General features: G+C 39.9%; 1 protein-coding gene and 1 long non-coding RNA gene across 3 annotated transcripts; one reads left to right on the top strand and one right to left on the bottom strand.

Annotated features, from left to right (window-relative positions):
• Positions 1 to 28,023: 28,023 nt before the first annotated feature.
• On the bottom strand, positions 28,024 to 107,330 carry htr1d (5-hydroxytryptamine (serotonin) receptor 1D, G protein-coupled). 2 transcript variants are annotated; one of them, XM_028565862.1, is made up of 2 exons: positions 107,032 to 107,330; positions 28,024 to 30,422 (listed from the first exon to the last, which is right to left on the bottom strand). In XM_028565862.1, exon 2 carries the CDS (start codon positions 29,541 to 29,543, stop codon positions 28,386 to 28,388), a length of 1,158 nt encoding a protein of 385 aa, XP_028421663.1. In that variant the 5' UTR covers positions 29,544 to 30,422; positions 107,032 to 107,330; the 3' UTR covers positions 28,024 to 28,385. The 2 variants fall into 2 exon arrangements, with proteins under 2 accessions (XP_028421663.1, XP_028421664.1); XM_028565863.1 differs by lacking the exon at positions 107,032 to 107,330 and adding an exon at positions 53,202 to 53,487.
• A 5,996-nt stretch (positions 107,331 to 113,326) lies between these two features.
• On the top strand, positions 113,327 to 119,415 carry LOC114547369 (uncharacterized). Its single transcript, XR_003691146.1, has 3 exons — positions 113,327 to 113,366; positions 115,593 to 115,652; positions 118,786 to 119,415. It is a non-coding gene; the product is annotated as an uncharacterized LOC114547369 (long non-coding RNA).
• Positions 119,416 to 121,516: the final 2,101 nt, after the last annotated feature.

The raw sequence follows: 121,516 nt of genomic DNA, 5'->3' as shown, positions 1-121,516 counted from the left end.
CTGACTTGGGATAAGAAGCTGGGAATAATTTACTCTGAGTGTGTTTAGAGAGAAGCCCTGGCTGCATCTTCAAAGTCTCTCATTGTTTCCTTCTGTCATCTCTACTTGGTTCTTTATCAAAAGGAGGTGAAGGAGAGGGTCAGTGGAGGCCTCACATCTTTGGATTCAATGAAGAACAGAAGGAGACAAGAAGAAACCACATAAGGGCTGAGGACAGTACGATTGGAGACTCAAACTCCAGTGCTCTCCAGCAAAAAAATCCAAATAAATTCAGTAGATAGCTGTGTGATTATTCACTTCACAAGACGAAAGAACTTGTAAATGTGTCATAGTGTTTTCCTGAATATAAAAAAAGAATATGAAATCAAATAAATGATTAGACCCAGTTTAAAAAAAAGACATAAAATAGATGTTGTACTAGAACAAATTGAAGCTTGAATCAACCATTTTCATTTTTATGCTTCACATATAATTTTTTGTGAGAGGGTTGTATGACTCACACAATATTTAAGGCAATGGCAGTATTTGCTGTATTATGTTATTCTGAGTGATGTAGAAGTGCTTAACAAAATTAGCTGTAAACAGGAAATGAAAGCGAGAGGACAGAAAAATAAATGCATGGGAACACAATGCAGGAAACTGCTGCAGCTCTGAGCAGTATTTTGCAGCCTGTATCTAGTGGCTTAAACATCTGATTAAAAAAAACAAATCATATAGCCTATCACACTTTAACAATATAGGTCATTTAAATTTAGACTAACCCTTATTTGAAAAAATCTGCACACCAAAATAAGTCCAACAACAGCGACAAATACATATAATCTGCATTTCATCTTTACATAATGAAGTACTATAGCTGTCCCTCATTTCATGTGATACATCAGAGGACACGTGAAGTGAAACCACATTTGCATCACAAGCCCGAACAGAGTTTACATAACAGTGGGGTTCGACACCAGTTTCACAGTCATTTCACAGCCATTTCAATCAATCAATCAATTTTATTTGTCACATGAAATAGTACGAGGTACCATTCCAGTGAAATGTAATCCCATCAGCTCTTTGTGCTTGTGTGGGACAGTATTAGGCAGTGCCCTCATTTACTGTAAGATCCTAGTGGCCTCAGGGTAGAAGCCAGTAAGTGATGTTTCCTGCCAGGATGCTCTTAGTGATACAGGAGTAGAAATTCCTCAGTATTTGAGCAGGGGCGTTTCTAGGACTTGAGGGGATTCGGGGCTTAGCCCGGACCCATTTAAATAAACTGAATGCTATGCAAAACAGCGATTGGCTTGCCCAGCTTGTTAATAGCCAGTGTGTGTTCATTTTAGCTTCCAGTTTGTAGATGTAAGTTAGATGGCACCAACATTTGGCCTAATCATAACTGGCCTGGCCACTCAAAGGCCAAGGTTTTGTTTCCAGATTTGTGTGGCGACTTATGATGCTGGGGGGTCTGGGGGTCCACCCCCTGAAAATTTTGAGCATTAAACACTTCATTTCCTGCATTCTGGTGATTTTTTATGCAACTATTTCTACCTTTTTCTGAATCAATATGCTGGAAATATCTTTATGTAAAGGGAAACAGATTACAATCCAAATACAAAAAACATAATGGAATATATTGCAGTAAGGCTCTCAGGCATTCTGTATTGCTTTCAACTATTTAGTCTCCTTTGGATCGACTTTTCTAATTATATCTGAGTCAGCACACATAGGCATAATTTACTCTTCCCTTCTCTTTTGCATCTTTTGTTGGGGAAGTAACCTCCGTGAATGTGCATATGACAATTATTCACCTCAATGATAAATTATTCATTTTAATTTATTATAAATAAACCCCTGGACTGTAATATTTCAGATGTTTGAGCAAGATTTCTGCTCATGTCCAAAACTTTAAAATATACTGTAACTCATCCCATCTGTGTTCTCTGAGGTTTGGAGGAGTTGTGATATTTTGTGAAAAATAAAGCTATAATAGGCTATTTATTACAAGAATAAAGTCACTATATTTCAGAAAATAATCTACCTGCACCATAGTCTGCTGTGCAATACGTGATTGCTCTGCTGATACGGTAGATCTCAGACCTTCAAAGACACAGAGCCCCGTTTGAGACTCAGGTCTCTGAATGAGACAAAGTTTAGGGAAGAGGCTGTACGCTGCTCTACATGGGAGGTGGAAAACCGAAACTAGGGCAGAAATACATGGAGCACAAACGCAACACATCTGCCGCAGCATGTCAACAGCAGAGCGCACCCATTATAAACCTGAAGCTGCACAGCTTTTTACAGCGAGAGAGGACACTAAGCGACGTCCAGTTTCATATTTGTCAGTCAAGTTTTCAAAATACATTCAAAAACATTCGGGGCTGAATTTCCCCAGGTGTCTAAGGTGAAACAGTCTCTGCCTTGTCTTTCAATGAGTCAGAATGCAGTGCCCAGGTCAGACCCTCTGTGATGTGGACACCAAGGTACTTGAGGCTGTCCACCCTCTCAACTGAGGACCCACTGGTATTAAGGGGGGGCGTAATTCCTTCCCTGCTTCTTCCCAAAGTCCATCATCATGAGTAGGTTGTTGTCCTTTTCATTGTTGTCTGTGATCAGGCCCACCACAGCTGTGTCGTCAGCAAACTTGATAATGGTGTTGGAGTAGAAAGTGGCTACACAGTCGTGTGAGTATGGGAGTACAGCAGGGGTCTCGAAACACAGCCCTGGGGTGCTCTGGTGTTAAGGATGAGGGTGGAAGATGTGTGTCTGCCCACCCTCACCACCTGGGGTCTGCCTGTCAGGAAGTCAAGGATCCAAATGCACAGTGGGGGTGTTTTATCCCAGGTCCTTGATCTTTGTGACGAGCCTGGAGGGAACTATAGCGTTAAATGCTGAACTTTAGTCAATGAGCAGCAATCTCACATAGCTTCCTTTCTTTTCCAGGTGACATAGGGTGGTGTGAAGGATGCGTGCTATGGTGTTTTCCATTGATCTATTCCATTGGGATGGTACAACTGTAATGGGTCCATTTTGCTGGGAAGTGAGGAGCAGATGTAATCCTTGAATCGTTCAAAGCATTTCATCACTACAGAGGTGAGTGCCACTGGCTGGTAGTCATTCAGGCAGGCTGGTCTTGTTTTCTTGGGCACGGTAATGAGGGTGGACTTCTTGATGCACGTGGGTATAGACTAAGCCAGTGACAGGTTGAATATCATTGTGAACATCAGCACTAGTTGGTCAGCACAGTTTGATGACCCCCGACCACTGATACCGTCAGGTCCTGCTGTTTTCCAAACAACTAGTGATATCAGACAATTAACAACTAATTGATTAAGAGTTTACCAATGAGCACGGCGTGATTCACACAATGTCATGTTACAGTTGTCCTACCACTTACTAAGCACAAATCCTAGTGAAGATTTGAGGTCTGAATGCCTTTGAATGCCTATCAATCGTGTGCACAAAATAGCATATGTTTTAAAGATATATGACGGAAATATATGTGTGAGGATTGTTGGACCATAGTTCCCTCCAGGCTCGTCACAAAGCTCAAGCACCTGGGACTAAACACCTCACTGTGCATGTGGATCCTTGACTTCCTGACAGGCAGAACCCAGGTGGTGAGAGGAGAGGAGAGGAGAGGAGAGGAAAGGAGAGGAGAGAAGAGGAGAGGAGAGGAGAGGAGAGGAGAGGAGAGGAGAGGGAGAGGACGCCAAGTGTATTACTTGGCATTCTCTTACTGAGGGGCCAAAGCCTCTCCAAGAGGTGCCATTACATTCCACAACCATGACAACGGGCGCTGGTATTTTCTGAAAGCTGCCACTTACTTCCTACTGGTAGGACAGTTGTTTTAGGAAATTAATTAACCCTTTAAAAAAATGAAACAATATGTTTTTAGAGATCCATGTCTTCACTAGGAACAGCTGAGTGCCACACAGAGTAGAGAACTCATTGAGAGTTGGGAGACTAACACATTTTTGGTTTTGGTCTTTTCAATAGATTTGTTGAAAGTAAAACCAATACAGAATAACAAAGACAGCCTTATTCTTTTATATGGCAAAAGCTTAACGCAAATAAAAAGGCTAGACATTATATTAAAATACTGTGAAAATGCTCAACATACTTCTCAACATACTATAAAAGTTCAGCCAAGGAAACAACAGAATTCCCATTTTCAGCCAGAAGATGGCAGCACGGGATGGGCCATTTGTCTGTAACACAAGCCCATCACTAAATGTTTTACTAACACGTGCATCAAACATGCATTGTTGCCCCACTGACAACATTTTGCCTACACCAGCAAGACAGGCTCCGTTGACAGTCGCAATCTAAGACAAAAAAGTGAGATAAAATGTATATATATATCAACTGATAAAACCTACATTTGCAGGTCAAGAATATTGGACTGGGACCTGTTTGGAAAAACTTTGAATCAATTAACAATACACAATAAAAATGTTGTACAGGGAGGCCCATGCAAAATGTCTGAACTAAATATATTTCTGGTGAGCTGTTATTCAAATTAGAGCTAAAACTAAAGATGGTTGTTTTACTACTGATTTATCTGCTGATTTATCAATTAATCATTTGGTCTATAAAATGTCAGAAAACTGAAAACTAACCAACAGTCCAAAACCCAAAGATATTCAATTTGTAATGATATCAAACAGAGAAAAGCAGAACATCCTCACTTGGAGAAGCTTTAACTGCGTAATATTTGGCATTTTTCGCTTCAAAAGATGACTTTAACCAATTAATCGATTGTCAGAATAGTTCAAATGTATAGTGTACTTGTCTCATTAAAAAGATACATTATAAAGATACTGAGACATACTACATACATACTACAACAACAGTACAACAGTCACTCACCCAAGTAAGCGGAACTTGGCAAGCAATTATCTTGACTCCATCCAGGCCTGTAACAAATATTACATAATTGTCTGATTGTCAATTCCTTTACATAACCGCAGTTTCTTTGTAAAACCGCAATTACTTGCTAACATTACCTAAGGTCTTAAGGGGTATGACTGTTGAGGGTAAATGTTGATTTTGTTTAGATATGCCAAATTGTAATTATATAAGTAGGTTAATTATTGGTCGGACTGTGAGCTAAAGCTATGCTAGTTGTTGACACCTGTCCCTATACATGTTTATAGCACCAAAAATGACAAGGGGGATACAGTTAGAATAAATGTTTTATGATAATAAAGAGGTGTTGTTTACTTTATAGGCTGTGTACCTGTGTTACTACATTATCTGGGTCACTTAACAGTGATATAACCAAAAGATGTATCTAGACGTCATTCAAAACTGTAATTTGTTTAAAAAAGTAATAAATAAATAAATATTTTTAAATTTGACTAAAAGACAATTACATTGTTAATCACATATTTTCTGAGACAATTAATTGTACAACAAAATTTGTAATTGTTACAGCTCTAATTGCATCTGACCTCTACTGTAGAGCCCTGCATGTGCGTGCATGTTTCTTCAGGTCACTGCGGTCGACTGAAGGGTCAGGCAGGTTATTTTCTTATTCTCTTATTTTTACTCTTTCCCCCTCAACTTCTTCTCAAAACTCACAGTAATAGTGTTTCTTTAACTAAAACACCAAGCTAATTTTGTAATTTTTGTATCATTTTCCCACATTGTCAACGGTGGCCATAAATCCCTCGACTTGCAAATCCTGTGGCCTGTCCATCTCTATTGTTTATCCAAAGTGTCACCTAGCTCATTCAGGTTTGAGAACAAAGAATAGCTGGGTATAGTTTACAGGAAACCACTTAGGCCAGATCCTGCCTGTAGTGCTGTGTGTAAACAAAGAAGCAATGAAAGATTTATGTAAATGTTCAAACCTCAACCTCACTGTCTCATCTCAGAACTGGCATCAGTGGCGATTACTAATAAAGTCAATCAACACAGTAAATTTTCAGTAAACACAGTGCGACAAGTTGGCTTGTTAGAGTTACTATGGTTAGTTTGGCGAACTAAACTGACCCATCACAGTTATTCTTACTGCTGTTTTATCAGGCTGTATTACAAAATAAGCTTGTGCTAAAGTGCAGCATTGAAGTATACGCAGGACTCCTGATGCTCCACGACATGTCAGAGTTTACAGTTCAATCGATCAATTACTTTTATTTGTCACATGAAATCGTACAAGCTACAATTCCAGTGAAATGTTATCGCATCAGCTCCTTCAACGTGTGCGATTCATCATAACACAAAGTGTTCATGTTTGATTTGGGCTTACATTTAGAGTTATTATTGGATGGCCCAGATTCCACAACTGTCAATTCAGTCTGAGTCAGAGTTATCTTACATAAGCGAGCCCTCCAGGGGTAATATCTGTTTCCTCCAGGTACGCCTGGAGATGCAGCTGATTGCGCATCATTTGCATTCCAGATGAAGCTGATGGGCAGTCTGCTTAGCTATAAATTATGTAGTGAGTAAAGACCTCAAGGTTAAAAAGGCGGTTATGAGGATCCACCAAGGCTATGAATTGTTAATATGATTCCCTTCATCCATATGGGCCAAACATACAATCATAGATAAAGGTATTCTAGCATTTTCCATGAGAAGAGTAACAGCTTATGTATATTAGTTATCACAGAAGAGAAACATTTAGTGAAGTTGCATTTGAAGATAAGAGTGATAGCTTCTTATAGAGATACTGTACAGTGAAGGAGAAATACCTGCCAGTGTAAGTAGTTTCTGTAGCTCTCTGTTAGCACTGAGAGGGAAAAAGGAAGTGCTGAACCTCTTCTCCCTCTTAGCGGCAGAGTGTGACCCCGGCTGCTTCACCCTCATCACCTGAGTTGCAGGAGGCACTTTCTTATTGGAACCCTGCAGAAACAAGAGTCGCAGGGAAGAGCTCCCGTTACTGGAACAAGGTAGGGCGAGGTAGTTCCTGCACTCAAAGGAAATGGCACAGGAATCACTGTACTCAAGTGTCACTGTGGAGTTCAAAGGAGGACAGGACAGGACAGGACAGGACAGGACAGGACAGGACAGGACAGGACAGGACAGGAGAGGAGAGGAGAGGAGAGGAGAGGAGAGAGAGGAGGAGTGAGGATGTTGTGCTTAAGGGTCAAGTTCCTTTCCGAATCAGATCCAGCAAAGCAACCTGATCCCAGTCGCTGGTGTAATGTATTGCATCTGTTGACAGAGTTTGTGATGGACCTCAGTGGACAGAATAATTGAGCACAGATGGAGCTGATAAAGCTGTCAATGGGAACAAACAGCAGGTCCAGCAGTCAATCAATCAGGTCTCTTCCAATCTCAAAGCACTGTACTCAACATCACTGACGCACGCCAGAAACGATAAGGACAAAAATAGCTGCTACAATGGCTCGTATTATACTCAGAGCCTATAACAAGTCATGATGGGGAGAACTAGGGATTGAATGCAAGTGTTTTCAGGGAAAATAAAATCATAAGATCATGCTGAGATATCACATGAGCAACTTTGCCTTCATTTCATGAGGACAAAAAGTCAGAAAACTTCTATAATAAATAAAAAGAAATATTGAGTTTCTGGGTATCTTGACAACAATTGGTCAGAGAAAGCCTTTGTAAAATCAACTGCTAAACTTAGGGCTAAGTAAAAGATCTGTGTAATATCATTGCACACAATCTATTAAATGTGTGTATTTGATTTTTAGAAGCAAACATTGGCTATGTGAAGCCAAAAGAAGTTTCCACCTCAGGCTATCGCTCATTATGACACCAATTAACACTAAAAACAGCAACAACAAAAAAGACTAAATAAACATAAGAACAGTTTTCTTATGTTTATTTATTTTGTGTCCTAAAATAAATCAGTATTTAGTTTACACTGACCTTGCTTTATGATATGTATTAGGCTATAGTATCCGGTGGTATCTTTAAAATAACTGGCTTAGTTTTTTTTTCTACATGCTAGTTATTCATTTCTTTAAGGTATTGCCCATTTTTATAAATTAGCCAATGTAAGTCCTCTTTGGACAGTGAAAAGTTCCAAAATACTTACATCTTGGTTGTCTGCAGGCCCATTTTTACTTTCCGATTTTTTAGATCTTCCAGATTTAGTTTCCTAAAGAGTAAAGGATCACAACTTAATTAAACACAACATTATGCTATGCTTACATGTAATAAAGTACATTTGCATCAAACATCCACGTTACCTTTTCTTTTTTGCTCTTGTGAGGCATGCTGAGATGGGAATCCCCGGTGTCAGCAGGTCGCGGTGAAACAGTGGTCACACACACTGACAGACAGCAGCAGATGCCCTGTTAAAGCGTCTGTCTACTAATCACTACTGATGTGGCTTTCACGACTGACCATCCAAACACCATGTGACTGAGTCCGAGCCACAACTAGATGTCATCCTGTTTCCGCGCTGGCTGCATTCCACAACTCATGCGTTGTTAAAAAGATATAGTTCATAATTGAAGAAAATACCGATTATGTTCTCATGTCAGCGTCCAATTTCCTGCTGCCGGTGGCTGCACTATGGTACCTGCTGTGTCCTCCAGCCTTACCGAGAGACGTGTGTCCTCTGCCGGTTGTAATATTTGGTAACTGCCACAGGAGCGCAGTGGTGTATCTCGAAAAGAGGAAGTAGACTTTTAGACCTACAACTGTAGAGATGATGGGTTGACCGGGGTCTCTACTCTGACTCAGGGTTGTCATGCTATGTCATCGGCGTCATCCATGGAGTGCTATGTTAGTGACCCACCCATTTCAAGCATTCACTACAAAACACGTAACAACACATATTGGAATTCAACAGAGTAAATTAACTTTTCAGCGACCTGCACCAGGAGAAAGCAAAAGAACTGCTTATTCCCATGGGGTGTGACTCTTTTATAAGCCTGTAAGCTACTACATGGTAAGTAACACTGGTCAAGTCCATGGATGTAGGCTATAATAAAAAGGCAAAGTCCAAGGATGTATAAGACGTGACAGGACTATTTGGGCTAATATGATGTTACATGGACTTAAAGTTTATAGGCTTAACTTGTTTGGGCCATGGTGGTGTCAAGTGAATTTAACAGTGTTACAGATAGCTGAAAAAATCGTAACCCCCGTATTATGTTGAAAAAAAATTACATTGATGATGTTACTGGTCAAAATGACCCGTACAGTGTAAATACACTCAAAACAAACTTTTTTTCCTCATCACAAACATTTTTTCCCCCAAAACTGTTTTTACCAATTATTTAGTGAAAATATTTCCGGTATACACTTGCATATTCCATGCATAGCTAGATTTGGCATCCTAGGATGCCCATATTTTGATGCCATACTTGGCAGGCTTGTTGGGAATGTACTGTCAGAACGGACACACCCCTGAATGGAACAAGGTGTTCATCTACAGTGACATGGGAACCAGGATTGTACAAGACAGGTAAAATGTTGACCCATTTATCCCCTACATCTCTGATCTCAGCTAGTTTGTCTCTTTCACGTTGACCAGCTCTAGTGTTGTGGAACACCCAAGCTTTCGTATTAATTGACTCCAAAGACATTGTTGTTAGAAATATTGGCCTTCCACTTTCATTCAATTTCATTTATAGTATCAAATCATAACAAGAGTTATCTCGAGACACTTTACAGATAGAGTAGGTCTAGACCACACTCTATAAATTCCAAAACCCTAACAATTACAGTAATTCCCCCAAGAGCAAGCATTATCAGTGGCTGTTGCGACAGTGGCGAGGAAAAAATCCCTTTTAGGAAGAAACCTTGGCAGACCCAGACTCTTGGTGTCTGACGGGGCCGGTTGGGGGTGTGATGAACAGTGGCGATAATAGTCACATTAGAGATAATGGAACAGTGACCTCGAGGTAGTCACGGAAGTTTATGTCATAGCAGGGCACATTGTGTCGTACAGTCGTGCAGTCTCCAATACCGGATTCTGACTACTCTGTGCGTATGAACATCACAGCAGGGTGTTGCGGGATGTAACGTGGCGCTGTAGAGCATGGGTGGATGCTGCGGATGTAGCAGGACTAGGATTTCAATGTATGCATGCAAGTCAATCTGATCCAGTGGCTTCCATTTCTCTTGAAATACACACCTCCCCTACAAGTTGGTCATGTCCACTATGATCCTATCTGTTGGTTGGGATATGAAGAGATGAAATGGTGATTGAATATCATCGACTCGTGTGGCAGAAAATCTTGTGGGGCTTGGAGTCATTTTGATGACAGTCTGTGTGGTGATGTTGACCATTTTATGTTACCATCTTTAGCTGTCCATGTTGAGGATGATTGCTGCCCATTGTTTTCAGCTAATGTATACTACACCAGACTGGTCCCCTGAATCCTCTTCATCATAGGAAAATTCACAATCCGGATCGTCAATAACATTGTTCTCGGTCTCAGAAAGATCCTCTGACTCTGAAATCTCTTCCTCTACATCACTATTACCATCAAAAATCTGTGCTGAAACTTCTTCAGTTGCAAACCTGTTGGAGCTCATTTTGTAGTGTGCGTGTCAAAGAGATGACATTACAACAGAGAAGAGGACAAGCGCAAGAAAGCTCCTCCTCCTTTACACAAACACACACACACACACACACACACACACACACACACACACACACACACACACACACACACACACACACACACACACACACACACACACACACACACACACATACATACACACACACACACACACACACACACCTGGTTCTAAATGGGTGTTGAAAGTCTCTGGGTCAAAATGACCCGCAACATCATCTTTGTATACAAACTCTGAACAGACATTCCACTACACATCAGTGTGTCCAGATTTTATGAACAAGTTCATGACCCTAAATGAGGAAATGTCATACAATTTCATGAAGAAAAAGATAGGTTAACCAGTATTTTGGTCAACACAAAAACGCAAATGGGTCAAATTGACCCTTAACATATTACAAGGGTTAAATAGAATACAAATGCTGAAACTTATCTACCCTGATGGATTATTCAAGATCCTCACATCTGCAACATGACTACACTGAATATAAACACCACCGTCCCAACAAATGGCAATGCAAAGCAAATCCACATTAGATTTATTCAAGTCTTGATTCAAGTTCAACTCAGCTATTCCATGGAGAACACAGCAATGAGAAATGGTTGTTTTATACCTGGCTGCTGTCTTCCCCATGTATCTTTGCTTTGTGGACTCTGTCCACGTGGTGGCAGTGTTGCATGCTTTTATACTTTGTATAAGATTGATTACTAGTGGTTTTCATTTACCTAAAGGCAGTTGTATGTGAGGAAAAACGATAAACTTGGGGCCAAAGAGTTTTTAGGAAATCCTGTCATATGAGATTTATATTGCAATGATAATGTAACTTTAACAACCCCAAATCTGATTTCCTTTTCTGGAAAATTGGGTGAAAACCATAGATGAAAACTTAAACTACCCACATGATCCTGTAATTCTCATTTGCACTAAAGCAACCCCAATGAGATTACCCTACCTAATTGAATCTAATCACCTCTGCCTGAAGGTTGAAAGGTTAATGAACTCCCACTTTTGACACGTGTTCACCTGTACAGCGAGCACATGTTTTATTATGACTGATTGGAGAAAAAAGTACAGATTGACATGAGCAATGAACAAATGTGTGGGCTACAAACAGAGTAGGATTGTTTTCTATTCTGGTTGTCGATGCAGCACACTGGTGTGTATTGATCAGGTTGCGAGAGTGTTCTGTTCTCTGAATCATTGTTTCCATCTCTCCCTCTATCCATGGTCATAGCTTTATCATCAACATGGCGTTATTACTTGGTGACATGGCTCTCTTCATTTCCTGTCAGCAACAGCAGTGAATGCAACAACATAGGTTTTTTTTGTGTGCGTGCATGTGGTTGGGTGGATGGATGACTGTGTGTGAGACATCACAATATGTTCTTTCTTCACAAAGATATGCAATGAATAAACTAATATTTCACAGGCAGCTTGTAATAAAGAATATCAGCAATGTAGGGGAATATTTGTATTTCTACTATCATTCAATAAATACTTTTCCCCCTACATAAATCTGCCCAGAGCCATTTATCGATTTCAGGATGAGAACAATTTTTTCTTTCAAATATTTATTTTCTCTTTTCCTGACTCTTTATTATTATTTTTTTTTAGCTTTCTTTGAGAATTACCTAGTTTAAATTCTCTAACCTTTGCTACAACAATTTAACTTATTTTACACCAGTGCTGTGCAGCACAGTCAGTGAAGTGTGAGTTGCCATAACATCAGCTTGTTTTATGAGAAAACTGTCAAGCCAATGGGCCTAATGAGTGGGGCTGCACAACAAGAGCTTGTTTATTTTTCCAGGAGGGAGACAGAGATAGGGGGTTGAGGGGAGAGAGAAATGGACAGCTTGTTGTAATGGAAGAAGATTGTTGGAGAGAACAAAAGAGAGCCAGAGAGTAACAAGGGAAAGGTGGCTTGGCTCGACTGTAATCACTGTGCTGTATCGCAGGTGCACAGTCCCCAATGATAACACATACATGTATATTGAGGTCACACTTGCATGTCTGTCTGTTTACCTGCTTTCATTGTGAAAGGGAACTGTCATGGCTTGGCAGATTGATTTAGATGGTAATTTATGTTTTTCAATAGGAGAAATTCGAACAACTTTGGTCGAAATTTCCATTTGTCACAGTTCAGTTCATGACAGAATACCTCTAAAACTAAAGCACATATTCACATATTCAGGGTGTAAAAACAAGTGAATGTTAGCACTGAAATCAAATGTGTCCATTTGGATAGTATTACGTTTCTTGACTCATTCTGAAGCCATGAAAAAGCCAAATAAATCAACATTATACAATGAGTTGTAAATTAAACTAAGTCTTGATATTCTTAGATGCTCACTTAGCCTGGTTCCAAACATCGGAATTGCCGCACCACATGTCAGATCTTTTCAGTAAGATAGGTCAAATGGGTTTGCTGTTGTGCCCAATGACAGATGTTTCGGAGAAATTGTTGACCAATCAGAGTTTAAGCTGGATTAAGAATGCTTGCAGCCCTGTGAGGCTTACATTATACAAACAATGGATAGACTATTAACAACTTCTTTTGACAAAACAATCTCACATGAAGGTCCATTAAGTAACTGTTCTGGAGCTTTCAATCATTCAATTAATCAGCAGATTAACTTTCAATTATAATTTAAATTTTTTTATAATTACTAAATGTTGAATGTTAAGAAGGCATTCTTGTTATTATCAGTATAGCTACTGCTAGCATCTTAACATGTACATTAGCAGCTACTGGATGTTGACATGCTTATGTGTAACATGATGGAGTGTTCTTACTCTGTGTACAGAGATAGCATCCAGGTGCCCTCACCTTGCCCCAGCTGACGGAATGTTTGATGGACTTGGAAGAACATCATGTACTCCTGCCTCAGGACCATCATCCTCTGGGATTTAACTTTCCAGTTACTTCAAGTTAACATTTTTACCTGCAGCTACTTTCTGCAGTCACCTTGCTGTTGGACCACAACTCATGCTCTGCAACTTACAGCTTATGCTGCACCAGCTTAAACCTCTTTTTCTTTCCCTAGGGTGTCGGAGTGCTCCCAGGATAGCTCTTCCCTGGCTCTACCCTTTGCATTTGTATTGCAGCCTGATTTCTGCCTTTGATAGAGATGTTATGCAATCAGACACTTTTTAATCATTCGACCTGAAAAAATTTAGGTTGATTGCACATCTAAGCATATTAAAGCTAACCTGACTCCACCAGATGGATTGCTTTGCATTTGCTCGGCATATCCATCTGGGAACTTTCCGTTGGAGAACTTTTGGGACGGGGCGGAATACTGGTTATTTGATTGGATGAACCATCTGTCTATCACCTATGTTGGTGATAGACGGGCCAAATCAACCAATCAGATCCACGAAGCGTATGAAAATACAACCACAAGCCCGCCCCTTTAAAGACTCACTGATCACAGGGCACACTGAGGGCTATTAGGTCTTCAATCTATTTTGAAGGTCTGGTTATGCTTGTAAAGTATGTGAAATGGGCCTTTGTATTGATTTATTTGGCAATCTGAAAATTAAAACGAAAACATCTCAACAGAATGTCTCACCTTTTAGAATTGGAACTACAAAGTATGTGAAATAAGTTAATGTCAATTCAGATATTAGACATTTGCCCAAAACTTTGTTGATTTTAATGATTGTATAAAAGTCTAGATGTCGGTGGAGAATAAAAACAATTACAGTTTGTTTCTCATTTCTGTGATAGCCAAGATTCAGTTTTCAACTTAAATTGTCTCATCACTCTGAGAGCACAAACGGCATCTTTCAGAGTCTATTCTGGATTGTGGTAGGCCAGAAGGGCCTGGTATGGCTTTTAGAAAAGCCCTCAGGTTTTTCCTCTCAAAATACACACACATGCATACAAATGTAAATACAGCTTGAACATTTAACGCTCACTCTGCATGAAGTTACAGTATGGTTGTGGTTTGGGAGCTGCATATTTGAAGTAATGCAGATTTGTTTCAAATCAAGTTGTGAATCTGGTCCATGTTGAATCTGTTGAATGGTATTATCTGGCTGAATCATTGATGCCGTCTTTACTAGGAAACCTGAGAGTTCAGCTTTTCCACTGAGCCCTGAGCTGGGAGTGATGTAATAATAAGATTTTACCACACTTGCATGTCTGTCTGTTTACCTGCTTTCATTGTGAAAGGGAACTGTCATGGCTTGGCAGATTGATTTAGATGGTAATTTATGTTTTTCAATAGGAGAAATTTGAACAACTTTGGTCGAAATTTCCATTTGTCACAGTTCAGTTCATGACAGAATACCTCTAAAACTAAAGCACATATTCACACACACACACACACACACACACACACACACACACACACACACACATGCATGCGCAAAACATACACAGGCTTTAAATATTATATGTGAGGGGGCCAGTTGAGGTGGTTTGGGCATCTGGTAAGGATGCCCCCTGGGCGCCTCCCTAGGGAGGTGTTCCAGGCACGTCCAGCTGGGAGGAGGCCTCGGGGAAGACCCAGGACTAGGTGGAGGGATTATATCTCCAACCTGGCCTGGGAACGCTCGGATCCCCAGTCGGAGCTGGTTAATGTTGCTCGGGAAAGGGAAGTTTGGGGTCCCCTGCTGGAGCTGCTCCCCCCGCGACCCGACACCGGATAAGCGGACGAAGATGGATGGATGGATGGATGTGAGGGGGAATATGCCCACACCCACATTTGAAACATGATAGTGTAGTTGTTATCATGTTATCATAATAGTTGTGTGACAACTACAAAGGCTTTGGGTTGCAGTTATATTGTTTGGCAATCAATTTAAAAGACTAGGGCTACTTGTGCTCTGCACCACGTTTTAAATGAATTGTTTGACATTTTTGGGAAATATTCTTATTTGCTCTCTTATTGAGAGTTAGATGAGAAAATCATGTGTTAAATGGGGAGCTTTAGAGGTGCTGGTTGGCAGATTTTGTTGCCTTCGTACCATAGACTGTTGATATTAATGGATATCGCATCCAGTTCAGGAAAGTGCTGCAAATGCGGAAGTGCAGGGGCGACACGTTTGGTTGCAAAAGGAGGTCGGTTTCTGTAGAAGTCTATGAGAAAGTGACCCACTTCTTACTTGATTTATTACCTCAGTAAACATTTTCATAATGAGTTTATGGTCTCAATTGTTAGTTTTAAAGGTCCAATGTGTAGGAATTTCTCCCATCTAGCGTTGAGATCATTTATCGCAATCAACTCTCTCGCACCACGCCGTTCAAAGTACGCATTACAGCTACGGTAGCCTTCACGCTTCAAAAAGCCGGTCTCTTGCTCTTTTCAATATCATTTTTCTTTTACTGGGTGAAGACTCCTGTTCCTGAAATTTGGATTTTGAATACGTGTGGTCCTCCATGTTTCCTTCTTCAAACTTGCCAGGGACGGGAAGCTACGATACCCATGAGCAGCATTAGCAGTACCTGTGAGTTTATCATGTGACAGCGAAAACGCAAAAGGCGGAGCAGTATGTCCTGTATGTCCCTTACCGGCTAACGTATTTCAAGATGGCGCATGAATATGGAGCGTCTACCCCAGTTCATGTGAATGCAAATGTAAATTTCCAGCCAAAAGGAATACTTGGAATTGATGGTGGAGGTAAATATTCATGAACAAGGACAAGTTTGTGAATGGGTAACACAGATTTTGATAATGAACAACTAAACACCATACACACTGGACCTTTAAGTCTTCTGCAACACAGAATAATGTTAATTTTTTTAATTATGGTCTCTTTGATTTTAAAATCGGTGATAAAGCAGGGGATGTTTTAGGCCGCGGCTATGATGTGATTGCCAGTGAAAGTGTGTAACGTAAAGTGTAAGCAGCTCCTCCTTCTCGTCTAAAATCGTCACATCCGCAACCAGGATGGAAATCACGGCAAACACGACGACGGATAGCAGATCTCCACAAACCAATGGGTGACGTCACACATGCGCTGTCCATTAATATACATTCTATGCTTCGTACAGAGCCAGGCTAGATGTTTTCCCATGCTTCCAGTTTTTATGCTAATCTCACTAGTTTCCTGCTCCAGCTTCATATTGAACGGACAAATGTCAATGTTCTCATAGTCTCGCTTTGCCAGACCATCCACAGGCTACGGAGCGGAGGAGGGTCTGGCTAGTCCACACAGCATTATGGGATGGGAGAAAAACGTGCTCTGGTTTTTTGGCATTTCTTTAAACCAATCACAATCGTCATGGGTGGCACTAAGCTCCGCACGGAGCCGCTGTAAAATAGTCGTGCGAGAGAAAACTCAGATTGGACAATTAGTCTAGCTAGCTGTCTCAATTTACCCTGCAGAGATCTGAGGAGCAATTAACCATAGTTCTCAAAAATCCACCGCAGTTTAAAATTCCAACACAAAGGAAGCGGAAAATACATGCATCCGGCGGAATTTCCTGCGTCACCAGAGTAATCCTGGAAGTGGAACGTCAAGGATATAGACTAATGTTCTCATAACTCTCAGCAAAAAAAAGCGAATAATCCCAACTGTTGAACAATCTGTTTAAAACTTGAACTCAACAGCTTAAAGTCAGACACTTCATCCTTATAGTGGATCTCACCTCAAGCCCATGTTGACAAATATGGTCAAAGTTGTAAAAAATTTAAAATATAAAACAACTTACTTTTGGTAAGGTAAGGTAGCTTGAGCCACGCTCTTGGCATTTCGAAAGCTTTAAAAAAATTAGCAATATTTAAATGTTAATCTCTGAAAATAAATCTAGCCTTGAAGAGTATACACCACAAAATAAAGTAGTTTTGTTTTTATAATAGCATATGTGCCCACGCATGCCTGCACGAACAGACACAGACCAGCACATGCACCCACAAACATCCTCTCAAACACAACATAATACCTTTGAGCCCCAATTACTGTACAGTGTAGTATGTACAGGGTCAGGGTAAACTCTATGTTCTGTAAGTTACCTCACAGAGTAGGCCTACCTTCTGGCATGTGTTCTTAACTGGCTCTTTCTGCTGGAAGGGATTGACAGTCTGCAGCTACAGCTGTCATCTCACTGAGACGTTTGTTCTAACACTAGTTTTCTCTTGGGTTGTAATGAAGGAGACAAGCTGAGGTAGCCATTGTTTACCCCTTAATTTAGGTTCCTGCTGCAGCGTGAGAACGGATCACTCTTTTACAGTAGAAATCTGGAGGCTCTTCTAACACTGTGGGGGACATGTCAATAATGTAACCGAGTCCCCGGGGTCAGACCACAGACTCTTATTTTTTTGTCTTTACCTCCCTTTATCTATCACAAAACAAAGAAAAAGGGATTGAAAAGGATTGTCAAAGCTGCATCTGTCAGTACATTAAACGAAGGAAAGGCTGAAAGAGAGAATGGCTCAGACTCAAGAGTGGAACTACATTAATCATCAAATTTAAACATTGCAAAGATGCATTTCTGTGTTGATTAATTTTGAGTTAGTTTACATACAATAATGCATGAACTCAGATTGCAAAGGAATATTGGTGTAGTATAAAAACCTCTTTGCTTTGTACAAATATATTCCTTTCTGTTGCTGTGATTGATTGGTTGACACCCCACAGGCAGTTTAGTGTTTAATTCCCACGCATATTTGTTGTTGCTAGTTTACTGACTGAAATTTGGTCTTACGTACATGAATGGGAGGAAACGCTGGCTCATTTTATGCATGCTCTGAGAATGCAACAGTCAATTTATGTTTTTTACTGCTTTATCTGGGAGACATTTCATCAAATCTCATGACAGGACTTTTTTTGTCTCGTCAGATGTGAACCAAGTTCTTTAAAAAGAACCCCACGATTTAGCGTTGCACTCATTGACTGTAAATATTAAATGGTTGCACTCCATTAACATTGCCAGACTCACAATAAACAGTTAAAAAAAGGATGCAGCAGAAACATAAATATTGTCTTTCTTATTCCACTCATTCTTTTTTCTTGTCAAAACCTGGCGTCTACATAAACCGCAATGCATTTCTCTACATTAAACACAATGCAACTCAAATGCCAGCAGTTCAGCTGGAGATTCAGGTGTGTTATGTTAGTAGCGGATAATGTAGCCCCACAGATTGTATAAAGTATGACATCACCCATTGGTTTGTGGACTAGCATTTTTAAGCCTTGAGTTTGGCATTTTGTCCGTCACCGTATTGATTTTTTTGGAGCCAGAAGTGATCCAAATATTAATTTTCCATTTTCAAACTTGTTGTCTGCAGAACAGATGTTGATCTGATCCAGATGGCCACTCTTGAAGGTGGACTAAAAAAAAGGCTGCTGTCCTCGAGAGGGTGGAGATCCGACAAGCACTACAGTTAAAAATAAAAACCAGGGGTTCTTTAACTTGTTCCATGGTTCAACTCTTGAAGCATTCAAATATAATCTGTTTAATGGCAACACATCTAAATGAAGAGTGACTGCTAGTTTTACCCAATTTCCATGTAAATCACACACATAAAGACATTTGATACAGCACCAAACTAAACAGTCCTCTTCCCTATCACTACACTAGAGACAGCTTGTGATGATATAGCTGTGTCTGTTGGTTATGGTTATGTTGCCAAAGACGGAAAGCAGAAATATAAGACTTGCTTCTGGCTGTAAGTGGATGTTTCTTTTTGTACTTTTTCTTTTTCTAAAACTAAAAGTCCACAGCAGCATTAATTATTCATCTTGTTAAAAAGTGTCTCCTATGAGTGGTTAAACGATCATGACGATCATGGTAGCTTTTAAAAATGCCTGCTTTCAGCTTTTTCAACTTGCTTTCATACACCACATTTCATGAGAGATAAAGTCCTACTAAAAAGCTTCTGAAATGAAATAATGCTCTGTCTCTCTGTCAGTCAGTGGTTGCTCTGACCCCTCTGTTCTCTATCTCAGGTTGTCTTTTCTCTCTCTGTCCTATTCACATTTCTTCATCATATCTCTTCCTCACTCTATCCTTTGCATTCTCTCTCAGCTCAGTTCTTTTCTTCTGGTGAGTTACTCAGGTCAGAAAATGAGCCAGCTGCCCGGGCTAATCTGGGGAATACATGCGGCTTGAGACCGAGACAGAGGTTTACAGAAAGGCCAGCTTTTCCACATCGATAAAAGGCTGCTCAAATCGGATACCATCAAACTTGACCTATAAATGTACTTGAACGCCACAGAAAAAGAAATGCAGCTTCATGTCTGGAGAGGCTCTCCAGACATGAAGTTCAAAAAAAGAAATTTGAATTTGACAGATATATAGCCAAGATGATGCTGTGTATTGGCAGTTTTGAAGATAAAAAAGTGAGACCATTAAGGGATTAATACTTTGAAGCATTTTCTCAACAATCATCTATCTGTAAGCTTTTTGAATGGGTAATTACATAATAGTAGCTTACTGAGCGTGTGGGCATTGTAGATTGATAAGATAAGATAATTTTGTTAAAGGTCCCATGGCATGAAAATGTCACTTTATGAGTTTTTTTAACATTAATATGCGTTCCCCCAGCCTGCCTATGATCCCCCAGTGGCTAGAAATGACGATAGGTGTAAACCGAGCCCTGGGTATCCTGCTCTGCCTTTGAGAAAATAAAAGCTCAGATGGGCCAATCTGGAATCTTCCCTTTATGACATCATAAGGGGAAAGGTAACCTCCCCTTTCTCTGCTTTGCCCAACCATGAGAAAGAGAGAGACATCATGGCTTGCAAACGAGCGAAGCACGGCAGTTGGTCAAGGCCACACCCCCACACTCCACCTTGCTTCATGCTTAAAACCTTTTATATGTGCAACTACATTTTTGGGGGGCATTGCTTCTCAACTCATGGCACATATTCAGAAATGTAAAATGTGTTTCCTGCCAGGTATGGATCACATAATTGGCCAATATTGGGATATTTCAAAACGTGCCTAAAATCAGACTTTTTATTTATTATTATATAATATTATTACACACTAATTAGTCCCAATGCTTGCAGGCATTACAGCAACTATGGAAATTACTTAACCATTTTATCTTGCCCTATGGTTGTATTGTAGCACTATGTAATCATGAAATTATATTTCTGGCAAAGTTAGGCAGAGAGTAAATTCTTGGAGGATTTCTGGTAGGCAATGTATTAATGCTCCGGCTGCCCATGTGTTTTTTTTTTGAGTGTGTGTGTGTGTGTGTGTGTGTGTGTGCGCGCGCAACTTGGCAGAAAAGGAACCCTCTGATTTCCAGGATTGTATAGAATAATTCTGTCCTAAGAGTTGACTGTGGAGGGTGCATAGGCAGAAAACAAACTTGTTTAACAATTAACATATATATTCTTATATTTACCATAATAGTGTACTGTAACGTGTGTGTGTGTGTGTGTGTGTGTGTGTGTGTGTGTATATATGCCAGTGTAGGAAGCCCACAGAGGCTCTTTTGATGTATGCGCCAAGAGAGCAACTTTTATAGGAATGTATGGGGTGCCATCTTTGAATGTAGTTCTTCTGAATACTTCCAAGCTAAGTACAAGCTACAGAGCTCCTAGCATGGATGTAGACTCGTAGTCTTCTTTTAAACATACAAAGCTAAAAGGTGTTATTAATGTAGTAGATTTCCCCCCCAGCTTTTAACAATCCTTAGCACATACAGTACATCGCTATGTTCAAACTTGTTCACCTGATAGCCAACGTGCTTACTTTGAAAATAGAAAAATTGACAAAACCCCTCATTGTTGTGAGATTCAAATGACATGAATTGCTGCCGTGTAGGTCTGAAAATCAAGACATTTTGTATTCCTGGATGAGCAGCAACTATTTAATATTTACTGGAACCTTCACTGGACAGCGTAGGAGGATCACTATGGTCGGGTTGTCTGCTCAGCTGGGCAGTTGCAGCCCACCACTGATGGCGTAAGTCCTATTCTAACTGAATGTGAGCTGCAACTGAGGCAGCTATTGCAAGTGTCCATAAAAAAAATAGACATAAAAGGACATTCATTCATAAGAATGCCATAAAACATGTATTCCACAAACTCCAAATAAGGTTTCTTCAATTATGTTGGTAGAACATATTACCCATAGTAGGAGACCAAGGTTAAAGCCAAAGCTAACCAAATGAATATAGCTATAATATATTATTGTCAATGATATATTCCTATTAAATTCTAAAGGAATATAATACAATAATCGTAAAAAGTTTTGCCAGGTTTTAGTATGAGATTTATATTTTTTATATTAAGATCATGTTGTTGTTGTACGGAGATCTTTCGATGCAAGAATCTGTCTACAATTGAAATTATCTCTGAATATTTAATGATTTCTTTTCTCCTTATAACAGGATCTTTTGTTTTTTATGAGGTAGGGATTACTTGGCTGATGTCTCCTCCTCACAATTCCTAGTAATTTATGACAGAACAGCAAACAATTCAGCAGCCATGTATGTGTTGTGTTGCAGTCCCAGGTGTTCAGGGTGTGTGAAGTGTGTGGGTGTTTAAGTGTGACTATTTATAGGCACCTACCTGGAGGTCATCATTATCCAGTGGATTCATTGCACATCCTCTCCAGAAAAATTAAATAGTTCTAAAATAATATTTAAAAAAAGAATCAGAAGATTATTTAATTTGTCGCATTGCCCAACTCTGGATGCACATACTTTGCAAACATCTGCTTTAATTTTAACAAAAAATTCTTTATTAGATGATTGCCATGCCTCGTTCCATTTGGGTTCAACTGTGGTTCATCTGCTTAGAGATAGATCACTGACTGGAACAGACAACCTTTGGGCTGTGTGTGTGTGTGTGTGTGTGTGTGTGTGTGTGTGTCTCTTTCCTTCCACCGCCCTCCCCCTTTCTCTCTTTTCTCCCCTCACTTTAAAACCTTGCATTTTCTCTGCCAAGAGCTCCTCAGCATGATTAACATTGTTGTGAGCAGCAAGAGTTGTTATGGCAGCCCTTTGCTCATGTTTGTGCATCAGTCTGTCTTTGTGTCTGTGACCTGTGCATACAGCTCATCTTTTCCGTCAGTGCATGAAACGTGTGCATGTATGTGCAAAGGTATATTCAGTTTTAAGATTTTTCTCTGTTGTTATGGTAGCTGACATTACTCCTTTTCCAAACCAATCCCCCACCTGCCCTTCCAGAGTATACAGGCGGGTATATTTACAAAGGGGTTTAAGGTTAATCCGTTCCTATAGTAACTGCCTATTTTCTTTTATGAACGGCTTTACCTGTCATGGGTTTGCTAATTGCTGAAGCCTCAGTGACCAAAATGTTGTCTTAAGTCACCTTTAATATCCTGACCTTTTCCGGTCCAGCACCTCACAGTAGCCCAAAGAAGAGACTGTCAACGGCTAATTATGTCACAGCAATGTAAAACTGCAAGACTGACATTACACAGTACAACTTGAATGCAGCTTTAGTTTTGGGGCAGCTCAGTTGTGTTGGAGCTCTGTATATTGTGTAAATCATTTGCAACAAATTGCACAAACATAATGAGACTAAATTGAATAAAATTGAATTGAATTAATCCCAAAAAAGATACATTTATGTAAGATGACAAAACCCTAAGATATTATCTGTTACTACTTTCATGAGTCATTTATTTTTCAAAATTAGATTTTAACTGAAGGATTTTGGATTGATTGGCTGTGGATTTCTTAAATTCTTCACAACTTTCTAACAGGAATGCTTTTTTTTCGATTTATTTGAACGTTATCTGCTTTCACTCTGGTGTTCTTTCTCCTCTCCTCTTGCTTTAAAGATTTATGAACATCATTATGAGACTTCTCCCCATGGAAAGTACACGAGACAAGGCTTAAATGCTGTATCGCAGATCTATTTGAAGGAGGAGAAATAAAGAACTCTCTGAGGGCTTAGGGAGTGCTTGCTAAATATTTACTCGAAGATTTGGAGCTTTTAGGGAACCCATTTCAAAGGATAACGGGTCCAAATTGATTGTAAATAGGCCTGGAAAGTTTTGCTTTGAAAGTATGTTGAAATCGTCAGAGATAAAAATCGGATTGAAGAGACAAGAAGCCTTATTAGCAAGATGTAGGCCTATATTGCTTCTGTGTAACAATGCCATGCAAATAATGATTTTTTTTTCTAAAACTTTTCGATTGATGATTGACAGCAAAGCCTTTGCTCAGGTTTTGGAGCATCGTTAAGTGTCGACCCAAATTATTTGCAGCCGTTTGAATCAACCTCAAACTATTCCGAGCCTCAAACCCAAAACAGCGCTCAATTTAAATCAAAATGTTTGGCTGTTGGGTGTCACAATTATCTAAACTACACGCCATACTTCCAGCTTCTGGATTTATTTCATTCTTGGTGGATGTTTTTTAGACATCCAAACAACCAATGATATCTTAAAGTGAAAACTGATGAAGGTGAGTTTGGCATTGCTCGAAGATAATTGGAGAGAGGTTTACTCACTTTTGAATTCTGCCCCTACAAGGTTTTAGTCCTTCAGCCTGCCAACTAAGCTCTTCTTGCTTGGTTAACCTTCAGTCCAATCTGTCTGTTCTTGTGGAATTGGAAAATACTCAGTGCTTCCCACCATACTCCCTGATCTTAGCTCTTTCTTATCCAGCCTCACCATCCTGCTTAGCCTCAGTCGGGGTTGTAAGTTGCATGGCTGGTTTAAAGGTTGCTGGTAAACCTACCAGCAACTCATCACTACTGATGAGCTTGCAGTGTACTTTACATCACACATTCATGTTGTAGATGTTGAGATGACAACCTCCTCCTAACCTGGTGCCATATGACAGAGGTCGAATCTAATGTGTCTGAAGCTCATACATGTTTTAAACAAATGTTTTTATGGACCCATGCTGCTCTTGCTTCATACATAAAATATGAATTCTCAACTTGTGTTAGAAAAGCTGCTGGCTGTGTATTTATCAAGAAAAGAACAAAGTCATCTTTGAAACAATCTATTAGCATTACTTTGTCATTTGTATTTTAAACATTGCACACAAAAAAAGGTACGAGTACACACAGATGACCACGGTTGATCTTGGTATTGACGTAGTTGATCGGTTTTGTATCTTGGCTATGATTAGCATATCACAGTTTCCCTGTGACTTTTGGGATACTGAATTGAACTAACTCGATTGATTACTTCAGTTTATGTTGCGAGGGCGGTTTTATTTATCCTTCAGTGAGTATTGTTCTTTTCTCCCTGGTGTAAAACATTTCACTGTTTCTGGATGAAAGAAGATATTTTCTTTTGCACTAGTATCACAGTTGTTTAATTAATTTCATTCCCATTTCAATGGAGCCAGCACGTGTTTTTCATTTAATTGCCACTCTATGATGTTTGCTTTCTGCCTTAACAGTACATTTGAAAGGATTTGAATAAACTGTCTTGTACATGACATGAAATATAAAGTATTCATGAGGCCTCTTAAATTATTTATCTCCGGTGTTTGATCATGTATGTTGAGTTAGCAAAGGTGTTTTTATGAGTGTGTGTGGATGTGTATACATGGGAAGCTGAATATGCATGTGTTATAGATACATGGATATAGTGCAGTCTATAGTGGGTAGGTGGAGAGAAGCTTGTCAAATTGCATGTGCTTGTCAATCAAATTGTGAACTCGTTGTGGACAGCACTCCGTCTAATGTTGAGAACGATTGCATAATTAATATACTGTTTCTTCTCTTACCAGCCTACTGCAACTTTTTGTTCTCAGACTACAGAAAGGAGTATTTGATAGTGTGTCTCTCACACGATGTTGATATATTGACACTGGTAAAGACATAGTCAGGTTATAGACAGCCAAATCTTTCAAAATAAATACAAGAACTTAACTTAAGAATATTAAACATTAGATCTCTATTATGTGTGAGACATTCATCATTAAAAAACAAAAAAGGTGCCAGTCCTACTGTCATTTTGACATACTTCCACATTAGTGATCTGCATGTTTTCAACTCACAGAGCTGAGGTGTGACTGAGGTGCACAATTCATTGTTAAATAGCAGCACAGAAACAAATCCCATAGGATTTTTTTAAGCAGCTGATATGAAGTTGATATATCTGTTGAGCCTTTAACTGGCTAATTAATGTGATGTACTGTATATATTGGAATGGCACCTTATTACCCTTCGGCCTGACTCAGGGGACTCACTTTGTTTAGCAGATAATGAGTTGAGAAGTGACCGTCCCCATCCCATGAGGTTAAGCGCACCCTGACCTTTTGGTTTCACTGCTCAAGACAGCCTAACATTATCTAAAGCCATCTCCTATCCACGCTGATCCGCAGAGACAGAACTACTTTTGGCTCCCTTTCGTACATTTTTTTTTTTTTTTTTTTTGGCATTTTAGCCTTTATTTGATAATTCACAGTAGAGAGAGACCCATGCAGCATGATTTAAACCCAAGATGTAGCAATTGCTTGGCATTTGCTGAAGACTAAGCTGGTCTTCAGTTGTATTTCTTGTGGACTAAATTTAGTCTGATCCTGCACTGATTATCTCAAAGACTGTCCAGTCCACTGGTTCATAATTCGCCATTCGTCATTTTCAGACCAGTGGAGAGAGAGTAGGAGTACTGCAAGTTCTGGTATCACAGAGATGTATGTATGTATGTATGTATGTATGTATATTTAGCACATATACAGCAGGCACACTGAGAGACGGACATTAAGAATTCACTTTGTGTTCTCGCTGCAGAGGGGGTGATAGGGTGACTCTGGTTTGATGTGGACTGAGTCACTTGCAAATATAACAATACTATATTACATCTCTTATCCAAACTAAAATATAATATAAGTATCATTATCTCTGTATCTGTTGGACTGGACAAAGAATTATCAAGTTATTGACTCATGAGGGGCCTGCCACCAGCCTCTTGAACTGATGCCTGCAGGATAGCTGGCACACACTGAACTGTGACTACTCCAGTGGTCCTTTCTGAAAACAATCCACTGGACAAACGTGACGGTTATCCAAATTCCACTGTTTTTGTGTCCTGTTTTTACATTTCAAAATCTTGACATTAAGATATTAGATTGTGTGTACATTATTGATGAAAATCCGAGATGTTAAAAAGATATCTTTCGACTACTGTATAAATGAATTTCTAAATTGACTTGCAGCAAATCGTAGCAATTCAGGTTACATACTGTATTTCCCATTAAATCAGCTTCCCTGCAAGTGTATATAATCTGCCAATGACACTATTTTACATAACTGAAAAACAATCATTTACTTAAGAATACAAACACATTTAACTACTCATAAATGGAACTGCAAGCTCTTTGAACATTTTTAAACAATTAAAAACATAAATTCAGCAATGCTTATAACTCATTGCCACTCTTTATTATCATAGTTTAAATGTTTTATTGTTCCTATGTCTTAATATTAACTTTTACATATTCTGTTGTTCTTGGCAGACCGGTTCTTGATATTTGCTGCTTCTGTTGTGTGTTTGATTGCTTGGTTTCATCACACAAGTGTCTGCACTTGTCTTAATTTGCGTTTTGTTTGTTTTGTGGTTTCTCACTTTGTTGTAAAGAACTTAGTGCTACACTCTGGAAGAAAGGTGCTATATATATGAAGTTTATTATTATTATTATTATTATTAAAAATGAGTCTCAATTTGCCCTCAGTAGGCGGGAGTCTGATCATTTGCTCTTACCTCGTCTTTTTTGCTTGAGCACATCATTTTATAACATCAAGGGTTTATTTGTTGCTGTGGCATTGACTGTTACTTAAAATTCTGAGTCAGAGTTAAAACGCTTTCAAATTCTGCCTCTGTAACAACGGGACGAGGCTCGCTGAAGAATAGCACGTACAGTATAAACATCAAGCACTTGACAATCCTCCCCTCCTCAAACTCTCATATATGAAAGTAAAGTAACCTTTACACACACTCATGCAGAAACACACACATACACAGACAATGACACACCACTGTCAATGCATATATGGCAACAGTTTTACTGGAGTTCTGCAGTTTTTCTAAGTACTTTATGTACCACAGAAACATTATATGGGGAGCAGCAGCATACAGAATGACACAGATTAAAAGACAACATATATTTCATGGCTTTTCATTTCAACTGGATTAAATCCAGTCTCTCTGAGTTGATATTTCCATACAGTTAGACCAATCCTTGTTTTTTTAAAGGTCCCATGGCATGAAAATGTCACTCTATGAAGTTTTTTAACATTAATATGCATTCCCCCAGCCTGCCTATGGTCCCCCAGTGGCTAGAAATGGCGATAGGTGTAAACCGAACCCTGAGTATGCTGCTCTGCCTTTGAGAAAATGAAAGCTCAGATGGGCCAATCTGGAATCAAGGTTACCCCCCCTTTCTCTGCTTTGCCTGCCTAGACAATTTGGCCCACCCATGAGAGAGAGACATCATGGCTTTCAAACGAACAAAGTGGCAATTGGTCAAGGCCACACCCCCACCCTCCACCTTGCCCCAACCCCTCTCTCCTCCTCAATAGCTACAGACACAGAAATGGCACATACTAAGGAAATCTCATTGTGGGACTGGCTCTAGTGGCTGTAATTCTGCACCAAGGCTGAATTTTGGGAAAGAGACTTCAGTATTAGGGTACCACAAAGGTCTATATAAAAGCATCCAAAGAGCATGTCATGGGACCTTTAAATAACAGCAGTGCCCCTGTGACATGAAATAGACTTATAATCCTCTTTCTTAATCTTTTTATGGATGAGTTCCACAATTCTTCGTCTTTTTTTTTAGCATGCATGCATAAGTCTATATGAATTCTGTAGGTATCTAAAGAGCATGGCACGGCACTGTTGAATATAAAAATCAAAAACATATCACAATTAGCATGTGTTTACAAGATGGAATATTTAAGTGTACAGTACTTCCATTATCATTATTATCTTGTTTTCTCACTCCCCGTTTTCCAAGAGATTTTAATTAATCCATTTTTTTTCAGCAGCATCGTCTGAATTTAGTGAGTTTTTGGAAAGCCTGTTTGAACTCATCGTTGAATACGGTGTAGATAACAGGATTGATCAGGGAGTTCAGGTATCCCAGCCAGGTAAATATATCAAAAAGCACTGGATCAAACCAGCACTCTTTACATATGGCCATGACGAGCGTGCCCACAAAGAAGGGGAGCCAACAGACAATGAAAGCGCCCAGGATGATGCCCAGTGTCTTGGTTGCTTTCCTCTCCCGAGCTGCACACAGCCGTTTCCTCTCCAGCACGCTGTCTGCCAGCTTCACTTTAACGCTATTCATGAATAGAGGCGATCCTCCCCCTCCTCCTTCCCCACCCCCCGCATTGCCAGAGCGTAGGTGTGCTTCCTGGTAGGAGGCAGAATTAAGAGAACAGAGAGAGGAGCCTGCAGAGGTCTGGATGAGCTGTGCTGTGGTGAAACGTTTCCCTGAGGAAGATGGCATCTTAAAGATGCGGGAGCGGGCCGCAACATAGATCCGTCCATAGAGGATGATGAGCAGCACTGTGGGGACGTAGAATGCGCCGAAGGTGGAGTATAGGGTGTAAGAGATCTGATCTGTATTGACCATGCACTCCGTCAGCTCCTCGTGGGCTTTGGCTTGCCGCCAGAAAAGTGGAGGCATGGAAATCGATATGGAGATCACCCACACCACCCCAACCATGATTGCTGCCCGACGCATGGTGCGGCGTTTCGAGTACTCCAGGGCGTCTGTGATGGCCCAGTAGCGGTCCAATGCGATCACACACAGGTGCAAGATGGAGGCCGTGCAGAAGGTGATATCAGACGACAGCCAGATGTCACAGACAATCTGTCCCAGCGACCAGGTCTTGCTGACAGTGTAGACGATGCTGATTGGCATGACTAAAATAGACACCAGCAGGTCTGTGACGGCGAGTGAGCCGATCAGGAAGTTGGCGGGTGTGTGGAGCTTCCTGGTTAAAAAGATGGTGGCGATGACAAAGGCGTTTGAGAGCACCGTAGCCAGAGTGACGATAGCTAACAGTGCAGACAGGGAGACCTGGAAGCCGAGTAGCGTGGCCTTGTTCCAGGGTGGAGTTGTTGTGGTGTCAGGAATCTCTGTGAAGTTGCTGGTAAAGTAGTCCAGTGAACTATTATCCAGCTCCATCTTGCCTCTGCAACTTTTAAACCTCCTTGTCTCCAAGGTTTAAACCAGCCTCATCACATCAGTTCAGGCATGGCACTAGAGAAGGTTGTACACAGGGTACGCCACTGTTGGTTGTTGCTGTAGAAAATCCAGAAGCTAAGTATTTTATCCTCATTTCACATTGCAATATCCCTTGTATTGCAATGTGATTTTATATTAACCGTTGGCAAACATCTAATTCCATCCACAACTAATGCTCCTGTAATTGAAGCCAGTTAATTTGTCCATTTCTTCTCTCCAGTATTAATTTGTCTCACTGGTGTAGCTGCAGGAGAGAAGAATCCTAATTTGTATTCAGCTCCTGTCAGACAGGCACTCCTTTTCCCTCTTCCCAACACTCTTATCTCATCTCCAACCAGCAGCCAGCTGGCACCAACACCTTCAGACCAAACCTTCCTATCTATTAACTGCTTTAATAGGCTCCTCCTTTTCAATAAAGCTAAGCATGGAGCTGCATGTAATATGATGATGACAGATACAAAAGGTTTGCTTGTTATCTCTCTCTTATCTGTTGTCAAGTCCACATGAAGCCTTCTAAATTGCGGTTTGTACTGAAACTTGGCTGCGCCTCGTGTCTTTGATGATATTGGAAAGCCAGAATGTTACAGTTACATAATGCAGATGAGGACAAACATCTATTTTTCCTGTGTATAATTGTTCAATATCCATATAGCTTTTGGCAGCTGTACAGAAGTTTGCTGAAATCAGGTGTGGTGATCAGCAACGTTTTATTTTTCAGGTTCCCAGGGTTAAATGCTTTGTGTAAGCTTCTCCTCTTTCAGGTGTGGCATCCATAGAGCTAAGGTTTTGTCATGAAGCTTCCTCTGCAGCATGTTCATCCTAGGTGGAACAAATGAGAGGGACAGATAGGAAAGAAGATTAGTTACATTACACTTTACCATCATCCCGTCCCCCATAGTAAACATGTGCATACACAAACAAACCACCTACATGACAAATCCTACACATAAGGGGCAAAAAATGCATGTGAACAATCTGTAAACTCAAACTCGACCTGCACATATAATGGAGCACTATGACTTGCCACACAGTCTTAACACCCACACACCTCCAGCCGCTGTGTTGATTTATTATATTTGTGACTGACATTAAAATCTCCATGCAAGGTAAATAGAGCGCTGCTCTTTCACTTTCCCCACCCAGATTGTATCCTGTCGGTCTGGGGCAACCGACGACCTCCCGGTCACAAGCTCGCTTCTTCAACCTCTAGGCCACTCACTGCCCCAATTGATTGACTGTAAATATATTTAATACTATAAGTATTATAATATTTTTTTTTTAAATAGAAACAAAAGAAAAAAATACCAATTTATTATTTTATCTAAAGCATGCAAAGCTCATTCAATGTTTTTCTTTTACTTAGAAGACCCCAAATAGACTTTTGGACTTGTGACATATAAACTTGACATATTTATTGTTAATGGTGTTCAGAATTACAAAGAGACCATGTTGCCTCCAGGTAACAGAAAATGATCATGGGATGGCGAGCTGACTTACTTTTAAGTACCGTGAAATGATAAGAACTGAGATGTGGAAATGTGGTATTGTGTCCCAGTGGGAATCACTGCTGAAGGCATTCCCTCCCACCATCTTTCCATCTATATGTTAAGTTGGCTTTAATTTATTATTTAAGAGTGGAAGCATGTATGCTGACCACTTATAATTCACTTGTCTGTAACACAACCCACAGAGAAAATACTGCTGAGTCTTGACAGAAATATTAATCAACTTTGTGACAAATGGTAAATGCTAGGCTAACTAAAATGTATTTTGTTTTCTAAAAGTTATGCACTGTGCACTGTAAAAGCCAAAGTGACTGAGGTGTGTTACATGGATTTTGTACGATTAAAATAGCAATGGATTACGGAGAGAAAAATACAAGTTTGATTATAAGGAATAAGTATTTTTAATAAGTTTTAAAAATAAGTTTGTATAGTTGTTAATTATTTTCTCATGACTAGTTTGTATTTCACACTTCAGAAAGCTATGAAGCGATGTTGGCAGCTGGGCTCTTGAGGGGGATTATTGTGCTTGGTCTTTGACAATAAATAGGTATATTAAATAGTAGATGAGAGCAGCCTTGTCTGTTTAGGGCATTCATTTACAGACTCTCGGGTGAGCGTAAACATTTTTACAAACCAAACTCAGCATTATGTTTTTCTTCTGCTTTGTCCAGCACCATGACATTCAGATGGCTGTCAGGGTGGTTGACTACTGGCTGCCCTCCATCACCGACACAAATGTACTGTTTAGCAGCAAAGAAAAGGGCACAGAGAAGTGATGGTACCCAACCAGGCAAACACATGCTCAACATCCACACAAACGATGGTCTAACTGCTGATCTGCAGTGCAGCATTTATGAAATGTTATAATGCTGCAAAACAGGAGTATCTCTTTATTGTTATAGTGTACTGGTTAGTATACCTAAACCATGCACTTTAGTCCTGCAGTGCTCTATATGTGTCCAATAACAAGGTACAATGCCTTTAAAACAGTTGTGTTTACAGTTTGTTATTTGCATTGAATTATTACTGAGCACCATTTATGATTAGGCTGAGGATCCTAGTTTATGATTTATGATTGTGGTTGACTTTGGGAAATATATGCTGCTTTAGTTATTGTTTCATGTTTTTGTGTACTCTTGGCCAGGGGATTTTTAATTTCAAAGAGGTTTTTTCCTGGTTAAATAAAGGTTAAATAAAAAATCTTAAATACCATTAAGTGCCTAAACAATATCACTTATTCATTTGAATGTGTTGTATCCCTGAGCCATTTCTTTTGTAGTTCATTGTAGTGCATTTGTGTTTAACAGCCAAAACCTGAAGTATATTCTGTATATCTCAGTCCAACATCAATATACAAACCATATGCAATCCAATCCATTGTGAGAGTGAAGGGTACACACAAGACAACACTAATGGCATGAAGGCAATATTTTATGATAAATTGAGAGCACAAATTAGTTTCTTCTTCTTCATGATACCTACCAAGCTCTGTATATTACTTTTTGTAATCAAAGACATTAAGGACTGTAAAATAATCCAATTATAATAAATAACATAGTAAATATGAAATTAAGGTAGTACTTCAGCAATTTAGAGCTGCACTTGAATAAAGATGGGGTAGATGGCAAGAAACACATTTAAAAAAAAAAAAAGAGTAGTCAACAGCCTGTCCTTACGTCCTTAGTATTTACAAATGTCAAGCCAAAAGGGAGACAACCCTGATGACATCACAACGACAGCATCAGGGTTTCTTTCCTCAGACTTAAGAAAGCTCTCTCCAGGGGCCCGTTTCAGAAAGCAGGTTTAGTAAATACTCTGAGTTTGTTAACCGTGAGATGAGGGAAACTCTGGGTTTTCTGTTTCAGAAAGGGAGGTTGATCAAACCTGAGAGAGAGAGAGGGGTAACTCCAGCCTGTTTCAGAAAGAGAGGTAACTTAACCTCAGAGTCAGTTACTATGGTAACTGAGCCTGTAAACCTAACCTGGTAGGGAGCAGGTTGTCTTCAAGAAACCTTGAGTTTCTCTCAGTCTCCTCCCTCTGACACAGCTCTCTTTCATTTCCTCATTCATTCATTCTGTATCAGGCACATTTTAGCGCAGTTTGTTATCTGCATGAATAAAAAAACATATTGGTTTATGTTAGGCAGATTATAAAACGTTTTTTTCTCAAACATGGCACGTCCTTTTGTCGACGATCCCGTAAAGCTTTATTACTTCACAGAGAGTTTACGTTGGGAGATGATATTGAGTACCGACTTGATGTATTTTCATTTCCAGATAACCGATTTGAGAGGTATTTTCTTCACAGTCAATCATAGATGTAGATACCTTATACGTCCTCAAATAACTAACATCCACCATCGTGGACATGCTTTTACATCCCAACACACTCTTTGTGTTGCATTAGGTTTTTTGCAAACGGCAGTTATCTTTACAACATTGGTGATGCGGATCATATCAGTAAAGCCACTGTATGCAGAGCCGTCAGAAAAGTGTGCCTCGCTCTGAAACGTTTTTTAAACGTTTTTGTAGAGTTCTCTGGACACAAACCAATGAGGCCATTAAAAAGAATTAAATGATTATAAAGTATACAGTATTTCTGTTAATGATCATGGTGCTGCAGGCTCAGAATGGGATTAGTAGTAGCTTACTTTTTCGCCTGCAGGATTGCACCTAAATGAAATTATAGGTGTAATACCATTCCAGTTTTCACCAGTAATGTTATAGGTTACCTGTGATTAAATATTAAATTAATACACTGTCAATGCTTACGCATTGACTCGAGCAGCAATTTTCTCCCACACCAATTCTCTCTCTTTTGCAGCAGCCGCTATGTTGCTTTTTTAACGAAATACATGTTCAAACCCGCTGTTTGTGCACGAGTATTTCTGCCGACCAGTTTGTTTGTGGTTGTTACCATGGTGAATCGTAGTATCATGGCTCTATTCATGCTGCCTTTTTATTGTGGTGGTACATGCGCTTAACTCTGAGTCAACCTACTCCGAGTTGATTGAACCAACTCAAATCAGCTGTTCTGGAACCGTAAATTCAGAGTTTCCCATCTCAGGGTAAATCCACTCAGAGTTCAGGGTTTGACTCAGAGTTTGTTTATCCTTCTTCCTGAAACAGGCCCCAGAACCACAGAAGACATAATACAACTGTTTTCTCAGGCTGTATAGTGCTCCCCGTTACGAGTAAACAAAACTTCATGTGTAAAGAACATGACGTGCAGATGTATTTAAGATGCGTTACACAGCATGACAAACTGCTAGTCATGCTTCATTGCATCAGTGGAAAAGACATTGTTAACACTCAGTTATAATGTTGTCATATTGACAGCATTGACTTATTCATTCACTTGTCGCTCTGTAACATATTTCTGGTGCGCGCGCACACACACCCACACACACACACAAGCAGGTTTGATAAATGGCTGAATAGCTTATCTGTTTACACATCAAACAAGTCAGGGACAAGGCTTATCTCCTAAGGGTCTGGTTTACAGCACAATGAGGTAATGAGGTTCATAATGAATGGATGAGAGGAAAATGATTCTCAATCAAGAACAGGCCTTGCCTAAATTGGGCTGTATTGTTTGTGTGAAATATATTAGCTTCTACATCTGGCTTTGAAATTGAAGATCTAACAAAGGGAGGCATCTCTCAGCTCAATGAGGTGAGGTGTGCATTTATCTTGTTTAAAGGAAGGAAAAAATGGGTACAACAAAGTAAAATCACACTAAAAACAAGCACAACATTTTTTTGTTCATGTGGATCTGACGAAGCCGTATACAATAACGCAGCCTTGCCCAGTTGGCCTCATTGCACACACCCATTTAACTACAAATCCAATTCATTCCCTTTAGGCTTGGGCCAAATCCAAGCAGATGCTGCAGCCTGTGTGTCAGCCTGTTTGTTGGTCTGGGTTAAACAGGCATACACTCTGAACCCAGCAGGCCTGCAAACACCGCATGGCCCCACTGGAGATAATTGATTTAGCTTAGAGGAGGTAGAGCCAACGCTACCTCCGCTGTCAGCTAATGTTTACTCAAGCGTGCACTAAACAGTAAGTGAGCAACAATGTACTCTGTGTGTGTGTGTGTGTGTGTGTGTGTGTGTGTGTGTGTGTGTGAGTGGGGAGGGAGGGAGGGGTGATGATGGGATAAATGGAATAATTCTTAGATGGACATGGGAGCAGACTATTGGAGCTTTACAAGGAATTCTTTTGTAATCAGATCAGCTTCAAACCAGGACGTCATTTCCGTCATTGTTTCGAGTGCTTTGCAGACTTTTATTTCCCTGGGTTTTAGCTCTCAGGCTACATACAGGCTGCCTATAACAGTTATAACGATATAATAGTAACTGACTCTGAGGTTATAAAGAAATACCTGCCAACACTACTCAGGACTAAAAAGGTACTTTCAACGTCGCCATAAGTACATATCAAATTATAAGTTATATTGTTGTATACAGAGATTTACATAGCACCACATTTGTATTATACTACCATTATTATCGAAAGCTCAATAACTAATATTATTTTCTAGATTGATTCAAATGCAGTTATAACAGCATACAAATGTAATTGTGAACACACACAAACTTTATGGCATTAAACAATAATCATTGTTCAATTGAGTAGGTGAACTGCCTTTTAACTGTCCCATAGCCAAGCATACACTGCCAACGACTTTGGTTCATTTTGCTTAACATTACAATCAGTTTGCAGTCCAGGATGCTGTTGTTTGAAATAGCAACAGAAATACATTTTTACAATGCATTTTGCTTAGCACCATGCAGATACTGAATTAAACACAGCTGTACTGCATCATGAGTGGGAAAATGGAACTATAAAAATATAAATAAGAAGGAATGTTTGAACAGTCAACATGACTTCAGAAGTGATATCCATTAAAAGGGCAGCCTAAGGTTAAAGTGCTAAACAATCAAAACAGACAGTGGAGAGATGGAGTCCATGCCAATACAATCAAATTTAACAATACTAGTATGCTATGCATAATAATAGAAACATGTTTAGTGAATGGCTGGCATGTATGAATTGCAACATGCTGGCATGTCGCGCTGCAATTCAGGAAATAGCTAATTAAATGGCATTATTTCTTGAGGGCTCCAGGGTTTATCTTATCTCTGTTGTTTGCAGATGCCTATGATCGTGGAGTAGGTGTTTCTCAAGCTTTGTGGGCTGCACGTGTGCACAAGCATGCACATGTACAATCACACATACGTGCACCATCTGCACCACCCTCCAACAATCCACCCACAGTACACACACAAATATAACCATAGAAAAAATACCACACTGCATTTTCACGGGAGCTGGAGGGGTTTCACAGGTTCATGTTGATTTTTGGTGACGGATTCCTGTGCTGGCAAAATAAATTGCAGAGAGGGTGTGCGGTATCTCAAGTTACTTCAGTGATACAGTGATGGCAGCCTTCTCAAACCTCTAGGTACAAACCTCAGAATTCACTATGACGGGTGGGAAGGATAATCTCAGCTCCTCTATAAGCCAATAGAATGGGAACAGATTGTTGAAAATGTAACAATTAAGCCTCCTCTTAGCATGGCAATTATGATTTTCTGTTACTGTAATAAAAGCTGGCCATTTTATTAACAGGTTACACAGCAGCATGTTAAAACTGTTTTGAGTAAAACTTTATCGACACATCAAAGCCTCCTACTGCAGAGACGACCTTCCATAGCAGTGTTTTTTACACAACTCCACAGTAATACACTCCTCACTGTGTGTTCATGACCCTTAGAAAGTGGAACAGATCCAGTGCAAATCTAGGACACCTGAGAGGCCCTTCATTGAGAGTGGGCCTAGGATGAGCTGATGCGGAAATTATCTGTTACAGCCAACTGTGTGTGTGTGCGTGTGTGTGTGTGTGCGCGCGCTAGGAGGAGAGGGAGAAACAGACAGGACAAATGAGTATCTGGTTTAAATATGGGATGTTGATAAAAGAGCTTGCGATCAGAACACTGTTAGTGCTAACTATGTATTAAAAAAACAAAGGTTGTCCCTCCTGAAACGTGTAATCTTTTGCAGAATCACAGGAGTGATTAAAGCAGTCCACCCATTATTTGTGTGCAATTTTTCCAATCCTCGCACTATTTTTTGCAAAATTGCTCCAGTACAATAAAATTCCTGTCATTTCCCACCTACAATAATCCAATTTCCACCCATTGTGAGCACAAATACAATAAAAACTCTAACAAACCAAATTGTGCCTGGAAACTTTCTATTCCCTAGTGTCATCTTCACAGACAATGCTTACTAACAGAGGCTGAATTGCCTCCAACAAGCTCCACAAAGTCCCGTCTCAGCAAACCAGTTTTCATCTTGTACCGATTTTAAACAATTTAACCTTATACCCAAGCTTATACCTATAACTAACCTTATATTTAACCTTAAATTAACTGTTTTATTGGAGTGGAACACAGGCTGTAAGTAATAACTTCAGCTATAGTAGCTGTACAGTTTGCCTCACATTTACAAAGTAAAACAATGCACAAGAACGTTTTAAAATCATCTGTACTCTTCCAGGAATTCATTTCTGCAAACGTGTTAATGATTTCACAATTTTTTCCACTGACTCGCATTTTCAAACAGTGCTACTGCAAAAGAACACAAAATGGATGTGAATTGCATTACAAATGATTGTTAATTTATATTAAAATAAAATGTGTTGCAGACGCAGTTGTTTTAGGCTTTCAAGTGCCAGAGCTCCCTATATTAATCCTGTTTACATGATTACCCATTAAAACTTAAATGTTTCTCCGTGAACCATCACCTTATCGTGGTGGAGAGGTTTGTGTGTCTCTGTGAACCTGAGGGCTGTGTTGTCTGGAGCTTTGTGCTCCTGGTAGGGTCTCCCAAGGCAAAGTGGTCTCAGGTGAGGGGCCAGACAAAGAATGGTTCAAAAACCCCAATGAAGAAGCAAGGTAGAGATGGAGTGACCCTGCCCGGAGGAAGCCCGGGGCCCCCGTCTGGAGCCAGGCCCAGACGGGCGGGCTCGTCGGGCGAGCGCCTGGTGGCCGGGTTTGCCACGGAGCCCCCCGGGCACAGCCCGAACAAGCTACGTGGCTCCCATCTCTCCAGCCCATGGGCCCACCACCTGTGGGAGGAACCGTTGGGGTCGGGTGCGATGCCACATGGGTGGCAGTGAAGGTCAGGGGCCTCGGGGACCAGACCCGGGCGGCAGACGCTGGCTCTGGGGACGTGGAACGTCACCTCTCTGTGGGGGAAGGAGCCGGAACTGGTGCGGGAGGTGGAGCGCTACCGGTTAGATCTGGTGGGGCTTACCTCTACGCACAGTCTCGGTTCTGGAACCATACTCCTGGATAGGGGTTGGACTCTTTTCTTCTCCGGAGTTGCCCAGGGTGTGAGGCGCCGGGCGGGTGTGGGGATACTCACAAGCCCCCGGCTGAGCGCCGCTGTGTTGGAGTTTACCCGGTGGACCCGGAGGGTCGCCTCCCCACGCCTGCGGGTTGTGGGGGAAAACTCTGACTGTTGTTTGTGCATATGCACCAAACAGGAGTTCGGAGTATTCGGCCTTCTTGGAGACCTTGACTGGAGTCCTGCATGGGGCTCCAGTGGGGACTCCATTGTTCTGCTGGGGACTTCAACGCACACGTGGGCAATGATGGAGACACCTGGAGGCGTGATTGGGAGGAACGGCCTCCCTGATCTAAACCAGAGTGGTTGTTTGTTGTTGGACTTCTGTGCTAGTCATGGATTGTCTATAACGAACACCATGTTCGAACATAGGGATGCTCATAAGTGTACCTGGTACCAGAGCACCCTAGGCCGAAGGTCAATGATCGATTTCATAATCGTTTCATCTGATCTGAGGCCGTATGTTTTGGACACTCGGGTGAAGAGAGGGGCAGAGCTGTCAACCGATCACCATCTGGTGGTGAGTTGGGTCAGGGGTGGGGGAAGACTCTGGACAGACCTGGTAAGCCCAAACGTGTAGTGCGGGTAAATTGGGAACGTCTGGAGGAGGCCCCTGTCCGACAGACTTTCAACTCACACCTCCGGGCGGAGCTTTTCGTGCATCCCTGTGGAGGCTGGGGGCATTGAACCCGAGTGGACAATGTTCAAAGTTTCCATTGCTGAAGCTGCGGCGAGGAGCTGTGGTCTTAGGATCTTAGGTGCCTCAAGGGGCGGTAACCCACGAACACCGTGGTGGACACCAGTGGTCAGGGAAGCCGTCCGACTGAAGAAGGAGTCCTTCCGGGATATGTTATCTCGGAGGACTCCGGAGGCAGTTGCAGGGTACCGAAGGGCCCGAAGGGCTGCAGCCTCTGCCGTGAAAGAGGCAAAGCAGCGGGTGTGGGAGAAGTTTGGAGAAGACATGGAGAAGGACTTTCGGTCGGCACCAAAGTGTTTCTGGAAAACTGTTCGCCACCTCAGGAGGGGGGGGGAACCATCCAAGCTGTGTACAGTAAGGATGGGACACTGTTGACCTCCACTGAGGAGGTAATAGGGGCGGTGGAGGGAGCACTTTGAGGAACTCCTGAATCCGACTAATACGCCCTCTATGTTAGAGGCAGAGCTGGAGGATAACGGGGATTGTCGCCGATTTCCCAGGCGGAAGTCACTGATGTAGTCAAACAACTACACAGTGGCAAAGCCCCGGGATTGATGAGATCCGTCCAGAAATGCTCAAGGCTCTGGGTGTGGAGGGGTTGTCCTGGTTGACACGCCTCTTCAACATTGCGTGGAAGTCTGGGACGGTGCCAAAGGAGTGGCAGACTGGGGTGGTGGTTCCTCTTTTTAAAAGGGGGACCAGAGGGTGTGTGCCAATTATAGGGTATCACACTTCTCAGCCTCCCTGGTAAAGTCTACCCAAGGTGCTGGAAAGGAGGGTTCGGCCGATAGTCGAACCTCGGGTTGAGGAGGAACAATGCGGATTCCGTCCTGGTCGTGGAACAACGGACCAGCTCTTCACTCTCGCAAGGATCCTGGAGGGAGCCTGGGAGTATGCCCAACCGGTCTACATGTGTTTTGTGGATTTGGAGAAGGCGTATGACCGGGTCCCCGGGAGATACTGTGGGAGGTGCTGCGGGAGTATGGGGTGAGGGGGTCTCTACTCAGGGCCATCCAATCTCTGTATGACCAAAGTGAGAGCTGTGTCCGGGTTCTCGGTAGTAAGTCGGACTCGTTTCAGGTGAGGGTTGGCCTCCGCCAGGGCTGCGCTTTGTCACCAATCCTGTTTGTAATATTTATGGACAGGATATCGAGGCGTAGTCGGGGTGGGAGGGGTTGCAGTTTGGTGGGCTGGGGATCTCATCGCTGCTCTTTGCAGATGATGTGGTCCTGATGGCATCATCGGCCTGCGACCTTCAGCACTCACTGGATCGGTTCGCAACCGAGTGTCAAGCGGTTGGGATGAGGATCAGCACCTCTAAATCGGAGGCCATGGTTCTCAGCAGGAAACCGATGGAATGCCTTCTCCAGGTAGGGAATGAGTCCTTACCCCAAGTGAAGGAGTTCAAGTACCTTGGGGTTTTGTTCGCGAGTGAGGGGACAATGGAGCGGGAGATTGGTCGGAGAATCGGGCGCAGCGGGTGCGGTATTGCATTCAATCTATCGCACCGTTGTGACGAAAAAGAGAGCTGAGCCAGAAGGCAAAGCTCTCGATCTACCGGTCAGTTTTCGTTCCTACCCTCACCTATGGTCATGAAGGCTGGGTCATGACCGAAAGAACGAGATCCAGGGTACAAGCGGCGAAATGGGTTTCCTCAGGAGGGTGGCTGGCGTCTCCCTTAGAGATAGGGTGAGAAGCTCAGTCATCCGTGAGGAGCTCGGAGTAGAGCCGCTGCTCCCTTTGCGTCGAAAGGAGCCAGTTGAGGTGGTTCGGGCATCTGGTAAGGATGCCCCTGGGCGCCTCCCTAGGGAGGTGTTCCAGGCACGTCCAGCTGGGAGGAGGCCTCGGGAAGACCCAGGACTAGGTGGAGGGATTATATCTCCAACCTGGCCTGGGAACGCCGATCCCCAGTCGGAGCTGGTTAATGTTGCTCGGGAAAGGGAAGTTTGGGGTCCCCTGCTGGAGCTGCTCCCCCCGCGACCCGACACCGGATAAGCGGACGAAGATGGATGGATGGATGGATGGATGTTGAAATCAGAGGCCTAAAAATTTACCATTTCAAAGGAATGACTTCATAAGTCCCAACAGTAGACATGTTTGCTGTAGGGATGTAGATGCAGTTTTCAGGAGGCTGAGTAAATGCATGGCTATTAAATGAACTTGAACTTCAGCCTATTTTGTCACATATCATATGAAGTAACTGTGAATTAACATTCCTTGAAAGATTATCTATTATGTGTGAACTAATCACTTACAGTGTTTGTATGGAATGCATATTTTAGTTGGCATATGGTGATTGTTGAGCTTATGACCTTTTTCTGTGTACGTCTTGACAATGTGTATATCACACTCAGTCTTAGGAGTGTCAAAAAGCAAAATTTGAATCTTCACATGCTGGTATTACAACTTTATTGATTGGAATTGGCAACTATACTTTTACATTTCCTTCATTATTACTTGAAAAAAAAATGCAATGTTGCACAACAAACTACAAACTTTAAAATGTCCATCTGGACAATTGTGCTTTATTTGTGGTACCAAGAAAATCACCTCATTAACCTTTTATACTTTATGTATGTATTCTGTACCACATACGTGTTTTGATTCAGCTGATGGCATTCAAGCAAAAAAACTGACATGTCCATTCTGAAGTCTTGCTACAATTTTTCTTTCCTGCAATATACCATAACTTGATACTACTGCGTTCGTCGTTCAACTGGTTATGACTGTTTTCCCAAGATGGTGCCTGCTTGTATACATGAACGCTATACTGTCTTTATAATCTCTTTTTAATAAACTGTCGGTACACTTACAAAGTTCTCAATGCTTTGGTTTACATGTAGGGACCCTCATTATGCTACTGTGAAAGTGTGGTGCTATTTTGAGCCTTGTTAGTGGTATAGAAATAGCAATTTCTTTTCACTTTACCCTCTGCCCCATAGACTAGCGTTATAAGCTAATCAGCGGTTTGCGCTAGCTTGTTTCAAGCTAGAGACACATTTGATTAGCATGAAAACATATCCCAGAGAACGGTCAACTCGGTACACATATGTTATTAACCCATAGGTTTTTTTTTTTTTTTTTTTTTATTTTTTTTGGGGCTTTTTCCCTTCATTTTGAAAGTGGACAGACATGAAAAGGGGAGAGAGATGGGGGACGACATGCAGCGAAGGGCATCAGGCCGGACTCAAAACCCGCACCGCTGCAGGACCCAGCCAACATGGGGCGAACGCCCCCACTGGGTGAGTTAGAGGTCGCCCCCCCCAAGGTTCATTTTGCTCCGCAATTGCCATTTAATGGTGAACAACAGGACGTCATGATACATCCTGCATTAAATCATCATGAGAAATACATTACTTAATTATATGATTTGTATCCTTTTTAAAAAAGTGTTACCGACTCAAGTGTAAAATTGACGTTTTGTGAGCATCACTGTTGAGCCAGAGAATGACACACATAATTACATTAGATAAAATATGATTGACCACTCATGCAGTCTCTGTCTGTCCCTCTCTCTCTCTCTGATTCTTTCTTTCTTTGTCCTACTGTTTTCTTCTTCTTCAAAAGTATTCAGGTAATCTGTCCCAAAGCCTAAATATAGTTTAAATGATATTACACAGAGTTACCATCACTGTTCACCAAAGCCATTGTCTCAGTGGATGACATGGGAACAATGTAAGGGAACGTCAATATATTTATAGGGAGTAAAGTGAATATATCACGGAAGAAATGAAAACACCCGGAGTTTAATACTAAAGCCAGCTCAGATCTGCGGTATACTCGTCTCGACTGATGACCGATGGATCAATTGCTAATCTACTGTTTCATTAAAAAGAAAATTAGATGTAAAGAGTTTTTCTGGGAGCTCAGCACATTATGGCAGCTCAATTATATTGAGAGAACCAGAAACCAACCAGTACCATACTGGAAAAAGCACCTTGTGAGCACAATATAAAGTGAAATATAAAAGGTTTTACTATAGTTTTGACACAGCGCATCTTTACAAGACAGGGCCACAAGACTATGTAATAGGAGGAGTTGATATTGAACTTTAGTGGTAAAAATTTCAGCGCCTGGGTAGCTCACCTGGGAGAGCAAGCGCACATACAGTATATAGAAGTTTACTCCTCGACGCAGCAGCTGCGGGTGTGACTCTGTCCATTGACCCATTGCTGCATGTCATTCCCCCTCTCTCTCCCCTTTCATGTCTTCAGCTGTCCTATACAAATAAAGGCCTAAAATGCCCAAGAAATAGTCTTTAAAAACAAAACACATGCACAAGAAAGTCTTTCCTTTCTCCATTTTACCAGTTTTGAATATTTTTGCAAGTTGGTGAGTGCTGCACAGACAGCCAGCTGTTTTTCTTTCATGGAGATGGTAAATTGATTTTATTTTCAATTAAGCAAGATGGATCCATATAGGATTGCGGATCCTCAGAGAAATTGTGTGGAGGCCAATTTGTAAGGAAAGAGAACAGAAATTCTGAGCTCTTGACTCTGAATTTAGAAGTATTGAACAAAATTAGAGTAGAGTTTCTGACAAAAATAAGGGCTTGTCAATTAACACAACGAACTACTTACAAAAATGTCAGAGGGGCGCTTTCAACTTTGTGTTGAGAAGATTGTCTGAAATATAACTCTAGACTTTGAAAACCGTTGTGCTATGCTAATGTGTTAAACAAAAGAAAAAATGACCAGAGTTCTAAGAAATTAAAAACATTCTCTGGTGATAACAAACTTCTCTCATATTGGCTCAGCTCAATACTGTATAAGTCGAATGCAACATTTCAACGTTACCCAAGTCTTAAAACACAGCTACATACATTTAAACCCCATAAATCATTGCAACCTTATTGCAGCTTCATTTTACATGATGTACCTATTTTGTTCCAAAGCTCAAACTGGTTTATAATTTGCGCGTTCATGAGACTTCATCATTGGCGTCCCTGGAATTGCCTCATAAGGACCGGTCTGCTTTGTGTGTGGGAAAGCTCCATTCATAAAAATGTTACCAAAGAGTAAAAGAATAAATTTCACATCGCAAAGGTTCAATTCCTGATTTTAGAAATTAACAAACTGAAACAGAACAGTGGTCATCACAGTCACAGAGAGATATTAGACTGATATTATAGCCTTAAGCAGGTGATGTTACACCAATGGTGCATCAAAGGATGATACTGGATACTTCTCAGTATGAGAAAATTGGTAAATGCCTAATTCTCTTAAATCGCTTGAATGGACCACTTAAGACCAAATCTTTTCGTATGAGTGATTCCTGCATGAGGCCCTTAGTTTTAGGTCCTGATCCATCTTTGTTGAACCTAATTCTGCTTATATTATACTATTATAGTTTTACAGCAAAATAAAAATATGCATTATCCCACACAAAAGCAATGTTCTCCATTATCTGTGGCAGCCAAAACATATACATTTGTAGGATAGCATAATAACTATTAGTGCTATTAGTACTAAATAATAAAGCTTAGGTATTTTCTTAACCTAACAATAATTACAAAGTTGCTCTACATACTGTAGTGTAGCAGATGCTTTATCATGGCTCAAGGAGAAACAGTGAAATTGTGCAAATCCAGGTGAGTGCTACAGAACAAATACTATATCTTTCTGTATTTTCCTGCCTTGTGGTATTTTCCACTTCTCAGACATTCAACTTCCCTCATCTGGCTTCAAGTAATGGAAACAGGCATCTTTCAACAAGTAGTCAATCTTGAAACATTGACCGCTAATGGCCTGAGTGCTGTGAGGAGTACAGGCTTGTACGGATTCTGATATCACCCCAGCTGTCATTTTCATGGTAAATGAAAACTTTTCATAATCTATAATTACAACTTTAGTCTAGAGGGCCCAGTCTTAGGATTCAGAGCTAATTATATGGGTAGAATGACTGTAAATCAGTCAGAGGTGGAGGGATACGGCCATGAAAAAAAAACAAACACGAGACTGGAAATTAAGATAAGGAAAAGGAATAACAAGAAAAAGAAAAAAAGAAATCGAGGAATGCAACAAAAAATTTTATCAAATACGAGGAATACTCAAAGGTCCCTGAGGTTAAAATCATGCAGAATAAAAACAAATCATGAATAAGATTTCCCTGAGACAATACAATGTAGTGGATTGTCCCCTCTGCTGAAACAATGGTGCAGGAAATGATGATGAAGGATGTTATTTAGAGAGTGAAAGACTGCTTTCTCACGCGGAGTCCAATCCCATGTGAATAATCCTGCTGCCTGTAAATCCGATGGGATTACTACTGATACTGCTTTAATTCCAGTGTAAAAAGAAAACCCAGCAGCATAAAGCGTGAAAAGAGGATTAGATGAAAGAAGTGAAGCAATGCGAAGTGAAGCATATCATGATGTAGAGACTGGGTTTGCAAATGTGTAAAGATCCAGCAGTGGCATTGTCACTTTAAAACATTGCAGCTTCTATTTTGAGTATTTTCATATGTTGAAACCTTTGCTTGTGAAACTCAAATGGATTACTTTACAGGGCATGTGAAAGTCAACATGAAAAAAATGGATTGCTGGGGCTGATAAATATAAATATTAGTACACGAGTACGTTTTGAGACCTGGGAGTTTGACGATTCTGCAGGTGTTCTTACACCTGCACTTTGTTTTGCCAAAATTCTCCGATTATAGGGTTTCCAAAAGGAATATTCTAATCTAATCACCTCCATTGATGAAACAAGTCCAAACTTCAACTTTCTACAGGGTAAAACATGTAATTCTGAAGCTAACTTCAGCCTGGTGTTTATCACAGAGGTGAGTTTTGATGTGTTGGTCGGACAAAACATATATTTTAAAGAGGTCAGTTTCAGCTTGGTAAATTGTGAATTTTTTGAATTTCATAGAAATAAACTATTGATAATGTAAATAATCATTAGCTGCTATAAAACGCTGCAGAAAGTTGACATTTCTGGGATTTAGGGTTAGAGCTGGACTTCAGTGTAGTAATTTCCCATTTATTGTGAGGGGAATCTCAATCTTGACATCAGCAGCTTCCATGACTTCACTTGGCTAACTCTCTGTACCAACCGATATAGCGTAGCAACCACGTTATTACAGTACCTGTCTTACTCTGTGGTGGTATTTAGTTGTTGCTGCCTTCTTTCCTTCTGCAATACCTTGCGTCCTCATCATGGTTATTTTATGTAACTCTGGATCCTGTAGTTTTTTCCCCCCTATATGTCTGTCATGTTGTTTAAACCCTTTGGCTTGGGTACCATCTGTCCATGTATTTCCAGTCTAAACGACATCTTAATATTATATTATACAGTACATGCCAAAAGTTTGGATACACCTTCTCATTCAATGTGTTTCTTTATTTTCATGACTATTTACATTGTAGATTCTCACTGAAGGCATCAAAACTATGAATGAACACATATGGAATTATGTACTTAACAAAAAAGTGTGAAATAACTGAAAACATGTCTTATATTTTAGATTCTTCAAGGTAGCCACCCTTTGCTTTTTTTGATAACTCTGCAAACCCTTGGTGTTCTCTCAATGAGCTTCATGAGATAGTCACCTGAAATGGTTTTCACTTCACAGGTGTGCTTTGTCAGGGTTAACTAGTGGAATTTTTTCCCTTATTAATAAAAAAACAAAGGGTGGCTACTTTGAAGAATCTAAAATATAACGCATGTTTTCAGTTATTTCACACTTTTTTGTTAAGTACATAATTCCATGTGTGTTCATTCATAGTTTTGATGCCTTCAGTGAGAATCTACAATGTAAATAGTCATGAAAATAAAAAGGAAACGCATTGAATGAGAAGGTGTGTCCAAACTTTTGGCCTGTACTGTAGATCCCGGTAAGGTGGATCATTGAGATCATTTCTTGTCATTCTTGGCTCACAGTTTAAAGTTGTCCACACAGAGGTGGAGGCTGGGGGTAAATTCACTAAAACGTGTATCAGTTCTGCATAACAATTTGTTACAACCCTTTGCAGAACACCAGTGGGGTTGTCACGTCCTTTGTGAGCCAATCGTCTATTTGCTATCAAACCTGCTATCAAAAGCCCTTCAGATCATATCCATTCAGATCTTGAGCAACAGCTCTTCCCTCCTTCACCACCTCCACCAGTGTCTTCATCATGGGGATATTCCTGTATGGCTTATGGCATGACTTCCCCCTAAAAGTGGTAAGGTCACGATGGAGTCTAATCACCAAAGACTCCATATTTACAGTATGTCTCTGACTTTTCCTAATGTTATACTATATCACACAAATGCATATCAACTCTTCAAGCCTTTTTTCCAATTAGTCTCTCCTGATTGAACTGCCGGCAGGAAGTTCAATGTCAAGTCAAGTTTAATGAGTATTTAGCCCGACTTTAGTAAGCTCTTCATACTGCTTGATAAGTGTCTCGGTTTCTTTGAAGATCATGTTCGGCCTTGGCGCTGCTGTTTATATGACTCGTAGTTGGATATCTGATGATGGTGACTGGTTCCTGTTCTGGATAGCACAGATGGGTGTTATGTGATGATTATTTCCTCCACTTGTTCTTCCCGTACTGTTTCAGCTTTAGATGCCACAGCTTCCCAACCCTTTTGCATGTTTACTTTATTTACTTTCATTGAAAAATGACCACATTTGCCACATACAGCTTGCCACATTTATCCATTTGCCTTGTGTAGTTTTGCTGCTGTTGCACATTGTCTTTAATTATAGTAGTTGTGGGAATTGTAAGTAATGCTGCACTGAGACATGCTGTCACACTGTCTGATGGCTTCTCGCTGAGTTTAGGGAGCCTAGTTTGTCTGACAGTATTTAGCCTAACACTCTCACGTCAGCAGTTGGGCCAATTAATGAGTACGGTGTCAGTATTCATCTCATCTTCCTCACTGCACTTCCTGTATTTCCTGGACTTTATTCTAATATTGACATTTCCTTGGCACATGATTATGGCTTTCTCTGATACTTCAATGAGCTGCGCCAAAGTTTTACAGCTGAATGGTAAAGTCTTCTTCACAGCCGCTGCCCCACCATCTGCTCAGCTGTGATGCTGCTACTCAGCCAACTCATGTGTTGCACAGTACTGTAAACAGTAGTCTGCAGAACAAACATGTAGTCATGACACTGTGTTAAATAAACTCAAGTGTTTTATTGTGTTTGCTATGTTATGTCTTGTAGCAGATCCTGAAAAAAGACATTTTGAAGGTACAAGATATAATAAATGTTAAAATTGTGGAATTAAGCTGTAACTCAGCTACACACATCTGCTTCTTGTTCTAGTTTCAACACAGTCCTGCAAGTGAATTACCTCCAGTCACATTAAAGTCCTGTTATGCATCACCTAAGCAAACAGGCAATATGTTAGTGTGTACTGTTCATGGTAGCGTCTGTGAATTACAACAAAGATGCTGTGTGGAATGGAATCTACTGTATGCGTCTCATTGGAAGCCTCTCCACCAGTGCCTGAAATAGACCAGTAATTACCAGAATTGAGTACCAACACATCTTATTTTTGTCCACGAGTACCCATAATTGTTATTAAAAATTATTTAAAGGCTATTATATTATTATCATACATTATTATTATTATTATTATTATTATTATTATTATTATTATTATTCTGCTAGATATCATGATTTATTGGAAAAAAAAAACAAGCAATTCTATGTGAAATAAGACATTCAGTATAGCCCAAATAGAATAATACTGTTTCATAACCACCTTTTCAGACACTGCTTTGATTTGACTGTAAGATTGACAGTCGAATCAGGCTCCTTAGATCGAATTGTTGAATAGTCGACTATTTGGAGTCACCCCTACAAGATATACGTTACATTACATTATTACACGTCATTTAGCTGATGCTTTTATCCAATGCAACTGACAATTGCTATATATGTCAGAGGTAACACGCCTCTGGAGCAACTAGGGGTTGTTTTGCTCAGGGACACATTGGTTGATGTATGCAGCGGGAATCGAAACCAGATCTCCCACACCAAAGGCATGTGTCAAATCCACTGCTCCATCACCACCCCATGTACGTATGAATATATATTGTATCCAAGACCCATGTGATGATCATGTCATGGAACTGCTGAATTAGGGTACTGGCACCTTTTTTGGTCCAATTCAGGCACTACTCTACACTGACCATCTGTGATGTAAATTACGATTTTACATGTTAGCAAACCCCACCCCCCCATAGTTACTGTTGCTAAGCCTGTCAAGCTTTCATTCCCACTGGTTTACAGTGAACACAAAGGCAGATTTGCCACTCAAAATTGTTTGTAATTTTTAGAACAATTGGTCCTTGATTTCAGACAGTGGTAGACAGTGGTTCTAATTTCTTTCGATTGTGTCGACTGAAATGACGATTGTTGCTGGCAGATCTGATCACCTATAACTAGCTCATTAAGCTAGCATTAGCTACAAGAGTTGGTTAAACATTCTGTCTGGCTTAATTTTTAATGTTTCAAGCTAATTCATTTTAATACGAGAACCCTATAAAGGCTCCTAAATATGCATTTGATGGCTATCTTGCTAAAAGACTTAGACTAAAGCTAATAGGTTTCAGGCACAAAGTCACTCGTTAATGATCCACGTAGAAGATGTAAATAATGAAATATTGTTGTTCTTTTATTGCCGTGTAAAGTTCAGAGCTAGCTAGTCTTTGTGTTATGTATGATATGGAAAAGTGTACATTTGGATATTTCATTCTAATGCTGCTTAGCGTTAGCCTGGTCCTACCAGACTCGTACATTTCATTTGTACAGAGGGTCTGGCCTCTCTCCATTGACAAGTGTTAACTTCCTTAAAGGTGGGTACTCTGTTGAAGTTTAAAACTATTGGATCTGCCCAGAGCCACTCTGGATCTGCCATAACCAATCATTAACGTTTGGTCTTGACGTATGTCATGCATATGTGCAACAAGAGGGGAGACCATCAAGGCTATTAGCATTAGCACCGCTAGCGATAGCCTTAGCCAACTACTTCACCACTTACAGTGTGAGCTGGAAAATCAAACTTTTCCCGAATCCCGTGGGGAAGAGGGCCACAACATCATGGCCACCAACAAAACTCAGCAAAGATTGTTCTTGCTCGGGCTTTAACTTCTGGATATTCGGCGGCGTTGCCACAACGGACCGAACAGCTTCGCTCGCATCTTTCTAGCGCACGTCCTCAAGGTCATCGTTCTCAGCCACTCCCTCAAAAACTTTGGTCGAGAAAACCCAAGACTATACCGCATACCCAGACGCGGTATTACCCAGACGCGGTATTACCCAGACGCGGTATTACCCAGACGCGGTATTACCCAGACGCGGTATTACCCAGACGCGGTATTACCCAGAGTATTGAAGCAAAATGAAAATTGAGCGTAAGTAAAGGTACTTTATTGTCACGTACACATAGCGAAATTCATTCTCTGCATTTAACCCATCCCTCAAGGGAGCAGTGGGCAGCCAATCACAGCGCCCACGGACCAACTCCAGATCTGAGCCAGTGCCTTGATCAAGGGCACTGACTGGAGAACCTAGAGGAAACCCACGCAAACATGGGGAGAACATGCAAACTCCACACAGAAAGGCCGGCCCTAGAACCTTCTTGCTGTGAGGCCACAGTGCTAATTGGGCCACCATGCTGCCCAGTACATAGGAGGGCGGAGCCAGGCTAGCTTAGCGTAGGCTATTTGTTCATATTTTCAAACTGTACATTTACACTTTTAATGTGACAAGAGAAAATGCTTTTAGGACAAGGACTAACTGATGTGCTTGGCAAAAGTAACAGTATACTTTGGGTCACAAGTTTGACTGGGGGTTGCTGGAGTCTAAAAAGCTCAAACCAATAAAGAACATGACAGAACATAAACCTAAACTCTGAGTAGCATCCAGGACTGGCTCCCACACAGTGAATGTGCTATTATGAACAGGGCTTCTTTCATGCAACATATAAACCCACGAAATAATGTATGAAATGCTCCTTGGCCTTGTAAGGCTTAACGCTAGCTTTACTACTGTAGTTATACGCTAGGTAGCTATACATGTTAACGATTGCACCTTAGATTAGAGCAGATAAACACACAGTTTTGCCCTTGTATTGTTGGTTTTTGAAAGCCCTGTAAAAGAAAATACTTATACATTACCCTACAAACTCTTTACTGTTTATACGTTGTCATTTACTATGACTAGGTGTCAGTAGGCAGGCCTATGTGTTTGTACAGTAGTTGTATATGTTCAGGACAGTTTAAAAGTGATGTGAGTTTTGATTCTCCTCATATTTCCCGCATCTTTTACACCACTGACTCCCAGCATCATGTTGCTTTTCTCTGACTGATTACAGTAATTTGCAGCCCAGAAGTGCAAATATCCTAATTAGGGTTTCAACATAGATGTAAAAATAGTATGACTTTAGGCAAGTGAGGGAGAGAGAGCAATGGTGATTTCTTTTACCCCCATACCATCTATGTGTAAAAAGATCTTATAAGAGACAACGGTTCTTCTATGCACGTTCTGCACTCTTGAAACTATCAGGCATAATTGCTTCTTCCTACATTAATTATTAAACGAGACTTATACTTTGCCTAATGAGCTACAAACGAGTCCTCTTTGTGACATATTCTCTCGTGCCCCAGATGAGGAGAGAAAACTCCTCAATCATTGCATAAGAAAATTACATATTTAACAATATCATACTGTTTCAGTATCATAATTGTGTCTAATGTATTTAGATGTCATTATTAAGTAGGGAAAGGTGATGGCATGATATGAATAGGAGCTGATTTTAATGGGTTGTCGATTACATTTTCTGTCTCCAGTTACACCGTGATTGTTAGGTGTGTGTGTATGTTGAAAGGATGGGGAGAAAAGGGTGTGAAAGAGGATACTCAATGTGTGTGACTCTCAACACGAAATGAGGTATATTGTGTGCTGAAAGTCTCTCTCTCTCTCTCTCTCTCTCTCTCTCTCTCTCTCTCTCTCTCTCTCTCTCTCTCTCTCTCTCTCTCTCTCTCTCTCTCTCTCTCTCTCTCTCTCTCTCTCTCTCTCTCTCTCTCTCTCTCTCTCTCTCTCTCTCTCTCTCTCTCTCTCTCTCTCTCTCTCTCTGATCTATTTTTCCCAACTTGAAATGGACTTAATGCTTGGGCTGCTCCTCCTCACCAGCAGCTACTATTGGCAAATGAAGCATCTTCTCATTTTTTAAATTCCTTTCTCAAAGTGAAGAGGATCAGAAAGGAAGATTTGTAATTATTGTCTACAAATGGCCAATTAGAATATTATCATATTCATTTGCATAGTGGCTTATTAAGCAAGATGCCAAATTACCACAGCACACGTTTTTGAATGTCTCCCAATGATATTAGGCTCATTAGCTGTAACATCATCATGTTACTCTACTCTCTTGTCATACTGTACATTTGTTTAATCCAGCTGCATGTGCCACAACTGTGCTGGGTTAGAGGCAAACACCTTCAATAGGTCAGCATCATGGCCAGTCAACCAGTGGCTTCTCTTCGAAAAATACAGTAGCATATTATACTCTCACCAATCATGGAAGGAATTTATCACATTATAAGCTTCTCACCTGCCATCAGTCTAACCCTTAAACTGTTAACTCAAATGTCCAAACAGTTATATGTCTAAAAAGAATATTCCCCTATAGCGACTCATATATTTATCTATATAGTGACCTTCTCATAGCCTTTTTTGTGACCTCTTCATCTAGTGTCACTAAAATAGTTCTATCGGGACTTACATGGTGCCAGTGGTGATCAAGTGACCTTATCGTACTCTATAGCATCTCTGGTGCGTGGGTAATTTCAGGCAGAGGTGTTTGATCTTTCTAAGGTATTTGAACCTGTGATATTTGCGTTAGATGCAAGTAAGCAGTTGACTCTGTATCGACTTTAAATAAAACATAATCTTTTCTGCGCTCTCAGATCCGTGCGTAATGGTAGGAAACATAGACTGGTGTTTTAAAAAAAAAAAACAAGATCGTAAAACTTACCCATGTTTTTTTCTTCATTTGGCGAATTTCTCTCCTCTTTCCCTTTGATAAAATCGGAGCACAAAAGCAATTATGGAATCCCAGCTGCGGCGTCCTTCATTACGCACGTCCAGTATGCAAACAAGCGAAATACAGACTGGTTACATTCAGAGGAAACCAGCGCACAGCTTCACATCTCATCTAAAAAGGTAGCGCGTGTCGGTCTGTATATAAACACAGCCTAAGTCATTTCTGTTGTCCCGAGAGAGTTCAATCGCCAGAATGTGTGGAAAGTGTGTTGCCGGCGGAACTCCATCTGATGCATCAAGGCGCAGCTCAGTTGTTTCCAGCGACAATTAAGCCACCCGGGGAGACATGGGGGCTTCCCGGTGCTGATGTGATCCGCTCTGCTCCGGGCGAGATCACGGAGACGTCAACAAGTTGCATTCAAATCTGCGTTTCTGGGAGGTTGTGACGGGACCGGCAGCACGGCAGAGCCCCCCCTACACATGCACACACTGTGAAAGAATTTAATCGACGGCAGCCACAGGCTTGTGTATCCAAGTAATTCACTGGATTTCTTTAACAGTCAATATCTTGTAATTGTATACAAGGAAGAGGTTCTCAAGATCGGGTACACCACCGGCTTTCTCATTCTACTTGATTTGTACTGTAATCTTTGGAGATTACTTGCTTAAAAGGCATTTTAAGTTTGAAACCTAACCAAATATATTATAACTCCCAGAGGCCCCTGGCAGTGAAAAACAAGTAAGCAAAACGATTAACTATTTTCCAGTTCTGTTTAAGTCATTTGCAAATATGAATAATGATACTTTTTGAAAATGTGTAATATGGGAAAATAAATTCTTACCAAATCCTTTTAAGACTCAATGAGTTCTGAGATAACCCCAGACATCTTATTTTATCTAAATTTTAGTCCCGTTTTCCATGGGACACTGCCCCAAGAATCGAGACCCTGTAGAGACTGTAGTGGTTTTCAGCAAATGGTAGCTGTGATCGGCTTAGATTCATAGCAGGATTTCAAGATTTACAGAGGGTAAAGGAAGCCTATAAAAACATCCAAAGAAACTTGGGAAAACATTCCTACAGGATAATGCCCCTACTCAGTATATACTGTTCTGTCTAAATCTGCACCAACAAACCTTGCTGAGTAGCCTGCATGTATTTGGTTTCATTAAGATTTCATGATTTCTAAAGCCTAGTCCATACACACACATTACTTAGATGTACACATTATGTTGATTTGTTGATGGGATATGCTCTGTAATGCTGAAGCAGCATTCATTGGGGTTGTACTAGTTTTACAGTAAAAGTGCATGTGTCAGTAATACACATATTTACTGTTGCAATGCAGCATGACTACAAGTAGCAGTCTCTGTATGTTGCACTGTAAATGGAACAAAACTACTGATACTAAAAAAAGATGTACAGATTAAGATAAAGCAGGTCTTGACCCAACAATAGTCTTTGTGGTGAGTTAGAAATACTATCTCTGCTCAGGCTGTTTGAACACTATGTTTTATGCCAAAATCATGTCATGGATTCAAAGAGAGTAATGAAGAAAACTGCAACTTTCAGCTGATTTGACGCCCCCCTCTTAGGTGGGGGCTGTTTAGGTATGATACTGCGGAATCCTGGTTGTCTTTGGCTATTTGCCAGTTTGCCACTTATTTCCAAAAGTTGAGGGAACTACCTGCAGAGAGAAACCTTGAAACTTTCAGCCATTCTTATATTAACTACTGCAGAGACATTTGCTGAAATTCTGCGATGGTGACGATAATGAGCAATAGCAAAGACTAAGCAGCAGCTGCCATAAGAAAACTATTTTGACCCCTGGGGAAGATTTTGACATCTTTGTCTTGAACACATGGCTGAAATTGAGGATTAGGAATCACACATTGAACATCAAAGATTAAGCACATATAATAGGCTACATGTCTCCAACATAAACTGGCAAGAGAGAGACACCATTGAACCATTGAGGGAAAATGACAAAAGTCTCTTAAAGTCCAATTGTGCCATTGCCTTACAGCTTATTGCCTTGCAATATTTAGCATTATGTTGCCATAAACACATTCTTCTGTTTTCCCTAAATCAATTTTAATCAAATGCACAATTCAGACAGTTAGTTATTGACAATACGTTTAAACATGTGCATGTCTGTCAGCAATCATCTTCCTTTAAAAACTAACATTTTCCATTAACTGTATCATCATACTGCTCAGTTTCCTTTGGATATCAGTGAATTAATCTCAAGAGAGTTCTCTGCAAAGCTCGGTCTTTATAGGATTTTACATGCTTCATCCTAATTCACAAAAAGAGTGGTCCTGTTAGTTTATTAAATACTTTGATTAACCTGCTTTTTCTCTCCAGTCTTCTGCATATTTTATCTTTAATTGAATCAAAAGCAGCTCCTTCAAAGCTAATTAGCAGGCTTTTCAAGTATAGAACATGTTAATGAAGACACACACACACACACACACACACACACACACACACACACACACACAGACAATGGGCTGTTTAATGTGGAAATAAAAACTGCTGTGCTTGAAATGGAGAGATTTGTCTTTGATCCCATCATCTCCATCCTGGGAAAATGGAGTGACCACGTGGGAATTACATTGTTTTGCAGTTTAGCTCTTTGAAATACTTCTCTCAGAAAGGAGGGTCAAACATGTGTCGGTGTTGAGTTTTTCTAGCAGTGGTAGTGTTTTTTGGTAGTTATTTTTCTGGCTTTTCCAACGCTTTGAGGAACTACATTAATGTATTCTACTGTAAATGGTGGAGAAGAGGCCATTTGAAGTTTTGAAAGTTTTTCTCTCCCTAGTAGACACTGGATGGGTCAACTGGTGAGTCGGATACGAAAAGACAAAATAAATCCTATGTGGTTTGATCCTTTTTAGACCTGCCAGCTACGTACCTTTCTAAATGTGTTGTGTTTCATTTATGAGATAAACCACTACTACTACTACTACCACTAGTAGTAGTAGTAGCATTACATGTATGGTGCCTTCAGGTGTCTGTTGGAAATACCTAAACGAGCTGAGAACACAACAATATAGAAGGGACTATAAACTGTATTTTGTACTATTTCTTAATAGCTAAGACATTCTATACGTAGGTGCCGTGTAGGGCTGAAATATTATGACATTACTGTTATAATGTTTTCCTAAAGACAAATAACTGAAGAAAGCTGTGGTAGACCAGTAACACATTTTTTTTTTAATTCAACCTCTGTTTATTAGTGTTTTGGTATTAAACTTTGTTATTGCACAGTACAAAGTACATCGAGTCGACTGTAGCGAGATGACATAAGGGGAGATAGAGATGCTTTATACGAAGAGATCGAATTTATGGTCGGTTCATAAATCCCATATGTAACTCAGGACACCCCACTTATCTTTCAACAGGACTGAGTGGATTGGTAGGTTTCACTTTCACTTTAGAAAAATAACTTTTATTATTTCAAATCCTAGACCACCATTGATTCTAATCTATGTTTTTGAACTGGTATATTACCAAAGAACTGAGTCATCTTTATGAAAAAGAAATGCAAGAAAAATGTAAACAAAACAAACCCACTCAAATACCATAAAAAGTGAAATCATAGTCTGAAGCAATAACTACCAACACCTCACAATACTCTGTAGTCAGAGTTTATTACTCTCTTCCAAATCAACTGATCCTAATTTGCCTCTTGTGAGCTGTCACAGTAGCACCATAACAGTGATACTCCAATAAATCCTGTCACATGTTTATTTGACAAAGTTGTAAGTCTCCTGGAGATTTACCAAGAAGGAACCAGATATCTTTATTGCCTCTCCAACACTTTACAGATCAAACTTACAGACACTCCTTTGTTAAGCTCAGAACAAGGGCATCATTGTATTACTATCATATCCACACGGCAAACACATATCCCTCAAGGCTTGGTTTATCATAACCACTGTATGATCATAACATTCAACATAATACAGCTTTTTTTATTTAAGCCATACAGTTCTAAATGATGTCTACCTTTATGTTACAGCATTTTTAACGGCACTGATGGATATTAATATTAATTGCTAAAACATGGATAGATTTTTAAATTTATAAAGATCAATAACGTATTTTAATAGTTAGTTCTATTTGTATTTTTTGTTTATTCACTTATATTATGAGAGAATTATTTCAGTATTTATCATCCAGCTGTTGTCTCCAGTGGATGTTCAGTTTTCCACTAGCCCTACCTCAAGGCCAAAATGTGAACTTTACACACAATATAGCATATTTTAACAGGTAGATACTATTACTGTGTATATTTGTGATGTTGTGTATATTATGGTGTTTAAAGATGTATGTCTTCTGTAGTGAATGAGCTTGGGGCGGTGAGTTAAAAATGTTATAATAGCAAGGAGGAAGATTGTTTTTCATTTATTCAGGGGCCGCACAACTGATGAAGCCTTAATGACCACAGTGGATGCTTGACCCTCTCACACTAATCCATCATCATTCATCATCAACATTATTAGAGAGTGAATTCTTATTAGCTCACATGCTGTAAGTAAATTGTTTTGCTGGATACTCATTTATCCAACAGTTGGCCAGAAGGAAAATTGAAAATACAAAGAGTGGGCGTGCAGCTCGGGAGTTGCACTGCAAGAGGAAAATTGATTTTACAGACTGATCTGATATGAAAAGAATCTCCTCAACAACTTAAAATTGGCTCTCTCATATTGTTTACTTTTTTTACAAACTGATTTCGTACATAAGAGACGATGATAATAAATGTACTGTATAACAGTGATGTAAGAAGGTGGAACAAGACCCATTTATTTCTCTCTGCATGTTTTAATTGCTGCTGTTGCCTGTATGTTAGTCTGACAGCATTCAATTCAAACTTATGCCATGTTGAAATTGATACAGAAGTGTTACTAGGTTCAGCATCAGAAAATATTAAGAGACAGATTAACACAGTTGTTTTTTGATTTCTTGACAACAAGACAAATATTATATTCTATATAACAGAATAATACCAGCCTTATCCTGTAGGCATAAAATAATTGTAGAGCCTTGAATGCACCACTGTCTTACTGACTGTGTGAGTACACTGCCCTTTCAAAACTACACACCCTCTGGAGCAGCTTCAACAGCTTGAAGAAGTTAATTCACATGCGGAGCGATGTGCCCTCTTGAGTGCTAATGTCACTATGTTTTTGTTAACTTTAAAGAGATACAAGAACCTTTCATAATTTGTCAATTATGAATTTTAATAGTTTCAAGATACAAATTGAAAATGTCTCTGTAGCTCTCAATTTACATGTTTCCTGCTCGCCTCTGACACCACATCACAACACTGGGTGTTTTTTGTAACCCTTATTAAAAAGACATTGCTTTTTGCTTTTTGCCCAAAGACAATTTGGCTGCAGAGCTGTTTTTCCTGATTGTTCACCATGAAAAAAAAAGGTTGCAGCATTTGTAGGGTACAAAGGCCAAAATAACGAGAGGCAGTTAAAACATGGTAAACAGAGGGACGACTGTTGTAAACTGAAGTAAAAAGAAAAGGAAAAAAAAGAAGAGATTGTAAAACATATACTCACAACAGTCAGAAAATAATGACATGATTACAACATAAACTCTTTAGAATTGTATGTCTTAATTTGTCCCCAAATGGCCTGAAAATGTTGAGACCAAGTTGTTGATGTCCTATAGGAAAAATAGTCATGTTACCGTTGTTTACATGATTCAAGAACTAGAACTACACAGTGATTGACTTTGACATTGGGGACCTGACTTGACATTTAGAATAAGGGACTACAGGCGGAAAATAGCACTTGTGCTACAACCTGCTACAATGCATCTCTCCTTGTTCTTATACAAGGTTAATGTTAACTTGTGCATTGTGCCCTGTTTAAATAAAATTAATTAATTAATTAATTAACAATTTAACCAAGGATACAACCTTTTATTTACCTTAGGTATCTTATTTTAGTTGAAAAAAATGAACATAGTATGATTGTATTTAGTATGAACGCACCTGCAGAATATCTTAGATGTAAAACATTTTCTGATATGTTCAATATAAAGGCTTTGTTTATTATGTTGATAAAAACATTTTTATAAAAGGTTGTTTGTGAATATAATTACTATGAGCAAATGTGGTATCTTCCTACTTCAGTTGAATGCTGAAAGAGAAGGACCCTTTAATTTATTAAACCAAGTGTCCCCTCTGTCTCATTAATATACCAGCTACCAATAAAACACACACACTTACTGTGCACACACGCTGTCAAATGTAATGAAAAGCATGAGAGGAAGTGTCTTCACATCCTATTGATTCACTTGCAGGTTGAGTGAGGTCAACAGTACTGCACTATGCATCTATCTCTTAAAGTTTTTTTTTTTCAGATTTGTTTCACAAATATATAAGATAGCACTCGGACCAAGAATAATTATCTCCACCTGCTGGCATAATTATTTTTTTAGTTGAAAAACAATATGTTTGAAGGCTGAATATGAGACTAAATGACTTGTTAAGACACACTGAACAGAACCGGTAAACTGGTAACAGATTACTACGATATACAAGTAGAAATATATCAGAGTAATCTGTTCCCAGTTTACTGGTGTCCTTGGTGATTCCAGGTGGCCACAATAAACTCTGCACCAGATATATACACAATTATATGAATATGATGATACAAGTTATACCAGTATAGAATGGATGTTAATTATTACAGTACATCACATTTGAAGTGCACAGGGCAGCTTACTGCACCTGTGAGCATACAGTACACTTCTCTGTTATGTTAATGCAAACACACACTTCTATTTAATGACCGCTAAGTTAAGAACAGACAAGAATTAATAAGACAAAATTGTTTTAAAAAAACAGTGCTTTATCCATACTTTGACATAGTTTGGTTTTTAAAAGTCAGACATATGTGCAAAGAATCAGCTGCTACCAAAGGTGCAATACCATCATCTGATAGCTACTAGTATCAGAGCTGAGTGCTTTCTTAAATGTAGTGCTGCAGAGGCAGGACCAGACAATGAGGAAACACCTCGCCAGTATGAGGAATGATTGAGAATTATGTGATGGAGCTAATGGAGCTGATGAATCTGTCAAGTGTGAAGTGGTGGTGATGGGGAGGTGGAGTGGAGCTTTGCCTCTTTTGACAATTTGCAGTGAAACGACAGCTGATAGCAACAGAGAGAACAGATTCAAATAGCCCAACAGCCGTGAACATACCGTGCGCATGACAGCAGCATGAATGTACTAAAGGCAGAGAGAGAAAATCACGTTTAAACAAAGGAGCAGTAGGATGATAGGCTTACAATGTAGGTTTGTCGCTAAGCTATTGGATAGATGAGATCATCTGATAACATGATTGACAGCTCCAGACAGGACAGCAAGGACATACATTTTTTTTTCTTCAAATATATGTTTATTAATCAAACCTCAAAAAGCATTACAAACATTACAGATTGTATCGGGGATGTTCAAAGGAAGCTGGTTTGACATTTTTGCTCGTTTTTAAACAGTACACATAAATTCCCACCCGTTCCACTCCGCTATCTCCCTCTTAGTCTTCCCCTGTAACCAGATACTGAACATGTATCTTCCATCAAACTAACTTACCCACCCATCTCCCTCCCCCCTCCCTCTCGGCCCGTACCAGTGATGACCATTGTGATGCACAGAATTGTACTAGCAAGGACATAACTTACTTTTGTTGCTTGATTAGACATATTCTCAAGAAAGCGAGAGAGGTGCGCTCATAAAAGTTAATACATTTAGAGACAGACAACCCCGTTAACATTCCCTGATGGGTATTTTTATGAAAGATATATATTTTCAGCAGAGGGAATTACCTATAGGCTATTTGTCGGCTTCTTGAGCCGTGTGTTGCCTATGCCACACATTGGTTTGAATTATGTTTTTACATTTTTTATTTGATCTCACAATCGCTTACCACTGCCAGGTTTGCAAATGATAATATAATAGGCTAAAGCAACAGTTTATGGAAAGCAAAAGTGTAATTATGGTCAGATCTTGTGCCTGACTGATGGGGAAGTGATATTGATAAGCGTTGTGATTTACGCATTTACAGCGTCAGCTTTTTTTGCCAGCTTTCCTTCCTGCATTTTGCCTGTAAAACTATGTCTGTCTTCTTCATATTTATGTAGAATTATAGTTTGCTCTTCTTATGTAAAATATGCGGCTCTGGTAGATGTTTGCGATTGGTCATGCTGTGCAAACAACGCCTCTTTTATGTGAATGCCGCTGGATTTGGAAACCCTGGGTTGATTGAACTAGTTGTTAACCACCGTCGTGACACAGGTTATGCAGGACCGTGGTTGTTGATAGATTTGGTGAAGCCGGGTAACTGAAATAAATCCAGGGCATGTTGATCTTGATTCGTAGTACAGGCCTCTGGTCTGTTGAGATTGGTGACCTCATGTGTTTCCCAGTATAACTTTATACCTGAGCAGAGGTCTAGCTAGCCAGGTTAACAATACCTGTGTCAGTGTGGAGCACCCTCCAGGCATTGTATCGTAGTGTACACTGCTCATTTAGTTGAAATTAGGGTTAAAATTATACACCATGATAACATTTTTGGATGTAACCAAGTCATAATGTGTGTAGCGTTATCATTGATTCAACATTGTAGCTGAGTGTGAAACATTTACTAAATTACCCTATCTACAGTATGAATCGAATAGTCAACCTTGTCTTTGAGAAATCACATGTATATGGTGCTAATTTGCAACAGCAAATACATTTAATAAGACTTATGCCACCTGAATTATACTGTATTTCAACATAAGAAAATGTTAATTAATATATCTGCCGAGTGCTAAAAGGAAGATAATGAATGTATGAGCAAAATGTCTCCAAACAACATCTTTCATTTGTTTTCCTACAACATCCACTCATAGCAACTACGACCCACCCAACCCCCTCCCTACATGTGTACAAATGTAGCACTTCCTTCACTAGAAAAAAAGGTTGCCAGGGAACATAATCCAGGCAGTGATTGTGTTCTCCATCAAAATTAATTGGCAAATAAATTAGTGGTATATAAGCATGATTTCTAGGAGTCCGGGTTGGAGTAGTATGTTCAGACTGTGAACAGGCTGTTTACTTTCAAGGAATTAAATTGATTAATTAATTAATACATTTTCCAACTAGATCTTGAAATTATGCAGATAAAGATAAAAGTTTGTCTTTATAAATTTGTCAGAAAAAGAAGTAAGGAGACCAGGTTCAAGGAGTGAGCCATATGATAAAAAAAATTAACCCGCGTGAGCCTAGATTCCTTTAAAGGGGTGATAGAATGCAAAAGCGATTTTGCCTTTTCATAGTTGAAAAACAACAGTTTGGAGGGTAAATAGGACATTGAAACCCCTTTCCTCTGCAAATTTCACAATATGAAACTGCCTCTGAAAACGGGCAAATCTCAACGAATCACCGAGTTTACGTCAACTCGGTGGCTGTCCCTTATTTGGCTAGTCTCTACCTTTGTCACGTCCCAACATTTACATAGGCTACACCACTGACCTGAGGTCAGCTAGTCTTCTGAATCTAGGTCGCGCAGATCTCAGAAATTTTTACATTGTTCATCTGCTATTCCATTACTAAATTCACTTCTGAGACTTTTTTAATCAAGAAATCAACTATGTAAAGCTAAAATATGGGCCGTTTTACGAAAATGTATGGCTAATTGCAAATTTGGTAAGACAGTGTCGGACTTCAAGAGCTCCACAATCTGTCGGGACAGGCGGCGGCTGCCGGCCGGGTTTGCTGCCTTCCCTGTTGGCTTCTCCCCCTTCACAGACCCGCTGAGCTGGAGCTCTGTCAGGATCTCACACATGAGCTGTGCTGTGTACTTTAGAAAGAAGAAAGTTTGGAAGTTTTTCAAGGATACTGAAAATGAACCATGGTCGTAAATGCAGTGTTCCAGACTGTACAACGGAAAAGCCTACTGGCCCAGAGAAAAGTGTTTAGAACGAAGTATATCAGACAATGGAGAGGGAGTTGTGGATCTAACACAGCGCCGCAGAGGCAATGGCAGAGGACAGGCTTGCAGGGGTTCACTCTCCGCTCCCCGTGCTTACTAGCTACAAAGTGAGTTGTGATGGCAGTAAGAAGTCTCGCTCTACTTCAAATTCTGCCGTTTTTTGCATTCTACCTACTGCGACTTTAAAGAGTTGTGCCCTGATGAATACAATCAGAGCAGTCAGGGACAAACAGTGTAGTGGGATCGGTTTCCCATGGCAAGCCACTAATGAGTATTCTTATACCAAATGGATTATAAATAACTGCAACAATGTCCCATTAACTGAAGCCCTCTAAATGTAATGAACAGGTTTTTTTTTTTTTTTTTTTTTTTTTTTTTAAGATCAGAGCTACCTTTTTGGTCTAATTTGCTCTGATTTGAAGCAGCTAAAGTGAAAGTCTACAGGTCCCTCATGGCCCTTAAACCTGACTGTGTGAATTGTTGGACCTATTGTGGTAATTAAAATCAGCACAAACCTTGTATTTTGGCGAGTGTCACACACACACACACACACACACACACACACACACACACACACACACACACACACACACACACACACACACACACACACACACACCTGTGTGTGCTAGAAACTTTCCTCTCCAAGTTATGCATGAGTCTAAATCCCAGTGGGATTCTGTCTCCCTCAGTTTGCCCCAGGATAATGTTGTTTCCACATGACTAACCTGTCCAATACAGTTAGCACTAGTGAGTCCACTCAGTCACATACCCATACATTTGCCCACCTGCGCTCACCCACACACCATAGTTAGGCTTAAGTAAGTTGAGTCAAGCTCCTGCTCCTTACACTTGTGTGTCGAGTGGAAATGATGGAATCAGGATCAGCTCATTAATCTTTACGGCAGCTGCCACTGAAAGCTCCGGGAACTTGGCTCATCACCCAAGGTATGTCAGTTCAAATCCCACCAAGCAGATTGACCATTAAATGCTGACTAGACAAGGAATTGGATGTTAGCACGGCCAGGAGTTCTTGTTAAGATCCATCCCAGTGGAATGTGTTGCAGGGCTTAGCTGAAAACCGTGTGAAGGATTGTGAGAGAGCTACAGGGATTGTCTTTTGGGCCTGAGCTGGGGTTGTTAACACAGTTTTTATCTCAGAGCAAACACAAAGCTGCGTCTTCAACCCTTCAAAATAATCAAAACATCTCACCTTCAACATCATCTTGTACAAAAAGTGAGTATTTTCCTGTCAATGTCATGTAGATACCTATGGATATTAGGCACCTGCATCATATCTATTTATCATATTTACCCGCTATCACTGTAAACAAATAAATAAAAGGTAATTGTTTTCGATAATTACAATTTTGACAACCTTTAGAATTTGAATGAAGTTACAGTTGTATGTTTCTGTTTAATAAGAAAAATGTGTAAGAAGGTGTCACAGAGTTCCTTGACATTTGGCATTTAGATTCTTATAGATTGCACACACACAATGTCACTTTGGATACCAGCAAACCGTTAAACAACACCCACAAGTTCTCAAAAATCCATCTAGCCCGACTGTACTGAATACACTGACTGGACAGATGAAAATACAGAGTAAACAGATACTAATTCAGGCTCATCCAGTCACCTGTGAATAATGCTAGTTGTAGACAGAATGTTTAGCAATAAGAAAGTTGTAATACAGTAATTGTCCTGCCTTCATAGCTATCAATCTTTTCATTCTCGCCATTAAAAAAAAGTTTGTGATATCACTTAATTTGCAACAGTTTAACAGGCAGTTCTGTTCATCTGTGATTTCAGCACTCCCTACCATCCTCTGTTAATGTATAGACTGCTGAGGTCACAGGGCTATTCGTTGCAGTGAATTTTGACTGTCTGGTAACATTATTTTCCGTCATCACATCTTGACCCTGAAAAAGAGACGTCTATCAGGACACAGACACCCTTCCTCCTATAACATGAGACGCACACAACAATGAGTTTGCAGGGGGTTATGGTACTCAGCAAGTGTTAAACTAACTAGCCTCCACGTTCCGAGTTAAGCAGCAAGACTGGTCTCAAATGTTGAATATTTGTTGAACATTGTACGTTCATAGCATAGACTGTACAGTATATAAGAAGTTAATGTAGCCACCATGATGTCATCCATTAGTTTGTGGACTACTGTTTTCATGTCTTAAGTTTGGCATTTTGGCCTTGGCCGTCTTGTTTGTTTTTTTTAGCCAGAAGTAACAATATTTGGACTCAAGTGTGGAGCAGAGAAGAGCGAGGGGTGGATCTGACCAAGAACCATAGGGGCCGATACCGTGGGTGCTCCAGAGCTCGAGCAGCCACAGAAAATACTGAGCACCCATGTGTGCCAGACTGCCGGTTCATTTTTACATTCATTTAAAATTAAACATTGCAGTTGGTTCTAAGTGGAGCGTCTGTCATAGTGTGACTGGTTATGTCGGTGGCATTGATTTATAATTTCCCACGAAGCTGATCGCGGTTATACGTGTCAGTTAAACTTCTCATCTCCAATCCTGTCTGTATCTGTGAGAAGTGGCGCTGTCCTGGGTTGAAAGATATCTTACTTTACGGCTTTATTATGGCGTGTGGGTTCGTGTCGGCCGCTGTCCATTTCCTACGGTTCTGAAATGCAAACATGAGACTGTCCTGATCTCGCAAGCTCCAGTTTTCCACTCGCAGATCAGTCTGGCATCTTGAGAGAGAAAATTTGGAGCCGTTAGCCAAACGACCGGGCCAATCAGCGTTGGTTTTGAGGCGGGTTAGGTGGTGATAGACAGATGGTTTATCCAATCAGCTAACCAGTATTTTCAGACAGCGGTCTGGGAACTTGAAATGGTGCCTTTTATTCCTAAATCCTCGTTACACAAATGGCAAATATCCTTTACCGACATGTTGCTTGCTTGCTGAGCTAACGAGCTATGCTTTGCCTGCAGCAGCAGGGGCGGGCTTGCGGTTGTATTTTCATACGCTTCGTGGATCTGATTGGTTGATTTGGCCCGTCTATCAACCAACACAGGTGATAGACAGATGGTTCATCCAATCAGCTAACCAGTATTTTCTCCCCTTCCCAAAAGTTCTCCAACGGAAAGTTCCCAGATGGATATGCCGAGCAAATGCGAAGCAATCCATCTGGCGGAGTCCGGTTACGTGTGAGCACCCACGGAGGAAAACATAAATCGGCGCCTATGCCAAGAACAAGAGGTCACTGCCATGGTAGCAACTTGTCAATCGCAAGGTAGCCACGCCCTAAAGCATATCCTGCTTTATTGCCTACTTTACTCTAAATGGGACGATAACTTACAAAATGAAATTCAGCTGTATTGAAAAAGACTTGAAACTAGTGATGAAGGCCATAAACCTATTGAGAAAATGTTTACTGAGGTAATAAAAAGAAAAAGTGAGAAGTATGGTCTTTTTCTCATAGACATTTTTACAACCAGACTTCTTTTTGCAACCAGTGGAGTCGCCCCCTGCTGGCCATTAGAATGAATGCAGCTTTAAGGTACTTATGCATTGGGTTCACTTTTTAAGTTGCCGCTTGGTTCATAACTACCTGGTTTTATCCTTTTTTGAATAGCTGTAGAAGCACTATAGAATAACAACAACAAAATCCAGACAAACGCATGTCAAACACGTAATAAATTGATTTGCATTTTAATGAGGGAAATAAGTATTTGACCCCTCTGCAAAACATGACTTAGTACTTGGTGGCAAAAACATAGGTCAGTTGTTTCTTGTAGTTGGCTACCAGGTTTACACACATCTCAGGAGGGATTTTGTCCCACTCCTCTTTGCAGATGTTCTCCAAGTCATTAAGGTTTAGATGCTGACGTTTGGCAACTCAAACCTTCAGCTCCCTCCACAGATTCTCTATGGGATTAAGGTCTGGAGACTGCTAGGCCACTCCAGGACCTTAAAGTGATGGTTCGGAGTAATTTCACCCTACGGGCCTTTGCACCATGACCTCGAGCCAAACACCCCCCCAGAAGCTTTTTTCACCTGGGTCTAACATTGGGAGAGTTAGCGTAGAGTTATCAGCTGAATAGCTTAGCGCAGGGGCTAATGGACCCACGTTTGTATCTCGTAAATGACCCCACTAATAATGCCCGAAATGATACCAAACTTCTACACTAGTACAAATAGGTTATGCACTCATAAAACAATGGATTGGAAAGTTTGTAAGTACACCAGAAGTTTATGAACACTTGCCTGCTGTCTTCTGCTCTGTTGCTGCAGCTGCTACCTGCAGTTAGACGAGTGCTTAGGGCCGTCTACAAATTACTACACCGAAAAGAGATACAACAAAAATATTTATTAATTTAATGATTAAATAAGGTAATGTCTCCAAACTTACCTCAGTTATTAATTGTCTCCTGTTAGTTATACTACAGCACTTACTTAAAAAAAAAAAAAAAGTTAAATTAAAAATATTTTTGTTGCATCTCTTTTCGGTGTTGTAATTTGTAGACTGCCCTAAGCACTCGTCTTACAGCAGAAACAGCAGCAGCAGAGAGCAGAAGCCAGCAGGCAAGTGTTATTTACATAAACTTCTGGTGTACTCACTAACTTTCCAATCCATTGTTTTATGAGTGCATAACCTATATGTACTACTGTAGACGTTTGGTATCATTTCGGGCATTATTAGTGGGGTCATTTACGAGATACAAACGTGGGTCCATTAGCCCCTGCGCTAAGCTATTGAGCTGATAACGCTACTCTACGCTAACTCTCCCAATGTTAGACCCAAGTGAAAAAAAGCTTCTGGGGGGGTGTTTGGCTCGAGGTCATGGTGCAAAGGAACCTAGGGTGAAATTACTCTGAACCATCACTTTAATGTGCTTCTTCTTGAGCCACTCCTTTGTTGCCTTGGATGTGTGTTTTGGGCCATTGTCATGCTGGAATACCCATCTACGACCCATTTTCAATGCCCTGGCTGAGGGAAGGAGGTTCACACCTAAGATTTGACGGTACATGGTCCATGTTTAACGGTGGGGATGGTGTTCTTGGGGTCATAGGCAGCATTCCTCCTCCTCCAAACATGGCGAGTTGAGTTGATGCCAAAGAGCTCGATTTTGGTCTCATCTGACTGCAACACTTTCACCCAGTTTTCATCTGAATCATTCAGCTGTTCATTGGCAAACTTCAGACGAGCCTGTACATGTAATTTCTTGAGCAGGGGGACATTGCGGGCGCTGCAGGATTTCAGCCCTTCACAGCATAGTGTGTTACCAATTGTTTTCTTGGTGACTATGATTCCAGCTGCCTTAAGCTCATTGACAAGATCCTCCCGTGTAGTTCTGGGCTGATTCCTCACCATTCTCATGATCATTGCAACTCAACGAGGTGAGATCTTGCATGGAGCCCCAGACCGAGGGAGATTGACAGTTCTTTTGTGCTTCTTCCATCTGCAAATAATCACACCAACTGTTGTCACCTTCTCACCAAACTGCTTGGTGATTGTCTTGTAGCCTGTTCCAGCCTTGTGTAGGTCTACAATCATTTTCCTGACATCTTTGACAGCTCTTTGGTCTTGGCCATCGTGGAGAGTTTGGAATCTGATTGATCGATTGCTTCTGTGGACAGGTGATCAAATACTTTTTTCTCTCACTGTATGTAAGTAGTTAGGATAATAATTCTACACAGACTTCTTATGAGTATACTAACTATACTTTCACTAAGCAGCAGATCACTCCTGAAGCTTTTCTGCAGCTATAAACATGCTTTTATTATGCTAAACAGTATTAAGCATGGCTATGCTAATCTATAATAAAAATAGCAGCTAACCTCGAACCTGATTGATGTACAGTATGTAGAAGTACAAAGGCATTGATTTTACTAGGTCAGTACCATTGTACATACTGTATACAGTAAAGTGAGAAATAAAGACTTCCCACTCTCCCCAGATTGTATATTATTTTAATGTTTGTCATTTCAGTATAAATTAATACATTATGAAGATTCACTAATAAAAAATTCCAGTTCACATTATTATTATTATTATTATTATTATTATTATTATTATTATTATACTTTCTAACTTCCTCTTAACACTTTGAGATTAAAACCTTGCTTTCCTCATAGAGACTGGCCACATGGTGAGTGAACTTATACATGACAGTTTCTAATGGACAAGTTTGTTTCTCTTTATGAATCATCCTGTGTTCAGAGTTCAGTGCACTTAAAGTCTTTCAGTTGCTGTAGTTTAAAAAAAGCCTATAATCTCCCCCAGGATGTTACTATCGTCAAAATGTCTGATTAACTTGGAGACAAATTAGTTATCCTTTACAGTCAAGATAAGATGATATAACAAGGAATACATCCACACTGAGTGCAGAAAAGCGGTTAATGTTTGTACTCCTATACATGTGAGGACCCTAGTTGCCATAATACATTCCCCTAACCCTTAACTCAACCATCACTTCACCTCATTTCACTCCACATGACCAGTCTGTGGATTTATTTATTTTTGGTACAGCTTGGTAACAAGGCTCTGTTTACGGCATTGCACAGACAGTCATCAACATAATATACCATACAATTAATAAGTGACAAGTATTTTTTGGTAGATAGAGAAAGCTGTATATTTAGGAACATGATGCATGGATGCAGGGGTATACAGTATTCTAGTGCCACACGGTCCCCTTCACAAATGACAAAAAAAAATTAAGCATTTCACCCAGTGCATGGCCAGTTTGGCTCAGAACTGTGGATCCAATTTTAGGAAAGTCTCACATGACTTTCACCGTTAAATGTGATACACTAGCACTTTTGTGATGATTAGTCGTTTTCTAGTTTTTCCATTAAATCTGATCAAGGTGAAATCACAGAGCTGTCTACTGGCCTGGAACACCTTTCCTTTTTTTCCCACTTGGGATTTCAGTGCGGTTATAAGAGCAAATATGGTTCCATAGGAGCTAAACCAGAAACAGAGGGAAAATAAAATGAGGCGCAAGTATTATTAGATAATCTGTGTGTGCGTTTCATTAGACGGCTATCTAAGTACAATATTTTCACTTGAGGACAACAAAGGGGATGTAGTGCCACCAATGAAAGTGTTCTCTTTCTTTCTCTTTCAAACAAAATATAACAATGAAATAAAATATAAAAAAAGTGTGTAGCAACACACCAAAAGGAAATAAAATATCTATAAAGTGTTAAAAAACAATAGGTTTAATATGTCCAAAAAGGAGCGGGACAAAGTTGAAGCTTGTTATTTCTCCCACCGCTCATTCATCTCTATATAGTTCCTGTATATATTATATATTTAGTACATGTATGTATCATTATATATTTTATATTATATATTCATAGCAAGATCAGAAATAATATATATAATTTTAAACACCTACCAAACTTTTTTTTATGTTTTGCACCAAACAACCCATCACCCTAATCACCCATCCCAGTACAATCAGTATAATAACCCACCCTCAAAATCATCTCTCTCTAAATTATATGTTCAGATAAAGACAGCGTGTGATGTTTGGACCACTATTACGGCTAATTTGGCTATTCAAACATCCTAGTAAGAAATCCACACTCACAGGGCCATACATAAGGATGAGGGAGTGATGGATTTTTGATTCTGTGAATGTAATTCCCTGGTAATGTGCTGTTGGCACAGCATGAAGCTAACAGCAGGGGTGGGCGAATAAATCAGCATAGCATCCCAATTCTGTCTGATCTTACAATCACAAAAAGAAGGGAAAGAGAGTAAGCGTAAGAAAGATAACATGCATCAGTAAGTGATAAATTGATGATGAGGAAGGCCTTTTTCATCAGGCAGCCCTATACATCAGAGAATTTGAATAAAAGCAGTTAAAAGCCAGAGATTGAAATATTAAATAAAAAGAAAACAAATATTTTAATTAAAAAGAGTGTTGCACAATCGGCATATTAATTATAGCAATAATTATCTTCACACACCTATGTTTTGCTCCAAGTTTGAAAATGACAAGTTGTTAGGTGCAAGTCTTTGTCTTGGTTGGGCTCAGTGACTTCCTGGAGTCTCTGCTGGTTGCCTGGCAACGTCACAGTGACAACAAGACTCCAGTGTAACATTACTCTGTAACCTTACTAAAGCCACCTACACATGATAAGCGATTTGCTCTCTGCGCACCGCTAGGTAAGGCGCAAAGCAAAGTGCAGCACAGGTATTCGTCATTAAGGGTGGCAAGGAAGCCATTTCCCATTGCTAGGTAACGACAGCTGTTATCTCATTGGTTGCGCTTTCGAAAGGTCAGCGGCAACTAGGTCAGTAGTACACAGTAGTGCGCCACGCCAGGGGTAGCACAGCGCATAGTTGGGCGGCACCGTTCTCCCCACAGGAAATCAATGGAACGGCCGGCCCAAATCGGTTTTGCCACCTATCACATTTAAGCGTAGCATATTATAAACCAACGTGCGGTCCGAACTGCCAGTAATTGCAAATTAAGGTATAATTGACAGTTAATGTATTTTTAATTGTTGTTAAATTTGAGATATACAGTAAAGCACATAAGCACTGCCATCTTTTAAATATTTAGATCGAACAGACCAAAGTAATAAGCATCTGTGTATTGATGTAGCCTATGTATTGCGAAAATAGTGGGGCTGAATTCAGGGCAGAGGCCTGTTTATATGGAGCCGTGTAACTGCTGCTACAGGTATGATTATAAGCTATTTGTTTTTAATGCATTCCAACACCTGCTGCAAGATTTCATTTATTGACTTCATTTATATGATAAAGCCTCAGCTAGCGAGCATCTGTTAGCAGTCTGTCCATAGGACTTCCAAATAGGGTTTGGGACTGGAGAGGGACATTACATTTACATAACTTTACATATACATTTGCATTAAAATTTCCCATCAAGTTGTTCCATACTGTAGAGAACAAGTGGTAATAATTGTAAATTCAAGCTTCCTTACTTGCTGTAAAAGTATTACTGACCACAGTAGCCAAACGATTAGTCCCAGTCAGTGCTTCATTTAGAAATTAAAATGTAGAATTATATTTTTAGAAAATCTATTCAAAGATTTTATTAGTAACAGGGGAAGTGCCAGATTCTACAAAATGTTGTTGGTACTGGTATCAATCGAGAAGGGTCCAAATCCTGTCTTGGCATAATCTGGCACAAATTAAGTTCTGGTCTCGGTCCACATCATTTCGGAAGAAGTGAGCCACATGGATCCAGGGTAAAAAGCAGAAAGATTGTTTTATCCTCTCCTACTGCAGGGGATAGGTCTCTGACTCATTCAGAATAGGATCACTCCTTTCTTGAACTTGATGTTTTCTAATTCAAAACCTTTGAATAAACAGGATCAGATTAGATTCAGGGTTCAAAATATTGTTTCTCAAAGTCAAGTCTCAAAGTCATCTCTGTGAATTTTCACTCCCTCATGTCACAGCTGACATTTGACTAACAGATTGACTGAATGGGGAACAGCTCTATTTCAACACAGTTTATTTCTTGTCACACAGTGCTTACAGTTTTTTTAAATCTTCATTTCTTTCTTTTGTCCTCCTATACTCTGTTTCATTTTGTTAGATTTCTTTTTTTCATGTAAATCCTTCTTCTTCTCCTTTCTACCTGCACTGCATCAAGGCTCCCTGGAGAGGGTTGAAGTGTCACATCACATCAGTGCGTTGGCCATCTCCATGTTTCCAACATTCCGCCACTATACGGGCTGTCCTGAAGCGTAAGACTTAGTGCCACCAGAATAGTTAGAGCAAAATTAGTTCAATATAACCATCAAACTGTCTCCTTCCAATGCCTTCATAAGGTAATAACACATGTTATTTGGTGCCAGTTGTATTTGAGCAATCTGCAATGTGATTTTCAAGCTGCTTTGCATGCTGTGATGGGTTTTTTTTTCTTCTTTTTTTTTAAAATCGCAGTGGGGCACATCACTGGTCATTTGGTTTGGTGCTTTTTGCTGCAAAATACTGTAAGCAGCCTAATTTCTGTAAAGACAGCATTCCTTAGAGTTATTTTGGTTTAAAAACAGCTTTTTACTGTATTTTTCATTAAGTAAACAAGACTAAGAGTCTATAGCTATGCTAGCAGCACTGTGAGGCTGCAAAGCTTTGAGCTAAGTGCATACACTAGCAAGGCAACATGATCACTTTGGCAGGGTTGAGCAGGCATCTTATTTCAGCATTTTAGCATGCTAACATTTGCTAATTAGCAGTAAACACAACGTACAATTCATCAGTGTTTTTACCAAACTTCATGGCAAACTATAGTTGTCAAGATATTTTACTCAAAACCAGAAATGTTAACCTCATGGTGGCACTAGAGGAAAACTAAGGGGATGACCAAAGTCTTTAGGATGTATATCATTTGGGATCATGAATGTCTGTACAAACTTTCATAGCAATCCATAAAGTAGTTGTTGAAATATTTCAGTTTGGACCAAAGTGGTGAATATGAAGAAGCAGACGTTGCCATCCACATTTTAATTACTGACTGAAAAATAGACCACATTTTTATGCATTAATGCTGACTTTTATTTGTACCTATATGTGACTCTCAACACCTGCCCTCCTCTCCCTTCATTTATCACCTTCTGTTTTAACCCTCTTCCTCCATTCCTCCAGTTATCAGTGAGACAGGTTGTGGAAGGCAAATTCCTCTGCCACAGGCAGGTGTGCGTTCGCTCCGTGATCCTGATTACTAATTCAGTGAGATCAAAGGTTATCCACTTAGGCCCTATTTGTAATAATTACACTCACTGCTTGTTAGCAGCAGTATGCTGTGCCAGTAGGTTTGATGCCTGTCAGTGTCGAACAGTTTCAACTCAAGCATTCCTACAATTATCCCTTATTATCGTTTTCAGATTACAGAGAGCCAACTTAAACACATCTCCTCTTGTTGATAGTCATTCACACCCACATTTATTGCAACAGCAGATCATAATATTTAGAGACTGCAGCGTATTTCACATTTGGAATCACAGAATAAAAAAATAAAATAAAAAAGAAAGTAACGACTGTGACTGCAGGTGTGTTGGCGTCCATGCCAGATGGAGCAGCTAGTGAGTCATGGTGGTAGCAAAAGATCCTCAGAACACAAAGTTTACAAAGTAAACAGAGTAAAAACCAGTCTTACTCTTTCTTGGACCCCAGGAAGAGTAGCTGTCTGCTACAGCATCAGCTAATGGGGATCCTTTTAATAAACAAGTAAAGCTATAGTATCCATCACAATCTATAGTTACCAGTTTATTGGGCAAAACCAGCTAAAATGAAGGCAGTCTAATACAGCAGCCCTGCAATCAACCTTCATGTGTGTAATGTTCAGTTATTGTTGAACATATTCAGTATAATGATAGCTAAATGCAATGCAGCAGATGAACACTGTTACTGTACATCTTTGCAGAATCTTGCACTTAAGTCAAATTAAGAGCTGTAATTTAAATCTCTAAAAAGCTGGAGCGCAAACAAAAAGGAGAACCTGAGGGGATTTCTACAAAGCTAGATAACAGAGTTAATTAGACAGCTTCAAAAACTCTTATTAGATTATCTGCCGAATTTATGTTTTCAGAAATTATTAGCATGCAACTCTAAATCTAATAGGCTATTTAAACCAGTTATTTAGGTTTTGCACAACATATTCAAACCAGTATGGCTGGGACATACTATATTTTTATTTTCCCATATAATTTCCCAAAGGTGGAAGCAGTGAGATGTTGTTATAGAGCCACAAAGGATTTCCCTTTTCCTACCACCAGTCAATGTTTGTTACTTTTAACGATGACTGCTTTCTTTCCTTCACCATAACCAAGTAGTTTCCAAGCACATTGACATGCGGTGCGTCTCTCACGCGTCAGTTGTCAAGCATTCTCCTACCCTTCTGCTATCCATTTTGCAAATGCACCGCCACTGCATCCGCGCCACCCGAGACAATTGTGAATGCTTTAAAGAAATGCAAACAAGCCAGAGGTTTTTTTCCCCCCATGCCAGAATGGTAAGCGGTGTAGCTAGCTAGACCGCACTGCAGCGCTGATGCAGCACTGTGGAAATAGGTCTTGCTTTGTGAGACTAGCAAGCAGATAACAGTCATATGAATAATTTCTGGCACTTCTGGCACGCATACAGTATATGTCACATATAGAATGCAATATCAAGTTAAAGGCTCCCAACATTATCACTAGAAGTTGACTGAGACCTGGAGCTCCGGAGTTAATCATAAAAAATAAAAAAAACTGCAAGTGCTCATAACTAGACCAGTTGTCCTTTTCAGCACGCTCCAAAAACAACTCAAATGCTAAAAAAAGTTCACAAAATATTCTCACCACAAGGTCCATTTCATTGCTGTTCTGGAGCTTTTGATTGTATCACACAATCCTCCTCAGCAGATGCAGTTTGCCCAGCAACTGAGCAAACTGCATCTGCTAGATTGTGCGATATGACTGAAAGCTCCAGCTACTGCATACAGTAGACCTTGGGCATGGTGACAACTGATACAAGTGTTTTTCTGATCAGTAAAACTACTTGGTTCAGATTTTTTAATAACTACATGCCTAAAAGTAGTAAAAGTTGGCACAAGACAGGAGATTAAACTGTAGTATCTTTTGTAAACCAACCAAGATCATTTTTATGATCAACAAAACTAAATCCGATAGTATTAGGAAGGTTACTAATAAGCAACATTACTCAGGTGTGACAATACCATTAAATCTCAGAGCGATATTTATTCTTAACCATACTCTACCAGGAAGAACCAGGATACACAGTAGTAATACAGCTCTATTGTGCTTGTCAAAACAAAGACTCTCGCTCCTGTTAAGTATGTCTTTCTGAAAATCTTCCAGTTTTCAGCAGAATTCAAACACGTGTACAATACCCAGAGACCTTGATCCTGCCTTTATCGGTCTTATGAGGTCGATATGGTTTCTGCTGCCTATGTCCCCGCCGGGAGCCACTGAGAAATGTCAATAGAACTCTGTGTTGGGAGAGTCACTATATAAGAGCCTGTCCACTCGCCAGCTCTCTGGGACTTGAGTTGTGTGATTCAATAAATACAGATCATTTTGGCTTTCATTGAGCATTGTCAATTCTTCACAGTATTAAGCTGAGAAAAACCGCCCATCTGCATTTTCTTAGTTTGATTGTTTTCCAAAAAAAAAAAAGATCTGCGTGTGGGGCTCTTCCAGGGATGATGGTCGAGAGAGAGACTGCAAAAATCATTATCAGTAATTGAATGTTAACAGTTGACTGAGCAGCAATTACAGTAGGCTTTTAATAATGATCAAAGAGATATCTGTTAAAATATTGGAAGTGGTGTAATACAGTAGGTCTGCCAGAAGGTAACCTCTGATTAGATTTCACTGTAATTACAGGCAGCTTATTTAGGGACCATCCTCCAAATTATCTGTGCTAGTAAAATTGCCCTGTGTGCCATTTCAGTGCACTCAAAACCACCTCCTTTTATAATATTTACCACTTTCTGTACATTTGTGCTGCAGGGAGAATATGCACATGCACTGTTCAAAGTAAAAGTGCTGTCATCTCATTCACCGTGAAATGAATGCAAATCAAAGTTATTATCCACACAAACCCTTGAAAATAGCTTACAAACAAATAGCCTCTTCATCACCATATTCAAGTGTAAATTACCTACGTAATTACATGTTTTATATGTGAAGCAAATCCACAAAGGCTGAAAACATCACGCCCTGAAGAGTCCTTTTTAATTTGAGTGTCCTCTGACCTGATTTGAGATTCCAGGCAGAGGCGGCATCAGCCCCGAATGTTTTGAAAAGCATAGTGTGAATGTATTGAAAAGTTGACTGACAAATATGAAACCGGACAATAGCCTATATAAACCCCAAAAATCATAAGTTTACTTATTTCATTGTGCTAGAACTCATAGTAGAACTGTAGCTTTGTCCAGTTTGTCCAGCGAATAGAATGGGCAGCTACCTGGCTCTGACCATCATGCCGTATTTGTTGATATCACCTAGCAACCGTCTCTAAGTGAGGAAAGCTGTGAAAGGTGTAATTTTTGGAGAAATTAAAGCCAAATCTAATACATTGATACCATCAAAACAACGTTTAGTAGGGTAATACTAATGATTTAGTTTGAAGTCCCCGTGACGTTTACAGTCTATGGTTCAGACTCAAACACATGGAGCTCTGAAGCAGACCTGTGCGTCGCTTAGTGTCCACTCTTGCTGTAAAAATAGAGAATAGATGAGCAGCACACCTTGGTCTGTGCAGCTTCAGTTTTATAATGGACGTGCTCTGCTATCGACATGCTGCGGCAGATGTGTCGTGTTTGAGCTCTGTGTATTTCGGCCGTATTTTTGATTTTCCACCTCCAAGGTAGAGCAGCGTACAGCCACTTCTCTAAGTCTCATTCAGAGACCTGAAAAGGGGACTCTGTGTCTGTGAAGGTCTGTGATCTACCGTATCAGCAGAGCAATCACGTAATGCACAGCAGACTATGGTGCAGGTACATTATTTTCTGAAATATAGTGACTTTATTCTTGTAATAAATAGTCTATTAGAACTTTTTTTCTCAAATTATCACGACTCCTCAATCTCAGAGAACACAGATATATTTTGAAGTTTTGAACATGAGCAAAAATCTTGCTCAAACACATCTGAAATATTACAGTCTAGGGGTTTATTAATAAATTAAAATGAATAATGTATCATTGAGGTAAATAATTGTCATATGCACATTTACGGAAGTTACTTCCTCAACAAAAGATGCAAAAGAGAAGGGAAGAGTAAATTATGCCTAAGATACATGTGTGCTGACTCAGATATAATTAGAAAAGCAGATCTACAGGAGAATAAATAGATGAACGCAATACAGAATGCCTGAGAGCCTTACTGCAATATATTCCATTATGTTTTTATATTAGGATTATAATCTGTTTCCCTTTACATAAAGATATTTCCAGCATAAATTGATTCAGAAAAAGGTAGAAATAGGTGCATACAAATTCACCAGAATGCAGGAAATGAAGTGCTTAATGGTAAAAAAATTCACCCCAGACCCCCGGCATCATAAGTCACCACACAAATCTGGAAACAAAACCTTGGCCTTTGGGTTGCCAGGCCAGTTATGATTAGGCCAAATAGTGGTACCATCTAAATAACAACTACAAACTGGGCAGCTAAAATGAACATACACTGGTTATTAACAAAGCTGGGCAAGCCATTCGCTGTTTTGCATAGCATTCAGTTCATTTAAATGGGTCCGGGCTAAGCCCTGAATCTACTCAAGTCCTAGAAACGCCGCTGATTCCAGGGTTTCGGACGGTCCGGTGAATGAATGAACAACACAGCACAATGATCCCTTTTTTTCCTTTTGAGTCTGACCTTTTCAGCGCCACTTTCCCCTTTTCTTTTTTGGCTTTCCATCATTAGACTCACACACTGTCTGAACTCTCTATTGCATGAATTATTTTTTAAACATGGTAAAAATGTCTTGATGTGTTTTTATAACTCCAGGTTGCTTAAATAATGCAAATGTAAAAAATTGAAGGGGGGGGTAGATGGTAATTTGTTGCCATATGGCAATAACGCACAATCGTGGAAAGTGCCAAAAAATCCATTATTTCTTTAAAACATGCTTTTGTTGAAAAAAATACCAAACAAATTCAACTTATATTTATTAAAATGTATAGCCCAATGTGTTTACAGTGACATTAGTTTAGTTTTAACTGTAGTTTGCAATGATTATTAATAACACTGTAATAAGACTGTTATATACACACACAAGCAATGAATTTTTCGTGTGTAATTAATAACTCAGATAATATATTAATTACAAAATGGCTAGAATAACATAATATAAATGTAATATGTTTTCCTTTTGAAATATAAATAATTGCAAACATAGTGTCAGAGTAGTCTAAAGTTATGTAACTCAATTAGGTTGAATAGACACATTTCACTTCAATATTTGCATAATGTTGCCATATGGCAACAAATTAATTTGATCCTTTTACAGAAACAATATTGCATTTTAACTGGTTGAAATGATGAAAATTGAAAGCAAATTTACTTGCCCCAAATAACCGTTGAATTTTTTTTTCTTCAAAGAAATGCTTCTAAAAACAAAAAGAAAACTTTTTTTGGCTGATACTGGGACGTGAGCTTCATTGTGGCACAAGTGCAGAAAAGGGGCAAGGCAAAGAGGATTTCCTGGTTAGGTGATGTCATCAAATATATGAAAAAAAAAGACCCATTCACACAATTGAACAGAAAACAATGCATTTTATATTGTTTATTGTGAAAAAAAACAAAGAAAAAAAAATGTGTTGCCATTTGGCAACACCATGCAATAGAGGTTACCGATAGACTTCCAAACGTGACAAGATAAAAATGAGGTGCTCAATGGCTTTACGTCATAGGCCGTGCCAGGGCTTTGCCATTTGGGGAGGGGCCGCTCACTGATCCCCCTATATTTCTGAAAATCCTAGACATGGTTGTGACCTGCACTTCATTAGTGCTTTCTGATTAGCCTGTGTTTGTATTGAAATAAGAGACTGCTGCGGCCCGCCGTACGGGTTACACAGAGGCTGCACAGTTTGACCAGCAGGCAGCGGCCGCACATCAGGCCGCCGGATGGTGTTGCTAAGAACTTACAATGTATAACTATTATCAGACCAGCCCTCGCGGCCTCGAAACACTACGGCCCACCGGGAAAAGTCCCGACTCTCCCGATTGCCACTCCGCTACTGGACAGCAGCCTTAGTGGTAGCCTTCAGAAAGCACCAGTTATCTGAAGGGAATTGCTGCAAGTGGTTTTGATTTAGGTGCAGATTTAATGTGCTTGTTTTCACCTTTGAATACATATTTGAATAAAGATTTTTCCTTTACAGGTACCTAGAGGGTTTTATTAATAGATACACTTTCGGTCATGTTAGTAATGTACAGAGGTGTGGGGTGTGTTATACCCAATTCCTTGGATGCTGCTCTAAAATAACTAGTATAATAAATTACAACCTTTGAAAAAGCCGTTGACTGTCTCAGTTCAAGGTCTACTTACTCGATTGTTCTGGTGCTTTTGGCAACATCACACAGTCTTCATTATCAAATGGAGTTTGTTCATTTGACATGGAACTATAGATGTTCAAGTTTATAATTCTCCATTTCTTCACAACTCAAGGAATGTTTTTATACATATTCACCTCCAAGTGGACTACCTGACAAAAACTGATCAAAGCCTTCAGAAGTACCAGGCCACAGGTATCCATAGAAACTCTCAAAGGGATATGTGCACCTGGAAAAGCACCATCAGACTCCCCGTCTGTATGGCAGAGAAACGGAGCCTGACTAAATCTGCTCATAGCTGGTTGTTCACTCCCCCACATATCTCTCCGTTTGCATTTTTAAAATAAGCTGGAAGGGACAGTTCGAGCAAATTTCTTACTCTTGAACAACTGAAGTGGTGCCCATGTTTGCAACGCACCCAAGGATTTGCAGGCTCCAAAAGTACTTGCTATACAACGCTATGAGAGTGGTTAGAATAAACCCCAACCATCAAGTTGTTGTGGGCCATAAAACCAAAACAATAAAGTTAAAGATGCCGAAACTCTTCATGGAGCTGAGGGGAACTCAGTTGGATGATTTTTCTCTCACAAGGAACTGATTTCACATTATATTTAGTAGGCTAATTTGCCATTGTTAATATAAAAATCTTGGTTGTTTACCTTATACTTCAGACAACTAAATGTGTCCCTTTCTGTCTGCCTCTCATAAATCATGAGGACAATAATCTTGTGTCTTTTTCCCCTCTTCAAACAAAAAAGCGTAGCCGTCATTATGTTAGTGGACTCATCCCACTGGATAAGTGGATTCACAGGTAGGGTAATCCAGAGTAGTTCACATGCATCTTTAAGTTTGCTTCTTCTTGGGTTCCTCAGCCAGCGGAAATTACACAGTGGTCATAAATCAGTCAGTATGGGAGTGTAAGGAGATTAAGCCTTGAGAGCTGAGTAACCCAAACCCTTCAATGCTCCTAGAATACCACATTACTATCACTCACAGAGATAAGTCATTATTAAAGGCTATTTTCATAAGATAACATTTAAAATTCAAATCAACACAGACACTGCTTCAAAAATGTGCCTAGGCGGTAAATAAGAAGAGGGCTACAAATTAATTTCTACAAAATACATCTCCATAGGTTACCACAGATTGGTATCACAATTTATTTCTGTTAGTTATATATTAAATCATATCTTTGAATTTAAAATTTATTTTTTTCTTCTTTATTGCCTGTAGTCATCTATAAATAATTTGATATGTCAACATGCCTGCATTCCCTTAGAAGGAAAGATGCAATGTGACATCTCAAAAACGCATCCTGATATTGATCCATCTAAGAAATAGAGTGTTACAGTTTTTTTTGAAGAGCAGGTGTACTGTACGTGGTTAAGACCTTTCCATGGTGATGAAGAGGATGCTGAATACATCATACAATAGATAACAGCAGTGTGTGTGAGACCAAGGTCATTCTTCAGTTTCTGTTTTACATAATCTGTCCTCTCTCACGAATAACATCATAGTGTTATGTTTTATCTTGTGCTTAAATCAATATAATGAATAACTTGTCACCCTATACTCCACTTAAAGTGCTCATATTATGCTTTTTGGCTTTTTCCCTTTCCTTTATTGTGTTATATAGCTTTTTTTGTGCACATTATAGGTTTAAAAAGTGAAAAAGCCCAAAGTCCACCCCAAAGGGACTTTACCATCTCCAACAGAAAACACCGTTCACAAACTGCTCCAAACAGCTCTATTGTAGCTAGCTAGCATGCTCACCTAGGTACTGCGCATGTGCGACTCCCAACAAAGATGGAACAGAAGTGAGATGGCTCACTCTGTAGCTAAAACAGAGCTCAAAACACAGGGTGAAAAGAGGAGCTGAAACAATGTGCAGTACAACAAAAATAGTGTTTTTTGAAAATTAAACCACATAAACCTATTCTGGTACAACCTCTAAATACAATCATGAACCTGAAAATTAGCATAATATGAGCACTTTAAAATACCTGTAAAGATTAGATACACGCCGACTTATTGGGAATTTAGCTTATTCACCGTAACCCCCAGAGTAAGACAAGTTGATACATACCCTTCTCATCTCCGTGCGTGCTGTAAGGCTGCCTGACGGTTCCAGCATTAACTTAGCCCAGCACAGATCCTTCAGGTAACTGGTTCCAACTAGCCTACTGCTCCGAATTGTGACAAAAGTGACAAAATAACGTTACGTTGTTTTTTGTACACGCTGTGACTCTATAAATCACAACATGTAAATAGGAACATGTTGGCGTTATTTTGTCACTTATTCGGAGCAGTATGATTACTGGAACCATTACCTGCATGTTCTGTGCTGGCCTCATGCCGCTGGAGCCGTCAGACAGCATTACAGCACGCACGGAGATGGGAAGGATATGTATCAACTTGTCTAACTCTGGGGGTTACGGTGAATAAGCTAAATTCCCAATAAGTCGGCGTGTTCCTTTAACATCTTAGTTTAGGGTGTAAGCATGCTAACATTTTCTAATAAGCAGAGTACAGCTGAGGCTGATGGGAATGTCGCTAGTTTTGCAGGTATCAGTATGAGAAATTCCAAATGTTGACCTGATGGTGTCAGATGAAAAGTCTGATTATTACCAAAGTTGTTATAATTCACCCTGGGAAGGAAATTAATGTCTGTACCAAATTTCATCACAATCTATCAAATAGTTGTCAAGACATTTCACTCGAAACCACACATTTCAAGCCCATTCTATCATTATAGGACAAGTCAGGGGGATCCCTAAAGTCATTAGGATTCATCTCTGTGAACCTTGAATTTAATGGCACGACAAATAAAAAATCTAATTTGTTAAAATAATCTCGTTGGTACAATAGTTTACCATGTGGTAGATTTAGCAATCACAGTTTCCTGTGATTGAATCAAAACGTGTCAGTTCATCTGTTGCATAGATTATAGGACCACAGAATGATGAAAAAGCTGCTCTGTTGCCACATTCTCACATTCAACATATATTTAAATCTCTTTTGACTTGAAAGCTCTGAGGTGCTTGTACTGTATGTTTTTTATAGTGGCGCCATGGTGGGAAAAGTGTATGTATTATTAAACTGTGCAGGGTGAGAGGGTACAGACACTACATGAATTATACAATATGTTATTTGAGCTGCACTCTTCCCCTCGCTCTTTAATGGTACTGCCTTCTGCAGATATCATTTTGGTTTGACATAAAGCTCGAAACAACGGCGTGAACTGAAGGAATCGAGATTCTGACAATGTTTATCTTAGAAATACTATAGTCCTAGTTGGTGACTGATATGATAACTGTCACGTTTTGCCTTTTCACCCAAAAATAAGTCTTTATCATGGTTAGTGATACTCTTCACACACTTTCTTTAAACCAAAAGAAGTTCTTTGCAAACCTGTCCAGTCTTCAAACAGACCTTGTTAGCTTCTATAGCATGAAATGTTAAGATGAAAAAGTGCAAGCAGTAAACACTACTCTGACAATCTGCTGCTGCTGGCTTTTTCAGCAATCTGCATTAGGGTCATTTTATTTTCAATCTCTCCAAGATTACCTATACTTTGATGTGCATTAAATGGCAACTACTTTATTAAAAGAGGGAGAAGATTGTTGTGAAAGCTATTCAACCATATACGTGGTTATTTTTAAGCCCACACTCACTTACCGTTACTTGAGATCCATATCTCAGTAAAAGAGCAGAGATGGCATCTTGACAGTAACCATTTAAATATAAAAACATACCAGTCAATTTTTCTTCAAAGAAGTGACTCTTTCCTTCACAAAAATGCTCTCACAAAGATTGCCTTATTAAGGACAAAGCTTTCAACACAGCATCAGATGGAATATCCCCATTTTCATGCCATAACACCCTGACTTTAGTGGCACTTGATGAAAATTCAGGGGAACACTAAAGTTATTAGGATACATTCTTTCTTTACCATCCACAGAGCTACGCGATTAGAATGGCTAAAAACAAACCCGTCTGTTCCACCCTGTAGCCAAAATATGTAGAGTCATACTCTTCCTAAATCACCTCAAACAGACATTCTGTCTGTCATATAGGCTATGGCATTACTAATATATATAGCCTACTGTTTATGTGATAAGCTCATTTCAGACAATATCGGCCATGCTGATATGTAATCTCCAGTCCTGATTGGCAGAGTGTATGGTGAGGTACACCGCATTAGCCAGGACATTACAAGTCATTTGGACCAATCATAGAACACATTATGCCTGAAAGCCATCCGTGGGCTTTCAGTATTGAAGCTGTCATGTAACATCTATGTTTTATTGATATCAGTGAACATGTGGTAATAGGAGCTGCAGTGAGAGAGGAGCAGTGGTTAACTTGGTGGCTGTCCCTGGCTCATTCTCCTGACAGGCCTGGGGACGTAGGGTGAAGAGAGGTAGCTGCCTCATTTCCACTTATATCAGAACATGTCTGAGAGTTGGAAAAGAAGGGAACAAATGGCCCTATACAGCTCCAGAGATTCCCATACCTTCACATAACGTAGCTTAATTCCAGCTTATGTTCCTATATTTGACAAGTGGTGAGCAAAGGGCAAACTCCTCCACATATTTCTAATTTTCTCATGCGTATAGTATAATGCATCAGAAGCTGCAGATATGCGGTGTATATGTTCACCCACTATATGTCACTCCTCCACATACAGCACATGCAGTGCTTTATGTTTCCAGAGGGGACAAATGTACTGTTTCTGTCTGTTCTGCACTCAACACTTCATCAGTAGTTTGTTCAGAAAATCGTCCCCCAGATGCAGCCAAGGTTTTATCAGGCCTCAGCTCTTCTCCAGGTGGCCAACTGCTCTTCTGGCTGTGTTTCTCTTAACGCCTCAGTTGGCTTTTCTTTATCTCTCCCTTACAATACTGAAGACTGCTCAAGGCTGCAGAGATGAATTGGACTGCAATGTCCCTACATCTAACCCCACCTCTGATGTGGTGGCAGAAGTTGCTGACCAGAAGCGGATACTGTACTCCGGGGCATAGCACAAAATTCTGGACCCTGTAAAAAGGCATTGTCTATGGGCCCCTCCCCACATCCACAGCTATTCATTCTAGCATTTTTGTGGGCCCTGAGGGCTTGCTTCAATCCATCAGAATTATGTTTGGTGTTGAATGATATGTTTTTGGGAAAGTGGAGCCGATTTGTCTGGCTTATAAATAGGATGCCATCTATACAATTCAAAAGTGCAACGACTGACTCCTCAATGCCATCTAGATGAAAGCCTGTGGTTATAAATCTCTGCAAGTCTGACTAACTTAATAGTGATGGTGTACTAGCATTTCAGTGTTAGGTGTACCAGATGTTCAAATTAAAAAACAACAATGCATTCAAAAATATGCTATAGGGTCTAACAAGGGTTCCGCTTCAGGCACCGGTGAGATGACAGATCCATAGGTTTGAAGGCTTAATAGACTCCAAAACACTGTCCAGTGGTTTCAAACACTGAGACAAGATTCATAGTTGTCATGGTAATAATAATTTTCTGCTCTGTTAGGATGATCACCAGTGAAGAGCAGCAATACACTTGCCTGGTTGACACTAAACCCTTCTCAGTTGTAACTGAGAATGGGTCTGGGAAAGGTTCATTGACAGTTCATTTCCAAAGGGGGCGTCACCAACGGACGCCGCTCAAATGCCTCTGGGCGCATTGGATAGTCCAACCAATCAGACCAACGATCTGGGTGACGCTGCGCTTCGGTAGCAGTCATGTTGAATGTAAACAAAATGCTGCTCGCCGTCGCTGCACTATTGTAGTTGCGTAAAGCCCGCCTCAATGGTTGTGATTGGTGCCTCGATTTTGAGGACATTGGAAATTGGTTTGAATCAAGGGGGTAAGCTTCGCTTCAGAACTCGAACCATCTATGGCGCCATTTTGATGCTACAAAGCCATCATCTCCCGTTAGCATTCCACTGACTAGCATTCATTTTGATGTCACTTTGACAGCAAATGACTTTACATCTGAAGCGTTTAAAGACTATTTGTCCATTGTTTAGTTCTAAAGAAACACGACAATGTATAAAAGGCTCCATTACCTTGTATCTCACATTATGGCTCCGTAGCAGACGTTTTTATAAAAATAGGCTAACGATTGTGTCACATAGAGGAATTACCGTATAGTAGAGGATAAACTCGCAGGCAGTTTCGACTTACATGAGCTGTTTAGGTTTAATTACTGATGTTAACTAGCATTTTAGTTAGCAATAATTAGCCTGTGCCCATGTTATCTCCTTGCATAAACCTACACTCTCCGTCTCTGTAAGATTGGGAATGATTGAGATTTCTCTTGGCACAGCTACCAGAAGACTTACAACTTTCAGACACGTAGCTCACGTCACATTTACGTTGTGTCTCTCAGTTGGAGGCTGCGCAGTAAAGCTGGCGATCACCGGAAAAGTGCTTGTAATAGCCTTCACTGGTCTCCGTCCAGAGCAACTGGATCTGTTGGTCCATTCTTATATATACTGTCTATGGTTTGAATGGGCTCTTTGCCAGACTGACTTGCAGAGCAAATATCAAAGTTGCCGGAAGTTCGTCAGGGTTTACCCAGGCTAGCAATACACCCTTCATGTTACAAAATCTACCATGAATGCATGCTAATGCAGCACCTTGCCAGATGATCATTGAATTGAAGGAATGAGAGGCTGTGTCGTTTGTGTGAACACTTCCTTAATGTCACGAGGACACATTCTGGGTGCTTTTCATTTGGTCCTCCCAGCAGGGATGCAAGGAATTTACTTGACCAAACGAACATCCTCGCTCCCTCCAGCGTCATTTAGAGGAGACGGCAACTATTCATGACGCGTGGTGCAGAAATAATGAATCACAGTTTAAATGAAAAAACACCAGGTGCGTAATGACTGTTGCTCCAACACTTATTATGGATTTGTCACAGAATAACATATACGCATAACACTAACAGACAAACGTTATTATTACTGAAAAAGGAAACAAACATGCAGGAGCAGTATAAACGTTCTAAATAAAATACATAGTCTAATTTGTTTGTGAAAAACCACAGGTACAGTAAGTGACATCGTTTTCAGGCTCAGGCTGATATTATAGGGCAAATAAATGCGACTGTGCAGCTGTATAGGACAGTAGCTAAAACATTTACTCTAATGAGCCAATATGTGCTTGGGGTGGGAAAATAAAGAAAGAAAAGAAATGCCTTTTGGCTGATAAAAAGTAGACAAACTTGCAATGATCTCCTGTTGCCAAATGTTAAGCCCCTTTCACACAACCTGTTCAAGGTGGGAAAGTTGCATAGTTATGTCACCTCGCCGTTCTGTATAAGAAAAATAGTACCAACACGGAATGGGGAGGTCAGAGTTGTTTCGCCATTGAGATGAGATGAGACTGTGATGCTGTTGGGTTACACGTCACACCTCTTTTGCTTTCAAAATGCCTAATCTAATCTAAAATCACGCACTAGGGAATCATTATGCCGGCACCGTTTGGATTAATGTAAAAAAGCAAAGCCGGGTTGGCGGCAGTAGCGGAATCTCTGTGTAACTTTGTTCTTCCACCTGTGACCGCGTACACCACCATTACACTTAGGTTGTATTTATTCTGCTGGGTCCAAGAAGGAGTTGACTTAGATCAAGGTTTAAAGTACATTTGGAGGAATTGTAGTATAAATTTAGGAGTTTCAGAGTAGAGTGATCACATAATCTCCAGCCCAGTCCACTCACTTTATTGACTTTCTGTCAGTAACGTTCCCCAATCAGCGCCTCACTAGTCTATATCAATGACGTTCCACTTCCAGGATTGCTCCGGTGCTGCAGGAAATTCCGCCGGATGCATGCATGTCCATTTCCTTCCGCTTTCTTTGTGTTGGAACTTTGAACTCTGGTGGATTTATGAGGACTATGGTAGACTGCTCCTCAGATCTCAGCAGGGTAAATTGAGACAGCTAGCTAGACTCTGTTCAAACTGAGCTTTCTCTCGCACGACTATTTTACAGCAGCTCCATGCAGAGCTTAGCGCCGCCCATGACGATTGTGATTGGTTTAAAGAAACTCCAATTAACCAGAGCACGTTTTTCTCCCATCCCGGAATGCTGTGTGGAGTAGCCAGACCCTCCTCCGCTCCAGTGTGTGGATGGTCTGGCAAAGTGAGACTAGCACCTCACCAACACTGATGTGTTTGTTACCATTTCCAAATTTTTTTCTCTTAAAATCCTCACTGCAAACAGTCGGACAGGGAGCCTTCTTCTGAGTGATCGCCATGTGTTTTGGATTTTCTATATGAAAGGGATCAGCGGTTTTTGTCCTCTTTTTTTATACCTCCCTCTTATTCCTGTCAGAAAGCCGTTGATTGTGTTTCCTGAGTCCTTCTTTAATCTCCCAGCGATGAGATGGAAGACGTGGAAAGTGTATTTTCTTGCTTTCTGTCTAAGTCTGGAGGCAATCTGTCAACTCAATCCCCACCAACCTTGTGTGTGCTCCTACTCATTACGCCTGTCACCATTCAACTGTGTGAAGTCAGCCATGGTGGTCTCCATCCCTTTTCACGCCTCTGTGGGTTTCTCTGCCTGGGAGGCTGCTTTTCTCTGTGCAACTTCAGTGAGGTACCAGTGATACGAATTAGGGCTACTACATGAGGTTACAGTTACCATTAACTGTGGTCGACAGACCAGGGGTGGTACTGGGGATGATCATTACACAACTCTACAAAGATAAGCAAAGTTAAAAAAAAAAGTTTTATACAAAACTCTGAAGCTTTAAATGGTCTTGTCAGGCTGTTAAGGCCTGCATACATCACCACCTGAAGTACTGAACCATGAAAGTGAGTGAAAAGCTTCTTTTGAATGTGATCTTGTTGATTCAGCCTTAAGGCAGAAAATCAGTTATTGTAGGTTTAAGTTACTGCTCTTGGCAATTGTTCCCTGTGAATCAGTATCAAATGTCACTTGGGCTACTACAGATTGGTTATGGCAAAACAAAACCAAAACAAATCAAATAAACCTTCCCTCCAAACAAGAAACTGGGTAACATTAACACAATGAAGTTAAACAAAATGGCAATTCTATATAATAATCAGGCTAGTCCCCACAGTACCAATTTTGGTCAAAAATTAATTAAGAGCAATACTCTGATAATCATCTTGATGATAATCATCAAGCAGGTGAACTAGCAGTTTCCCCTGTTTTATGTCACTTCAAATGGAAGACTTAAGTTAGTCAAAAGAAGCTATTTGAATGTCAAATACTTTTGTTTGTTGTTGGCCTAGAAGTTCATCTCCGAGGTCAGGGTACCAGGAGACGGCATCAGAGAGAGCAGTTTGGCTGTTCTTTTAGAGTTATTGTGTGTATTTATAAACACTCAGCAGAGGGTTTATTTAACATCTGCAAATGCATCAAAGCAGAAGCAAAGCAGTGATTAACATAATACATTGCCTCATGATAAACCACAGTTTGAGTCCATCAGGTGGAAAATGCTTATGTCTTCAATCCCCACAGTAATCATCTACATTTTATTGGTATATTTTTGTCTGCACTGAACGCTGCACTGTTGACATTTGATTGCAGCATGTTCATCATATAACTCCATAAGTCCGCAGCTATTATCTGCTGTGAATGTGCAGCTAGGCATCCTGCCAATGTGATTCTGTTCTAATTATTTAGGCAGTCTTAATACCAGTGTGTGTGACTTATTGCACATTTGTATCCCTTTGAGGGTAATGACGCGTATATCATAAATTGGCTCCTTTTTTTTAAGTATTCACCACAAGGCCCATCAAGCCATATGAATTACATTTTAAGCAGCACAAAGTTGTTCTCCTATAAGCCCTTAAATAAGTTGAAGCAGCACTCATAAATGCAATGCAACTGTTCTGCATCCGTTCACATCAATCAGTCACATGAAGGTTGTAGTTGCCCCACCTCCTGTTCATCAGTTTGGTAAAACATGTCTGTAATTTATCCATTTGTGTGTGAGTGTGTGTCTACAGCCAATCACACAGTATATCTTTAGTATATTTTATTGTATAGCAGCTTTAAGATGTAAACCTGTGGCTCTCTCTAGGTTATTTTTTTTAATCAGTTGATTTATTGAGTCAGTTATTTATCTTCCACTCCTAACAGACCTAGACATGACAGAGTTTCAGAACTCTATTAACTTCTATCCTTTGTGTAAATCTCTGTGTTTGAGAGCACAGCTGTATTAAGTTGTCACACACAGGATTTATAGTTGTGAGGCTTGTAAAAGACTCCGGTGAAAGCCGTAATTTGTGGCTTGTAAGTATGACCGCTCAAACACTGTGCTATATGCCTGCATAATGACAGATTACAATTAAATCAATGCAAATAATTGTCTGCTCAAGAATCATTGTTAATATGTGACATGCTCACCTCTGATGACGATTATGATGATGAACAATATATTTCCTGTTTTACTTTTCAGGTTAAAACCCTTTTAAATTCTCCTCAGGGTAATTGCGCCTCATCCTATTAAAATGTATTTTATAAATTCATAAAACCAGAGGTGTGCCTGTTATTGTCACGCAGGTGGGTGCTAGGCACAAGGAATTGGACCCAAATGAAGACAATTGAACAGACAGGAGCCATTTAGGGATTTATTTAAGGTGTGATATAAGCTTACTGGCAAGTCCAAACACAAGTAATTAGTTCCACAGGATAGCAGGAATAGGGCAGGGAAAAGTTCTGGTAGATAGGCAGGGTTCAGGTAGAGGTCCAGTTTCAGATAACAGAGTTCAGGTTGCAGAGTTCAGAGGCTAAAAAGCAAGACATGAAGCAACCAATGTGGGAGTGAGGCGACTGGGACAGCCAAAAAAGTCAGAGGGCATCTGGTGGACAGGTAGAGAATGGCAATGAATGGGTTTGGGGATGTGGCTAGGAACAGAGTGGCCAAAATGTGACAGCTATTGCAGTATCTGCTGATACAAAGTAGCAATCCAACACTTGATCATTCTGATCCTTTTTATGTAAGGTAAGATCATGGTGGGTATTGCTTTGGGGATCATCAGAGAAGGGATTTTAGAGTCTTTTGAGCTCCTGTGAATATTTAAAATTAACAGCATAACAGTGTGCATAGCTGTTTTCTTTTTTGGGTCTAGTGCCTGTTATTTAGCTTTGGATGCTACAACGCTCCCTTTAGGTATTTGAGCGCAGACGGCTACCAATGTAATGGGGCAAAAATTAGAAAAGGTTAATTGCCCCCGAGTTCTCATTTCACACCGTGTGTTACACATAATGATACACGCCTGATATTCCTCTGGGTTTGTAGCTCACAGGAGGCTGAAGTTCAAGCAGCTTGTATTTGGTCTAAACTGAGTCACACATCATTTAGTTTGTGGACACCAACAAACACTGCAGGATCTTTTAATCAGATGCAGCATCAACATTTTTTTTAACAGATTTTGTGTGTTTTACATGCATATTGAGTACATGTTTACAGCCTATTTATGATCAATGTTACCTCAGAGATTTTCTCTGTACTTTACTTGTTTTACCGTACGCAGCACGCAGTCTTATCTTTATTTATATTGTCTATATTTCCTGAACAGTGAATATTAGAAGGAAAACCAAAGCACTCCCTCTCCAACTTCACAGTATGTCATAAGGGTAAACATACTAATTTTGCTGTATGTGAAAAAAATAAGTTAACCTTAAAGGCATCAATAGATATTTATTCATGCTGATGTCCAATACAGTCAGGAATTCCTATAGATTAAAAAGTGAATTTCATACTCCATACTACAGTCAGATTACTTTTTTGTATTTGCGATCAAACTTAATAATTATTTGTACAGTTGTTTTTTTTTAAATGTTGTACTAATGCACTTCTTAAAGATAGCAAAGCAGAGGAAAGAGCAGCCGAAACCTCACATATCGTCACCAGTAAATCACTTTTTATTCAATCCTTCCTTTAACCCTACTTCTTTCAAATTAATATTCTAATTGTTGTTGACAATTTAACTGGATCATAACGTCTGTGACACTTTTGTTTTTTAAATGCTAATGATTTAAATGCAAATGTATCTGCCCCTTTGTTTGGTTTTTCATTAAAGTTGAAGTTTATTGTGAAATGCTAAATTAATGAAGCATCGACCTTTGTGTCATGAATCGAAATCTCTTTAGAAAGCTAAACGTTTCTTCTGTTGGCACATGACACTTTGAAAAATGCAATTTGGTGGACAAAATATTTAAACTGTATTTGTGCTGTAACCTTGCCATTATCACCTGGACCCCTACAGAGAACTGTGACATTGAAGAAAAAAAAAAAAAAGATAAAATATGTTTGCAGATGAGTTTGAATTATTTTCTTCACTTCATGAATGCAAACCCAAACAATAATGAATCTCAGCTATTAATCTCATAATCAGGGTAATTTCATGCATAGCTAAACAGATATGTCACAGTCAAGTAGTGCTGTGATATTGATTACAGATTAAGTAGACATCACTATCATCACTGGGCATAAGCAGTTAGTTTTGTGTCAGTGTGTTGGCTCTCTAACCTCCAAATGTGTCAGATTGATTACACTGTAACTAAAAGAAAGCAAATGATTCAGCCAATGGAAAACTATTTTACTGTGATTCTCTGAGGCTTAAACTTAATGGTTCTGAAAGCACTTACTACGCTCAACGTGTAAATTACACTCACTCATTTGCTCTCCCATCATCACCTCAAAATTAAAGATAAAATAGATAATATTCTGGGCATTACAAACTAGGTTGAAAAACTCACATGCAAGCCTCCATTTGCACACTGGTCATACTGTACAGTACAGCTTTCATTCTCATAAAGCTCATGGTATGTCATCAGACAATCATCACAGACAGATCACCAAAAAACCTTTTCATGATGCAATGTGTTTGCCTAACCATCCTCACTAATGTAAAACAAATACTGAGATATCTTTAAATGGCTAATTTCTATGCAACAGCAAAGCATTTACTGAGTGCATTTACATGCAAAGTATACATTTGAGGCATTCAAATATTGCGTTTATGGGTTGGCACATGAAAATAGTGTATTCTGTTTACTATAACCAGGAAAAGCCAATCAACATAAAAAAAAGAAAAAGAAATCTAGCTTGGATTTGCCAGTATTAACTGACCTGTAAACCGTCTTCAGTGTATTGTTGAGTTCACAATAGACTTATTGTTGGAGCTATGCATGCAGCCTCTCAGTTGTAAGCATCCAAATAATGATACACTCATGAAAACATGTTAATAAATAGAGCGTTGTTATTCAGATATACATGTATGAGAGATGCATATCTGACTACAAGACTTACTAAGTCTGTTAGATTTAGTAAGTCTGTTAAGTTAGATAATCACACCTCCTCAACAATCCCCCTGAACACCGGTGTACCACAGGGATGTGTGCTGAACCCTCTCCTTTACTCCCTCTTCACCTACGACTGCACACCTGTACATGGCTCTAACACCATTGTAAAGTTTGCAGACGACACTACGGTGATCGGTCTCATCAGCAACGATGAGACGGCCTACAGGGCGGAGGTCCAGCACCTATCCTTGTGGTGCACTGACAACAACCTGATTCTCAACACCACGGAGACCAAAGAGCTCATTGTGGACTTAAGGAAGTCTAAAAGCTGGCACACACTCAACGGGACGGAGGTGGAGTGTGTCACCAGCTTCAAGTTTCTGGGTGTTCACATCTCTGAGGACCTCTCTTGGACTCTCAACACCTCTACCCTGATGTAGACTCAAGACCGGAAAGCACTGCAGAGGGTGGTGAAAACTGCCCAATGCATCACCGGTTCCTCACTCCCCTCCATTGAGACCATCCAGGGCAAGCGATGGTTGCATAAGGCGCGCAGCATCATCAAGGACTGTTCTCAACCCAACCACAGACTATTCACCCCACTCCCATCCGGGAGGCGTCTCAGGTCTCTTTGCACCCGTACCAGCAGGTTCAGAGGAAGCTTCTTTCCTGGGGCTGTCAATCTACTGAACTCTAACTCTGCATCCCGGTGACAATTTAACCTACTAAGCCACTAAAATTTTACAAAAGATGTCAACCTGGTGGTGGCACTAGATGAAAAGTCCAGGGATCACCAAAGTCATTAGAATCCATCCTCTGGGGACCAAGAATGTCTGTACAAAACGTCCTGGCAATCCAATATTTATGGAGATATTTCATTCTGGACCAACCGACGTTGTCATCTCCATGTCATACCATGACTCCGCTCATAGCAGAGAACAACCAGTGAGGAGCTTGTGTATACCTTTTAACTCAGTGGGAAATTGAGGTCATACATATCGTCCACCTACTCAGCAAGTCTTTGCTCTCACGTTGATCTGAGAAATGAACAAATTAGTCAGCGAGAAGGAAAATGTACGTTTGACTAATTCCCATCTCAAATTGCTTCATCCGATTGCTTTCAGATGCTGACATGTAGTCATGTCACGTGCACAATCTCATAATACATCCAGAGCCCTACACTGATTATCTATTCATTTACAACTCTGTGTTGCCTCAATGGGAGTCCTGAGTCTGCTGAGGTTATATTTCAACTCTCTGCCTCTGTTGTTCGAAGATGGTTAGACACACATGGTTGGTCACTTGCTGCTAATAGTTTTACAAATGAGTAAAAAACTCTCTCCCTACATGCATCCATGTAGGTGGAGGCAGATACAGCGAAGCTGCCCAGTAAAATAAACATAACCCCTCTGGCAGAAAAAATCCTCTTCAGATTACTAAATACAGGGAGGTGTAGGGTAAAAAACACTTTAATGCCAAGAAGCAGGCAGAGATCAGAGGTTGTATGGACACTCTGTTCTGGTAGTTTTCTAGAGTTCAGATAACAAATGGTCGGAGTAATTAAACATCAGAGCAGGAGGAGGAGGACTGACAATCTACAGCCAGTAGCACAATGGCAAAGAGGTTATATATGGAGCAGCTGATCAGGAGGAGATGTTCCTCTGGGAAACCGCACTCAACTGCTTTGCAACAGAGGATGTCCTGATATACAGAAATATGGAGGGTTGTAAATCTGCTGACTGGAGTCTGAGAAAAGGAAGGAAGGCAGAAGAGAGAGAAAGGAAACATTGTGGACATAGAGAGACATTGTAATGAACGCAATAATAAAAAAAAGTTAATTGATGCTCTTGTGCTTATTGCAATTTGTTATTTAACTTCTGTTTTTCCCATGTAACTCTGCCTCCAAATATCTTTCATTTACTATCATACAATGCTAGCAGTGGGGCTCCAGAAATTACTTATTTATTGAAGAAGCTGAAAACACTGTAGTTTCACCATTATGGCAAACATGTAAGCAAACAATTGCTTATTTACCCACCCATCAGACATGGGTCATTATTGGCATTCATTCAGAACAGAAAACACTAAAGTTGTGTGCCCGTGAAACCACAACAATAAGCTGAAACACGGTAAAAACCTCTGTAGAGCTGAGGGATCTGCTTGGTTGACGTCATTTTCTGTGGGTTTATCACTACAAAGAAACTCTTTCACGTTACACTTAGTCATTTGACCCACTGCTTATATTTTTGGCAATTTTGGTATACCAAACCGAATAACACGTGGAACATGTGATACAAACACTAAAATGGAGGTGGACTTAATAGCTTTTTTTTCCTAGAGCTTTAGATCATGCTTTTTAGTCAGCAGATTGTTGAATATGAATGTATTTTGTAGGAGACAGGGTTGGCCCCTGTACTATAAGAGTTTGAATACAGATGCTGTTGGCATGTAAGCATGGTAGAGGTTTAGAAACATTGATCAGGAGGAGATTATTCTTGAGTGAGTGACTCCTGATGACCGTATTACCAAGAGCCATTGATGCCGTGGCTCGAAATAATCACCGTGTCAGCACCATCAGGCTGGGTAAATGGCACAGTAATAGCAGTGAAGGAACCGGGCCCTTTCTCTGCAGCACTTTGACACTCCTTGACACACTTTGGGCTAGATTTATCAAGCAGTTTGCGCCTGTTTCCAGGCGCTAATTGGTCGCAAAGACGGACGTAACCGATGTGGGCTATTTACAAACAGGGCGCACTTGGGTAAAATCGCAGATTGTCTGCCACATGAGCGAGAAGAGACAAGTTGCGCTTTCAATATGCGTTCGTGGGAGGGTCGTGGGGAAAGTGGGAGTTCCACCCAAAAAGGTGGGAGGATAAGCGCAAAGTGCGCCTAATTATATATTCCGTGGTATTTATAAAGACTGTCAGTAAGAGCGCATCTCTATTCTGCGGGGGAAATTCTCCGCCTCTTAAAAGCAGGTCTAAACCAGCCGCAATCGAGTTTCCTCGTAGACCTTTATGCCGCTGTTGAAATGGCAACAGTAATTTGAGCAAGACGAAGACATAGGCGAGGCTGAAAATGTTATTAACATAAGAATCACACTTTGTCAGTGAACACAACATCATTTAGCGTTACAGATCAAGCAGCCATGCAATATATTAGAGTTACTGGAAGAAATCAAAGATGACATTGAATCTCCCACTCAGCGTTCACATTCCATTCCAGCAGTTGTTAAACTCCTCGCTACATTACAAATATTGGCATCAAGATCATTTCAAACAGTCATAGCATCAGCAGTGGGAATATCGCAGTCTGCACTCAGCCATATCATAGCACAAGTACCGCTTCGCTACAGCGCAATTTACGGTATAGTGGGCGGAGAAAGACGCTGAATGCCTGATGGGTGTCAGGGTTGATAAATACTACGCAAAATGTGGAAGCATAGCGTGCGCCATTACCGAACTCGCATTAACAGATGCAGCGCAAACTGCGCTAGTGTTAGTAAATCTAGCCCTTTGTGTCAAAGACAACATTGTCAACGTTCTCCTTTACTATCGTCACAATGAGAAAAGTCGGCCCAACCTTCTTCGCATGCGGTCATTAAATAATCTAAAAAAGCACAAAGTAATTTTCCCATAGATTACGCTAAAAGGTTCTTTCTAAAAAAGGGGGCTTTCACACATGCAGGGCTCGACAGTAACTGTTTTTTAAATACAGTACTGTGCAAAAGTCTTAGGCAGGTGTGAAAAAATGCTGTAAACTAAGAATGCTATCAAAAATATAGATTTTATTTTTATCAATTTACAAATTCTAAAGTGAGCGAACAAAAGAAAAATCTAAATCACAAATATTTGGTGTTACTACCCTTTGCCTTCAAACCAGCATCAATTCTTATAGGTACTGGCAAAAACTCAGGGATTTTGTAGGATTATAGTCCGGTGTATGATCAACCAATTGTAGTATATAGGTAGTTATACTGCATCAGCAAGGTCTCTCCCAGACAAATATTTCAAAGCAGACTGGTGTTTCAAGATGTGCTGTTCAAGCTCTTTTGAAAAAGCACAAAGAAACGGGCAACGTTGAGGATTGTAGATGCAGTGGTTGGCCAAGGAAACTTAGTGCAGCAGATGAAAAACATATCAAGCTTATTTCCCTTCAAAATCGGAAGATGTCCAGCAGTTCCATCAGCTCAGAACTGGCAGAAACCAGTGGGACCCAGGTACACCCATCTACTGTCCGGAGAAGTCTGGCCAGAAGTGGTCTTCATGGAAGAGTTGCAGCCAAAAAGCCATACCTCCGACATGGAAAAAAGGCCAAGAGACTCAACTATGCACAAAAACATAGGAACTGGGTTGCAGAAAAATGGCAGCAGGTGCTCTGGACTGATGAGTCATTAAATATTTGGCTGTAGCAGAAGGCAAGTTGTTTGCCGAAGGGCTGTAGAGCGGTACAATAATGAGTGTCTGCAGGCAACAGTGAAGCATGGTGGAGGTTCCTTGCAAGTTTGGGGCTTTGCATTTCTGCAAATGGAGTTGGAGATTTGGTCAGGATTCATGGTGTCCTCACTGCTGAGAAATACAGGCAGATACTTATCCATCATGAAATACCATCAGGGAGGCGTACGATTGGCCCCAAATTTATTCTGCAGCAGGACAACGACCCCAAACATACAACCAAGGTCATTAAGAACCATCTTCAGTGTAAAGAACAAGAAGACCTGGAAGTGATAGCATGGCCCAACAGACTAGCTAGCAGTACTTACTGCACATGTGCGACTCCTAGCTTCCTGGGTTTCTCCTGTTTTTATTTTTTTTTTTTTTAGCCCTATCTCCCGGACCCCTCCCGGTTTGTTATTTCTCCCGGGAAACTCCCGTAATTTGCATGGGCCAAACTCCTTTATAAATAATCAGACCAATATGTTTGTTTAACCTGACAACCTGTTTGTCTGACCAGTTGCCAGATATCGTATAAAACGCATCCTATTCACACAATCCACACCTATACAATTTTCAATCTGTTTGTCATCTCAACCTGGCAACCTATAACCTGTTGCACAGTTGATCTCTGCGCAAGCGTCACGGAAAGTTCAGACCCGAAAGCGAGCAGATATAAATGGCAGGTGAAGGTGGCGTTTGCGCAACGAAATCGAAATATAGCTGTAAATTTCAACAGTGTTGGGCACAACAATTGACATGCATCTTACCTAGTCATATCAACAACATCCACGCTTTTTGTAAGGTGTGTCGCATTGATTTTAATGTAGCGCACGTCAGGGAAAATGACATTACTCAGCACATTAAAACACACTGGCACCATCGCGCAGTACACTTAACAGTAAACAAGACCCCCGGTCAGGCCGCCATGCCGCCGCACAAATCTCCCTGATTTTGAAAACCAAATGTTGGCAGGTATGGTGCGACTCCCAACAAAGATGGTACAGAAGTGAGATGCCTCACTCTGTTGCTAAAACGGAACGCTCAACACAGGGTGAAAAGAGGAGCTGCAGTACAACAAATAAGGTTTTCTGAAAATTAAACCACATAAACCTATTCTGGTACAACCTCTAAATACAATTATGAACCGGAAAATGAGCATAATATGAGCACTGCCTAAAGTTTAGAATTTTAGTTTAGTAGAAGTTGTTCAACATTTTCATCCTAGCGTTGGTCCGTGTCGAAGACTTTAAATGGCAACATTGGGTTTGACACGTGGAGCTGGAGGGAGTTTCCATTTGACTTCTTTGATATCCATATTCCCTGACAAGTTTTCAGCATTTTCTCATTTGCACAGAGTCAGAATTGTAATGTCTCTGCAGGGCTGACCCCCTTTTGTTGGTGGGCATGTCCCATTAATAGAGTGCTACTTATAGGACAGCCTTGGGACCCTGCTTTTGTTCTTTCCTGTCAATCCCCCCAAAACACCTGCACATCACACAGGAACCGAGAAAAAGCGAGAGAGCAGGAGGAGATGGTTTGTGTTCCTGAATGACTTGTTGATAAAGGAGAAAAACACTTCTTGTGTCAGGTGCATTGGGTGAAAGACAGCTCAGCTTTTATTGAAAGAGTGTCGAGAGCCTTTAATTCAAAGAAAGAAGAGAAAGCCGGGAAGAGAGAAAATCATTGTCAGGATGATGAATGCACCACACACACACACACACACACACACACACACACACACACACACACACACACACACACACACACCATAATGTATGTGAAGTTTCATCTTGTAGCAATATATTTCCTTCTCTATAAACAGATACAATCATTTGCATTCCATTCATCTATGTGTCTGTCTGTCCATCTGTCTGTCTCTCTGTGCCCATGTGCTTGTGAGCCTGTGAATGTGTGTCATCTTATTCCGGCTAAATGCTAACAGGCACTTGCAGATTAAGAAAATTGCATTGAACAATGCTTCATAATAGACTTTAGCTGTGTGCTGCCAGTGGGGTGACACCCCTATTACTCAGACAAGTGGAGCAAGTCGCAGGAGTGTGTCAGCATGATTAAACTGCTTTAAGGTTAAGATCTGCCACCAAAAACAGAAATAGAGGTGCTATGTGGAGAGATATGCCATGCAAATGTGTTTTCTTCTTCTATCCTCAGTGCAGTCAGAGTCCAGAAGGCGTTTTTTTTTTAAGGTGATGGAAATGCATTCTTTCCGCTTTTTTTTTTTTTTTTTTTTTTTTTTTTTTTTTAAGTCAACCGTCATCCATCAGTCTTTAACTTTTTTGTAATTGAATGCGATTAGATGTATTAAATTCAATTATGTACAACTTGCATAACTTAAAGTGATTCCTGAAGGGAACATTTATCAGTTATGTTATTTCAAATATTTGTACTTAGTTACAGTTTTAATTCTTTTGTAGCAGAATGAATAAAATAAGAGAGAGACCTAAACTAACAGTGAGATATGTAATTAGTAAGTTCAGTAGTGTGAGTGGGTGTATGAGTAAAGGAATTTATGTACGATGTACACACAAGCCAAAACAGCAACCAAAAGCCAGATTGTGTCAAGAGGAGAGAGCACAACTGAACCCAAGAGGCTTTTAAAAGTCAACTGGCCCAAAAGGTGTTGCCAGTGTTACAAATGAACCCAGGAGCTGCCACTCTACTACTTTGCATTGTCAGCAGTGCAGAGGAGGGTCTGGCTAGTACACAGCATTCCGGGATGGGAGAAAAACGTGCTCTGGTTGGTTGGCATGTCTTTAAACCAATCACAATCGTCTTGGGCGGCGCTACTCCCCGGCAGAGCCATGGCAACGCTGCAAAATAACCTCGGGAAGGAACTTGTTTTGGTGGAACATGTATACGTTCAAAAGTGGTTTTAGTCGTGCAAACTCCGATTGGACAGATAGTTTAGCTAGCTGTCTGGATTTACCCTGCAGAGATCTGAGGAGCAGCTAACCATAGTGCTCAGAAATCGACCAGAGTTTAAAATTACAACACAGAAAGCCGAAAGTAACCGACATCCAGCCGTAAAGAGCGACATCCGGTGAAATTTGTGGAACATCGTGGATATAGAGTAGCAGTCTACTAACAGCCCTCTGGCTGGCATGGCGCAAAGGGTCGTCACAACTCCTGCATCTATATTTCAGCACACGCATGTTCGGACATCATTGCTAATCACCAGTCATCCACACCATCCTTATTTTCATTCAATTTTATTGATGAATTCAGTCGGGGTGGGGATTGTGATGGCTGATAACCACACACTGTGTGAAAATACCAGAGCAGGCATTATTGATATTTATTAGTACGGATACATTTCATAAAAAAGAGCAATGGATCCGCTTTAAAAGGAGAGATAAACATTCAATGGAATTTTATATAAACCTTAGGGAAAACCATCTCAAGTGTGTGATAATCTCAAGTGCATGATATAATCCATCTGACTTGAGGACGATAGTTATAATTGTTTTTCAGTTGTGCACAGAAAAGAGCTCTGTTCTCCGATGAATCTTTATCACTGAACACATCGCAGAAGTTGACAAACAAAGCAAAGGAAGACAGTGAAACAGACTTGCTAGTCTTTGTGAGATGTCGTGAGACATCCCACATACTCCGTTTTGTGATCTGTAGTCTTCCACTATGACACACTATTGGGATAAAACAAGCAAATTTCTTGCCCAACACTGATTTTCGTTCACAATGCAGCATGTCCGTCGTGTCAGAGGATATTTGTTGTGGCACCTAAGCTGAATACTAAAATCCTAAAGTTCCCATTTCAGGTAACATTGACTCAAACCTTCAGCATAAAGTTAAACGAGACAATGGACAACTTAAACACCAGACCTTCTCATGAAAGATGAAGGAACAGAAGGAGCCTCATTGTGAATGCTTACCACGTTCAATGCAGCTAAGCCAAGTTAGAAACGTGGAGGAGTTTTAAGCCGATCCCTATAAGAAAAAGCTTTTACATCCCTCCGTTCTAGTAGGAATGTGTGAACGTTTTCCAAGAGCAGTGGAGTCCAAATCAAATTGTAGGAGCAATATTTGCATCTAAGAAAGGCAATAGATTACTGCTTCATTTCGCGCCAGGACAAATTAAGGGAGGAGAAACAAAAGGCTATAAGCTTTAGATTCATCCCACTCCGAAAACCATGTTTGTAGATGTGCTGTAATATGAAGTATGTGCCTGTGCATGTGTGCATTAATGCATTTGAGTGTGTATTTGTGGATGGATGTGTTTAGGCATGTTTGTCGATGGGCATCCAACCCATTTATGCAGTCCCTCTCTTTTTGGCACCACTTCGCCTCAAATGCTATTAACTCTCTAAGCGCAGCTATTCATCATTTGTACGATTTCCACAGGGTGTTTTCTTTTTTACTTTTTAATCAAGGGTTGGATCCCATACTGAAAATCTTATTCAGCTGTGAAACAAGCCCCTGTCGTCCCCGGCTAACGACACGTGAGCTGCTTGCTGACAAATGAGCTCTCCTCGAACACCAACAGGAATGCCACCACCACGGTCCAAATAGACCAGCTTAATCATTAACAGTACACCAGTTTGTTTATATACCACTTTGTGTGTACTTGTAAATTACTTATTTTGTTTGGAGTATTGTATTTAGAGCTGTAACTAAGGATTATTTTTTATTATTCATTAAGAGATAGATAGATAGATAGATAGATAGATAGATAGATATACACATATATACAACGGTCAAATTATATTTATTTATTTTTTAATCGCAATTAATCGCTGAATTTCTATAGTTAATCGCGATTAACCGCATATTTTATCACACAATTAAAATTCTATTTTGTATTTCAGAACTGTTTAAGTACATATTAGTTTTTTTCCAACTGCTTACACACGTTTTCAAAACTATGCCTCCTTTTTTCAAAACTCTACACACAATTCCTAAAACTGCACACACAAAATGCTAAATGCCTCACATCTCCTTCAAAATGAAACACTGCATTCAAAATACCATAAACACATCTCAAAATGAAGCATTTGTATCAAATGGTAAACACTTTTTTCATAATAGTAAATGTTTGGATATACCATGTACACACTGTTGTTCTAAATCTAAAGCTCTCGTCTTTCATAGGTTTATATATTTACAATGTTCTAGAGTGAAAGTAAATCTGCTGAAAGTGGTTGAAAAGTGCACTGTAAAAAACACTGTAATGTTACAGTTAAACAGAACATATTTATTGGGCACAACATTACGTTTGTAAGAGTAGCACAGTGTTGTATACAGTAGCATGAAACAAGAAAATACAAGTACAAACATGTGTAAACCAAAGGTATCATTTTTAGAATAAAGAATGTGTGTGTGTGTGTGTGTGTGTGTGTGTGTGTGTGTGTGTGTGTGTGTGTGTGTGTGTGTGTGTGTGTGCTGAATGTTTGTCCGTGCTTGTGTGTCGGGGCGGGGGAGGGGGGGGTCAGAATTGTATGCACTTTGTGCAAAACAAAGTCTGACTGATTTGTAATGCTGAAATAGTCATTAGATAGTTGCATGCAGTATGGACGCCACTATAAAGCTACTCAAGATGGGCTTCTCTCCCTGATCTCAGATGGCTCTCCTTACTCTTCTTCCCTGCTCCTCCTTCTCGTTGTTATCCCCTGTCTTTCCCTCCTACTCCCCTTGCTCTCTGTCTATTGTTGGCATCCATTGTTCAACAGACCTTTGACCTATGTATCAGGCCTATACTAAAGCAATGATTGGTTAGTGTTCAGTTATGACATAATGGGTTTGCAAATGTGAGAAGTGTGTGTGTGCCCTGGTAAATAAGTGTAGCATTTTTATTGGTTGTGTTTAGAAATGGATAGCAAGTCACTTCCTGTTAGATTTTTGTGTCTTAGGGAGAGAATTGTGTGTAATGTTTTGAAAAAAAAAAAGTGTTTTATGCAATTGAAAACTGAGTGAAAGGCTGAGAAATAGTTCATGGTTTTGGAGATTTGCTGTGTAGTTTTGCACTTTGAGTGAGAGGTTTCAAAAATCGTGTGACATGAAAAGATTGTGTGTAAGCAGTTGGAAAAAACTGCAACAATGGAAAGCAATATCTTACCAGTGTATCTTCATTGGAAATCAAATGAATGCAAAGAAAGTTACTTTATGAACTTGACTTTAAGATTTGTATTTGTTTATTATTTATTTACTGTAAACAAAAAGAAAAATGTGTGAATCTGTCATTATTGCACAATTTCTCCTAGTACCTAACTAAAAAAAAAAAAAAAAAAAAAAAAAAAAAAAAAAACTAAAAATCCCTATCCTTAGAGTCAATATAGTGTTTAGTAACTCCTAAATAATTCTGATTACTCACTGACGTCCAGTGATCACCAGTTAATGAGACAGCATTTGCAGCACCTTGCAGCACTTCTAGTTGGGCTGCTTTCTCCGTGTCATACAGGCTGTGTAGGCATGAAACTACGGTCCCCTTCGGCAGCAATGAGACGGGTCAGAACATGCCAACCGTAGTAAGTCTTTAACCCCGTGTTGTCTTTCCGTCAACCTTGAAAAAAACTTTTCTGACGTTTTTGACGCCTTTATTTCACAGTTTGTTTTTGCTTTTTCCAACGTTTTAAATGGTTAAATTTTTCTTCTACACATTTTCAGCTTTTATTTCTACGTCCCATAATGTCAGATATAAAACAAAAATTGAAAACAGGTCAATGTGATCCAAAGTCAACACAAGACCCGAGTCCTCTACGATGCTGACAGGTCTGCAGTTAGTTGCCACCCATTTGGCAAGAGCTGTAGTAATTTTTTTGGATTTGGTCGGCAAGTAGCACTTTCCAAAATATTGCTTTGCCTGAGTGGGTAGCTTGCTAGTGGGTAGCATCAACCTGAGTCACGTTAATTAGCTCGTAGGTGGTAGCTCAAGCTTGACGTGCTTCGGTGACATTTTAATTCGGCTTTACACAATGTGCATATGGCTTTCGAGCCGTCCGGGAGTTTTGGAAAATAAAAATCACCATTCAGAATTGTGTTGCTGCTGTCTAACTCCATCATGCCTGCAGCAGGAGGAAGTATTGCAATTAATAAATTAGTAAAATTAATTAATAAATGATTAAAAAAAATGTACGAGTTAAAAAAAAAAAATTATATATATATATATATATATATATATATATAAAGCAGGTGCAAGGGGGTTTATCAAAGCTTATTCACTGATAAATAAAGGATTTTATACTTCTCCCACCACTAGCTGGCTAAAGACAAAAGCAGATAAAGCATATATACAGTGACATACATAACTCCAAGCTTGTGGATACTCTGTAGACTGGAACGGTAAAACAAAAAGGTAATGGATAGGTTGCTGCTACAGTAAAAGCTCTGCTCCAAAAGGTATGTCTTTTTCATATTTTCTGCACTTCATGCTTTTTTTTCCCCCCCCACTTCACCTTATTAAATATTTATTAACTTTGAAACAACAAGAAAACTTGATATAAGCACATTCCAAATGGCAAAGTTAAGGGATGAGAATGAGTGCTGTGTACTATATATACTGTACAGAATGTCTGCATGCAACATTTGGCACCGTTTAGAAGCCTTAAAAAATAAAAATCATTAAACTGAAGTTATAGCTGGAACTGTACAGTGCCTTACTGCGCACCTAGGGCCACACATTCTACTGTATGACTAAAATACATTACAGCTGTATTGATGTAAAAAGTCATATCTATTTGTAAGTCATATCTAAGTAAGTAAGTCTGATCTCTGCTATGTACGATATTGGACAAACTGCACCAGAGAAGGATACAGTCAATAACATCTTTATTCCTTTAAGCCGATGATAAAACCCTTGCTAGTCCATTTCCTGTCTGAGCTATATTTTATTTAACAACCAAGACCATAAAGTAAGGCCCCTACTGTGTAGAGGAAAACATGCATGCCCTCAGGCAACCAAAACCTTCCACTAGAATCAGGGTCAACTCGAAACCAACCAGTTTTGCGGACGGATTTCTGGTCTGCAGTGCATTTTCCAACTTGAATGATGAACTAATGTCCTATAGAAATACCTACAACTAGCCTAGCTAATTCTAGCACTTATCACATGACTACAACTGACACTTCACTTTATGGAAATAGCACTCACTGATGCACTTGTTCTTATACTCTACCTTGATCATTTCCCTTGTTGGGAGTCACTTTGGTTGAAAGGCATCAGCCAAATGTAACGTAATGTAATTTCAGATACCTGGCCACGGGTGACTCCTACAAGACCATTGCCAGTAGTTACCCGGTGGGCATCTCCACTGTGGCAGGCATTGTGCCAGAGGTGTGTGAAGCCTTTTGGGATAGCTTGGTGGAGGAATTCATGCCTGTTCCAATGGCTGCCCATTGGAAGGAGATCGTCCAGAGATTCTGGGAGATGTGGCAGTTCCCCAACTATGTGGGGGCAATGGATGGGAAGCACGTTTCATCCAGGCACCACATCATTCCGGCGTCACGTCACAGCGCACCACGGCCGCTCTTGCGCGTGCCGCGGTCAAAGTTGAACCATGTTGAATTTTGACCGCGGCACTCACAAGAGCGGCAAGCCGCAAAATTCCGCTTGCACTGTGCTCAGCGGCAGACCAGTTCTTGCGCGTGTAAGCCACTGACAATAATGGTTTCATAGCGCAGCCGCTTGTGCGTACAATGTGACACTAGGGCATTATTGTGTGGACTATTTAACACAAGGCTCAACACATTTCAATACACTATGGCATGGATACACGGTGAGTGAAGCAATCACTTTCACGCAGTATGACATGATGCTGCATCACATACAGTATAGTCCAAATTAAAGTAATTACCAAAGAAACAAAAACAAACTCACAACAACCAGTGATTTTACTCATACGACGACCACAAAGCAATCAAAAACACAAATAACACAATCAGCGATCAACAGGCTTCCCCACAAATTCTAGCCAAACTGCTGGACACACACACTGGCACAGCGGCCACTGACAATGCTCAAACCTTCAACACCAGCAGCAATAATCTAAAGCAAGCTGTAAAATCAGTTTTCTAAAATGCAGAAAAATCCTTTAAACTTACCAAAAGCTGCTCATCATTTGAAAAAGTACATCCACCTCGCTTTCATTAACTTTACATCTAAAATTCGAAACGAACTTTAACTAACGTTAATGCTACAGTTATGTGATGCTAGTTTTACTTCTGTTGGCTAACTGATCCAAAAAAGGCCAACATAAGTGGCTAGGCCTAAACTTGAAATTTAATTGGGTAAAGAATGGCAAACAACACTTTCCCTATTTGCTTACACAGCAATTAAAATGTTCTGATTCTGACACTCTCTTAGCCAACAGAGAAGGCCTTGCTGGCCCCAGTGTATATGCTGCTGGACTAATGGGGGATATGAGGATCAGGTGAGTGATTGGGAAGGGAAGGCCAGGTGTGGGAAAGGGGTTACTGCAGGGCACGAGGCAGTGGCTGGATCTGGAATGACATTGATTATATGGCAGAGAAACAGAGTGATCAACATAATGACCGTTTAGGTGCTGGGTGGCTAAACAACTACTTTGTTTAGCCAAATATGTTTTGAAGGAAACATAATTGCTGCCTGCGCTATTTTCACTCTTTGTAGGAAGAGTGTCCGGTGTGCTGTTAGGTTTGGTTATGGTTAGGGAAAGGTTGTGTGTTTCAGTTAAATGTTAGTTAAATTGTGCTGCTTATTCATGTACTATTGACTTTTTCATTATTTAACAGCAACTATAATCTTTCCTTAACCTTATTTATAAGGAATGAAGGCCAAAAGTCAGTGACCGTTTTGCAGATACGTTCATTCAAAATGTTTGCTCATTATGATGATAAAAATTGTAATTTGTAGTAGTAAATTAACATAATTTCTAAGAGACAGGGTTGCTCTAAGACAGTGGTTCCCAATCTTTTTTCCTACTTATATGCCCCCCCTACTTATGTCTAAGAAAAGCTGAGCCCCCTCCCCACCCCCCCCAAAAAAAACGAAGTTGAGGTAACTCTCGAGATAGAGCCTTACTTTCTTTTTTGATACAAAGGAGTTATCAGCACTTTTATGTTTCTCCGCCATGTTTCATTCATAACATAGTGATGCCGTGGCGGCAGGAAAAACAAGGATGATAGCAGCTACCACCTCTGAGGGACAGTTTTGCAAGGAGATGTGCGTGGCATGCTACAAACTGGAGCCTATGAATGTTTGCACAGGTTTTCACCCTTTTTCAACAAGCCGGCATAGTGCAGGCATGCAAACAGGTTGGGGGGGAAAGGTGAGGGAGGAGGAGAAAAACACAGACCAGAGATTTTCTTTTTGAAGAATAAGCTACTAAATTCTCGCCCCTGTCTTTCGTCCTTGTCTTTACCTTGCCCGGCATATTAAACTGCAGCCTCCCTTTCATTGCAGGGTTTTCACCTGGTCCTCCATTATTGCGGCCAAGGTGGACACAACCAAAACAATGACATTTTCACGCCATGTCTCTGTGTTTAACGCAACCCTCACTAGCTCACTGCAGACAGTAAACCATGCTTGGAAAATAAAGCTTTTACCATAACCGGTGCTAGCACGTCCCTGTTAGATAGTAAATGCCATAAATATATTCTTTGTAAATCTTTACAATCACTCCCCGAATCAAGCAAGCCTTCCTTGTTGCATGATCCAAATTTTTGTCACAACCTTTACCATCGCTAGTAGGTTTTCCTACATTTCACACTCTCTGAATCCAAGCTACTTAAGGGATTTAATAGCAGAAGGGGAGGGGCAAAGCTTTATTCTGGCAATGTTAATATTATTATTAAAAGAAAAAAGGAAAAAAGAAAAATTGACACCTTCTCTATCATTGCATTGCTGGCATGTGCCACTGTGGCACTGTGGCTTTTTGACACACAGCAGGTCACACACCAATTAGTCTGACTCAAAGGATGTTACAGTAATTAATGGGATAAAGACTGACATCCCGCTCCTGACTTAAGCAGACCGATGTTTTAACCGAAACCACTTATAAAACCAGTTGTTAAGTTTTACGGTGACCAGTCACCGTAATTTCGAAAGATATCATACGAACCCGTTGATAAAATACAATGGATAGGGAACGATGAACGACTAATACTAACAAACTAACCAAAGGTTAGGTAAGAACGTTAAAGTTGTTAATGCTAATGTTGGTACCCAGCAAGCATTTTAGTACTATTTGTATTACATCAGTCATCACAGTTGGAACCAAACATTCACGCCCCTCTGAAAACACGACTGTAGGCGGCCACCATATGTAGAGATTTCTTAGCAAATATACATTTTAAAAAGATGCAGTGAAATATTTAAGCACGCATACATACTGTATTAGCAGGCATATTCATTAATGGTTCAATCTATAAATGATAAATGTTCTGCATGGTGTTTCACCTTTACTCAACAGTCTTTATGTATTTTAGTAGATATGCAACAGAATCCAGCACTGCACGATAAAATAATGTGTCATCTCTGCTTTTAATCACTATGTTTTGATTTTGTCGCTGAAAGCTTTTTTTAGACTCATTTCATCATGAAATGTGTGTGTGTCGTGTGTGTGTGTGTGTGTGTGTGTGTGTGTGCGTGTGCTCTGTTTACTCCACACCCAACAGGAAATTAACTGATCAGCGGAAATCCAGAAAAGGAAGAGATGAGATTAAAAACGTGTCAGATGCTGCAGCTGGTGGATTCGGAAACATGCCAGACTGCACCGACAACACAGTTTATGTCTTTGCCGTCATCACTTTTTGGTTTCAACATTTAAAATAATAGACACGTTTTCCCTCTTTGTATGTGCACATGTTTGTGTTTCAAAGTAATGTGATCTCCTGTGATCTAATTACATACCAGAGCAGGAATGATGTCAGCTATACAGAGAGAAATGAGCTCTGCAGCCTCACTTCACTTCTCATCTCCATCAAAAAGGACAGTTGGCTTCTGTTGTCAAATAGAAAAATTACTTTCTTAGCAGATGTCAATGCAACCTCTATTTCTTTTAAGATCAATTAAAGCAGCTTTGCAGCACCTTCAGCTCCACCAAAGCTATCTTACTTGAATCAAAAACTCCTAAAATTCTTTTTATCTATTAAAGAGAATTGATTAATTTTACATTACATGTTGTTGAACTGCTCAGGGAAGGAGCTGCACACTGCCCTTTAATGTAGGTGGGTAGGAAAACCAACTTTACTGTTGTAAAGTCCCGGTACCCAGTATGAAGCTCGCAGACCCCTCAGGTCAGCTGGTTCCGAAATACTGGCTGTTCCTAGAGTTAAAACTAAACATGGTGAAACTGCTTTTGGCTTCTGTGCTGCTGAAAGGTGGAATAAACTGCCAGAAGAGCCAAGACCTGAGGCAATGATGACTACTTTCACTGCTTGTTTATTATTCATTTCTTTTTAAATCAAATGTATTTGTTAGTTTGTCTTATTGTTTTTATTCAATGTGCTTTTGATGTTTTGCAGTGACGTTTGCGATTTAACAGACAAAAGGTGAAGATGGGTGACAAAGAACAAGATGAGCTCAGATATCGGAAGGAACTCTCACCGCTCACTTCATGTATAAAGAAGCCAGTTGAGATAGTTTGGGGACCTGATGCGTTCCTGTTGAGGTATTGCAGGCATGCCCAGCGGAGAGAAGATCCTACGACAGACCCAGCACACAATGGAGGGATTACATATCCCATCTACTTAGGAACGCTTCAGGATCCCCCCAGGAGGAGCTGGGGGACATGACTGGAGTGAAGGACATCTGATTTACCTTGCTGCAACTGCAACCTGGATACGTGGCTGAAAATGGATGGAAGATGTATAGTGACAGAAACTAGAAATGATAAGCATGGTATGTTGTTTACATGTTCATATGAACCACTGATGCAACCAATATCTTTATGTATTTGTTAACTAGCACAGAAAGAATAGCTAATTCTATTGTCCCATTAGTAATGCCAAAATGCAGTAACTACACATTTTGTTAAAAGTTAGTTCAAACCAGAATCCGACTGTTTGTTCTGTTTTTAATAAAAACGGGAACATTATGCGTGAAATGCCCCCCAAAAAAAAATTACTTTTTTGCCCATAAACTTAGATACAGACTTAAGTATCCTTAAAACGTCAATGCTCATTCTTTCTCAACTTCACAGTTCTGCTGCCTGTCTTTGTAAGGCAGAAGAGATAAGTCTGAAAAGATAAAGTTAGGCTATTTTATAATACAACTGCAGAGAAAGAAACGATGAATACCTCTAAAACACTTCAGTGCTCAGCGATTATAGCGATAAAATATTTATGTATGCACTTCTCCTCTTTCCCCTTCCCAAGCCTCAAAGTTGCCCCTGGCCTGAATCTTTGATAGTTGGATAATACTAGTTAACCTTGTGCACTACAGAAAGAAAGCGTACAGAAGAGACAGAAATATTGGAGGGTTTTAATGTTCGCCCCATTGCTTGGTATAGAAAAGTAACTCTCATTCCCTGAAATCCTATCCCTTAATAATATGAAGGTTAAAAGCATTCTTTGAAACGTTAGATTTAGGACTATGTAAATGTGAAGAATGACTCTGCAGAATGTTGTTTTTCTTTTATTGCTGGCCTTTCACAGCACTTTGTTTATTTAGTTGAGTGAGGATGTGATGCTTCAAACAAGAAAAACAATGATAACCTCAGTCACAGTTTCTGCAGTGCTTTAATTAATTGCTTAATAAACAAGCCAGAGGAGTAGCTTCTGAATAAACAAATGCCCAGAGGAATTTTGAGGCAATGACTCAAACTGTGTGTAAACTATAAATCACATACCTACAAAACAAAAAGTGCATTTCCTACATGATTATTTTAAACTTAAAGAAACTGTTAAAAAGATTTCATGGAAACTGACCACTTCATCCAGCGGGTAACCTTACAGTCCTGCCAATCAGTTCCTACTCTGGAAACGCACAACGTGTCAGTGGGGGAAGAAGACGGTTATGTAACAGCTGGTTATGGTCACCACAAAAGTGAATGTAGGCTGCTTCTGCTTCCCATGCTTCTTATTCACCTGATCATTCGTCCATCACGATGACTCAAAAAGCTTGTTGTATGGCGTCTTGGCACACTGTCACACCCACACTGCTATCAGATGAAAGCTTTGTCTTCTATTATCAAAATATAAACCTCTGATGGAATTTACACAAATTAAAAATCCACCTTTTTTTTCCTTCAGACTGCCTACAACAGCGATTAGCATTTTTGAAGCCAGATCTCGAACACTTTGAAGTCCAACGTGATGCAATCTGTGAAACACAGGCGTTCACTACTCTGCTCCCTTTGCACATACAATCAAAGCTCCTTATTAAAATCACCTCAATAACATGTTAAAAAGAGTAGGTTTGCACAATGAATGGCCGATTTGCTTTTAATATCATGATGGCACACTTATCCCTTAAGGTTCAGGGCTTTAGGAAATGAAATGACACTCTAAACCTTTCACATCGATCAATCAGATTAATCAGGCAGAGGATCATCAGGAGATCAAATCCAGTAATGGAACGTCCCAGGAAGCATTTTGTTTCATGACCCCTTGACGTAAGAAAGACACACTCTCTTTCTTCTATGTAACTATTTGTGTTTCTATTCTATTTCTAATAGGCTATCTATATTTGGTGCAATAAGAGTAATGAATCCACTTGCTCCATTTGCTCTTTTTTTTTTTATCAATCACTTTGAAAAGGTTGGTCTCACTCACAAGTAAATCTTGGTGGTGTTTGTTGATTCATCTTGTGATTATGAGAACAAAATAAAGCTTTTTTTGCAGGTTGTGCAGGAACTATGCATTTTTTTCTAATGGGGGTCTAATATGGAGTTATATGACTGCCATTAGTCAGGAGCGCATTATTTTCAATTTGAGAGCATTTCTTACGTTCAGATTTCTTGCTCTCACACTCAAATAGTTTTTAATAACTTAGATTTGCTCTGCTTGTGCTCAAACGTTCTGCTTAGACTCAGATATGTTGTTGTTTGGACAGATTTCCTGCTCTCAACTTTGAACCTTCTCCTCGCACTCAGGCTGATTCTGCTCGCTTGCAAATTTTCTGCTCTCGGATCTCTCCTGCGCGCTTGGATTTTTTTGTGTTATAACCCTGCCAAAAGTCAACAACCAATAGAATGCCAGCTTTAGTGTTGACCAATGAAATGATCCCTGCCCCGTTGAGGGTGCGTTCGCTTTACGTTAGAACGTCTGTTGAGGGCGGCTGCACTGTAACCGATAACTGTAACCAAGTTTATATATCCCCGCGCCGTTCATTGCTTTATTATAAGTATATGTCAACAATGTGCACAGAATGGTCGACGCACTTTCACCTGCACCCATCAGGAAACGGGAGAAAGCTTTGAAGTGGGACATATGAAGTTATGTCCACAACTACGAGGGTGAGTAACATAACTTAAGCACCTAGCTAGCTAGCTAACATATGGCGCTAGCATATAGCCTAGCTTGATGTCCATAAACAAATAGATTTTCTTTATTGTATAGCTAGATTGAACGACATATGACGGACTGTATGTGTATATGTGATGACCTCACTTTGTATTTTTTCCTCGTTTGGTTAACCATGTTCCTGGGATTTGGCTGATTTCATTTTAGAGCCAGTAGTAGAACCTAAACTGTAATATAACTGAAAGAACACCAGAAACTGGATTGTTTGTGACAGCTTTTGCATCACTGTTGTGTTGTTCATCAGAATTTAGTCTTCATTCCTTCATATAGCATTAGTCTGAAAATGATGAATTCATATCAGTCTGGTCTGTGTACTTTTTCGTTCATTCGATTTTCATTTCATAAACAGTTATTAAAAAACAACTGCAGCCGGGACATTCTAACTCTTAACGTGAAAAAGCTTAATGTGGTTTAATGTACCTAAGCAATGATCAATGTTTACCAAATTTCTCTCTCATATTACTCCTCATAACCACTGAAAACTGTCAAAAAATCTAAACAAAAAGTCCAATTATTATGGACGTTATGTGACTGATAACTGACTGTTTAGTTACATTAAACCACGTTAAGCTTTTTCACGTTAAGCGTTAGAATGTCCCAGCTGCAGTTGAGGGAAACTATAGCCTATAACTTCCTAAGCGACTGATCATCCGTTTTTTGCCACCCTTTACATAATAAATATGGCTATGAAATAGAACATGAAATACATAAATGAGGCAATACATATATAGGCATTAGCTAGTCATTATAGTTCAATAGCCTAAATACATATGTTTTACTTATATTTATTTCCGGGGACTTTTATTTATTCCGTCTATTTATATGCACGTTATATTTTATATTTTATTAAGTTTTGTTATCTCACAGACTCTGACTAAAAGCAGCAGCAAGCCTGCCTGGCATCAGTGCATCATAGCATATCACTGCAAAGAAAAGAAAATATGAATAAATCACAAGCGCGGCAGATTCCCAGCTCAGCTAGAGCGGGTAATGCCAGCGAACCGCAGGGACCGAGGTCACAGGGCTGGTGGCTAGCTGCTAGCTAGCCGCAGCAGCAGCTAATATTAGAATATTAGACTCAGCACCGGAGGTCTGATCCCCATGATCTGATCCCGAACCCCCAGTGACTCTCTGCCTGATCAGCAAGTTTAACGGCAGCAACAGAAAGTTTGCTGGGATTGTTAACGGTAGCGTAACGGTACCGTTACAGCCGTGAACTGAAAGTCTGTTTCCTCAGCTGGTTCGATTGGGGCGAAGTTGTCTGCGGCAGGTAGAGACAGAGAGTCAGAGGGAGGCAGGGAGAGAGGGTAATAAATACATGTGACATTATGAAATAAAATTCCCCCCAAGCATTATCAAGAGTACAGGTTTCCAAAGTAATTTTAGCCTTGGCTGAAAGCAACACTGGTAGGCTAGGCTGGCGCTGTTGCCTTGGAAATGACAACATCCAGTCTCTGAATATGAAAAAACAGGCCTTTTTGGGTCCGTGTACTTTTTAAAATAGAAAATCAAAATCAAAGCATATTTTAAATTTCTCCCATCCCCTGTTGACCATGAAAAGGAAAACATGCCTTGTATTTCAATTTCAAATGTTGTATTTTAAAACGAAAATCAAATAACCATCGTTTTTTGTTTTTCAATACCTGTTTATGAAATGAAAATCGAATGAACGAAAACGTACACGGAGCTTTTTTCATTTCTATTTTCGAGTGTTTTTTTTCTTCGTTATATGAAATAGAAAATGAAAATCACAGCATATTTTAAATTTCTCCCATCCCCTTTTGACCCTGAAAAGGAAAACACGCCTTGTATTTCAATTTCAAATTTCGTATTTTAAAACGAAAATCAAATAACCATTTGTTTTTCGTTTTATAATACCTGTTTATGAAATGAAAATCGAATGAACGAAAAAGTACACGGACCCAGTCTGTTAAGTACAATTTCACCACTATAATAAAACAGATCTAGAAATGTTATGCTTTATTTGCAACTTAAATATGTTATTTTTTTAATTAATACAAAGCAAACTGAGCAGAAAAGAAGTGTTTTGTTTGTTTGTTTTTCTTCTTCTAGGTGTGACTGAAGTACCCCTGTTGTAATATAATAGTAAAATCATGTTACATAGACTTATCATTTATGTTTCTTGCTTAAATTCACAGGGTGCTCAACCAGGCCTGGGAGAGAAAATTACTGATATCCACAAAACCAAATCAGATAAGGTATATATATATATATATATATATATATATATATATATATATATATATATATATATATATATATATATATATATATATATATAATGATGAGAAAGCTATGTACACCTAATATCTTATGTGTTGATGTCTATGAATTTGTCTTTAATAGGAGCATACTATACAAAGACAACAGTGGAGAGTTGCTGGATCTTTCTGTCCTCAAAGTGCCAGAGATCTACAAGGACTTCACCCCTCTTTCTGCACCATCACCTGCATAATCAAAGTGATAAAAGAGAGAACAAACTATTGTTTTCTCTGTTGACATGAATAGGTGCCTGTAATGTCTGCCAATATATTCAATCAATTAACCAATAAATGTTGATAAGTATCACTGATATTTCTTAAATCATTGTAGTTTTTCAGAGCAATAAGATACAGATTATTAAAGCCATGTTCATATTTGCAACAAATTAAAACCCTGATCAAGGCAAATTGTTTTTTTCATTTTCCATAACATTTATAAAAAAAAAACAGTACAATTAAATTGACCAGAGCTGACACTTGGTAAATAGATTTAATTTACCTTGTCAAAACAATGAGTAATTCATAACAAATTGCACAATATTTGACACAAAACCTTAAAAGTGTATTGTTCATACAACGGTGAAAGCAGAACAATTTGCCTATAGGATTTACTGTAGCAGGAACATTGATATTGGCAAACAGATGACCCAGGTTAAGGTGAGTTTGTGAGCAGGGTTATGAATAAAGATAAGATAAGCCTAGTGTTCACAAGAGGGATGATTCAGGTATTGCAACACAAATTAAGGATAATTCAATTAAATAGGAGGTATATACAAATAGTAGAAGATAAATGAACTATACAAGAGCAATTAAGGTTAAGTTATGAGGTAGTGGTAAGCTAAAGTGATGTATAATCAATAGCATGGAGTCAAGTCAACAGTGTACACCAGAATAATATATACTGTGGTTAAGTAATGATACTTACTGTTGTCTGTATTAGAGTCAAGTCAACAGTGTACACCAGAATAATATATACTGTAGTTAAGTAATGATACTTACTGTTGTTTGTACTAATATAACAAAACAAAAAATATACTAATATAATATAGTGTGTGATGCAGTATGGAGAACAACCAAGTCCCATATGAACCCAAGAGACTTTTAGTGCAGCTGTTGATGTTCACTACAAACAAAACTTGCAGATGGTTGTAGTCTGTAGTCAGCCATGCAGTAGGTAGATCTGGAGCAGATGGTTGTAGTCTGTAGTCAGCCATACAGTAGGTAGATCTGGAGCAGCAGGGTGAATTCTAGCTATCATGGGTTGGTGATATGACACACACAGATCAACAGGGGTCGAGCCCCTCAGCCCCACCTGGATGAAAAGAACGTGAAACAAAATACTTGTTTTTTCAGTTCAGTTTGCTTTGTATTAATTAAAAAAATAACTGCTATTTAAGGAGCAAATAAGAAAGCATATCATTTCTAGATTTGTTTTTGGTGAAATTGTACTTAATGTTACAACTTTTTAAACAGACTGATATGAATTCATAATTTTCAGACTAATACTATATGAAGGAATGAAGACTAAATTCTGATGAACAACACAACAGTGATTCAAAAGCTGACACAAACAATCCAGTTTCTTGTGTTCTTTCAGTTATATTACAGTTTAGGTTCTACTACTGGCTCTAACATGAAATCAGCCAAATCCCAGGAACATGGTTAACCAAACGAGGAAAAAATACAAAGTGAGGTCATCACATATACACATACAGTCTACGTCTATGTATGTATATGTCGTTCAATCTAGCTATACAATAAAGAAAATCTATTTGTTTATGGACATCAAGCTAGGCTATATGCTAGCACCATATGTTAGCTAGCTAGCTAGGTGCTTAAGTTATGTTACTCACCCTCGTAGTTGTGGACATAACTTCATATGTCCCACTTCAAAGCTTTCTCCCGTTTCCTGATGGGTGCAGGTGAAAGGGCGTCGACCATTCTGTGCACATTGTTGACATATACTTATAATAAAGCAATGAACGGCGCGTGGATATATAAACTTGGTTACAGTTATCGTTTACAGTGCAGCCGCCCTCAACAGACGTTCTAACATAAAGTGAACGCACCCTCAACGGGGCAGGGATCATTTTATTGGTCAACACTATAGCTGGCATTCTATTGGTTGTTGACTTTTGGCAGGGTTATAACACAAAAAAATCCAAGCGCGCAGGAGAGAGCAGAAAATTTGCAAGCGAGCAGAATCAGCCTGAGTGCGAGGAGAAGGTTCAAAGCTGAGAGCAGGAAATCTGTCCAAACAACAACATATCTGAGTCCAAGCAGAAAGTTTGAGCACAAGCAGAGCAAATCTAAGCACGAGCAGTGACTATTTGAGTGTGACAGCAAGGTTTTGAGCGCAAGCAGTGACTATTTGAGTGTGAGAGCAAGAAATCTGAACGTAATATCAGTGAGAAAGGCTCTCAAATTGAAATAATGCACTCTTGACTAATATAACTATATATATTATGGGCAGTAATATAACTCCATAATCTAAGCACTGGGACATCATGAATGCAAAGGTCCACATTTTCTCCATCCTATTTTAACAAATGTTTGACTACACACCAAAAACAACTAAGAAACAAATAATTCTCCACACTGCCAGGAATATAATGCTGGTGGAGAATGATTTTATTTTAATTCAATTAGTCTTAAAATCTGTCACTTGAGAAATTTGAGAAAATGCAATTTTTTCTGTAATTGTAGAACGTTAACTCTTCTTCAGGTTGTTAAAATCCCCAAATTCCTGGAAACAATACTAAGGACATGACCTCGGTGTCCTCACTACTTTACTTGTTTTGTCTCTTTCTGCTCTCATACAACACTCGTCTCTCCCCCACAGCAGCGCCATCAGTGTCAGCGCTCCGTCTATGGCTTCTAATAGCTGCCATTTATAAGGTTTTATCCCTGTAAATCAATAACAAATGGGTTCCATGCCAAATCCTTGTACATTTTTGTTTCCTTGTGGTGTCTTTCCTTCACATCATGTTATGTCCTGTTTGTTATTTATGATGGATGCTGTCTATTTGCAGTTAAGACTAATGCTCTTATTCTGGTAATTCCCCTTTAGCTCTTTGCTGGTCAGAACACCGAAGAAGATGAATAAATCCTCCCAGCACAGATTAAGTGCACAAAGCGTTTTTGTCTGACTTACAAACTGACTGACAATAACTCATGACTTGAACTTTCCAAGGGCTGACAAACCCTTGAGGATGGCTCCAAGAAATAAAGAAGCAAAGGACAGAAAACACAGTCGTGTACATCTAGTGATCATCTGGTAATGTGCATCAAAACACAAAAATAGCAATACAGATATAGATGCCTGTGTGGTACATGGATGCCACTTCAAATGTATTTTACATCAAAATAAAGACAGTTTGTCTTTCACAGGGCTGGCAAAGGCATAGTCTATTAAAGGTTGTGTATGCTGACATAAAAAGAAACAAAATCATGTATTGATTTTTCTCGCAAAGCCAAAAATGGGAATTACAAACAAAGAGAAAACACCATGGAAAATCAATGAATCTGCTGTCATAATTACCACAGGGATCAAACAAATAAAGGCTCCAAAAATGGTTTAGACAAACATAATAAGAACACTGATGGAATTTGCTATATTGTATGTTCTTGTAGTTGTAGACATGGGAAATATCCTCAGGGTGTTGGAAAGCTTGATTAAACATTATCAAGTTATCAAGGAGTTTTCTTTGTTTTGTCTTTTTTGTTGTTGCTTTGGCACACTAAATATTGATGAAAATCAGAATACTGATAATAAGGAGTGATTAACTCCAAAATGAAACTGTGTAGACTTCTGCACTCTCCTGTGGACAATCAAAAAGCAATGCACACCCAACCCTACCAGCCCACTCTAAATTGTTTATTGTCTAAATGCAGCTTAAGTTCAGCGCTACAAGGCCATGTTAACATTTACCAGACATTCAGTTTTTATGATAGTTTAAGGATTATGTGTGGCTGAGGAAACTGGATCACTTACATAATAATCATTTATACACAAATTACAAGAGGAACAATAGTAGTCGGATGTTCATTGTAGAACATTCTAACACCAAATCCAAGTAATAGCATGGAAAAGTGATTTAATTATTTAATCAAAGCAGTAAAACGCATGTTAGCCTATATAATGAATTGAAATTCAATCAATTCCTTTTCTCCTTTCCTTAAAGTAAAATAGCAAAATGGTAGTAATTTAGTGAGTGCAAAATCAATTTAGCTTTTTCATTTTTTATTCTTTTGATTTGTAACGGAAAGTGCAGGAAACCCCTATCAGTCAATAAGCAATACACAATGCCATTTAAAGGTGCAGTAGGTAAGACTTATAAAACTAACTTTCTGTCATATTTGCGGAAACTGACCCTATGTTCGAGTAGAACTACATGAAACAGGTCATTCAAAAACAAAAAATCTGGCTTCTCTGGCACCACCTACAGCCTGTAGTGTGATTTGCAAAAATCCACAGCTCCCTGTTCAGATGCACCAATCAGGGTCAGGGGGGGGGGTGTCTAACTGCATGTCAATCACTGCGCTGTTCAGTCAGTTGTCATTTCATTAGTCTCGCATTGCCAGACCTTCCTCCACAGCGCTGCAGAGGAAGGTCTGTCGAATCCAATTCCGGGATGGGAGAAAAACGTGCCCTGGGTTAATGGTATTTCTTTAAACCAGTCACAATCGTCTTGGGCGGTGCTAAGTGCCACACAGAGCCACAGTGCCTCTGCAAAATAGCCTTGGGAAGGAACTTGTTTTGGTGGAACGTGTACGTTTAAAAGTTGTTTTAAAAGTCGTGCAACAGAAAACAGATAGGACAGATAGTCTAGCTAGCTGTCTGGATTTACCCTGCAAAGATCTGAGGAGCAGTTAACCATAGTCCTCAGAAATCCACCGGAGTTTAAAAAGCCAACACAAAGAAAGCGTAAGGTGACGGACAGCCGGTGTAATTTCCGGCAGTAACGGACCAATCCCGGGAAGTGGAACGTCATAGATATTGACTATCATTTAATTTACGCCACCTGGATTATCACCAAGTTAAAAAAAAAAATCTCTGTCATAGCAGCTCAGTTATCTGGTTTCAAAATGGTCTATGGTCAGTAGAGAGGATGAGGATTTGTTTGGCCCCATTGTTGGTGACTTTAACTTAATTCAGAAACATGAACAGCACTGGAATACAAAATGATTTTTTGTGTGTGAGTGGATAAAAAAATTATGGCTTTGCAAAGTCAATCATAAAATATGGAGTAGCATCAAAATATGAGGACTATTAGTTTACAGATTTAATTTGGAATATAACTAAAAACAAGGTTTTCATCCAACAGCAACAGTATTTATGTTACAGTCACAGTAACAGTCACAAACATAATCAGCAGACATATGCTGATTATGTTTATATTGTGTCTTCTTCTTCTCATGAATTATGTATGAGGTTATAAAACATACTCAGCCAGTTTCACACTGCAGGTCGGGTGGGATTGGCACCCTCACTCTTAATTGCTTTCACAATTACACAGCCCCAGTGAGTCTCATTGACACTGCTGCTGTGAAAATACCTGAAGGCGCAAGCTGGATGACGGTTGATTGAGCTATCCATACACAATGATTATGAAATGTATTCACTGGAAAAAAGTATTGCACTCACAGTTGGGGAAAGACTCTTGGTCAAATGTAAACACATCCTCCCACTCTATTCCAATGTCAGTCTGTTTCCAGTCCTATCTCATGGTTCACATGCAGAGAACATGATTTGCATTTTAAGATGAGCCTGCAGGGTGTCTGGAGCTTAGCAAAGAGGA

The sequence above is a fragment of the Perca flavescens genome, chromosome 20 (assembly GCF_004354835.1).
Source record: "Perca flavescens isolate YP-PL-M2 chromosome 20, PFLA_1.0, whole genome shotgun sequence".
Classification (NCBI taxonomy): Eukaryota; Metazoa; Chordata; class Actinopteri; order Perciformes; family Percidae; genus Perca; species Perca flavescens.
The sequence above is the reverse complement of the archived record's forward strand: the minus strand, read 5'-3'. Positions and strand labels throughout refer to the sequence as shown.

Coding starts and splice junctions, on each gene's coding strand:
- htr1d (XM_028565862.1), bottom strand. CDS start 29,543: ATGGAGCTGGATAATAGTTCACTGGACTACTTTACCAGCAACTTCACA.